The sequence below is a fragment of the Leucoraja erinacea genome, chromosome 24 (assembly GCF_028641065.1).
Source record: "Leucoraja erinacea ecotype New England chromosome 24, Leri_hhj_1, whole genome shotgun sequence".
Taxonomy (NCBI): domain Eukaryota; kingdom Metazoa; phylum Chordata; class Chondrichthyes; order Rajiformes; family Rajidae; genus Leucoraja; species Leucoraja erinaceus.
The window spans coordinates 7,120,652-7,264,830 of NC_073400.1; the positions used below are offsets into that span (position 1 = coordinate 7,120,652).

At 43.6% G+C, this 144,179-nt stretch overlaps 4 protein-coding genes and 1 pseudogene across 7 annotated transcripts; 2 read left to right on the forward strand and 3 right to left on the reverse strand.

Moving 5' to 3' along the window:
- Positions 1–25,741: 25,741 nt before the first annotated feature.
- Positions 25,742–54,678, forward strand: LOC129708605 (DELTA-thalatoxin-Avl1a-like). The gene is made up of 3 exons (XM_055654450.1): positions 25,742–25,794; positions 49,759–49,829; positions 53,317–54,678. The coding sequence occupies exons 2-3, from the start codon at positions 49,762–49,764 to the stop codon at positions 53,741–53,743; spliced, it is 495 nt and encodes a 164-aa protein (XP_055510425.1). The 5' UTR covers positions 25,742–25,794; positions 49,759–49,761; the 3' UTR covers positions 53,744–54,678.
- On the reverse strand, positions 26,746–44,647 carry ap4b1 (adaptor related protein complex 4 subunit beta 1). The gene is made up of 9 exons (XM_055654449.1): positions 43,637–44,647; positions 39,175–39,305; positions 38,119–38,266; positions 36,653–37,149; positions 32,732–32,815; positions 32,552–32,655; positions 31,436–31,643; positions 29,798–30,070; positions 26,746–28,552 (listed from the first exon to the last, which is right to left on the reverse strand). Exons 1-9 carry the CDS (start codon positions 43,972–43,974, stop codon positions 28,104–28,106), a joined length of 2,232 nt encoding a protein of 743 aa, XP_055510424.1. The 5' UTR covers positions 43,975–44,647; the 3' UTR covers positions 26,746–28,103.
- Positions 54,679–67,187: 12,509 nt separating the features above from the next.
- On the reverse strand, positions 67,188–69,370 carry LOC129708606 (hydra actinoporin-like toxin 7). Its single transcript, XM_055654451.1, has 3 exons — positions 69,225–69,370; positions 69,017–69,150; positions 67,188–67,893 (listed from the first exon to the last, which is right to left on the reverse strand). Exons 2-3 carry the CDS (start codon positions 69,118–69,120, stop codon positions 67,485–67,487), a joined length of 513 nt encoding a protein of 170 aa, XP_055510426.1. The 5' UTR covers positions 69,121–69,150; positions 69,225–69,370; the 3' UTR covers positions 67,188–67,484.
- A 19,349-nt stretch (positions 69,371–88,719) lies between these two features.
- On the forward strand, positions 88,720–104,989 carry dclre1b (DNA cross-link repair 1B). Of its 4 annotated transcripts, XM_055654453.1 has the most exons (6): positions 88,725–88,878; positions 92,422–92,477; positions 94,575–94,807; positions 95,485–95,650; positions 100,482–100,664; positions 103,292–104,989. In XM_055654453.1, exons 3-6 carry the CDS (start codon positions 94,619–94,621, stop codon positions 104,515–104,517), a joined length of 1,764 nt encoding a protein of 587 aa, XP_055510428.1. In that variant the 5' UTR covers positions 88,725–88,878; positions 92,422–92,477; positions 94,575–94,618; the 3' UTR covers positions 104,518–104,989. The 4 variants fall into 4 exon arrangements, with proteins under 4 accessions (XP_055510427.1, XP_055510428.1, XP_055510429.1 ...); XM_055654452.1 differs by lacking the exon at positions 92,422–92,477 and having other exon boundaries at positions 88,720–88,878; XM_055654456.1 differs by lacking the exons at positions 88,725–88,878; positions 92,422–92,477 and adding an exon at positions 94,955–95,189 and having other exon boundaries at positions 94,670–94,807.
- Positions 104,990–141,559: 36,570 nt separating this feature from the next.
- Positions 141,560–141,699, reverse strand: LOC129709040 (U6atac minor spliceosomal RNA; annotated as a pseudogene).
- Between the last annotated feature and the right edge of the window lie 2,480 nt (positions 141,700–144,179).

The following is a 144,179-nucleotide window of genomic DNA, read 5'->3' on the forward strand; positions in this document are numbered from 1 at the left end:
CCCCACCCCCCACCCCCACCCTGTAATGGTGCCTTTGGAGAGTGCAGAAGAGGCTTACCAGAATGGTGCCTGGATTAGAGGGTAATAATTATAAGGAGGTTGGACAGACTTGGATTGCTGTATCTGGCAAGTCAGAAGTTGAGGGGAGAGGTGATGGAAGTGTATAACATTGTGAGAGGCATAGATAGGGTGGACAGTCAGAAACTTCCTCCCAGAGTGGAAACATCAACGACTAGAGAGTTTTACACGCACAGTGGTGAGTGTCTGGAATGCACTGCCAGGGGTGGTGTTGGAGGCAGATATGATTGTGGAATTTAAGAGGCATTTAGATAGGCACATGGATACGCATGGAGTGGAGGAGGGGTATGGATAAAGTACTGGCACAGGAGATTCGTTTAACTTGACATTGTGTTCAGCATGGACATTGTGGACTGAAGGGTCTGTTCCTGCATTGTACTGTTCTGTGTTCTATACATGCACCGGTTTATATCTGACCACTGAGTTATGGCCTTAGTTTCTCAACAGAAAATTACTTGTACCTTGCTGATTCCAGCTCTGAGTGCCATGGAATCAGCTGCCAGAGCTAAGCAGAGGTGTCAGTGGAGGTACCACATATAGCACAGCTCTCTAGCTGCGGAGGGGTAATGATGACCATGGCATTTCTCCTGACCACCATCCTATGAACTCCCTGCTTTTTAACATGCATGAGAGAGTGTTGAACAAAATTAGGTTTGGGATCATTGATGATTCACCCTGCAGTCAAATAACTTTGTCCATTCCCTATCAAAGACCAAATGCAAAAACCCCTCATGATCACCACTTCCCCAGCCAACAATGATCCATTAGGTGCTCCACGGTAATCTGTTGCCGGCCCTGCTTTGTTCTGGCCTTGTCTTACCTCCGGTTTCCTCCCGTATATTTTCAGTCTGAAGAAACACTTTGCTCAGGAAGGCGACTCCAGACTGTCAAAGCTGCCACAGCCAGACATAAAAACAGCCTTTTCCCACGACCAGTAGCTCTACTCAATAACCAAAAATCTGTAACCTCCTTTTGCCCTGGTATTTTATTTAATTCACATGTTTAATCAATAATGTTTTATTATTAATGTGTAATGTTTTATGTGTCATTCCTAACTGTCACAGTATGTCATGTTGTCACTTGCGGGCGGAGCACCAAGGCAAATTCCTTGTATGTGAATACTTGGCCAATAAACTTATTCATTCATTCATTCAAGAAGGGTCCTGGCCTAAAATGTCACCCATCCATTTTCTCCAGAGATGCTGCCTGACCCACTGAGTTACTCCAGCACTTTAGGTCTATCTTCAGTATGTACCAGTATCTGCAGTTCCTTTCTACACAAAAGAGTACTATTTAGGTAATGAATCCAAGAATCACTACTATGCTTTAATTCTCTACCCGCAAAGGGGCAACAGGTTTGGACAACAGGGTTAAACAAAATATTGGTGCAAATAAAGAAATAAAAACAAAACATATTTGTGAAGCACAGAAATGTGTTTGTAATAGGCCTGCTCTTTATGGTGTGTTGTGCTTTCCTGTAAAGGAGTTGTTCCTTATTATCTCTGTTGTTCAGCCATATAATCAGCTTTATCTCTAATCCATGCGGGGAGGTGACCTTTCTTTCACACTGTAAAACAAACTGCCTGCATAACTCCACGATTAGTGATTAAACTGTCCTAGCTTAAGGACTCAACGGGTGGTCTTTAGTTTTGCCCAAATACTTCTGTTTAGGGTAACTCAGAGACAGGCAGCCTCCCTGGAGAGAGGGAATGGGTGAGGTTTCGGGTCGAGATCCTCCTTCGTCTCAACCCAATACGCCACCCATTCCTTCTCCAGAAAATAGACACAAATGCTGGAGTAACTCAGCGGGACAGGCAGCATCTCTGGAGAGAAGGAATCGGTGAGGTTTTGGGTCGAGATTATTCTTCAGACTGAGAGTCAGGGGAGATGGAGCCTAGAGATATGGAAGGCTAAGGTGTGAAAACGACAGATCAAATATACATTTCACCTTCCCTCCAGAGATGCAACTTGTCCCATTAATTTTCTCCAGCGTTTTGTGTCTATTGTTTGCATCTGCAGTGCCTTCCAACACATTTCTGTTTCGGGCTGTAGAAACAAGAAACTGAAGGTGCTGATTTACAGAAAAAGACACAAAGTGCTGGAGTAGCTCAGCAGGTCAGGCAGCATCTCTCGAGAACATCAACAAATAACGTTTGGGGTCGGGACCCTTCTTCAGACGGACACGCTGAGTTACTCCAGCACTTGATGTCTTTCACTGTTTAGGACTGGTTGTGCAGAACAAGGGAAAATTAAACATATGTTGTGTGTTTGATCTGGACAAGAAACACTGTACTAATCCAATGCTACGTGGTCTGTTTTGTCCACTGCAGGTGAAGTGACAATACTGGGACCACCACATTTAGCTGCTTATTCTCAGGCTGAATGAAAGTGGGGGAGAGAGAGGGGTTGAGGGGGACAATAGCCAATATTCACACATCAGGATCAAGACAGTTAAGTCAATTAAGACGAGTAGGAGAGTAGGACCATGTGGACATTCAAGTAAAAAATCATTCAGGATAAGGGCGGCACGATGGTGCAGCGGTAGAACTACTGTTTTACAGCGCCAGAGACCCGGGATCAAACCAAACGACGGGTGCTGTCTGCATGGAGTTTGCATGTTCTCCCTGTGACCGCGTGGGATTTTCTCCGAGATCTTTGGTTTCCTCCCACACTCCAAAGATATACAGGTTTGTATGTTAATTGGTTTGGTATAAATGTATAAATGTAAAGTTGCCCCAAGTGTGTGTAGAGTAGTGTTAGTGTGCGGGGATCGCTGGGCAGTGAGGACTTCCGCGCTGTATCGCTAAACAAAACTAAACTAAGAGCTGCCATCTTCAGTTAGACGTACTCCTGGAGGATACATCGCATGACCTCTCATCTCTAGCTCACATAAGCCTGAGCAAATAGTCTTTTGGGCAAATAGTCTTCTATGCCGAGTCATTGTATTTTACAACCCAAGTGTTCAAACAAGAAGGAAAATAAATGCACTTTCCCCTTCTAATGGCCTGTGCTGTTCAAATTCAATAGATGAAGATTGTAAAGTTGTTAAACTGGTCATTGCTGCAGCTAGTCACCTTCCATAATCATCCTATGCCGTGGGACCTCTTGCGCTGCCAAAAAACACAATCTAGTAACTGATTACTTACCAGAATATGGCAACATTTCCTTTCAATATTAACCAATCATTTATGAACTGCAATATAGATACAAAAAGCTAAGGGAATAGGTGACTTTTCGGGGCGAGACCCTTTCTACAGACGCCTATTCCTTTTCTCCAGAGATGCTGTCTGACCCGCTGAGTTACTCCAGCTTTTTGTGCCGATCTTCGGTTTAAGCCAGCATCTGCAGTTCCTTGTATACATTTCTGAAATGCAAGTACATTTAGTAAATGAAGGCTGCATGCCAATTACTGAGCTGCACAATGGACCATATAGATCAACTTTTCATGTAATTAATTGTACTAAATAATAAAGAAGCAACGCTTCCCCATATCAGCGATCCCATATTGTTTATATTTATTATTAAAGATACAGTATGGAAACAGGCCCTTTAGCCCATCGAATCCATGCTGAGTTTAAGGTGAAGGGAAAATCTTTAATAGGAACCCAAGGGGCACCTATATCACACAGAGAGTGGTGGGCATGTGGAGCAAACTGCCCGAGGTAGTTGAGGCAAGTACTATAACAACATTAAAAAGACATTTGGACAGGTATATGGGCAAAAAAGGTTCAGTGGGATATAGGACATAAGCAGGCTGTTGGGACTAGTGCCAGCATGTGAAAGTTGGGCCGAAGGGCCTGTTTCAAGAGTCAAGAGTCAAGAAGAGAGTCAATTTAATTGTCATTTGGACCCCTGGAGGTCCAAACGAAATGCCGTTTCTGCAGCCATACATTACACACAAATAGACCCCAGACACAACATAATTACATTTAACATAAACATCCATCACATAGCTGTGATGGAAGGCCAAATAAACTTATCTCTCCACTGCACTCTTCCCCCCCCCGATGTCAGAGTCAAAGTCAAAGCCCCCGGCTGGCGATGGCGATTGTCCCGCGGCCATTAAAGCCACGCCGGGTGATGCAAGGTCGCACACCGGGTCTTGATGTTGGAGCCCCCGGTGTGCGCTCGCAGAGTCCGCGGCCATTCCAGCCGCGCGGGGCAGTGATGTCAGGCCCCGCTCCAGGAGCTCTTCGACCCCGCAACTCGGGCGGGAGAAGTCGCCGTTGCAGGAGCCCTGAAAAGCGGTCTCTCTCCAGGGAGCCGCGGGCTCCCGGTGCCGCCGTCCACAGACCTGTCGTTGGAGCCTCCGACTCTCCGGTAGCAGCAGCAGCAGCGCTCCTTCACCGCTCCACCCGCTCCGGACCCGGCCAGCTCCGCGACGGCAACGGTGAGTAGCACCTGATTTCCTGCTCTATGACCATCGATCACACTAGTACATGTTATCGCACTTTTGCAACCGCTCCCTACATGCTTGGGGCAATTTGCAGAGGCCAACCTACAACACTGCGAAGGAAGGAATTGCAGATGCTGGTTTATACCAAAGATAGACACAAAATGCAAGAACAAATCACGTGGTAGCAAGTCCATGTTAAAACATGGTTGTGGAGCCTTAAAGCTGTAGGAATCACAGAGGGAGACTGAAGAAGCCTTCCGACCCGAAACGTCACCTATTCTTTTCCTCCATAAATGCTGGAGTCCGAAGATGTTTTCCAGCCCGAAACGTGGCCCATCCGCTTTCTCGAGGGATGTTGCCTGACCCGCTGAGTTACACCAGCACTTTGTGTCTATCTGTCTATCTAACCTACAAATCTGGACGTCTTTGGGTGAGGGAAGCCCATGTAGCCACAGGGAGAACGTGCAAACTCCACGCCGACAGCACCCGAGGTCTGTATCGCACCTGGGTCTCGACGAGCTGTGCCATTGTGCTGCACACATCTTCACCATCTTCCTCTATTTTCTTTTTGACCAACTTGTTATTTCCTGTTTGAAAACCAGACTGATTGCATTTTTCTGCTTCTGATCTGCAATTAATTTGTGGCAAGACCCAAAGAGGCGGCACAGCCCTGTCAGCCCTCACCAGTAGTCAGTGGCTGTGATCCACCAGTGACTGAGGCAGGCTTGAGCATTGTTTATTAGTTAGGATCTCTGCAGAAAAAAGGTTTTGAGGCCCAGCCATTAGTTATTTAATCAGCTTCTCACAAACATCAACAAAAGAGTACACCTCTCTTTGATCCACTATCTCCACATAATCAAAGGCTCTTGGCCTTATAATACAAGAAGGACTTATTTTGTGTACTTCCTCTTCACAGCTATGACATCCTTTCTAGACTAGAAGCAGCCTTATCTGGGCACAATTACTGGATGATTTTCTTCTGAATTGGTTTCTGTGCTACATTATGCTCTCGTGGGCGCTGTGGGTGAGTTTTATTAAAGTCGACCTTACTTCGATTTATTTGAAACACATCCAATTGCAGTTTCCAGTTTTAACTTCTTAGCAAAATGAGAGGCTGGGGAGACCACAGTTAACAAGCTGAGGTCACACACAAGGTCAGTAGGTGCAGGCTACCTCTGCCAGCTTGCAGCTGCTTGAGCTGGCTTTAGCTGCCTGATTTATCATTGCTCAGGTCAACTTAATCTCATCTTCATTCAGGCATAAGGCACGACTTGTTGCTGAAACATGTCACATACGTGCATTCTTTCAATCGACCCCACCCCCCTTCCCTGCTGATGGTATTGTTACAATTTTAAGTTGCCATGTAAAGGAAGGAACTGCAGATGCTGGTTTAAGCCGAAGATAGACACAAAAAGCTGGAGTAACTCAGCGGGTCAAACAGCATCTCTGGAGAAAAGGAACATTTTGGGTCAAGACCCTTCTTCACACCATTTTCCAGAGATGCTGCCTGTCCCTCTGAGCTACTCCAGCTTTTTGTGTGTAAAGGAGTCAGTCATCTCTGGGAGAATTCCAGGTTTGCCTCAGAGTGTACAATGATTTGTGGAAGTTATCGGGCCACCAACAATATTGGCACAAACTCTGGATCAGGGCAGTGAATGTTCAGTACGTGCTTTATTTTAACTAATGAATTTGGCCACAAGGGGTGACTTTCCAACCGTGTTCTTCTCTGGAATATCTTTAGCAGAGAGCAGTGCTGTGGGATCAATCACAGAGAGGAAATCCATCAAATTCAGCATCTGACTCATGACCCGCAGGATGAAATCCAGCGGCAACTCTCCTGCGAGCAATTCTTCGGGGCTGGTGTAGGATTGTGATGCGAGACCTCCAATGCTGCCTGCGCCCTCTGCAACGGTGCTCAAGGTAACCTTACCGATACCATCCTGCACCCACTTCCCATCACCTCACAGTACATTTGATGTTATTTCGAAAAACATTTTGCCCAAGTTCCTTTTTTAATATGAAAGGTGCCACAGAGCATTGGGAAAAAATATACAATTCTCCCACAATAAACTAACTCTTATTAAAACTAACTTTCAATTACAGAGATAACATTCTTTGGCCTAGAAAATGCTTTGGGCCAGGAAAAGCACCTTCATCCATGAACCCCAGTGGAGCAACACCTGTTGTGTGTGTGCCATCCACTGTAATATTCCTTCTCTCCAGAGATGCTGCCTGTCCCGCTGAGTTACTCCAGCATTTTGTGTTTACCTTCGGTGTAAACCAGCATCAGCAGTTCCTTCCTATACACTGTAATATTCTACTGCACCTGAGACTCTAGGTCAAGGGTTCCCAACCTGGGGTAAATTTACCCCCAGGGGGTATATTTCACCTACCCATGGGATAGATTTGTTGATTCTGGATTTGTACACATTTTCTTCTCATTGACAAACTGTGTTTGGTTCTGGTATACCGGTATCTGTTCATCATTAGTCATTCATAAATAAGTGAAATAACATTGTTATGGGCTATTAAAGTTACCAGGGGTAACGGGGATGAAAAAGGTTGGGAACCCCTGCTCTAGGCGTTTCCCATCCCAAGGTCCATTTAATCATACATGCATGAAGGATTTGGCCCTTGCTGGGAACTTATGTAAATATTGGGTCATGGGTTGTTGGTGAGACGAGACCCAGCAACAGAAGGGGGAGAGTCAGACTTTGCTCCAGTTGGGATGTCAGGGACAAAGGATTGCAATCAGGGTTCTCAGAGGTATGACTAGGTCAGGGTCAAGTGGTGTAGGGGGTCTAAAGTAGACACAGCCAGTGGCTAAGGGGCAACGCAAAGGAGGGCTAAGCTGGTCATTTGAAGGGATCTGCAGATATTTCCAAATGCATGAGGCCGGAACATGAATAAAGAATGAACTTGGGCCAAAATAACATCAAATGTACTGAGTGGCCGTGTATTCATGACGGGGAGTGTTCCCGGTGAGCAGCACGTCGGGAGTCATCGCGGTGAGTGGGGCCCTCCAGTATCCCCGGCTCGCCCACCATGACGTCAATGAGAGCAAGGAGGGACCCACGAGCAAGCACTAAGAACGTGGTGGGCTGTAGGAGAACGAGGTGGGCCGTCAGAGAGTGAGATGGGCCGTCTAAAGCTCCTGGCGAGCACTGCAGAGCTGTCCAAGAGGCGGCCCGACAGTGGGTGGCCAAGGATGGGCCACATGGGCGCTGGAGGTCGGATTAGGACACACTGCCAAATGGACAATGGGACCCAGCGTAGGCAGAGGGGGTCAAGTGAACAAAGAGGGAGCATTGTCAGCGCCCTATACGTGGTGACTATTTGCATACCTCGTGTACGGAATTCAAAACCACAAATGTCACTGTGACAATCAATTAATTTGAATGGAATTGAATTGAATTTCTTTATTTGTCATTTAAAAACAAGTTTGAACAAAATTTCAATACCATGCAGTCATAATAATAAAACAAGCAACAAAACACGCAATTACATAAATTTAACATAAACATCCATCACAGTGACTCTCCTCCATGCACCTCCTCAATGTGATGGAAGGTAAAAAAAGTCTCATCTCTTCCTTGCTTCTTCTCCCATGGTCAAGCAGTCAAACTGCTGCGTCGAGGCAATCGAGGCACCCGATATTGAAGCCCCCGCCGGGCGATGGAAGATGCCGTGGCTGAAATTAAGCCTCGTCGGAGGATGAAAAGTCCTGCGAACGGGCTGATTCAAGCCTTACGACTTGGGGCGGACAAAGCTGCTGTTGCTGGAGTTCCAGTAAAACGGTCGCCAACCAGGGACCTGCGAGCTCCCGATGTCACAGTCCACTGGGCCCGCGGCAGAAGCCTCCGAAGTTGAATCACAGCCGCAATCGCAGTGCCACCACAGCCTCCGAAGGTCAGCCAGCTCAGCGATGGTAAGTCCACAGGCTCTGCGACCGGAGCCCTCAAGGTCGATTCCAGTCGAAGGCCGACAGCTCCTCGATGTTAGGCCGCAGCACGAACGGAGATACGACACGGAAAAAAGTTGCATCTCTGTTGAAGAAAGAGATTTAGAAAAGTTCCCCCCCCCCCCCCCCCCCCCCCCCACATAATACACAACTAAAAATAAACTATAACATACATCTAACATTAACAATAAGACAAAGAAGGAAAAAAAAGACAGACGGACTGCAGGCGAGCTGCAGCTGCAACGCAAGGTTAAGGCGTGTTCTCTTTGATTTTAGTTGCAGCAGAGCTCACGTTTATCACTAGGCCTGTAACACTGGTAGCCACTCAGAGGAACGAATGGTGCCCAAATCTATATTAAGCACCGTCAAATGTCAGCACATTGCCTGTGGCATCTCCAACCGTTCTATAAAGTTGGAGGAGCCAGAGGATTTTGGTGACTTTCATGCTTTTGATTGTAGGTCCCTACGAAACTGTGATGGTCACATTGTGCCAGATAGAGTTTCCGGGCCCTACAGTTTAAAGCGATGTTTTATAATGATTTCTAAGGTTAATTAGAAGTAAGTGTAATTGTCATCACACAATCTACACCCCAAACAAAAAGCCCCAGAACTAATTTCTTATATATTTTGATTAGAAACCATATGGTCTTATAATGGACCTGTGATAATTCTTCCAAAAGAATCAGAGAGATTAGTGTTACATTTCTGGAGGCTGTGGGCAATCACACAGGCTGGGAATCCTTAAACCCCTAGACAGCCATACTGTCTGAGTGTGTGTACTGAAACAGTGAATATCCTACAGTCCTGGCCTGACCCAACCTTCTTGTTGTTATATGACAGAGGACACAACATGGATAAGGTGATCACGAGAAGAAATCCCCTGCCTATTGGCGCAGAGGCAAATTTTTGAATCTTTTAAAACTATTTTAGTATCTTCATAAATCATTTAAACAGAGTTTGGCTTAACGCTGTATAATTATTAAACCTGTTGCCAGTTTAACCTCTAGCTGAGTTAACTTGCGTAGTTTAGGTTTAGTTTACAGATACAACGTGGAAACAGGACCTTCGGCCCACCGAGTCCGTGCCGACCAGCGACCCCCGTATTAGAGTTTTTACTCGAGGTAAGAGTACATTAAAAACTAATTGTTCAGTTCGCTTCTCCAAACAGCTCTCTAATTAGGCTAATGGTAAGGGATTACAGTAATAACTTGAGCCTGCACTATGAGCTCTTCAGCACAGAGTGAGTGCATGGAAAATGATATCTAGTGTCTGACAGGCTGCAGCCAGACTAGAATGACCACCAGAGATAACAAGTCGAGTTCCACCCGACTTATGGGCCTCTGGGTTTGAAAAGTGGCAATGGCTTTATCGAACACAGGGACACTGGCTCGACACAGGGAGGAACGGGTCGTTGTTGGAACCACTCCCCCACCCCCATACCCCCCCCCCCCCCTCCCCCCCCACCACCACCATCCCACCCCCCCCCCCCCCCCCCCTCCCCCATCCCCAGCTAACAGCATAGCACAACCCCATAGCATTATTTCTGGGTGCAGAATGACAGCAAAGGGAACTCACAGTTACAGATGAACCGAATCAACACATGAAATGGTCAATGATCCAGAACGATGAATAATGGTGCCATCTAGCAGTAGGTGATCAATCTTAATTGATATTATTAATAATATTAGCACAGCAGTCTACCTTATCCTTGAGAGGTGGTAAGACTTCGTTTTGGTCTTTACCATCAATTGGTTATATCTTGACGTCAATTGACTGTATTCAAATATTAAAAAATTCACCAATATCTTTGCACAAATTCCGATTCAGATTCAGATTAGTTTATTGTCACATGCACCAGCGTGCAACTGCAGTAGATGTGACGCCAGCACTTAAACCTCCTCCCTCGCCTCCGTCCAGGGACCCCAGCAGATCTTTCAGATGTGACAGAGTTTTACTTGCAGCTCCTCTAACCTCATCTGCTGCATTCGGTGTTCCCCATGTGGCCTCCTTTACATCAGAGAAACCAAGAAGAGACTATGTGACCATTTCACCACACATTTCATAATCATAATCGTAATATATTAGCCAAGTATGTTTTGCAACATAAGAGGAATTTGGTTTGCTGTAGTCATACTAAAAAAGCAACAAGGCACACAACGGCGTAAAAATTTGACATAAACATCCATCACAGCGGCTCCTCCACATTCCCCACTGGGGTGGAAGTCTTATCTTCTTTCTTCCTTTCCTCCCACGGTCAGGGGAGTCGATCCATCTGCAGCCACCGATCGAGCTCCCACGTCAGGGCGGTCTAAGCTCCCGCATAGGGGCGGTCGAACTCCTGTGGCTTGGTGTCCCTGAAATCTGCCGCTAACCAGGGACCACGAGATCCACGATGTTAAAGTCCACAGCTCCCACAGGTTGGAGCAGCAAAGGCCGACCTCTGGCAAAGGGATCGCCCACTCCGAGATGTTAAAGTCTGCAGACTCCGCGTGGGAGCTCTAAAGAGGCCGCCAGCTCCACGATGTTAGGCCGCAGTGCAGACGGAGATACGGCACGGAAAAAGGTTGCAACTCCGTCGAGGAAAGAGATGAGAAAAGTTTCCCCCACCCCCCACAAATACGAAACTAAAGATAAACTAAAACATACATTTTACAACAAACTAAAAGCAGAAAGAATGAAAAAGAAGAAGACAGCCCGTTGGCGAGGCAGCCATCGTGCGGCGCTCCCTGGTTCAGTCCGCCAAAGCCTCTGCATCTCTCGTTTACAAATGATTTTAACACCCTCTCACATTTCCATACGGACGTTTCTGTCCTGGGCCTCTTCCGTTGCCAGAGCCAGATCAAACCCAAAGTGGAGGAGCAGCACCTCATATTCCACTTGGGTAGCTTACAACCTCATGGTATGAACATTGAATTCTCCAATATTAGGTAAGGCCCCACCCCCTTCATATCTCTTCTTTCCCCCACCCACCTCTTATCTTTCCTGATCCTGGTGTACACTCATTCTCCACAACCAACCCCCTTCCCTTCCTTCCCAACTGCTTCCACCTCAATCCCTGCCTCTGGCATTACATTTCAACCTCTCTCCTTGTCTGACACCCCTTTGGCTCCTTGTCCACTTTTTGTCTCCTCTAGTCTCTCTCATCACCCTTTTGTCTCCTTTCCATCTCTAGCTTTTGTGCTTCCATCTGCCAATCAACCCCCCCCCCTTGATTACCTGTATCCACCTATCGCTTGCAAGGCTGTGTCCCATGCTCAACTCGTTTTTGGTCTTCAGTTCCCAACTACAATCAGTCTGAAGAAACGTCCAGACATGAAATGTCACCTATCCATGTCCCCCAGAGAGGTTGCCTGACCCGCTGAGTTACCCCAGCATTTGTTGTTCTATTTAATGTGAAGAGTCAACTCTGACTGACTGACTGACTGAAGTCTGCTGGTCAGAAAGTCCAGAAGCCAGTTGCAGATGCTGGCCCCAAGGTCAAGGGTCCAGACTAGATCTAATATTTGGCACGTTCATCGACAAAATGAATAGACAATAGACAATAGGTGCAGGAGTAGGCTATTCGGCCCTTCGAGCCAGCACCGCCATTCAATGTGATCATGGCTGATCATCCCCAATCAATACCCCATTCCTGCCTTCTCCCCATATCCCCTGACTCCACTATCTTTAAGAGCCCTATCTAGCTCTCTCTTGAAAGTATCCAGAGAACCGGCCTCCACCGCCCACTGAGGCAGAGAATTCCACAGATTCACAACTCACTGTGAGTGTGCAGGGAGTGTGCTCTCTCCATCGCAGAACAAACAGGAATTATAACGTTGAGATGTGAAGGAGAAAGGTGAACCAGGAGAAAGAGGATTAAAATAGATAAATCCACAGGGATAGATAGGTGTTGTCAACTTAATTTCTCACTAGGAACAGTGCATGCATTGTTTCATCCGCACTCCACAAAAACCTGATCTGGACACTTGGACATTAGTTGAGCATCGATGACACGGTCTGGTAACTGAGTTTGAGCTCAGAAACAGACAATGCATCACAACGGATAGGGCGGTCATGGTGGCGCAGCGGTAGAGTTGCTTACAGAGAATGCAGCGCCGGAGACCTGGGTTCGATCCCGACTATGGGTGCTATCTGTACGGAGTTTGTACATTCTCCCCGTGACCTGCGTGGGTTTTCTCCGAGATCTTCGGTTTCCTCCCACACACCAAAGACGTACAGGTTTGTAGGTTCATTTACTTGGTATAAATGTAAAAATTGTCCCTAGTGGGTGTAGAATAGTGTTAATGTGTGGGGATCGCTGGTTGGCGCGGACCTGGTGGGACGAAGGACCTGTTTCCGCGCTGTATCTCTTCTTCTTCTTGCGTTTGAGGCAGCAGAAGTCTGCAGCAGGCGATGCCATCCAGTTCGACATCCGTAGGTGCCCGCCCTAAAAAGGCGTTGGCGCCAAGCTCCAGCGCTGTAGCTGTCTCTGTTTGTTGTTGTTCAGCTCACTGAGGTCAGTTGACAGAGCTCACCACAGGGATATCGACAACATGAGCCCGCTGTATCACCAAACTATTTTGTCAGCGGCAGGAACCACCACATTACCACCGAATAGCAATTATTATAATTCTCAATTAAAATTTTTTTCATAACCTTTCTCAGACTTTTCTTCAAAATGCTCTGGAGGCCTCAGGCACAGCACAAACTCTGTACCCTGCACCCCTCCACACAACCCAATACTCCACATCCTTCCTGTACAACTCCAACTGCTGTCAAAGATTGAGTACAGATGAATGAAGGGCCTCGACCCAAAACGTCCTTCTCTCCGGAGATGCTGTCTGTCCCGCTGAGTTACTCCAGCATTACTTGAATACCACCCATGTTCCCCATTCAGCATAAGTTTCTTGCTGATAACACCTGCAAAAACCCTGAATTCGGTGAAGTATCGTAAAATAATTGTGATTCCATGCTCGTATTGGAACAAATTAGGATGGAAAAGTGTAAAAACAAGGAAATGCAGCTGCTGGTTTACACAAATAAGACACAAATGGGGCAGGCTGCTTCTTTGGCGAACATGGATAGGTAAAGTTTTGGATCAAGACCTGTTTTTAACCCCTTTGAAACATCACCTACCCATGTTCTCCAGGGATGCTGCCTGACTCTCTGACCAGTGCTCCAGTACTATGTCTTTTTATGATGGGAAAATGTTTTGAACACAACGTTGGCTCTGACCTGTGATACTAAATCATAAAAATGAAAGATCTTAGGCTAGATTCTAGTTGACCTTATTCAGAGAGAAGGAAAAGAAACAATCGGATGGGATTCACACTCCTGGTTGTCACAGAACAGCTCCTGCTAGACAGTCTGCACTCTGCAGGTGTGGGGGGAGGTCAGGAGTGGTCTCAGCTGCCAAGGCCTCTATGGAGTGGGCATTTTACTGAGGTATGGTGGCACAGTGGCTCAGCGGTAGAGTTGCTGCCTTACAACACCAGAGACCCAGGTTCAATCCTGACTGCAGGTGGAGTCTATATGGAGTTCAGTACATTCTCCCTGTGACTGCGTGGGGTTTTCTCTGGGTGCTCTGGCTTCCTCCAATACAGCAAAGATGTACACGTTAATTGGCTTCAGTAAAAAATTGTAACTTGTCCCTGGTTTTCAGGATAGTGCTAATGCACAGGGTTGGCGTGGACTTGGTGGGCCGAATGGCCTGTTTCCATGCTGTATCTGTAAAGTAATGTGTGAAGACTGTGATCAACTGTGAGCTAATAAGGGTCACCACCTTTTGGATGGGGGAGGGGAACTGGCTTAGTTCTATTCACTGTCTAAAAATGTGCAAAACCCTCTTCTTCTCTACAGTATCCTGTGAATATTCTTTCTTCTGCAATATTTCCTCAAACTGGAAGGACCAGGACAACATCATCATCTCCAACTTCCCTCCACGTTTCACATCATTCTGAACTGAGCACATGCAATACTGGAGATAGACACAAAACACTGGAGTAACTCAGCCGGACAGGCAGCATCTCTGGAGAGAAAGAATGGGTGATGTTTTGCATTGAGACCCTTCTCATTGTGAAAGAGTGTCTTGACCCTAAACACCACCCATTCCTTCTCTCCAGAGATGCTACCTGTCCCGCTGAGTTACTCCAGCATTTTCTGTCGATCTGTGGTGTAAACCAGCTTCTGCAGTTCCTTCTTGCACATGCAATACTGGACTACGTACTAAACTGTGAGAATATCAGGACGCACACTGCAAAGTGTTTAAGAAGATGTTTCAGTGCAGCTTTCCATGGACGAGTAGGAATGGAGAAATAAATACTGGCCGTCCTCCTGTAACTGGCACCGATTGTTGGACTGTACTCTTCATTTGGGTGGATATAGATGCAAGGCCTATGCTCACTGGAGGATTGTGAGCATTTGCAGGTTTCAACAGTGTTTCAATATCTTTCTAAAATGCAGAGATGTTTTTATCCAACAAGCCCAAACACCAAAGTCACTAATCAGCAAAATGAATCATACACAGTTTTTGTAATGTAAATACACATTCTGCAGCGGTTCTCTGAACTCTAACAGGAAGCCCAGATATTTCAGTTGTTATTGTTTTAAAACTCACAAGCCACTGCAAAGTTGCAGATCAGCATTTGTGATCATTAGGACAATGGGGGTTAGCTTGGCTCTTTACAAAGCTGTTCGCATGTAAGCCTCAGTTTAATGACACCACACACTCAGGTCCCACACCTCTGCATTCCTCACTGAAAGAGAAAGATGGTGTTTACTCCCTTCCCTCAAAGTACCTGCAAACAGAGGCCCTTTGTGTTTATTTTTCTTATCCTTTCATGAAAGCATTTCACAGGATTTTGCACAAACTGGTTATGGAGCACGAGCACAAAGGTGGGCATGGACGAGGTGGGCCGAAGGGCCTGTTCCCATGCTGTATAACGTGTCCTTGGGATGTGGGAGGAAACCAGAGCACTCAGTGGAAACCCGTGTGGTCATAGCGAGAACAAGCAAACGACCCACAGACAGCATTGAAGATCAGAATCAAACTCAGGTCAATAGAGGCAGCAGCTCTAGTATCCAGGATAACAACCTGTGCTGTGCTGGCTGTGTGCTCTGTGATTGCAGATGCTGTATTACAAGAGAGAGCTAGATAGGGTTTTTAAAGATAGCGGAGTCAGAGGATATGGGGAGAAGGCAGGAGCGGGGTACTGATTGGGGATGATCAGCCATGATCACATTGAATGGGGGTGCAGGCTCAAAGGGCCGAATGGCCTACTTCTGCACCTATTGTCTATTGCAAATGAGGTATATGTAAATGATCCCAGCCACTCCCTGCTCCCAATATGACTTCTCCACCCACCTCTGTACGTGTTCAGGTTAGGACATCTAGAGTTGTACACCTTGGAGCATCTGCAATATTACTTGTCTTTTCATTCACGGGTGACAATTGATCTGCATGTGTATTTTGTAGCATTCTCTGCATTTATCTCATTTTGCTCTACACTCCATTCTTCATTTCAGACTGTGGTAGAGATTAGTGCTGTAATGTAGGTATGTTACAAAACCTACCTGAATCGTCATTAGGAATCTGCCCTCAGCCATGTCGGCGATTTTGGCGCTGTTTGGAGGGGGCGGGTTTAAAACGCGATTTTTACTAGGCTGTACTATTCGCACATGTTCAGCCTAGTAAATCATTAACGAAAAATCGCTGCAAGACCCGGTCGCAAAAAGTATTATTAGTTTTATAGGCCTCGATAATATAGTTATAATAGTTTTAAAATTACTTTCTCATTTCGCAACCTCTCGCAGCCCCAGGGTTTTATAGAGCAAACAATTAAAGGTATGTACCTTATTTTTACATTAAATGGGGCATATATATAACCCTATATATCAAGTTATCAATAGCGAGTAGCTCATTTTGGGCTTTTTATATCCCGCAGTATTTTTCTCGGCATTTGAGGGCACTAATCCAGCGCTATGTCAACGTTCTAAACCAGCGCGTTCCACATGAACCCACTAGAAAGCCGATTTAAATGGGCATTTATTTACAGCAATTGAACACTAAATTCCTTCCATTTGGCCTATAAATTAATGTAAATTAGATATAAAAATCATGTTATATTGTGAATTATTTGTGAATAATCTTTGGACACTTAGGCTATTTAAAAATGTTAATCTTTCCTTAAGAAATGGGCGTTTGACTATCCAAGATCACAGCTTTTTTGTAATGTCCATTGAAAATCAATAGGGAACAAGATGCTAATTTCCGAGTATGAAAATGGTCATAACTTTTTTAATACTTGAGATATGAAAGTGAATTTGGTGTCAAATTAAACTTATTGTTATGCTTTATCTGATGGGATAAATTGCAGACTTGATTTTTTAAATCTCAAAATTTTGTAACATTGCTATGTAATGGCTGTCCATTTATAGAATCAGAAAGTATTTGAAAAGCACAATCCGCTTGCATTGCTCTGAACAAAAATATTTCAATGATCGGTCTATGAAGAGTTTCTGGGCAGAAGGAGAGTGAACCAATTTCCTGCGATTCTGCAGATGGTGGATGTTACTCCACAATGTCTCCATGTATTTAGAGTGTCTGATCAAAGCACCTTCATTTAAATTGCAGGTACACCGACTGCCAGCCACAAGTGAGCTTTGTCCTTGTACAGTGCCCGCTCAGGTCTATCTCCAACCTGCCTGTTTTCCATTGCCCTACAATTTTTAAACAATCCAGATTTCAATCCAGGTTGGGCGGCACAGTGTCACAGCGGTATAGCTGCTGCCTTACAGTGCCAGAGAGCTGGGTTTAATCCTGACTACGGGTGCTGTTTATATGGAGTTTGTACGTTCTCCCCATGACCTGCGTCTGATATCTCCGGTTTGCTCCCACACTCCAAAGACGTACAGGTTTGTTGGTTAATTGGCTTGGTAAAAAATGCAAAATTGTCCCAAGTGTGTGTAAGATAGTGTTAATGTGTGGGGATCGCTGATCATTGGTTGGCCATCGGCCCCGTTTCAGCGCTATATCTATAAACTAAACTAAATTAAACCCCACCTTTGAATAACTGTTTTCAAAGTCAAAGCTGAAAGTGTTAAATTTCTAACTTTCATGAAAGGAGTACCAGTGTCAGATCGAGGCCCATATCATATACTCAACGGTTCCATTGGGTAGTTTTCACCTTTGCCATGATTAGAATTTAAATAACACTGAGAACCTAAGAGTTCACAGTGGTTGACAGCTCAGTTCCTCCAGTGCCCTATTCCACAGCTGAAGTTATACATTATCCCCAGATTTACAAGTGTTCTGACCAGATTAAATTTGAATTAACAATTTAATTCATCATTGGGTCCAGACTCCATCCAGATTAAATAGAAAGGAGCTTATTTTATACAGAGTCCATCTTCCAGGTCAGAATGTAACCAAAGAGCTGGCAGGTTTATGGTGATGACTAAAATACCCATCAACTGAAGATGCTTGAAATCCACAGCTAACAGGGAGAGCAGAGTAAATACACAACAGATCAGCAGGACAGAGAGTTAGGACCTAACAGTGTGGAAGAAGGCCACTTCACTGCCCAAAAGAGTGGAAGGAAGCCATTTTGGTGCATTGAGTCGATGCCAGCAATCCAACCCCCACTAATTTTCAGGGTAACCTGTTCCAAACAACTCGCCTAAGGGGCAACTTTTTCACACAGAGGGCGGTAATCATATGTAGAAAGCAGATACGGGTACAATTCAAACATGTACTCTATCAAAGCAGAGATTCGTAGGTTCTTGATTTTTAAAGGAGTCATAGGATATAGGGAGAGGGCAGTAGAATGGGGTTGAGGGAAGAATGGATCAGCCATGATCGAATGGCAGAACAGACTTGATGGGCCGAATGGCCTAATCCTGTTCCTATGTCTTATGCTACCCTGACAAACAAAACCCTGTGTCTTGTTTACATAGCCTGCTCTGTCTTTGAAGGAATAAATTAAACACTGGGTTGACTCCAATTTTTGTTTGAATTAGAGGTGAAATGCTCATTGTTCATTCTAACTTACAGCTCCATAAAAGAATCAAGCAGTTCCCAAGAAGAGATTATTACTGATGAGGGTGGTTAACAATTTGATAATACTGTGACGCATCAGGAGTGATACAGTACTTTGTTTAGATATTCATGGGTTTGGCAGTTTATATGGAAATCTTTTCAGTGGGAACTGAGAATTATTAAAAACCAGGAAATAATTGGACTGGCCACAAACCATGGGGAAGTGCAAGTTGTTTTTCGGTCAGTCGGTCGGTCGGTCGGTCAGATGAAGTGAAAGTCAAAGGGTGAAAGCAGTTGCATTCACAATGTCAGCTGTGGCATTGACAGGGTTGTTTGGAGCTGTGTAAGGAGAACTGAAAATATGGAGTGTGTAGGAGTGAACTGCAGATGCTGCTTTACACCAAAGATCGACACAAACAGCTGGAGAAACTCATCGGGACAGGCAGCAATTCTGGATAAAAGGAATGGGTGACGTTTTGGGTCCAGACCCATTCTTCAGACCCTTCAGTCTGGCCCCGAAATGTCACCCACTCCCATTCCTTCTATCCAGAGATGCTGCCTGTCCCGCTGAGTTATTCCAGCATTATGTGTCTATCTTCAGTGTTAACCAGCATCTGCAGCCCCTTCCGACATAATTCTTTCCTGATGCGAGAACGGAAAAAAAGGGTGCAGATAGAATATCCTTCCCTCACACACCACATCAGGCTTAAGCTAAGCAGATGAAACACAGCCTTAACATGTCCCATCCCACAGATACCGTGACATTAACTGCAGAAGATATGAAGCTGTGGGAGAGATAAACACTGAGGTGGAAAGTGATAACAGGCTGACGATGGATGGCAGCAATAAACAGGGAGTTGAGGAGGGTCACAGCAGAAAACAACGTCAGCAGTTTCCAAGGTGAAGTTACTGGTGACTGAGACTGAAGTGGGAGAAATAATTAAAAGGCCAGCTGACGTGGGAGGCTCAACTAACTGCTAGTTTTCACAGAGGTAGGTAGGTAGGTCATTAAAAATGTTTTCCAAATTTTCTGAACTAATCTTGTATTTAAATCAAACTTGGCTCGGATTAGGAGGCAACTTTTTAAAAATAAATGTTCACCTCTCGTCGCCTACTGTGACTTCTTCCATAAGGTGGCAGCAACAATTACAAATTGTCTTTTTGAGCTTTGTTCCATGTACAGCTGTTGTAGAAGGGGATCTGATCACAAAGATACCTCCAGCGAAGAGTAGGTATCGAACTGTCTCGTAGTTGGCCCATGGAAAGGCCACGCTGGTTTTGTAAGTTCTGATGACTGGGTTGGGGGAAGGGGGGGGGGTTGATATTTGGTCATGAAGTTGATGACATTACACAGGGATTTCCATTTGATATAGTGGGCTGTGGGGGAAAACTGTCATCTTCCGTGTTGATGGCTGCTCAAAGGGGCCTGAATTATACACAACTTGCCCATTACGTAAAATAAATCTCCCACCGCCAACACAGGAAATTTAACTCTGAAACTGAGGTATTCGGAGCATTCTGGGGCACTTTCATGTTTTTCAGCAGGTTTTGCAAGCTGCAATTATCAAAACAGGCAGAAGTATTTTCAAGTTACCAGGCACGTTATCTGATCAGATTCGGTGTAATAAGTCCTCATACTTAGTGGGTAACAATAGTCAGAACAGGCGTATGCACAAGGCAGAAGTGTGGTTTTAAAATGGTAAATATATTTAGCAGCTTTCACAACCTTAGGTGGTCACAAAACATCTAACAGCCTAGAATGTACTTTTGAAATGACTTGGAGGAATTGCAGCAGCCAGTTTTTTGCAAAGATTCCACAATATTATAAATACTTTAGTGATCTAGTCTCAAGAAAGGTCCTGACCCGAAACGTCACCTATCCATGACCACCAGAGATGCTGCCTGACCTGCTGAGTTACTCTAGCACTTTGTGTTCTTTTAGTAATGATATTTGAGCTCCTATTCTTTTTCAATAGCCCTTTATAACCACCAAAGAAGACAAACTGAGCTTCAAGTTAATGTCCCATTTAAAAGATGGCACCTGTAACAATGTTAATATTGTGAACTCAAGCGTGTGTATCAGATGAAAGCTGAACCCACAACTCCCCTAACTCCGAGGTGAAATTGCAGATAAGTGAACTTCAGGTCATATCCGACAACTATGATGTAAAAACCTGTAATCATTTCTTCAAAAAGAAGAGCATTGTGTGTGATGGGCTGGGGCTGGGGCTCCTCCACAGATTACAAAAGGAATTCTATCATCTTTGACCATTTTCCCTTACAAATTCTATAAAGCAAATGGCACTGAACTCAGGTTTAGGATTTGGATCCAAATGTCTTCTTCAGAGAAGGGTTTCGGCCCGAAACATTGCCTATTTCCTTCGCTCCATAGATGCTGCTGCACCCGCTGAGTTTCTCCAGCTTTTTTGTGTAACCTTCGATTCTCCAGCATCTGCAGTTCCCTCTTAAACACATTATTTATGTATTGGTAGGGAGGAACTGCAGATGCCGGTTCAGACTGAAGAGAGATACGTAAGGTTAGAGTAAAGGCTAATGGGCTTTCTGACATTCTCTAGTTTTACACAGTGAATTTACCCATCAGATCCATTGATTAATATGGGTGTCAGAGGTTATGGAGAGCAGGCAGGAGAATGGGGTTAGGAAGGAGTGATAGATCAGCCATGATTAAATGGCGGAGTTGACTTGATGGGCCAAATGGCCTAATTCTACTCCTATCACATGAATGATCTTATGATCCGATTATCAGCCCAGCATGGAATCAGAGACCCATTGATTTCAACAAAGATTCTCAATCTACAGATTAGGAAACAAAATACTTTTCTTGAATTTGATTTAAAATGTAATTAAATTATTTTGTTTAGTTTAGAGATACGGCGTGGAAACAGGCCGTTCTGCTCACCGATTCCACGCCGACTAGCGACCCCCCGCACACTAACACTATCCTACACACGCTAGGGACAATTTAGTTTTACCAAGCCAATTAGTCACTAAATCTGTACGTTTTTGGAGTGTGGGAGGAAACCAGAGCACCCAGAGAAAACCCACGCAGGCCGTGGGGAGAACGTACAAATTCCGTACAGATAGCACCTGTAGTCAGGATTGAACCCGGGTCTCTGGTGCTGTAAAGCAGTCTCTACTGCTGAGACACAGTGCCGACCCTTATTAAATTCAAATCAGAAGGTGTCTGTCCACAACTTTGCCTACACTAAAATGTGTCAACGGTGATAAATTAGTACCACACCTTTCAAGAGTTTGTCACATTGGTCTCATTGCCATGGCTATGGAACGCAGGACACCAAGACCGGCCTCCCACTCACAACCCAACCAGTCATAAGCCTCCACGGTGGGGGGAATAGCCCAATATTCACATAGGTATATTATTGTCACTGAGGTAGTGAAACACTTTATTATACAAGCACACCACACTCAAGCACAGTCACACATGCACAGGCACAATCACACCGTACACAAGTACAGTACAAACATAATGTGTACAAACACACTGGGTACAGTCATATGTACACGAATACAGTCATACCATACACAAGTACAGTCATACGTACATAACTGCAATCACACCATACACAAGTGCAACAAGGTGTGCAAATGGGGAAAGGAAACTGCAGATTACAGTGTTACAGCTACATAGAAAGTGCAGATTTGAAAACTGCAGAGGCACGACGAGATACAGTAGATTGCCAAAGTGGTATGCAGGTACATCCTTAACAGGATGTATGCCCACTTGGGCAATCTATCTCGTTGTGCCTGTAGTTTTCAAGTGCACTTTCTATGTGGCTGTAACACTGTATTATGTAATCCTTATAACAGGATGTACGAGAGAGAGAGGCCCATCCTCATGCAAGATGCATGGTCCATGTGAGGCATCCCCATTTTATCTTATTTTGCCTCTCTGCAGTACATCAGGCCGTTTTGCCTTGACTAGGAAAATACAAGGTTTTAATGTAAGGCCCAAATAATCAGAGGATGCTAGAGGATATTATTACCTGTGTTCAATGAGTGGGGCTGAGATAATGGATGATGTAAGAACTGGGTATAAAGAGAGGTTAGCTGCATTTGTAACTTTGCTGACAAGTTTTTAACTCAACTCAAGGATAAATAGTCACCAACATCAAGCACACCGAGGGGGTTCCCAGACTGCTGACAAATCATAGGGATTAAATTGCAGCTATTTTAGGGCTGTACCTAATACCTGTTGTCACACTAATTACCATGGTGACTCCTTGCAACTCCACGGAAACTGTGCAGAGTAGCAGATGCTGTTTGATTTATTGCAGGCGTTTAATTATTCTGTGCTGGGAATGCACAAGCAGAGGACCATTGTTAGCCTTGCATCAGCTCCAATAATACGATTCATCCTGGCCACACCGACATTCTGGCATTTGCAGATTTTCTTTGTTTGTATGCTTCTAAAATAGCTAAATTATTTCAGCTGCCCACAATAAACACTGGGCAAGCAACAACCTGAACCCAATCCCTAGACTGTAGTCAGCCATTGCACACAAACGCACACATTATGCTCACCTCCGCTTTCCCTGCTACCCCTGGTAATGTTTCACATCTTAGCTTGATGTAAAGAATCAACCTTCCATTCAGAGAATGCAGCATGAAAATGGGACCTTTACCTAACTCGTCCATGCCATCCAAGTTAGTCCTACTGGCCTCTCTCTGCCCCATACACCTTCAAAACCCTGTCCATGTATTGTCCAAGTCTTTTATATGTCGTAACTGTACCTGCCTCTACCACTGCCTCTGTCAGCTTGTTCCTCATACACACCACTGTCTGTGTGAGTTTTTTTCTCTGAGGCCTCTTTTAAATCTTTCCTCTCTTAGCTAAAACCTATGCCCTCCAGGTTAAACTCTTTATACTCTGGGGGTAAAAAGACTGACTATTGAACCTTATCTATGCTCTTAACGATTTTATAAACGTACTAGACCAAGAAGACCCAGCCAATCCTTACAACTTATATCTTCCAGACACGGTAATCTCCTCAAAGTTGTTTGCACCCTATCCAGTTTAATGACAACCTCCTATAGGGTGACCAGAACTGTACACAATACTCCAAATTAGTTTAGTTTAGGGATACAGCGCAGAAACAGGCCCTTTGGCCCACCGGGTCCGCGCCGACCAGCGTTCCCCGCACATTAACACTAGAGACAATTTTTACATTTTACCAAGCCACTTAACCTACGTCTTTGGAATGAGGGAAGAAACCAAAGATCTCGGAGAAAACCCACGCAGGTCATGAGGAGAACGTACAACTCCGTACAGACAGCACCCGTAATCGGGATCGAACTCGGGTCTCCGACGCTGCATTCTCTGTAAGGCAGCAACTCTACCGTTGCGCCAGTGAAATATGACCTTACCAATGACCTGAACAGCTGTAACATGACATACCAACAGCTGTCCTCAATACGCTGACCGATAAAGGCACGTGTGCCAAATGCCTGCTTTATCATCCTGTCAACCAAAAATAATCTCCACATCCACTGTCATTCCTGAAGGAGTTCCAAATACACGTAAGGCACCTTGCCTTATTTGTCTTGAATAAGTATCCCAGTGTTTTAAAAAGAGTAACCTTCAGTTTTATATTCTCGCATTAAAGGCAATAAACGCAGGAAATTCATACTGTCACAATTCCTCAGCATCCGACACATTTTGAATTAAATCACATCTCACTCTTCTAAACTTCCGTGAATACAAGCCTGGCCTGTCCAACCTTACTCCATAAGGCAACCTACCCATTCCAGGTAATGCTCTAATGATTTTTTTTCCTTTTAACTGCTTCCAACACATTCACAATCTCCCTTAGAGCAGACCAAAATTCCACACGGTACTCCATCTCCACACTTCTGGATTCAATTCCCCTTGCAGTAAACAATAACACTGGCAAGTTTCCAAATTACTTGTTGTACCAGCGTGCTAGTCTTTTGCAAATCACGCACTAGGAAACCAGATCCCTCAGAATCACAGATCGTTTCGATAAGATGTTCCCTTTTATTTTTTTGCTGCCAAAACAAAATATTACATTTTCTTACCTTAGATTCCTCTTCACAGATCTTTGACCACTCACCAAGCTATGTCCAGTGGAAGCTTCTGAATGATCTTGAATGGAATTTAGGTTGGCTGATTTTTCTAAGGCAGCATGAAGTACAGATAGAGTCAACGGTAGGAATGTGAAGGAAGGAACTGTAGATGCTGGCTTAAACCAAAGGTAGACATTAAAAAAAAAGCTGGAGTAGCTCAGCGGAACAGGCAGCATCTCTGGAGAGAAGGAAGGTTTCGGGTCGAGACCCTTCAGGAAAGGTCCCGATGTCACCTATCCATGTTCTCCAGAGATCCTGATCTGCTGAGTTACTCCAGCGCTTTGTGTCCTTTTGGTGGGTGAAGAAGGGCTCGATGTGCACATTGCGGGGTCAGAAGCCGGGGCTCTAAACATCTGGGGCGATGGTAGAAGCCGGGGATGAGTCAGCAGGTCGGTCCGCTATATCCGACATCTGTTATAAGGGAATCATTAAATTTAGGGTTTACTGTATGGCATTTGGAAAACAGTTAGGAGAGAAGATTGAGAGTATAGTTAATAATTTCACAACAGAGGGACATGGCTGGAGAGAGCGCTCACCACTCGCAGGGCCATCTGCAGCTGCTCAGGGAGTTTCAACTGAGCTCTCATAATCTTGTCCACATTATAGGGGTGGGCGGACCATCAGTTGCCAGAGCAAAAAAAGTGTTCAACCTGTATCTGGATATTGTGTTTAGCTACTTGCATGAAGAAATTGAATACTAGCTAAGTTCTTTGAAGCAAAGGCAAACACTTTGGGCTTGTGTGTGGTGGCAATAGGCAGCAATCCATAAAGAAATGCTGACTAGTCTGCAGAGTGCTTCAGGATATAGCAGATGCACATCCCTGAACAACGCCACATGAAAGTACAGGATAGGCAGGAGGGAACTGCAGATGCTGGTTTACACTGTAGACACAAAATGCTCAGCAGGACAGGAGAGAAGAAATGGGTGACGTTTCAGGTCAAGACCCTTCTTCAGACTGGGAGCATTCACGTCACCCATTCCTTCTTGCCAGAGATGCTGACTGTCCTGCTGAGTTATTCCAGCATTTTATTTTGTCTATCTAAAGTACAGTTATCATTACAACTGCACTCCCATCCTGTCGAGGTTATCACAGCATCTGGGGCGAGGAAGGGGTGTTCAAAATTGATTAATACATTATCTTTACATCTCTAGGTTGCCGCAGCTCGCACCGACTCATTCATTTGAATGGAGTCATCACCCGTGTTTATAGTGAAAAGGTAAGCCTTACTTATCAATTCAAATGGTTAATAATTACTGTGGCAATTGTAAAATTGTTTATTAATCTGCACGTTGGTTATCTTAATGTTTCTATTTTTTAATTTCAAGAACTGTTTGTAAAAGTCTCTGATTTGCATAATGCAGAGCTTTTGACAAGAACTGTTTGCGCTGCCTGCGGCCTTCCCACCACTCATGGCCTGCTCCACCTTGACGAGTGGCAAAGTCTCCTGATGATTTTGTATCTGTCACCAGTACAACATAATGGTGACTGCAGGGCACAGGCCAGTTATAAGATGATTGTGGATAGACACAAAATGCTGGAGTAACTCAGCGGGACAGACAGCACCTCTGGATAGAAGTAATGGGTGAAGTTTCGCGTCGAGCCCCTTCTGCAGACCGAGTCAGGAGATAGGAAAACAGGAGATATGGAAGGGTAAGGTATGAAAATGAGAGATCAAAGAGGACAAAGATCAAGGAAAATGTAGAATAGAGCATCGTTAGTTTGGGGAAGGTGACAACGAGGCATACAATGTAAAATTTAATTAGGACAGACAGACTGGTTGGAGAACTAGGATGGGGAAGGGTTGGAGAGGGGAAAAACAAGGGTTGCTGGAAGTCAATGTTCACACTGCTGGGTTGTGAGCTGCCCAAGTGAAATATGAGGTGTTGTTCCTCTAATTTGCATTGGGCCACACTCTGACAGTGGAGGAGGCCCTGACCAGAAGATGATCTATAAGATGATCAAGCCCATAAACTCAATTTGTGGTCAGTGGAGGAACAGTGATTAGCGCTAATCTTAAAGCAAGCCTCGCAAAAAGATACAATCTCTGTCACAAGAACATCCTGTTTTCCGCCACCTTCTGTTATCAGACACAAGTTCAATGTGATACCTGGGGCCGTGTGGTTATCATCAAGCTAGCTGTTACATTAAAAGAATTCTCACAGCACAGTAGGAAGCAAAAAGCAACTTTAATTATTTGTACAAGATTTACACAGAATGCAAACTGAGAAATAGCCAGCAATCTAGACACCATTAATGAGTGAAATGGAGATCACCGTTACCAGATTCAACTCTCATGTGAGGAGTTATTTATTTTAACATGCCCTCAAAATGATAAGTATATTCCATACTGCACGATTCTCCAAGAACAAAACCCTCCTATTATACCACGTTAACAGACTGGCTACACATTTTCAGCGGTAGTGTGATCTCAACAGATATTGCTAAATTTCAAGCTTGAAATGTGCCATCTTAATGCAGATTGCCATTAGTAACTGCAAACTTGGCCCGATTTGGAACTTGAATTGGGTCACTGTTTCATGTTTGTTCTCAATTAGCAACAGGTATGACATAAATAAGTTAGAAAATTAAATCAAGGGTACATGGTATTTATTTAAATAAGCTCTTCCTCTGACCTGCTCCTTCCTGCTGCTACAATTAAAAGAGCAGAGCACCCAAATTTCACAATAGACTTAATGAATGAGACATCGCAGGCAGTCGCTGTTAATAATCAAGTAACTCTTCACTCTCAACTGAAACGCACTTCTGTCAAACAAAAGTAATATTCTTCCGTGCAAGTGGAAGCATCTGAAAAACCGCAAATATTTTTAACAAAATCCATTTACAAACTTTGGGTGAAGGACTTCACTTTTTTTTTTTTGCTTCACAACTGCCCACATAACAGTGCCACAATGAGATAAATGAATCTCAGGAAGCTGTTTGAATAAGTTGGAAAGATTGCAAGAGAGATTCACCAGGATATTATTTGGGCTTGAGTTATAGGGAGAGGTTGGATCTTTTATCCTTTGGAGCACAGGAGACTGAGGGGTGACCTTACAGATCATGAGGGACATGGATAATGTGAACACGCAATCTTTGACCAAGGGTAGAGGATTCTAACACTAAAAAGCATAAGGTTAAGGTGAAAAGAGAGGGATTTGAGATGTCGGGTGCAGGAGCGAGGAAATGTAAATTGTACCAAATTCCATATTTTGAATAAAACATTAGACAGAACAGCCTACTAAAACGGGATGTGTAGGAAGGAACTGCAGATGCTGGTTTAAACCAAAGATAGACACAAAATGCTGGAGTAACTCAGCGGGACAGGCAGTATCTCTGGAGAGAAGGAATGGGTGATGTTTCGGGTCAAGACCCATCTTCAGACTGATTAATCCGAGATCAGTCTGAAGAAGGATCCAGACCCGAAACGTGTATAGCCAGTTATATCTGTTGATTAACACACCATCTATTTTCTTCCATTAATATGGCTCATGACAGTAATGGATTAACAAATAAAACTCTCGCATCTTAGTGAGGACAGTGTTGCTCTTGAGTGGCTAACAAAGCATTTTCAAGATCTTCGGTCTCACCCAAGGTTTGAATCACAGACCCAACAACTGTGGTGAAACTGTTGAGCAGCTCTTCGCTGGTATTCTTTTGTTTAACAGTAATCTGCAAACTCTTCCTGCCAGTGTCAATGAACAATTCTGTTAGAAACAGTGACCCAGTCTCATTTCTGGCAAACAGGTAGGCTTTCCAAGGATGCGCTCCTGCTCGGCTGATGGCAATAGACTGAATGTGAACTGTCTGAAAGGCAGCCTGGATGGCCTCAGGGCAGGGGTTCTTGTGCCAGTCCACAGTCACTACTTTGGCATCTTCCAGGCACGTCCAGTACTCCTCAAACTGCTCTGGTGAAAGCTGGGCACTGCTTTCCAAACGGACTAATCCAGAATCCTCCCCATGTTCTGGGGTTGAGTCTTTACAGAAAAACAAACAGAGTTACTAAGTTAACGTCATAGAATAACTCCAAATTATGTAGAGCATATTATTGGATAGGTAATGCACTTATTTTTGTTTCCTGAAGGGAACACTTGTCCCTGAAAGGAGGATTTGCCAAAATGTCAACAATTTGGAGGAGACCTTTGTACCTCAGAAAGATTCAACTTGTATGAATCTGCATCACAATTATTAGCTGAAGATACAACTATAGGGGCACTGAAGCCAAGTGTCATGCCATCCATACACGAGCCTTTCCAACAAGTGCCACTGGATAGTGATAAACAAATTCTGTTCCCTATTCAAGGACAATTTATAGAAGCTGGGGTGTTGTCCGAATTGAAATCAACACTCACAGTGCAGGCTATCAAACCAGTCCACTGGACCACCCTCCCCTTTAGACATTTGAGGCAAGAACATTTCAAGCAGTAACGCATGCCACCTTCTCTTACCATTTTAAATTCTATACAAAACTGTAGCAAAATACATTAAAGTTACATAGTTAACATCCACTTCAAGTTAATCTTCTCCAAATTAAATAATTTAGTCACAAATGCCAGATCAAGGTCACGTTAAACCCACACAGAAGCCAATTATAAAAATTAAAACGATTCCAGAATATCATATGTTACCATTGTCACAAATAAAGAAGCTTCAAAGGGCTTCTCCAGGAAGTACCTTGTGCACATCACTGAGCAATGTCATTGCAGATCTTGGTCTGAAGATTGCTCAAACTGACAATAATGGGGTCAGGGTAATCATACAAGCAGTAATTAGATACTTGTCTACAGAGAATCCACATACCGATTTATTTATTGCAACAGTTATAGCACTGCCAATGTCATTTTCCACATCGTGAATAAGAAGATTTTGAGTAAAATTCACATTGCTTCCTTTTGCTGATAGTAATGTAGGAAAGTTGATATTTACTGGTGGAAAATTTACTAAATGAAAAATATCTTAAAACTGGAGAGAGCTTGGAACAGACTGCACAGGATGACTTAAAGAAAAGCATTCCCTGAGAGACAAAGAAGAATCCAGGAAGAAAGCCAGGACAGGTGCAGGGAGCAGATTCACAATCGGCAAAAGTGCTGCCATCATTAGCATTGTCCGACACCAAAAAAAGATGGAAGAACAAACACACTAACATAAGGTTCATGTTATAGTAAGGATTGTCAAGCAGCAATATTTCTGGACCTGCAAACAAGATTGCATTTAGTTCTTACCCATCTCAGAGTTTATTGCTAGCAACTGATTTCCAAAGGAGCTTTCCTTCTGTGCCATCATGCGATTCCAATGTTCCTGACCATAGACTGGTATCAGTGTGTTGAAGTCTTTTGCCCAGGCATTCACCGCCTCATTGGCCTGGCCACTGATGACACCCAAGGATGGATCCGATCTTGGCCCACACACGATCTGCTTGACCTGTTCAACTCCTTGCTGAAGTAATCGATAGTATAACAATCCACGATCACGTACAACCATATCCAACTCTTCCTCTGCCAATAATTCAACAAGTATCTGCAGTTAGAATAGCAGTGATCTGATTAATCTTACTTCATGTATATTCATGCAACTTTTTGGATTAAAACCCCTTAGATCTCAGATTTGATCAGTAGCCTGGGTAAAACATGAGACGAGGAATGCAGACCCAACATGCACATGTATAAATCTGATATGTTTGGATCGACTATGATGGCTCAGAGTTTCCTCTGAGCGGAGATGCCACTCATCTACCAGCTAAATCCAATCTTACATTGAGCATGTCTCCCATTGTGAACCGATTCTGAAACACAAGGCTTTCTGAGCACAAACACCATCAAATGATGGAACTCAAACAATCTCCACTCTTGAAAACCCTGTATGCACACAAGATTGCACACAGAAACACAGCAGTGGTTGCCTCGTCAACAGTCTGTCTGTCCTTTCTTAATTTTGTTAATTTTAGTATGTGTTAAAAGTATGTTTTAGTGTCCCTTGATTTGTTTTATGTGTGGGGTGGAGGGGGGGTTGGGGTAAACTTTTTTTCAATCTCTTATCTTGACGGAGATGCAATTTTTTCCGTATCGTATCTCCATCTGCGGCCTAATATCGTGGAGTTGGCGGCCTTTCCTGGAGACCGACAGGCGCTCCAAGCCGCGGGAGTCTGCGGGACTTTAACATCGCGGAGCTTGTGATCCCTTTGCCGGGGATCGAAGCTCCAAAGACAGTGGACTTTAACATCGTGAAGCCCGCGGACTCTGGTAAGAAGAGGCCGACTCGGGAGCTCCATGCCATCGAGAGAGTTTCAACTACCCCGACATCGGAGTTACGATCACCCCGACGGGGGCTTCTATCGTCAGCTCCGGAATCTTTGATCGCCCCGACTGCGAATGATTTGAACAAAGAGGAAGAAGATTGAACTTTATTGCCTTCCATCACAGTGAGGAATGTGGAATCCACTGTGATGGATGCTTATGTTAACTTTTATGTGGTTGTGTCTTGGTGCTTTTCACTTAGTATGGCTGTATGGTAACTCATATTTCACTGTACCTTAATTGGTACATGTGACAATAAACTGACCTGGAAACCTTGTATTTCTCTCAGTCTTTTAATCTGGCTGTCCTCACCCCCACACAAGGCTAAGAACAATCACTAATAGCTTGTATCCCCAAGATCAGAGTGTGCAAGTGACAGAAAACTGTCACCCCGCCTGCTGCTCAAAGTCCAAAGCAAACCATGATTCAAATACACGGATAGGATAAGTTTGGAGGGATGCGGACCAAACGCAGGCAGGTAGGACTAGTGAACCCGGGGCAAGTTGGGCCAAAGGGCCCGTTTCCACACTCTACGACTCGAAATGATCTTTCACGCATGACCCATACCAATAGCATAATGGAGCAGTCTGCCCAAGGTGTCTTGACATTCAGCTGGACGTGTGACAAACAGCCGCACCATCGCAGTCAGCAGCTCCAGCTTCACTGTGGCAGACGTCTCCATTTTCACGTTGTCAACAAACTCCTCCAATACGTAGGGAGCATTGGGGACTTGCATGCCATGCACACCGAGGAGCCAGATTAAAGCCTGCTTCCCCTGGTAGTATTTATGGGGGGGTGGAGAAGGGAGGAAATAACAAAGAATGAAAGAAGGCAAGTTAATTAGTTTAGTGTCAAATTTAAAATCCAGCCCATCGTCACAAGCTGGGTGATGTCACAGTAACTTGAAACATACTATATGTTTTTGAAGTCTATGCAACGAGTTGTCCGACCATTTAACCAAGTGGATATTATAGATGAGTTCCATCTCAACGTTACCGATTCCAATAATGGACTGTGAACGTAAAGAGAACGACGGCTCAACAATTTCCCCAAAAACCGCCACTTTCATCCTCCATTTGCTGATCCAAGGACAACGTAGAATTATCTGGTTGTGAACCATTTTAACTTCCCTTCCCATACTGACCTTTCTGTTCTGGCTCTCCATTGCCAGAGTGAGGCCACCCACAAACTGGAGGAACAGCACCTCACATTCCGCTTGGACAGCTTACAACCCAATGGTATGAACATTGGATTCTCAACTCCCCTCTGCTCTTCTACCCATCTTTCCTCCCACCCCTGTCAGTCCGAGGGATTCCAAGCCAAACATCACCTACCCATGTTCACGAGGGATACTGCCTGACCCATCCAACATTTTGTGTCTTTCCCGAGTTTGAATCTGGTTGATTCAAACCAGTGGCGGAACACTCGCCTGGGTGGGAGAGGGGGGAGAACAAAGGGAGGCCTGGTGCCGATTCTGTGTATACTTTGTAACGGTGTCAGCGCCCTTTATGTAGCGACTATTTGCATACCTACAAGCAAAGAATTTCGCTGCGACTTGTCACATGTGACAATAAAGAATTAATTCATTCATTTCACGTCTGCATGACTTAATATCATAACGCAAGGTAAATTCCCATGCAAGACATCTGATTAAAAACACCTGCTGCACCCCCATGAACCTACCTCGTTGTCTTTGATGTATTCCTCGCAGCCTGGCAGTGCCTCACACACAGTCTCTGTGCACTGGGGAGACAGCCATACGAGGTCGCAAAATGTCTGAATCACAGCTGAAGACATAGAAGCGGTTTTAGTACAATGGTCGTGGGGGCTGAGCAAATGCTGAAAGCTGGAAGTGTGCCGTACCTGAGGTGACGTGCCCCTGCTTCAAGCCCAGCAGCCCCTTCAAAATAACCACACACTTTTCACTGTACATCCGTGCAATTCGTCCTAGGAATTACAACATAATTAAAGAGAAAGTAACATAACAGTTTATATCTCAACCCACACTTTCAATTAGAAGTACCTTAATCAAAAAAAACTGATAAGATGCCTCTATTTTCTTCAATCAGCAGATTAAAAGCAGAAATATATCTGCAGCCTGTCAATGCCTCAACTAGTTACATGAATGAACAGCTGAAATGTACCTACATAGAAGTTGTAAGCTTTCAACCGTAGACTCCGCAGTTACCCAATCTCAAATAGGAACATCATCAAGGTTACCAAACCCGGTCTACATCCATCTCAACCAGCATGGGGAGGGAGGGCTGCTTTACAACAAAAGGTTCAACAGGATGCTTTGTATCCACAGGAATGTAGAGTAGGAGGTGGTGACACAATTGAAACATATAAGATCTCAAGGGTTTCCTCACAGGGCGGTTGCAATTCTTGCTGGAATTTAAAACAATAGACTAATGTTTAAAAGTTAAAAAACAAACTGATGGTAAGTCAGACAGCACCTGTGGAAGAAAATGGACAGGTGGCATTTTGGGTGAGAACATCTCTCACTGCCTAAAATTAAGGAGCATCATCTATTTAAGGCAGATGGGACCCAAGCAGCAGTACTGGTAGGGTTGAGGAAAGGTGTAGGAAAGAACTGCAGATACTGCTGAGTTACTCCAGCTTTTTGTGCCTATCTTCAGGGTTGAGGAAAGACTAGAGAGGACTGGCTCACATGACCTAAAATGAGACTGGGGTGGCAAACTAATTATGTTTATAAGATAATTGAAAGCATATTAAAAAATAGAATGCCTATCCATGTTATCCAGAGATGCTGCATGATACGCTGAGTTACTCCAGCACTTTGCGTCCTTCAGGATAGAAAAACAATTGATTTTATTTCACTTTGGAATACGACAAAGATTAAACTGACAAGATACTTAGTGAATTATTGTCAAGAAACATTTTATAATGTTTCTTTAACAAATAGAATGAACTCCCAGTCTTTGGACAGAGGAGCAGAAGGCAAAACAAAAGCAGGTGCCTGAAATGAAGTAAAAGCAGAAAGTATCAAGAAGATTTTGATGAAATGTTAATAACTTGAAGCATCAAGTGCTTCTCTCTCTCCAGATGCTGCCTAATGCAGAATAGACTCATTTTATTTTACCACCCCTCCCGCACATCAAAATATATATATATATATATATATATATATATATATATATATATGTTATATATATATTCTATGGTATATGGACACACTGATCTGATCTGTATTTATGACTACAATATCCTGTTGTGCTGCAGCAATGCAAGAATTTCATTGTCCTATCTAGGACACATGACAATAAACTCTCTTGACGTGACTCAACAGCACCACCAGTAGGAATTCAGTAGTAAAAACAAAAACAATTGGCAGGAGACGTCACAAAAATTGACAGCAATCTTTGGTTAGTGAGTAAGACTTCTCCGGCAATTTAGACTTTAGAGATACAGTGTGGAAACAGGCCCTTCTAGCATTTATTTCAAGGGGGCTTGTATAAAAAAACAGGGATGTAATGTTCAGGCTCTATAAGGCGCTGCTGGTAAGGCTGCATTTGGAATATTGTGGGTAGACCAAAATGCTGGAGAAACTCAGCGGGTGAGGCAGCATCAATGGAGCGAAGGAATAGGTGACGTTTCGGGTCAAGACCCTTCTTCAAAATATTTTAGAATATTTGGAATATTGCGAGCACCATATTTTTGGACACCATATTTGAAGTAGGATGTGCTGGCTCTGGAGAGGGGCCAGAGGAGGTTTACAAGAATGATCCCAGGAATTAATAGGTTAACCTATGATAAGCGTTTGTCGGCACTGGGCCGGTACTCGCTGGAGTTCAGAAGAATGAGGGGGGTGGGGAGACCTCATAGAAACATACAGAATAGTGAAAGGCTTGGATAGAGTGGATGTGGAGAGGAAATTTCCACGAGTGGGAGAGTCTAGGGCTAGAGGTCATAGCCTCAGAATTAAAGGACGTTCTTTTTAGGAAGGAGATGAGGAGAAAGGGTGGTGAATCTGCAGAAGGCTGTGGAGGCCAAGTCAGTGGATATTTTTAAGGCAGAGATAGTTAGATTCTTGATTGGTACAGGTGATAAAGGTTATGGGTAGAAAGCAGGCGAATGGGGTTAGGAGGGAGAGATAGATCAGCCACAATTGAATGGCAGAGTAGACTTGATGGGCCGAATGATAGGATGACTCCTAGTCCTTATGACCTCATGCACATTGAGTCTGTGCCGACCAGCGATCACCCCATACACTAATACTATCCTACACATTAGGGACAATTTACAATTTAACTGAAGCCAATTAACCTACAAACCTGTACATCTTTGGAGTGAGGGAGGAAACCAGAGCATCCTGAGAAAATCCATGTGGTCATAGGGAGACCATATAAACACCTTACAGACAACACCTATAGTCAGCATTGAACCCAGGTCTCTGGCGTTGAATGGCAGCAATTCTAATATAACCTACTGTGCCACCCTGAGGAATTGAGGAAATCTCGGTGAAAACTAGAGCATAGATATAATGGGATGTACTATTTGGAAACTCACTGGGAGCAGTTACACACACTTGCAAGCTAATTACTGGGAGGCGCAACTCTTACTGCATCTAAGATAGATAGAAAATGTTGGAGTAACTCAGTGGGTCAGGCAGCATCTCTAGAGAAAGGGAATAAGTGACGTTTCGGGTCGAGACTTCTTCAGGCTGAGAGTCGGGAGAGGGAATCTAGAGTACAAAACAAATCAGACCTCGCAACAATGACTCAGGAAATGTGGAGCCCACAATGGTTCATTGTTGGCTGTGCAAGAGGTAACAATGAAGTGATATGAACAGTAGAACTAGTAAGAGGACTGGGGTGGGGGAGGGATGAAATGCAAAGATTACTTGAAATTTGAGAAATCAATATTTATACCACTGGCCAACCGAAATATGAGGTACTGTTCTTCCAATTTGCAGGCCTCACTCTGACAATGGAGGAAGCACAGGACAAAAGATCAGTAGGGAACGGGAGTTAAAATGTTTGGCAACTGGGAGTCCATGTAGGCCAAGGCGGACTGAGCATGGATGTTCAGCAAAACGATCGGCCAGTCTGTGCTTGGTCTCGCCAATATATAGGACTCCACACCTGGAACAGTGGATACAGTAGACGAGGTCAGAGGAGGTGCAAGTGAACCTTTGCGTCAACAGAAAGGACTGTCGGCATCCCTGGATGGAGTCGAGGGAGGAGGTACAAGCACAGGTGTTGCACCTCCTGCAATTGCAGGGGAAAGTACCAGGGGAGGGGGTAGTTGGGTGGGAAAGATGTGAACCAAGGCGTAGTGAAGGGAAACGTTTCTTCGGAAAGAAGAAAGGGGTAGAGATGGGAAGATGTGACTAGTGGTGGGATCCCGTTGGAGGTGGCAAAAATGTCGGAGGATTATGTGCTGTATGGGAAGGCTGACGGGTGGAAGGCGAGGACTAGGGGTGGACTCTGTCCCTGTTGCAACCGAGGGGACGGGGAGCAAAAACAGAGCTACAGGATACGGAGGAGACCCGTGCGATGGCCCCCATCTATGATAGAAGAGGGGAACCCCCATCCCCTAAAGAATGAAGACATCTCAGATGTCCTGGTATGGAACACTTCATATTGGGCGCAGATGCAGCAGAGATGGAGGAATTGGGAATACGAGAGAGGCCTTGCTGGAGGTCGGTGGGAAGGTGTAGTCTAAATAGCTGCAGGAGTCAGTAGGTTTCTAACTGGACCTGTAGTACAATTGCATTAAATTGAAAGGCGTCAACATGCAAAATAGATTCACTTCTTTCACCTATATTTAAGATGGCCATCTGAGCTAGTTCTACAGAAACATCGGTACAGTAGGTCTGGAGCTCTTCAAGTATTTGCTGAACATTTTCATCATTTACCAGATCCCGCAAAATCTCCATCTTCTGATACTTGATGTAATTTGGTTCAGAGTATGTGCAGTAGAACTTCTTGTAGTGACCGCAGAAGTGCCCGGGAAAGCTGCGGAGAATCTCCCGGGCGTGACACAGGCCCAGGAAACACAGTTCATAGCACTCCGAGGTGCAGATGGTCAACAAGGGCCCTTTGATCCTTTCCAAAATATCCGTCTGTACATTGGGGAAATTTTCAGCTAAGAGGAGGAAAAGTTTGGTGGTTGCCATGACAACGTTGGGCTGGCTGCTCTTGAGAAACCCATCGAGTACATTCAGAATAGCAAACATTTCATCTTCAGATCGAGGCTTGTAGCGAACTAGGAACGTCAGCACTTCACTCTGACCCCAGTGATCCAAGTCTTTCATTCTAAATAAAAATGGAGTAGAGTGCCTCAATAAAATTGCTTCATTCCATTTTATCATGTTCCCATTTCTACATATTTCTCAATTCTGAAACATTCCCATAACTGTCAGAGAGAATGATTTGATGCTGAAGTGCTGTCCCAATGAAACTAGACATTACCCATTGATTTCCCTTGATGTCCTCAGATAATGAGCACTGGCAGGCTATTTGGCTATAGTAACGTTAAAGGAAGTATCACATAATGGCAATCTGGATATAAAGGTATCTATATACCTTTTCCTAGGTTACAGTCAAACTGGCCGTTTGCACCCGATGACTACATTTAGAGTCATAGAGTGACATAGTGTAGAAACAGGCCCTTCGGCCCAACTTGCCCACAGCGGCCAACATGCCCCAGCTACACTAGTCTCACCTGCCTGCATTTGGCCCATATCCCTCCAAACCTGTCCTATCCATGTACCTGTCTAAGTGTTTCTTAAATGTTGGGATAGTCCCAGCTTCAACTATCTTCTCTGGCAGCTTAGTTTAATATGCTCTTAGGAAGTAGCCTTTAAAATGACACCTACCCGTGAAGTAATCCTGAAGCCCTTCCTGAAGCCCTTTATTGCCACCATTTTGATAGGCAAAAAACTGGTGCTGAATATCTGTAGAAATCCATACATCCACCACCCTTTGTGTGAAAATATATCTCCATCCCAATGTTTCAATATAATGGCTGAGACATTAAAAATATGGGTTTGAATTCAATTTTGATGTTAACAACATAAAATCTTGCCCTTCAAGACAGCAAGTAATATAACAAGAAATGGAATAAAAGTATAATATCATCTTAGGAAGTAGCCTTTAAAATGACAACTACCATGAAGTAATCCTGAAGCCCTTTATTGCCACCATTTTGATAGAGACAAAAACTGCTGCTAAATATCTGTAGAAAGGAAACATATTAAAAGAATGTCACTGCAGAGAACTAACCTGTTTAAAAGGTGATGTGCTATCGGCTTATTGATGACAACACCCCCTTCACGTTTCAAGATCTCTTCCAATGCTCTTAAGCAGTTCACCATAACAATTGGATCGGGGTCACGCAGCATTGCATATAGTTCATTTACCATTGCCCCATCTGATGGAAGGGCGTGGGGGGCACAAGAGATGTAGACACATTACAACACAACCCATGTCATTACCTCTGACCAGTAATTAATGCTAGCAAGAAGCTCTACTGTATTAGACACAAAATGCTGGAGTAACTCAGCGGGACTGGCAGCTTCACTGGAGAAAAGGAATGGGTGACGTTCCAGGTCGAGACCCTTCAGAAGAAGTAGCAATCCGAAAAATCACCCATTCCTTCTCCCCAGAGATGCTGCCTATAAAGCTGAGTTACTCCAGCATTTTTTGTCTATGTTTGTTTTAAACCAGCATCTGCAGTTCTTTCTTACGCTGTACTGGCTGTAAACAAACAGGACACAAATCAGGACCATATTTATAACCACTAATGCAAGATAATAAGAGTAGTTTATAAAAAATGTCATCATATGCACAATATCTCAGCAAACAAAAACTTGCTGCCAATGGCAATTCAAGCTAATTAGTAAGACAGCTCCATATGAAATATACTTTTGTCTATAATTGCCTTTACAATTGTCCAGCAATCCCTATGGTTTGGTATTTGATTCATCTGGGGCCTGGTCTCTGTCCTCCCTTGAACCCAGTGCACTATTCTAAACTCAGCAGATTCCCTGGAAAGTTTGTAATACCACCACGAAAAGGTAAATTGAAAGTGTTTGGGTGTACGAGTTGGAATAATATCGAATAGTGCAGCATACTCACCAACGGGGTCCTGAGCGTGCCAGATTAACAGTATTATTATACTTCTAACAGGTCAACGTCAGCGATCAGTTAGAAAAAAGAATTACACCACATGCAATCGCCTTTTACCAAACCAAAAATATTATATATGCTTGAGCTGGCATGAACCCAATGGCCTTCCTGTTTAGCAATAAGCAAGGAAAAGATATGTATTGTATTTACCAACTTCTGCGTCTCCCTGAAGGGTCTGCATTTTAGCACATCCCAGGACTGCTGCTCTCCTGACATAGGATGCTTTATCTCTTAATCCATTCAACACTGGCTGCTGAATATATTCGCTTATCCCAGGCATTCTAAACAAAACACAGTGTACTTAAGCATCATTGATTCAGTGAAGAGATGTGTTATTTATCCATATTTGCAGAAATGGCAAATAACTTTAATACCAGGTTGCAGAGATTCTCAGACAGTGAAACAAGGTCCATGAAGCTGACAGTTTACAGGGTGTTGCCAAAGGTTACCAGCTTAACAGCTGTATTTCCATTCCATCATGATGGAATGAAGCATAATGCCACCGTCATTCCCTACATTTTAAGAATAAGGGGTAGGCCATTTAGGACTGAGATGAGGTGACCAGAGAGTTTGTGAATCTGTGGAATCCTCTGCCACAGAAGGGAGGTCAATTCATAGGATATATTCAAGAGAGAGTTAGATATAGCTCTTAGGGCTAACGGAATCAAGGGATATGGGGAGAAAGCAGGAACATGGTACTGATTTTGGATGATCAGCCGTGATCATATTGAATGGCGCTACTGGTTCAAAGGGCTGAATGGCCTACCCCTGCACCTATTTTCTGTTTCCATGTTTACATCAAATGTCACAGTCAGATACTGCCATAATAACATTCAGTTCCCTACTTTGCACCCAGTTTTTCTGCTTCATGTGACTGACCAAATGGCAACACTCATTATGCTGACCCCGTATGAAAGCCCCCAAAGAAATACCTCTAACAATTCATTTCCAAGGACACCTGTCATCCAGCAGCTGTAGTGGCATCAGACTGACGGAACAACTAATCACATACAATGAATTCAGAAAGAAAACAAGCAATGTAAAAAGATAATCCAAGGAAATCTGTATTTTAGGAGGTAGTAAGCTTGCCATTCTGTAATTATGACACAAAAAACACAGATCTCAACTTGTGCCCCAAAAGTGGAACAACGTCAGGGTACAGAGCAGATGTTACCACCACACCTAACTTCTCTCAATTACACTAAGGGACGTCTGGAGGACCACATCTGGTGGGGGAGGACCACAGTCTAGGGTCCTCCCGCAGCTGGGGGGGGGGGGGGGGGGGGGGGGGGGGGATGGGCAGGATGTGGTGGAGGCGCCCCTCAAAAATAAGGGAAAATGTTCCATGCCAGTGGGCCACATGAGTGGTATGGGTGGGGGATAAATTTGTGTAAACAGTATTGAATGTATCTATAGCCTCCGAGAATGTTGGATGGAGTCTTGTAAGGATCATGTATTGGATATATTTATTTCTCGAATAAAGTCATATTTTGTAGTAAAAAACCCCCATTACTAACAACTGCAGCATTTCTACTTTTTAGTCACACCTCCACCCAGGGATTGTAGTAGCTGTCTCTTTCACAGTGATTTAATGGCTAAAGCTCATCTCTGGTGCAGTTCTGGCCACTTCAATACAGGCAGTGTTTGGAGGCTTTGGATAGGGCGAGGAATGGGTTCACTGGAATGTTGCCTGGATTAAAGACTATTAACTACAAAGAGAACTTGGACAAACTTGAATTATTTTCCCTGAAGCGTTGTAGACCGAGGGGAGACCTGACGAAAAGTTTATAAAATTATGAGAGGTATATGCCAGTACTTTTTTCTTCAGGATACAAGTGTCAAATACTAGAGGGTATAGCTTTAAGGTCAATGAGGGAAAGCTAAAAGATGGGTGGGGCATTTTTTTCCTCTCACACACACACGGGGTTGTGATGGTAACTGAAATGATTGTGGCCCTTAAAAGGGCTTTCAGATTGGCAGTTGCCAATGTAGGGAATGGAGGGGTCACATGCAGGCAGAAAAGATTAGTTTAATTTGGTATTATATTTGGCACAGACATTGTGAACCTAAGGGCCTGTTCCTGCGAGTACTATGTTCAATTATTACTACGCCTCTATAAAGCTAGAGTGCTTGCTCCTGCCAACACTGCTCTCAAGTGGTCATTCTTTATGTTACATGTATCATATAACAGGTGATTGGAAAAGTGTTCCTTAAAAAAAAACGTTGCTCAACCAGTTGCATTCAGTGTGCCTTACAATCTTACACAAATTGTACAATCAAATTACTGCTATTCTTTGGAAACGTAGACATTTTTTTGTTAACATAGAGTAAACGATTAGAAATAAACCTCACAGGTATGGAAAACCTGCCATGGGAAATAAATTGGGGGATTCAAATTCCCTTCCAAAATCCAAGTCAATCATGGATTGAACGAATGAAAGTAAATTAATGCATGGCTGAGGAGTTAATGGCAGGGAGCAGGAGGTCAGAATTTACAAGAGTGATTGAGGCGTGCATAATGACGAAGCATTGAATAGTGCTGCATTAAGGTGATTTGACAGAGCACGAGGTGATATTTTGGGCAGTGCAGGTGTAATTACTTCACTGCGCTGAGATTTGTATCTGACATTTCAGTCAAATGTTAGGCAAAAGCATAAACAGCTCTCGCATCTACTTTGATTATGGTTTCTTCTCATTGGACTTAATGGCTGAAAAAGATATGCATCCTTGACTGATGTTCAGAGGTTTAGAGGCATTGTCTTTGCCCAGCGATGCATTTGTGAAGGAAGGCAATTACATTAGTTTCAGATTAGCTCCATAGGCAATTAGGACGAGTTGTTATTTCTTGATTAGTATGTCAGAGGTTATGGGGAGAAAGCAGAAGAATGGGGTTAGGAGGGAGAGATAGATCAGTCATTATTGAATGGCGGAGTAGACTTGATGGGCCGAATGGCCTAATTCTACTACTATTATTTATGATCTTATGAGAATATAGCATGGTGGAGTGTACAGACCATAATGGCAATAGGTGGAGTGTACAGACCATAATGGCAATAGGTGCAGGAGTAGGCCATTCGGCCCTTCTAGCCAGCATCTCCATTCAATATGATCATGGCTGATCATCCCCAATCAGTACCCCGTTCCTGCCTTCTCCCCATATTCCCCGACCGTTATTTTTAAGAGCCCTATCTAGCTCTCTCTTGAAAGCATCCAGAGAACCTGCCTCCACCGCCCTCTGAGGCAGAAAATTCCACAGACTCATCACTCTCAGTGAGAAAAAGTGTTTCCTCGTCTCCGTTCTAAATGACTTACTCCTTATTCTTAAACTGTGGCCCCTGGTTCTGGACTCCCCCAACATCGGGAACATGTTTCCTGCCTCTAGCGTGTCCAAACCCTTAACAATCTTGTATGTTTCAATGAGATCCCCTCTCATCCTTCTAAACTCCAGAGTGTACAAGCCCAGCTGCTCCGTTCTCTCAGCATATGACAGTCCCGCCATCCCGGGAATTAACCTTGTAAACCTACGCTGCACTCCCTCAATAGCAAGAATGTCCTTCCTCAAATTAAGGGACCAAAACTGCACACAATACTCTAGGTGTGGTCTCACTATGGCTCTGCACAACTGCAGAAGGACCTTGTTGCTCCTATATTCGATTCCTCTTGTTATAAAGGCCAACATGCCATTCGCTTTCTTCACTGCCTGCTGTACCTGCATGCTTACTTTCATAGACTGATGTACAAGGACCCCAGATCCCACTGTACTTCCCCTTTTCCCAACTTGACACCATTTAGTAATCTGCCTTCCTGTTTTTGCTACCAAAGTGGATAACCTCACATTTATCTGCATTAAACTTCATCTGTCATGCATCTGCCCACTCCCCCAACCTGTCCAAGTCACCCTGCATTCTCATAGCATCCTCCTCACAGTTCACACTGCTTTGTGTCATCTGCAAATTTGCTAATGTTACTTTGAATCCCTTCATCCAAATCATTGATGTATATTGTAAATAGCTGTGGTCCCAGCACCGAGCCTTGCGGTACCCCACTAGTCACTGCCTGCCATTCTGAAAGGGACCCGTTAATCACTACTCTTTGCTTCCTGTCTGCCAACCATTTCTCTATCAATGTCAGCATTCTACCCCCAATACCATGTGCCCTAATTATGCCCGCAAATCTCTTAGTCCAGGTACAAAACATCCACTGGCTCTCCCTTGTCCATTTTCCTAGTTACAACTTCAAAATGTCCAACATAATGCCAAGGCCAGCTTCAAAATGTCGACATAGTGCCAAGGCCAACACATTATCCTTATCCCTCCATGTTTATGTGCCTATCCAAAAGTTTCTTAAATGCCACTATCATATCTACTGTCACCACCACCCCCAGCAGCTCATACCATACACTCAACACCCTATGTGTAAAAAAACTTACTCTGCACATTTCCTTTAATCTTAAGACTCCCTCAGTGTGCTTAGGGAATCATTGCCCCCATTTCATGAGCAATCCACCATGTCCACTTCCCCCAAAGCAGTAGACACCAAAATGCTGGAGTAACTCAATGGGACAGGAAGCATCTGTGGAGAGAAGGACTCAGCAGAACAGATATGAACAAACCTGAGACTGCACATGCTTCTCAGCGCCAGCCCCCTGACCATGGGGTTGGGATCAGTGTTGTCCTTGCGCAGGGTGTTGATGGCCAGGAGCGCCAGGTTGGGTTTCAGGGCAGCGTAGGTGCACATGTACAGGTAGACCAGCTTCTTCTGCACCACGTCCACGGTGGCGCTGGCCTTCACCATCTCCATGAAGAGAGCGGAGACATCCAGCCCCTGGCTCATGTAGCGGATCACCTTCAGCACCAGGTTCCTGTACCTCAGCTTGTCCGCCTGTAGCCCGGGGTTAGCCAGAGCCCGCCGCAGCTCCTTCACCGTGTCCTCGGAGCCGTAGTAGGGCATGGTCGCCGCTCGGCCCGGCCCGTCCTCGGCCTCTGGTGGCGGGGCACAGTGACCGTCGCTCGGCCCGGGAGCCCGCAGGCCCGCCTCTGCTCGCCGCCGGGCTGAGTGAGGGGCGCGGCCCTGTCCGCCGACACTGCCCCCCGCTGGACCCGCCCGGCCTTGCCCGGCCTCGGCCTCTGGTCTCCGGGCTGAGCGGCAGCCCACACCGCCCACTCTCCACCCAGCTGGATGTGGCCGCCGGTAGGCCTCTGGTCGCCGGGCTGAGGGGAACGGCCTTGCCCCAGCGACACTCCTCCTCGCTGGACCCGCCCGCCCGCCGAGCGGCCTTGCCCGGCCCTCACTCCAAGGGGACCCGGCCTCTGGTTGAGTAGCCGCCCAGCCCGTAGACGCTCCTCCCCGCAGCTCGCCTCACTCCACCGGGCCACGGCCTCCGCTCCAGCTCCACCTCACTACACACACACATCCACCCCGATTAGCATCTTGTGTCTATTATCTTCGATTTAAAGCAGCAGCATCTGCAGTTCTTCCCGACAAACTCCGATTAGCTGCCGGTTCAGTGAACAGACTGCGAGTCAAGCAGATTGCTGAGAGTGACCAATACTCACACCCAGCCTTTTGAAAGGAGATGGGACAAAATGTGTGGAAATCCACACTCAAAACTATAAAAGCCTAAGTAAGATTATATTAGTTAATACAATGTTTTTATCAGATTAGAATATCACGATCAATATCACTGTAGATTTTATAATTGTAGTTGAAGAATGTTTTATGTGTAAAACTTAATGTTTAGTCAAACACAATCGGTACTTTTAGGTGCCTTTAACTCAACAAACTCCAGCTTTCGTAACGGTGTAATGAATGGCATGTTAGAGATAAAATGATGACGACTGAAAGCTCAGTCACCATGAGTGGAGATGTCCTTCAAACCGGGTACCCAACGTGTGTTTGGAGGAGACCATATCATGAGCCATATGCTAAACTGGAAGAAGTGCAAGCAAATAGTTATTTCACAATGAGATTCTGTCCCCAGATGGTGGGAAGATAATAGGAAAAATGGTTGGTGTTTCTTTACCTATGGTTCCATGGAAAAACACTGTGATAAGGTGAATGGTGGAGATAGAAGAGGAAACAATAGTCGCTTCGGAATGCAGAGAGGTGAAGGATAAGTTATGTCTATTGACAGAATCCTGTTGAATGTGATGAAAACTATTACAGGTTATTGTTGACTGTGCAGGTTTGTGGGTCAAAAGTTGGGAACAAAAGGAAGCCTAACTTGGCTTTCACTGGGAGTCCGAGCTATTAGAAATGTAGATAATAGAGTGATGCAGTTGAGCTCTCTATCATCTATGGTTGAGGGGGACGCCATGGTAATGTATAAAGCACAACATCTGAGACGGCTTCAAAGGCACATATATGGAAAAGCTCATCAACAGAAAGGGATGGATAAGGGAGAGTGGAATGGAGCCCTTGCAGAAAGCAGGGTAGTAGCAGGGGGGTAGTGGTGATAATTGTGAGCTTCAAATGGCTTGCAGTGAACGTTGGTCACAAACCAATGCCTAAGTTTGAGGTAGAATTACCAAAATAGAGAATATGCCACATGATAATAAGAGCTGGGTGAAAACTGGCAGCAATGGTCATAAAAGTGTCTATTCTTTAATTTGCATTTATCAGAGAATAGTTTAATCTCTTCAGAATTGAACTGGATCAGCTAGAGAGTATTATAAAAACATTTTCATCAGAAGGACTTTATCAGTTCAAGAAGGTGACTCGCCACTACCTTCTCTAGGGCAATTTAAAACGGGCAATAAATGCAGACTTCAGCAAAGCCTAGATCCTAAAAAACTAATAAATAAAAAAGTGACATGCCTTTTATCAATAGAGCTATGGAAACATACAGCAAAGAAGCAGGCCCTTTGGCCAGCTCAACGTCATATGTCTATCTGCTAATCCCAACAGGGCTTTTTCTGGTTGATTGCCAGTGACTAGTGGTGTTCTGCAGGGGTTAGTGCTGGGGCCACTACTCTTCAGGTTGTTGATCAATGATTTAGATGAGGGAATTGAGGCTTTGTGGTCAAGTTTGTGGATGATACAAAAATAGGTGGAGGGCCAGGTAGTGTAGAGAAAGTAGGGACTCTGCAGAAGGACTTGGACAGGATGGGAGAATGAGCAAAGAAGTGGCAGATGGAACACAGTGTATCAAAATGTGGAGTCATACATTTTGGTAGTCGGATTAAAGATGTAGACTATTTTCTAAATGGGGAGAAGATTCAGAAATCGGAAGTGTAAAGAGACTTGGGAGTGCTGGTGCAAGATTCCCAAAAGGTTAATTTGCAAGTTGAATCTATAGTAAGGAAGGCAAATACAATATTCGCATATATTTTGAGAGGACTAGAAGAAAAAAAAACAGGGATGTAATGATGAGGCTTTATTAGGCACTGGTCAGACTGTATTTGGAGTATTCTGAGCATTTTGGGCCCCACATCGGAGGAAGAATATGCCGACATTGGGGAGGATTCAGAGGAGGTTTTTAAGAATGATCCCGGGGATGATTGAGCTTTTGATGGCACTGGGTCTGAACTCACTGGAGTTTAGAAAGATGAGGGGGGTACCTCACTGAAACTTATTGAAAAAAGAAAGGCCAGGATAGAGTGGATGTGGAGAGGATGTCACCCCTTTGCTCCACATGGAAAACAATTCCTAGCATCCATCCAGCCAACTGAGACAAAAGCACACTGGATAGCCACCAAGTGGTCACAGGAGTGGAAGGCAACCTCATCTCCATTACACAGCTACATCTCTTCCCCGGATAAAAGCTGTCCAAGGTCTGACCTCCCTAGAGGAGCATGGATGAAGCTCAACAGACTGGAGTTGGGCGTTTCAATGCCAGCATGTGGAGATGGGGTCTCCGCCAGAGCCCAGCCTGTGAATGCAGAGCAGAACAACAGTCGACCAACCATGTCATCTCTGCGTGCCCGCTCTACCACCCACCAAATGAAGCTCAGGGCCTGGCAGACATTGACGCAGAGACAGCAACCTGGCTGCTCAACACCCGGCTTGAGATCTAACTGTTCCTTTGGTTTATGTTTCATTTGCAAGAAGAAGATGCTGTAATTAAAACGGTGAAAGCACAATGTACAGGAAGGGTCACTTAGGTCCTTTAAAAGAGGGGGGAGACGGGGTGTGGGGAGAAGGAGTGGAGACAACTTTTAAGAAGCCAGAGATACACGGCTGTGACGCTTGGCGGACATTGACATTTCATCCTTGGTTCTGAAAACTACTGTTTATTTATTTTTTCCCAATGAACCAATGAAATTCACCAGTCAGCACCGGCGACAACCTACGACAACCTACGACCTCCTGGCGACCCACTACCACTGCACCAACGGCACGACAATTCTCGCTACTCTCCATGGCGGCTTCATTCTGGTCACCATTAATTTTCAACAATTGAAAAATTAGCGGCGACCAGAATTAAGTCGCGACTAGTTCCCAGAATGCGGGAACTACTCGCGACCATGAAGGCGACTCCCCGGCAACTGCCCGCGAACATGTGGCGACCATATAGTCTCCTGCAGTCACCTAAAAAGTCGCCTAAGTGGGACAGGACAATAAACGGAAATCTAGAACCGGGGACATGGGTTTAAGGTAAGAAGGGAAAGATTTAATAGGAACATGAGGGGCTACTTTCTCACAGAGTGGTGGGTATATGGAACACGCTGCCACAAGAGGTAGTTGGGGCAGGAACAATAACAACACATAAAAACATTTGGACAGCTAAATGGATAGGAAAGGTTTAAGAAGGCCATGACCAAATGCGGAGAGGTGGGACTAGTATAGATGGGGTGCGGTGGGCCGAAGGGTCTGCTTCCGTGCTGTATCACCCATTCTCAACTGCCTCTTAACCATGAAAATAAGTAGGTACACAAAAATGCTGGAGAAACTCAGCGGGTGCAGCAGCATCTATGGAGCGAAGGAAATGAATGGTTTCGGCCCGAAACGTTGCTTATTTCCTTCGCTCCATAGATGCTGCTGCACCCGCTGAGTTTCTCCAGCATTTTTGTGTACCTTCGGTTTTCCAGCATCTAGTTCCTTCTTAAACAACATGAAAATAAGTAAGTGGATTGTCTGGTTTCCCGTTTATAAATTGTTGCAAAACAAATCCTTCAGCAGAGGTTTAAATGGCTGCATTATTCTTGGTGCAGTGGGCTATGACTATTCCAGCTCAGATGCATGGTTGAAGCGCTGAAGATGTTCGTTCAGCAACAGACGCCTGCGGGACCTGCAAGCGGGGCGCGGCGGCTGCTGAACACAACGCTGAGGATGTGAAACTCTGCACCAAGGATCTTTGCTCTGCACCACCCCCCCACTCCACAGTGGGTTTCCGGCCAGCCGACGGCAAACCCTTCATCCGCACCATTCGCCTGCGCAGTTACAGCGCCTTTCTGCCCATCGCTGTCTGCGAAGGGTCGACCTGGCCGCGGTGAGGTGAGGGAGAGTGGGGGAGTGGACGTGTCAACGGGATAGCATAGAACTGGTGTGAATGGGTCGACGTGGACTCCTTTGACCGAAGGACGTTTCCATGCTGTATCTTTCAATCAATTCTATTTTTAAAAAGTCAGTTCAAATGAGGAATATTTATCAACCCATTTGCTTTCACTTTTAAGATTCAACTACATTGCTAGTGGCAGGTTAGTTAGGACTGCAGGAAATAGGCTGGGAACTATAAGCGAGTGAGCTTAACATCTGTAGTTGGAAAGTTCAGTTATGGATGAATAATAAATGTCAGATTCACCAGCATTGATCGAATTCCAGACAGCGCATCTTAAATTTTTTTTTCTTAAATGCCAACTCCCTACCCACTATTGGGGACGAAAATATGCACAACTTCCTCAAATTCCTTCATTAAACAATTGTTGAAGAAGCCCTCATGACATTCAAATCAAAGTAATTCCTCTTCCCACTTCAAACAGCCTGGTATTGAGGATGTGCAGGAAAGAACTGCAGATGCTGGTTGTGTTTATCTGGGACATAGCATCCTCATTTTTATAGGAAGGATATTGTCAAGGAGAGGTTGAGTAGGCTGGGCCTCTATTCCTTGGAGTGCAGGAGGATGAGGGGTGATCTTATAGAGGTGTACAAAATCATGAGAGGAATAGATCGGGTAGATGCACAGAGTCTCTTGCCCAGAGTACGTAGGTTCAACGTGAATGGGAAAATATTTAATAGGAATCTGAGGGGTAACTTTATCACACAAAGGTGGTGGGTGTATAGACCAAGCTGCCAGAGAAGGTAGTTGAGGCTGGGACTATCCCAATGTTTAAGAAACAGTCAGACAGGAACATGGATAGGACAGTTTTGGAGGGATATGGACCAAGTGCAGGTGTGGCCGGTGTGGGCAAATTGGGCGTGTTTCCACACTGTATCATTCTATGACTATTATCATAAGGTCATAAATGATAGGAGCAGAATTAGGCCATTTGGCCCGTCAAGTCTGCTCCGTCATTCAATCATGGCTGATCTATCTCTCTCCTAACCCCATTCTCCTGCCTTCTCCCTATAACCCCTGACACCCACATATAATATGCAACCAAAGGGATTTCAAACAGATCTGTGTGTATTCAATCTGCACCACAGCAAAAACTATATAATGCAACTTGCTTTATGCTTCAACAGGAACCCCCCAAAAAATGAAATAAGGTATTAATGTTTTACCAGTGTCAACAATCCAGTGTTTATATTGTTTAATTACATGCTTTGAGTTAATCACCTTGTCTTTGATTTTAGGGGATGGCTGACAGAAGCGTTGAGATTCAAATCATGAACAACAGTGAGAATCAATTCTTAACCACACCTGCGTAAGTACAGTACATGTTCCAGTAAAGGAGGGCTCAGGGATTTCTTACTCTTCCAAAGCTGTGGCTGCCAAATGACGCAACTGTGTGGCCATCCAGCATGGTTGGGGAACCAGCTCCATCCAAGACCACAAGGAATTGCAGAGAGTTTACTTTAGATTAGAGATACAGTACAGCACGGAAACAGGCCCTTCGGCCAACCGAGTCCATGCTGACCAACGATCCCCGCACATTAACGCTACCCTACACACACTTGGGGCAATTTACATTTATACCAAGCCAATTAACTTGCAAACCTGTACGTCCTTGGAGTGTGGGAGGAAACCGAAGCTCTTGGAGAAAACCCACGTGGTCACAGAGAGAACGTACAAACTCCATACAGACAGCACCTGTAGTCAGGATCGAACCCGGGTCTCCGGCGCTGCGAGCGCTGGAAGGCATCAACTCTACCGTTGTGCCGCCCACGTGACATAGCACGGTGGACATAGCCCAGATCGTCATGCAAACCAACCTTCCTTCCATTGACTCCATCAACACTTCACACTGCCACAAGGACCAGTTTTACCACGGTCACTCCCTCTTCTCCCCTCACCCATCAGGCAAGAGGTACAGAAGTTTGAAAACGCATATCTCTAGATTCAGGGACAATTTCTTTCTAGCTGTTATCAGGCAACTGAATGGTCCTCATCGGCTAGAGTGTGGTCCTGACCTCCCATCTACTTCTCAGAAGACCTTTGAAGTATCTTAAATGGATTTCATTGTGCACTAAATGTTATACCCTTATCTATTATCTGTCACAGTGGACAGCATGATTGCATTTATTATAGTATTTTCTTTGACTACAAAAGCTTTTCACTGTACCTCTGTGCAGGTTGCAATAATAAACTAAATTAACCTGAACAGTGCCAGATACTCAGGTTTTTGGCATCTCTTTCTGTGGAGTTTGCATGTTTACCCTGTGACAGTGGTTTCCCTCTGCATCACAAATATATACAAATTGGCAGGTTAATTGGCCACTGTAATTGTCCCTAGTGAAAGTCCTTAGTTAATGTAGGATTAGTGTAAATGTGTTGTTGATGGTTGGGGTAAACTCAATGGACCGAGGGCTTGTTTTTGTGATGTATCGATGATCTGTGAACAAGATAAGATGACCAGGAGGTATAAAGTGGTTCCTATGGTGGCTAAACACAAGCAGAAGACCGGTTGGTTTGATTGGCCTGTTTATAACTGTACGTTCCACACAATGTCATTCCAATTCTAGAGAATACATTTTTTTTTGCAAATATTTTAAGAAAGGCTTGTAACCAGTCTAAAATAAACCAGGCAGATACTTTGACAGAAGTGGAAACAAGGAACTGCAGGTGCTGGTTTACAAACGAAGGACACAAAGTTTTGGAGTAACTCAGCGGGGAGTGGCTATTACTAGGGAGAAGGTGCTTGGGAAGCTGAAAGGGCTGAAGGTGAATAAGTCACCTGGATCAGATGGACTGAAAGAGGTGGCTTTAGAGAGTGTGGAGGCATTGATCGTGATATTTTAAGAGTCACTAGTGGTTCCAGATGATTGGAAAATTGCCAATATTGCCCTGCTGCACAAGAAGGGAGCAAAGCAGAATAGTGGGAACTAGAGTTTAAGAGGGAACTGCAGATGCTGGAGAATCGAACTAGAGGCAGGTTAGTCTGACTTTGGTGGTTGGTCAGCTTTTAGAATCCAAAGGATAAGGTTATGGAGTATTTAGAAGTGCACGATAAAATGGGCCAAAGTCAGCATGGCTTTGTGAGGGGGAGGTCTTGCCTGACAAATGTGCAGGAATTCTTTGAAGAAGTAAATGGTAGTGTTTACCTAGATTTTCAGAAAGCCTTTGATAAGGTGCCACATGGGAGGCTGCATGGCAGAAGGCAAAGAGTAGCAAAAAAGGGGGCTTTTTCTGGTTGGCTGCCACTAACTAGCAGTGTCCGCAGGGCTCGGTGCTGGGACCACTACTCTTCACATTCTTGATCAATGATTTAGATGAGGAAATTGAAGGCTTTGTGGCCAAGTTTGTGGATGATACAAAAATAGGTGGAGGGGCAGGTAGTGTAGAGAAAGCAGGGACTCTGCAGATGGACTTGGATAGGTTAGGAGAGTGGGCAGAGAAATGGCAGATGGAATATAGTGTAACAATGTGTAGGAGTCATGCATTTTGGTAGTAGGAATAAAGGTGTAGACCATTTTCTAAATGGGGAGAGAATCCAGAAATCTGAGGTGCACATGGACTTGGGAGTGATGGTGCAGGATTACCAAAATGGTAATCATTAGTAAAGAAAGCAATTAATTTTGATAGGGCTTGTATACAAAAACAGGGATGCAATGCTGAGGCTATAAGGGGCTGGTCAGGCCGCATTTGGAATATTGTGAGCAATTTTGGGCACCATATCTGAGGAAGGATGTGCTGGCTCTGGAAATGGTCCAGAGGAGGTTTACAAGAATGATCCCAGGAATGATTAGGTCAAGATATGATGAGTATTTTACGGCATTGGGCCTGTACTCGCTGGATTTTAGACAAATGAGGGCGGACCCCATTGAAACGTACAGTGAAAGACTTGGATAGAGTGGATGTGCAGAGGATGTTTCCACTAGTGGTAGAGTCTAGAACTAGAGGTCATTGCCTCCGAATTAAAGAACATTATTTTAGGAAGGAGATGAGGAGGAATTTCTTTAGTCAGAGGGTGGTGAATCTGGAATTATTTGCCACAGAAGGCTGTGGAGGCAAAGTCGGTGGATATATTTGGCAGAGATAGATAGATTCTTGATTAGTACGGGTGTCAGAGGTTATGGGGAAAAGGCAGAATGGGATTAGGAGGGAGAGATAGATCAGCCATAATTGAATGGTGGAGTAGACTTGATGGACCAAATGGCCTAATTCTGCTCCTATCACTTATGATCTTATGAGATCTGTCGGAAAGAGGAAATCTTCTTTAACGTAGGCATACCTTGAGAGAATGCAGTAAAAGTGTAAAATGTAGAAACAAGGAAATGTAGATACTTTGACATGAACGTGTGAGGAGAAAAATCCAGGATGGTGCTGGATAATGGAGACCCTTTCTTTGGGCGCTGGTCCCAGAAGAGGATCTGCTATCATCCATTACAATTATTCCATTCTTTTAAATGTTTATTTCAACAGCAGATCCAACTTCAATGTTACGTATATATCTTCACAAATGTTGTACCCTTTATCCATTATCTGTGCATAGTGGACAGTTAGATAGTCTTTTCTTTGACTGGATAGCACGCAAACAAAACTTTTCACTGTTCTTTGGTGCACGATACAATAATAATAAAATAAAATAAACTAGGTCTTTAGTAGACTGTTATGAATGAATTTGTACAAGTCACCTTCTATTTACCCTGTTTGTAGGAACCAATCTTTCTTGGCTTGGAAATGCAAGAACATGATTTTGGATCCTGAGATGAGCTCATCCTGAATGCACTGCTTTTAATTTTGTTTTACAGGGTTTACATTTACAGTGGTTATATCGCCAGCTTACCGACTCCCGTGATTAACCCTGGGAAAAAAGGGAATGCTGTCTTTACCAAGACTGCCAGTACAGCTCGAGGCAGTGTCGGGGTACTTACCTACTCATTTGGTCGTACCCAGATCTCAATGCTTTTCTCCAATCCGTTTGATTACAACTTGTACTCAATGGTTTTTGCATTATACATCCCTCCTTTACCTGAACTAACCGATGAAAACTTATACTACAGGATGTATTCTGAGCTGTCACCATCTGAATCCTTTGCTAAAGCTGAACTGAGCTCTGGCACTCAAAAGCTTTCAGTTAACGGAGGTAATCTAGTAATTTCAGCTACTGTTAAAAAAATGGATAATTCCCTCATTCATGTAGTTATCACAGATGTTTATAAGGCTAGTAAACTCTGAGTTAGATTCTACAGTGATTGATATTGTCTTCTGAGAGATGTTTTAATTATGAATATGTTATAACCATATAACAATTACAGCACGGAAACAGGCCATCTCGACCCTTCTAGTCCGTGCCGAGCACATAATCTCCCCTAGTCCCATATACCTGCGCTCAGACCATAACCTTCCATTCCTTTCCCGTCCATATAACTATCCAATTTATTTTTAAATGATAAAAACGAACTTGCCTCCACCACCTTCACTGGAAGCTCATTCCACACAGCCACCACTCTCTGAGTAAAGAAGTTCCCCCTCATGTTACCCCTAAACTTCTGTCCCTTAATTCTCAAGTCATGTCCCCTTGTTTGAATCTTCCCTACTCTCAGTGGGAAAAGCTTATCCACATCAACTCTGTCTATCCCTCTCATCATTTTAAAGACCTCTATCAAGTCCCCCCTTAACCTTCTGCGCTCCAAAGGATAAAGCCCTAACTTGTTCAACCTTTCTCTGTAACTTAGTTGCTGAAACCCAGGCAACATTCTAGTAAATCTCTCTATTTTGTTGACGTCCTTCCTATAATTTGGCGACCAAAATTGTACACCATACTCCAGAATTGGCCTCACCAATGCCTTGTACAATTTTAACATTACATCCCAACTTCTATATGTTTTAGATAGTTTTGAGCTAAAGTTTCACTTTGGTTATTAGAAATTTTATTCATATTGAAATACTTAACTGGGTAGGTAACGTGTTTGGAGGTATCACTTTAAGAATTGTACCAAGTGATCGACTGCCCATCGTTGTAATAATGTTTATGATAGATATTTTCACAATTATTCAGCCTTCCTGAGGGAAAGGATTATCTGTCTTTTTGGGAGCATCCATACAATAGATAAATGATACAGTGCACTATATAAAATAATCTGTCAATAAAGTATCTTTGTTCAAATACCAAACTAACATCTAGTATCTTACTGAGTGAATGAGGAAAGATAATGAGAAAAATCTTCCTCAGATTTAGATGTAGTCCGTAAGACTAATTGACTGAGTACCGATCGCAAAGAGAAAGTTTGTGCGTCTTGCTGTGATATTATATTGACTCTGGTGTCAATGGAATGCTGACTGATTGAAGTACAATGTGTAGATGTTGTGCTTTGGTTCAATCACATCTGGAATATTACTGTCAGTTCTGGGCACTCTCCCTCAGCTGATGGATCAGCCTAGGCAGCAACTCAATTTTACTGAAGCATTCCTGGACTCCAAGCTATATTTCAGAATTTTAGCCCAAGGCCATTTAAACTTTGCAAGCGATTAAGGGAGCTGATAGTTGATAGGGAGAAACTATAGCCCTTGGTTAGAGATTGCAGGTGTGTGCTTGTGTCTACTATCTGGGTGTGAATGGTCAAAGAATCAAAGATGGACATTATTGGAGTAAAGATAGATACAAAATGGATGAAGTTTTGGGTTAAGAAGAAGGATCTTGACCCGAAACGTCACCCATTCCTTTTATCCAGAGATGCAGCCTGTCCCGCTGAGTTACTTTAGCATTTTGTATCTATCTTCAGTTTAAACCAGCCTCTGCAGTTCCTTCCTACACGTTATCAAAGTAAAGTTAGGATAAGTGTTAAGGTTGGCACGGCGGCACAGCGGTGCCTTACAGAGTTGCTGCCTTACAGCGCTTGCAGCGCCGGAGACCCAGGATCGATCTCATCTACGGGTGCTGTCTGTACGGAGTTTGTATGTTCTCCCTGTGATGGTGTGGGATTTTTCCTAGATCTTCGGTTTCCTCCCACGCTCCAAAGACGTACAGGTTTGTAGGTTAATTGGCTTGGTATAAGTGTAAATTGTCCCTAGTGTATGTAGGGTAGCGTTAATGTGTGGGGATCGCTAGTAGAGTGCGGACTCAGTGGGCCGAAGGGCCTGTTTCTGCACTGTATCTCTAAACTAAACTAAATTCTCTGCAATTTCTTGTGGTCTTGGATGGAGCTGTTCCCAAACCATGCTGTGCAGCTCAGGTAGCCACACAGTTGCATCATTTGGCACCCCCAGCTTTGGAAGAGTAAGAAATCGCTGACCCCTCCTTTACTGGAACATGTAATCCCACCTTTACCAAAGACGTACAGGTATGTAGGTAAATTGGCTTGGTAAATGTAAAAATTGTGTGGAGGATGGCGTTAATATGGAGGGATCGCTGGTCGGCGCGGATCCGGTGGGCTGAAGGGCCTGTTTCTGCGCAGTATCTCTAACACCAAACTAAAACAATATGCTTTCATGTGCAGATGGTAGTTTCAAAGTTTGTAGCTCAACTTTCAATTTTAAGGAACATATGTACACATTACCTGGAGCCAGATTAGAGATTAGCAAACGTATCATTGAATGTTGGAGTGAGGTCAGGGACTAAATGGCCTGTACCATTCCTGTATTATGAAATAATTTGTGTGATAGAATTCATCTCTAGTGTAGAGATATTGGCACTGGTTCACATGTGTTCCAGTGATCCTTCAATTTGTACAAGGAATTAAAAACACCTGGGTTTGGGTATCTTGGCTAGTCAGGCAGGCAGACAGGATCAGTATCACAAGCTATTTAGATCAATAGTAGAGTGACATGGGAAGAAGGTCAACAACAAAGATGGAGCATCAATCAAATGGACACAACGCCTCAAAACATGAGGCCCTTGCGGTAAAGGCAGGTTAAGGTCATCATTGTACCAATACTCAATAACTGAATCAATAGATTCCCACACCTAGAGTCATAGTCACACAGCGTGGAAACAGTCCATTCGGCCCAACTTGCCACACCGACCAACATGTCCCATCTACATTAGTCCCACCTGCATACATTTGGCCTTCGGTAGGTGGCGCGACTCTCGTCAGCAGTGGCCTCTGCAGCCCGTCTGCGTTTTTATTATTTTTTGTCTATGTTTTTATGTAGTTTTTGTTATTTTTTTTGGGGTGTGTGTGTGGGGGGGGGGGGTGGGGGTGGGAGGGAGGGGGGGTAACTTTAAAATCTCTCCCTGCACGGGAGACCCGACCTTTTCTTTGTCGGGTCTCCGTTGTCGTTGGGGCTGCAACGAGGAGCGGCCTCCAACAGGAGAAGACCGGGGACTCTGGTGCCAACGACTCACCTCACCGTCGCGGAACTGGCCGAGTCCGGAGCGGGTGGGGCGGTGGTGGAGCGCTGCTGCTGCTGCGGCCCGACCTCCGGAGATTCGGAGGCTTCAACTGCGGGTCTGGTGGACGGTGGCACCGGGAGCCCACAGGTCCCTGGAGGGAGACCATTTTTCAGGGCTCTCGCAACGGCGACTTCTCCCGCCCGAGTTGCGGGGTCGAAGAGCTCCTGAAGCGGGGCCTGACATCACCGCCCCGCGCGGCTTGGAATGGCCGCGGGACTCTGCGAGCGCACGCCGGGGGCTCCAACATCAAGACCCGGTGTGCGACATTGCATCACCCGGCGTGGCTTTAATGGCCGCGGGACAATCGCCATCGCCAGCCGGGGGCTTTGACTTTGACTTTGACATCGGGGGGGGGGGGGGGGGGGGGGAGAGAGTGCAGTGGAGAGATAATTTTTTTTGGCCTTCCATCACAGCAATGTGATGGATGTTTATATAAATTATGTTGTGTCTTGGGTCTATTTGTTTGTAATGTATGGCTTCAGAAACGGCATTTTGTTTGGACCTCAAGGGGTCCAAATGACAATTAAATTGAATCTTGAATCTTGAATCTATCTCTCTAAACCCATCCTATCCAAGTACCTGTCTACGTATTTCTTAAACATTGCAATAGTATCTGCCTCAACTACCTCCTTCGCCAGCTCGTTCCATATACCCACCACGTTTTTTGTAAAAAAAAAAGTTACTCTTCAGGTACCTACTAAATCTTTCACCCCCTCACCTTAAACTCATCCTCTAGTTCTCGATTCCCCTGCTCTGGGCACGAGACACAATCTATTCCTCTGATTTTGTACACCTTTACACACAGCATTGAAACAGTCCCTTCAGTCCATCCATGCTGACCAAGAAGCCCTGTCTAAGCTAGTCCATTTTGCCTATGCCTGGTCCATATCCCTCTAACCTTTCCTATCCATATAACTCGTGTTTTTAAATATTGTTATTGTACCTGCCTCAACCACTTACACAAGCAGCTCGTTCCATATACTCACCTCCTCTGAGTTAAATAATTGTCTCTTAGGTTCCTGTTAAATGATTCCTCTCTCACCTTAAACCAATGCCCTCGAGTTCTGATCTGCCTCCCCAGGGGAAAAGATTTGCCCTTTCTATTCCCCCTCAGTCTTGCACTGTTAAAGGCAGAAGTCCAAACCTGACATATGCCTTATGTAGGAAGGAACTGCAGATAGCCTGTAAAACGCCCTGATGGTATTACAGTTACTGTCACAGAGGCTGACATCAGAAAATCATTCAGGGGGGTGAACCCTCGGAAAGCGTCTGGACCTGATGGTATTCCCGGTTGAGTCCTCAAAACATGTGCAGACCAACAGGCTGGAGTTTTTGCGAACATCTTCAACCTCTCATTACTGATGTTTGAAGAGTAAGGTAACATGCCTCAATGCCGCTCATGGTGATGAGTGCTGTGAGAGGTTGCTTATGGTGCATATAAACCCCTACCTCAACAAGAACCTCGACTCATCGTACTGAACGCCGAGCTGTAGTCTATAAACAACAGCCTGATGTATGTGCTTTTATTGTCCACGTGGTCCAGTGCAGAGTGGAGAGCCAGTGAGATTGCATCCTCCATTGACCTGTTGTAACGGTAGGCAAATATTGACTGGTTGCATCATCACAGTCTGGTTCAGCAACCTGAATGTCCAGGTGTGAAGAAGACTGCAAAAAGTTGTGAACACTACCCAGTCCATCACGGGTTCTGATCCCCTCACTGTTTTACCAATAAAACATATAAAATTATAAAAGGACTGGACAAGCTAGATGCAGGAAAAATGTTCCCAATGTTGGGCGAGTCCAGAACCAGGGGCCACAGTCTTAGAATAAAGGGGAGGTAATTTAAGACTGAGATGAGAAAAAACTTCTCATCGTGAATTTATGGAATTCCCTACCACAGAGGGCAAATCACTGGATGGATTTAAGAGAGATTTAAGAGAGAGGTAGATAGAGCTCTTGGGGCTAGTGGAGTCAAGGGATATGGGGAGAAGGCAGGCATGGGTTATTGATAGGGTACGATCAGCCATGATCACAATGAATGGTGGTGCTGGCTCGAAGGGCCGAATGGCCTCCTCCTGCACCTATTTTCTATGTTTCTAATCCTATTTACTTTACTTTCAATAAACTCTTGGATCATCATGAATGTTGTTTTGTGTTAAAGTGTCATGCATTTCTTTATTCCAGATAAATATTTCCCCCAGTGCTCAGCATGGTGGCGCAGCGGTAGAGTTGCTGCCTTACAGCGCTTGCAGTGCCAGAGACCCGGGTTTGATCCCGTCTACGGGTGCTGTCTGTACGGAGTTTGTACATTCTCTCCATGATTGTGTGGGTTTCCTCCGAGACCTTTGGTTTCTTCCCACACTCCAAAGACGAAAGGTTTGTAAGTTAATTGGCTTGGTATAAATCTAAATATTGTCCCGAGAGTGTGTAGGATAGATTTAATGTGTGGGGATCGCTGGTTGGTGCAGACGCGGTGGGCCGAAGGGCCTGTTTCCGTGCTGTATCTCTAAACTAAACTCATATTTACTTTCAAAATAAAGAATTTTTTCTTTAAATATTTTCTTATGGTCATCTACCATGAGACCATTTAATCTAACTTTCCAATTCACCCGTGATTGGCTTTGTTTCTATCTAATTTAGTGTAGTTCAGAGATGTGGGCATCACAGTGGCATAGTAGTAAACCTACTGCCTTACAGAGCCAGAGAGCTGGGTTCAATCCTGACCACGTGTGCTTGTCTGTACGGAGTTTGTATGTTCTCCCCGTGACCTATGTGGGTTTTAGCCAGAATCTTTGGTTTCCTCCCACAACCCAAAAATGTACAGGTTTGCAGATTAAAATGCTGGAGAAACTCAGCAGGTGAGGCAGCATCTGTGGAGCGAAAGAATAGGTGACGTTTCGGGTTGAGATGCTTCTTCAGACTGATGTGGAGGTGGGGGGGGGGGGGGGGGGGGGGGGAAGAAACCTCCAGCAACCTCTTCCTTTCTTCTTCTCGCCCCTCACACCCCCATATCAGTCTGAAGAAGTTTCTCGACCCGAAACATCACCTATTCCTTCGCTCCATACATGCTGCCTCACCCGCTGAGTTTCTCCAGCATTTTTGTCTACCTTCGATATTTCGAGCATCTGCAGTTCCTTCTTAAACAGGTTTGTAGATTAATTGACTTGGTTTAAATGTAGAATGTAAAATTGTCCCCAGTGTGTGCAGGGTAGTGGTTATGTGTGAGGATCACTGGTCAGTGCGGACTCGGTGGGCCTAAGGGCCTGTATCCACGCTGCATGTCTAAACTACACTAAACACAGAATGGAAACTGAGTCCACGCCTGTTTCACTGGTTTTGTGGGAGGAAACCCCCGTGGTCAGAGCGAGAACGTTCAAACTCCACATAGATCACATCAGAGCTCAGGATTGAACCCTGGCCTCTGGCGTCGTGAGGTAGCAGCTCTACCAGCTGTGCACTGTGCTGCCCTTGCACGCATTCTGAGTTCCTTGAATGAAGTACTTGGCTTGGATTTTAACATCTGTCCTGTTCACCGACGAAAGAATTGGGGTAAGAGCAATGTAAGTTGCTTAGGATTTTGTAGCCCTTGGCTCAGATTGTGAACTGCAAAGAGGTATTTAGGTTGAAATTAAAGATAAAACCTCTTACAGAATCTCTCCCTTCAATAGAGAAGGGCTCCACCCATTCCATAACCACCACCACCACCATCAATCAAACATTCCAGGATGCAATGTGAATTGATCATATGGAACCCTGAGCATTTACAGATGGCCAGAAGGAAAGGTTCAGTGATCATTCTCAGAAGGAAGACAGATTAATTGGAAGGAAATCAAAGAGTGGAGATAGAGCCAGTACATCAATATTGTCTCACATAAAAAAAACTGTTCAGCATATCATCCCACGTTTTATTTTTCAATAAACATATACATTGAGAGCTGAAATTTTCACGTTGCAGCCAAAATGTGTTCAGAAATCTCCTGATTAGGTTGCAGTATTAAATCTCTGCTAAAAGTAAGTTTCGTGATTACAAGCATCATCATTTGAATGAAACAATGGAATCAAACCACACAATACAACGTGCAGGAAGGAACTGCAGATGTCGAGTTACACCAAAGATAGACACACAGTGCTGGAGTAACTCAGCGGGACAGGCAGCATCTCTGGAGAGAAGGAATGGGTGACAGTTTCTTCAGGTCTGAGGAATGGTCTCAACCCGAAACATCGCCCATTCCTTCTCTGCGGAGATGCTGCCTGTCCCGCTGAGTTACTCCAGCACTGTGTGTCTATCTTCGGCACAATACAATGCATTAGTTTCCTTCCTTTTCCTTCTATTAAAACTTATTGGCTGGTGTATTTAACAGTGGTTACCTGATGCACTAACGCATCCTTAAAAATACTTTTGGTTTATTAATTTGGTGTAGACACTGTAGACTAGTGTGACTAGTTTCTCTGTAAATTGATTGGAAAAAGCTTTTAGGATATTTTCTCCGGTGCCCGTGTAGCATTTGACGAGTCTTCCTGAAAGAACGGAATAGTTGGAATAGTAATTTTGACCACAGGGTGGGGACAGTTATGTAAAAAAGGTTGAACCAATTTAAGTTTAGCCGTAATATAAAACTGCATAAAACCCAAGCATTCCTTACATGTAACCGAGTAAATCGCTCCTATTTTTTTTCTTTTGCTGTTTTGGCACTTGCCACTATGATGATCCGCTATATCTCCAAAAAACAAGTTAACTCCCCTCAATTCCTGTCCTGCTGGTTCTGATAACGGCTGCCAGAGCTTCCCCTTGAGCGACTCTAAACCCAAATTGTATTGTTCTATTTCCACCTCTTATGATATTTGGAACTGTTATTGTTATTGTGATTATACCGGCACGTAAAATGGAGTTTGTACCAGAAAACGGTCACGGGTAGAAAGATTCTCTTTAACCCATCGTGTCCCTGCTAAACATCAAGTACCCACTTATACCCATCACAATTTACAGCCTGTAGTCTTGCTTCAGACCATGCTTCAGTCTTCTTCTTTTGTGTTGCGTGCACAGCCTAAAGTTGTTGAACAACTTGTTTTATTTGATCTTCCGTTTGTGCACGTCGAGTTGATTGCATTAGTCGAAACAGGGCGGACCACGTGAAGGTTGCAATCTTCCACCCCAATGCTTCAGCGATTCAGTGCTCATTTAAATACTTCTTCAACGTTGTGAGTATCTCTGTCTCCACCAACCTCTCTATATGCGTTGGATTCCCATCTGGGTGGAAATAATCCCTCCTCAGCTCCCTTCTAAACCTCCTACTCTTTAAGTTAAACGGTTGCCCTCTAATGTATTGTGTTAAGGTAATGTCTACAGTACATGACAGACACAAAAAGCTGGAGTAGCTCAGCGGGACAGGCAGCATCTCTGGAGAGAAGGAATGGGTGATGTTTCGGGTCGAGACATGTATACATGATGATGAATAAAGGTAACACGGGGCTTTTCTAATTAAGCTGCAGCAGCACAGGATTGAGGTAGTGGATGTTATAGTAGTTGGTTTCTGTTTCATGATTGACGTGCCCTGGTGTTGCAGCAAATAGCTTGTACTAGATTAAGTGGGACCCGTTGGGTCCCAGCATCAGACGGGAGGGCTGGTCACCAACGCAATATTCCACCTCTCCACCAATTCCAATATTGCTCGCCAGTGTGGGGGGGGGGGGGGGGGGGGCTGCCTGTTGCGCTAGTATGGGTGTTGCGGGCCGAAGGTACTGGTTTCCAGAAGGCTAGTATAGACATTGTGGGCCAAATGGATTCTTGGGCTGGCATCCAACCCTTGCAATGATTTTAAAAGCCAAGCCAAGGCAAACAATTGGGCTGTAGCCACCCGACAATCAAAATTCATTTTGTGAACACAAACTTTTTAAAAAGGCGATGCAAACAATTGGGCTGCAGCCACTTTACAGCCGCATCGAGGGGACTCACCGTGGAGTGGACGTGCGTTCAGTTTTATTTAGCAGCTCAGAGAGCCGTGACCCTCTCGCTTCCTGGGTCTGGCAGAGACTGAGTGAGGCACTACACTTCCTGGATTTATAGTCCCTTCCCCTGCCGCCAGCGGGGGCAGCAGAGAGAATGGGGAATTATGTTTAAACATTAATATCTCTCTGATTTTTCATCGATGGGAAATATCCTGTGGTCCCGGAAGGCGGAGGGGAGCTCTGAGCGAGGTGGCCAAAAATGACAGCCGTTGGTAGCGGCGTTCTCTCTGAAATCGCAGCACAATGGGTCAAAAGCGGTCAAGATCAGACTTTTAGTAATATAGATGGGCATGTCTCCTCGTGTGGTTGGAGAAGTCATGATAGCGATGGTACAAATTATGGTGTCCCCTAATGGTTCATCTTACAGTAACTATGTGCTAAAGCATTTTTGTGTGAGATGTAATAAGATAGTTTAGTTGAGAGAGTCTACCCTAATTTCTCATAATTTCAAATACTTCTGTCAAGGATCTAAGCAACCTTCAGTGTTCTAGAGAAAACTATCCTGGCCTATCCAATCTCACCCTGTAGATAATACCCACTAATCCAAGCATAATATAGGTATAAAAAGCTTTGGTATTTTCCTTAATCCAACTCGCCTGCTTTCTCCACAATATACAGTACCTTGCATTGAAATAAACACCCATCAACTTCACCATATTGTTTTCCTGTCCCTGCCTAACCTCTACCTTCCCATCACCCCTTCCAATTTCTGACTACTAGTTTGGTTCCCACCCCTGCCTAGTTTAAACATTCCCAAATAGCTGTAGTGAACCTCCTTGCAAGGATATTGGAACCCTTCCAGTTCAGATGCAATTCGCTCCTTTTGTTCAGATCGCATCTGCCTCAGAAGAGATCCCATTGTTTAAAAATCTGAATCACAGTGCCCCAGCTCCTGAGCCTGTCCTATTCCTACCATCACTAGCATGTGTCACCAGGAGTAATCCAAACAATACTGCCCTCATAGGCGGCTTATACATTTTCAGCCTTTACTCCCTATATTCACTTTACAGGATCTCATCCCATTTCCTGCCAATGTGCACAAAGACTTCCAGCTGCAACCTCTCAGAGATATCCTGGACCTTGGCACCAGGAAGGCAACATGTCATCCTGGAGTCTCATCTGGTGGCATTGAATCTCCTGCACTCTCTGCCCACTCCCTTTCCTGGTGGTCACTGATCTACTTCCTGCCTGTATCTTAGACCTGACCACCTCACTGAAACTCCTATCTGTTGCACTTCACACCCTCAGATAATCCTGAGATCATCCTGCTGCAGCTCCAGTTGCTTAACGCGATCCTTAAGGAGCTGCAGCTGAACTCACTTACTGCAGGTGTAGTCCTCAGGGGCACTGGATAACCCCTTGAATTCCAACATTCTGCAGGAGGGCCATTCCTGTATCTCACCTGCTAATCTCAGCAACACCAAAAATCTAGAGAGAATAACATAGAAACACAGACCACGCCTTGCCCATTACCCTTCGCTCATCCGTCTCGCCGAAGCTTCTTGAATCAAAGCCTCAGTACTGCACTTACTCTCACCCTATCTCCAAACATGGCCGCTCCCAATAGGCTGCACCACGCCCAGTAGGCCACATTGCCGGACTTTCCCTTATTTTCAATGGCTGCTATGTCTCTTCCTCAGCCAATCAAATTTTAAAGGTATCGCCTTTTCTTGAAAAAGGCTTTTTCTAAATCAAAACCTACTCTTTCATTCAATTTTTGCAGATTTTTCAAAAATGCTCTCTCCTCTCAATATGGCAGCTCACTGACTCTCTCCTTGAGTTTTGAAGATAAAAGAAAACAATCCAATGATAACACACAATCATTGTCACATATGCCATCTCCGTTCACTACCACATATAAAACAAGTATATGACATGCCTTGGTCGGCATGGGCAAGATGGGAAGAAGGGCCTGTTTCTGGGCTGTATAGTTCCATCTACAGTGACTCTATCACCAGACACACAGTCACTATTTTACAAGTCAATACAACCATCGTATTATATTGCATTTCCAGTCACCACAGTATTTATTATTTTCAATCAACATTACCTGTGCCAATATAATCATGGGAAACACCATCTTCAATCATCATTTTAAATTCCATCTCCAATCTCCATGAAACAATGCAGTCAGCTCACAAACATCCCGATATTAACACATGTCACCTGCATTCACAGGAATACTGGCTTTTAACCTCCACTATCTTCTATAAGTCTGATCTTGACCACTTCCTATTGTTCTGTATATTGATTTTAGAAAAATCGCTGCCACTTATGGGTGTGATTTTTGGCCATCTTACCCAGAGTCCCCCTCCGCTGCGCAGGATAAGAGGATTTTTCCCATCGATTAAAAATATAAGAGTTATTGGTGTTTAAAAAATGTTGAGATTCTCTCTCCTGAAGGCCACGCCCTTTCCGGAAGGACTATAAAACCCGGAAGTGTTGAGTGCCTCAGTCAGTCTCTGCAAGATGGGGGAGCGAGAGGGTCCCGTCTCTCAGTCTGAGCTGTGAATAACACTGAACACATGTCTACTAAACTGTGAGTGATTTTGCTGACCTGTCAGTGCCCTTAAATGTGGTTTAAAAATATAGTTTGGAAATACTAAAGCTGTGTTGCCTTTTGGTTTGGAAATGCTAAAGCTGTGTTGCCTTTGGTTTGGAAATGCTAAAGTTGCCTTGCCTAATTAAAGATGCCTTGCCTAATTAAAGTTGCCTTGCCTACTATATAATTAAAAGTCTAATCTTGACCACTTCCTGTTTGTGCTTTATATTGATTTTAGAAACAATGCTACCATGTAAGGCTGTGATTTTTGGCCATCTTACTCATAGTCCTTCTCCGCTCATCAGGTGCCGGGGATTTCTCCCATCAATGAAAAATAAAAGAGTCATTGGTGCTTTAAAAATGTTGAGATTCTCTCTCCTGTCAATCATGCCATGAAGGCCACGCCCCTTCTGGTGGGAGGGGGGGAGGGACTAGAAGTGTGGGCATGGCTCAGTCTCTGCAAGATCGAGGCGGGAGAGGTCACGGCTCACTGTCTTTAGTGGCCTTGCACCCTGCTTGAAATGGTATGAAACGGCACTTGAATTTGATGGCCTTGCACCCTGCTTGAAGTGGTAAGAAACTGCACTTGAATTTGGTGGCCTTGAAATGGAATTTCAAGGAATAGCCATGAGTCAACTGCCAGCCCACCAGCTGTGAGCTGCCAGCACAATATTGGAATTGGTGGAAAGGTGGAATATTGCGTTGGGGGACCAGCCCTCTGGTGTGATGCTGGGACCCACGGGTCCCACTTAGTCTTATTATATATAAAATGTCAAGGAAATAAGCCATTTCCATTCCCAATTGTTGAATCTGCAGTACATGGTATTTATGGCCAATACAATCCTTTTATGCAAGTTATTTCCATTTACATTTGTAGTTGTCACATCCAATCCACTAACACTTGTCACCCCCAGTTATTACTGTGTGTGCCAATAACCATCTCCAATCACTCCATCGATACCATGATGAATGCCACTGCAAATGGCACAGCAGTTGTTAAAAAGAAAAGACTCAAAACGGTGGGGTAACTCGATGGGTCAGGCAGCATCTTGAGAGAACATGGATAGGAGAGTTTCAGATTGGGACCCTTCTTCAGACTGATCAGTCTAAAGAACAGTCCAAACCCAACATCTGGCTTCTCCATCTCTTCCAAGAGATGCTGCCAGACCTGTTAAGTTACTCCAGCACTTTGTGTATTTTTTGTAAACCAGCATCTGCAGTTCCTTGTGTCTCCTCTGCATATCTCGAGTACCCATCACACACTGCATAACTTCATACAATAGCGGGACCAACCACTCATTGCCATGCCAATTAATTTTATAGTGGTCATCCAGAAAATATTCTCTAATTTTATTGAATGTAATATGCCTCACCATCCATCTTAAACCAGCACGGATCCAAAGCCAGCCCACATGTCTTGTGCAATTGTGTCCCACTTCTACCAGTAGTGGAACACATTTTATAGATATCTCCACTTAAGAATAAAGCACATTTTGCCATTCATTTTTGTTTGGTCAAGTGTGTTTGCATTATGGCGTAGTGCATTCCATTATAATACTGATAGTACGAAAAACAAACAAAAAAATGATTGGCTAGTCAATCATTTATTAGTACCACAGGGCACATTCTCGGTTGTTTAAGCTGAATGGTTTCATAATTGCAGTACGAAAACGTCTAACAATTAGTTATTTGTAATGCCTCTTTAAGGTCTTCCCAATGAGGAAAAAAAAGAGCAAAACTGATGATAGATTATAGTTTTATTAACTTTAGAAATGTGATTACAATTAGAAAAAATCTGCCAAATTACCAACAGTGAACTTTAAAATCTCCCACTGAACAGAAGAAGTTAAACTATTTATTTTTCAAGCAAAGAATCACCAGACAATAGAATGAATTACCAGCAGTGGTCATACAGAGGGATCAGAGTCCAACATTAGAGTAAGAAGATAACAAACAATGGTAAAAACTGTTAGTGATCATATTAAAACGTGGAGAGATTTGTATCCAATACCAACTGCCAGAGCTTTTGCAGAGAGTTAAGCATCTCTGAAATCTATTTTGAGAATAGCTTTCTTCTCATTAGACATGGTGGCTGAAACAAATATGCCCCCTTTCGTGATGGTCAGTGCTGCGTTTCCCTTGCCCAGCGCTGTCTTGGTGAAGGAAGGTGACTCCGGTAGCTCGGTGTACATCTGGTTGTATAAGTTTTCGTCAGTTGCAACGAAGCGGTCGGGGACATACAGAGCATACTCGATGCTGTACTTGGCGTAGTCATACGGGTTGGAAACAAGCAGCGAGATCTGAGTGTTGCCGAACTTGTAGGTCAGCACCCCGACAGTACCGCATGCTGTGTAGGGAGTCTTGATGAACACACACACTCCTTTCTCTCCCTGGCCAATGGTGGGGGGTGGTGGATTGCTCACTCGGCCACTGTAACTGTAGGTCCTGGAACAGACACATTAAATCTGTATTATGGTCTCGAAAGACAGACTATTTCCGACTGTTCTTTGGGTAAGGTGCTATTAGGTCAATCGCTCCTTTATATGTAACAAAAGCTCTAATCTTCCCAAGAGCACTGTCAGGCAAAAAGGGACAACAGCCAAAATGTGGAAGTGTCCTCAATAAAGTGAGCATGCAATGTTATCAAATGAAGTCAGATACCCTGCCACCCTGGGTGGTATAAGGACAGAAGACCAAAAGATCTGTCAAAGCAGCAAGTTTTAAGGATGAATTAGTGAAGATGAACGAGTTTGAAGCCTTTAAGTTTTGGGGATTTTTGGTCTCAACAGATGAAGTCTGGGCAGCAAGTTGTGGAGCAATTAAAGTCAGCACAGTGCAGAGGCCCTGCAGGACAAGTGGAAGGTACAAAAGTATAAGTGTACAGCTGAGAGCTATAGATCCGGGAGGAACTAGGTTTGTGGAAGGTACTAAAACCAAGGATCAGAAATTAAAAATCAAAGCATTGCTTAACTATCCCAGCAACAGAATTTCCTTGGGGGAGGGGAGGAAGACAGGAGATAAACGGGATGAAAAAGTCAGTTTGTGCTTTTAAAAAAAGAAATTGTAAAATGAGTCCCTGCAAGTCTGCTAGCTCATTGGATAATGGATGAAGCAGATCTTGGTATGAGATCATATATGGGCAGCAAAACTGAGCTAATCTTTAGACAGAATGGAACGTGAGATCCCAGCCAAACTGCAACCAGACTTTGTCAGAACTCAGCCCTATTCGCTGTCTAGACCTCCAAACGTTAATGCCACTCTTCACGTTAAAATGTCATCTCGTGCATTTCATAATCATAACAGAATTATTTAACCAGCATTGTTTTAATTGTACATTCACGTTATTTTGTTGCAACTGGGAGCAAATTAGATTGGGAAAGATAACATCAGCCGTCTTTTTTTGTTTTCCATAACATCAAAATAACTTTTTTTTAAATCTGATTTGGGAAAATGATTGTCAGCACTGGACTTATTCTCAATAATGCATCAAAAGTATTTAACTAAACGCTGCACAGTACTTTGAACTTGTGCCAAAGAAAGAATTGCATAGAACTGTTCTTTTACTTACACAGGTTCAGTTAAAATGTAGCGCATACTCTTGTTGTGGATTTCAACTCCTACACATCTGTTGGTGTCAATGTTTTGCAACACTTCATCAACGGATGTTGACATCTTGTAAAAATCTGGAAAAGCACAGGTAATCTACATGAAAAATGGGTAGTTTTGGAAACAAATGAACACATTATCTAGACCAATTATTAAATTAATTTACTCACGGTGCTTTCCAGCGAGACACAATTTTTCGTTTGGACCTGGTTCTGGTCAATGTTTGTTTCACAGAAACTGCTTGCTGTTTGATTCTTAGATGGGAAATGACTGAGGGCAGTGGGAATAAATTGGGAACAGGGAAACGCCCTTGTGTTGGCTCAAATTCAGTTTATCCAATCTTGTACGCCAAATTCCAGCTCAATATTTCCTAAACCACACCGGGGAACACGCCCAAAGCTAGCTGCAGAGGCATAGGAAGAAAAGAACAAGAGGGAAATCAAAATTAAAATGATTTAATAAATAAGGAAACCTTTTGGTATGACATTTTACACAGAAATAACAGCAGGTAGCATCAGAATTTTTGCTTATTGTGCATATGAAATCACATTTCAGCTTGGTTTGGTAACAGCTCCATCCTAGACCGCAAGAAATTACAGCGAATTGTGGACACAGCCCTGACCATCACACAAACCAATCTTCCTTCTATTGCTTCCATTTATACCTCACGCTGCTTCGGCAAGGCCAGCAGCATAATCAAGGACGAGTCGCACCCTGGCCACCCCATCTTCTCCCTTCTCCCATCAGGCAAAAGGTATAGAAGTGTGAAAACGCACACTTCCAGATTCAGGGACAGTTTCTTACCAGCTGTTATCAGGCAACTGAATCATCCTACCACAACCAGAGAGCAGTGCCGAACTACTTTCTACCTCTTTGGTGACCCTCGGACTATCCTTGATCGGACTTTGCTGGCTTTACCTTGCACTAAACGTTATTCCCTTATCATGTATCTATACACTGAAAATGGCTCGATTGTAATCTCTTGTATTGTCTTTCTGCTGACTGGATAGCATGCAACAAAAGTTTTTCATTGTACCTCAGTACATGTGACAATAAACTAAACTAAACTAAACTAAACTAAACGTTCTCGCCCTCCACCCTGAACCTGCATTTCTCTACCTTCTTATCCTTTAAGGGCCTGTCCCACTGTACGAGGTAATTCAAGAGTTCTCCCGAGTTTTCCCTGATTCGAACTCGGAGAATTACGGTAATTACCGCTCGTAGGTACTCGGGGCTCTCGTGGACATTTTTCAACATGTTGAAAAAACTTCACGAGCTTACTGCGTTTCCCGAGTACCTGCCATTAGCGTTACGAGCCGCTAAGAGACGTCCACGAGCTCCGACGTACCCGCTACGTACTTACCACAAGTTTGATTTTTTTAAAGCTCGGGAGAGCTCTTGGGTAAACTCGTATAGTGGGGCAGGCCCTTAAATCTTCAAAAGACTCCTCAAACTTACCTCTTTGAACATTCCTTTATTCACTTGACACCATTGATAAAGGCTTTAGGAACCTTTTCAAATGACTTCTTTAGTGGTTTCTGTACTCTTTGTTTGACTGTTGCATATATTATAGCAAGTCTGAATCAGTCTAAAGAAGGGTCCTGACCCGAAATGTCATCTGTCCATTTCCTCCACAGATGCTGCCTGATTGGTTGAGTTCCTCCAGCACTTTGTGTTTTGCTCAAGATTCCAGCATCTGCAATTGCTTGTGTCTCCATTATGACAAACAATCCCTAATGCAAAGGCTTGTCTGTTTGCCCGTTTCTAATCTAGTGATTTGTGATGCCGTGTTTTCCGACCATATGCCTGTATTATTTGAGGTTATTATTGCACCTACTGCAGTTCGACCTCGCGCTCCTGCTCGGCACTGTCGTGTTGTTAGCCCCTCCACTGCTGTTCAGTTCTCGGCTGCTTTTGCTCTGAACTCCATCGTTCCTGAGTCTGTGTGTGATACAGAGGAGCTTAGCTCATGGCTTCACTCCACCTGCCAGACTGTTTTGGACACTGTGGCTCCATTGAAGTTCAGGCAGCCTAAAACTAAATTTGAGCCCTGGATGAATGACACGACTCGTGCTGTCAGGCGCGAGTGTCGTAGAGCTGAGCGGAAGTGGAAGAAAGACAAACTGCAGGTGTCATTTCAAATGTTGAGGGAGAGTTGGTGTCATTATCAGAAAGTTGTGAAAGCTGCTAAGAGGAAACATTTCTCAGGTATTATCCTCTCTGACTGCCGCAGCCCTCGTGTTTTGTTTAACACCATTAACACAGTTCTTAATGCCCCGCAGGCAGTCTGTATGGAGGCGTCCACTGCTGTGTGTGAGAACTTCCTCCGCTTTTTTGTTGATAAGGTCGCTATGCTTAGAGCTCTAATCCCACCATCTGCTTATGACCCCTCGGTATCTGTTCCATGCACGGCTGTATTTGATCATTTTAAGCCGGTGTCTCTCTCCTTTTTGCATGAGATTGTTGGTCGTTCAAAGCCCTCAGGTTCTCCGAATGATGCTGTTCCTCCTCGGCTGTTTAAGGAGGTGTTGCCCACTGTAGGACCATCTGTTATCGCTGTCGTTAATAGCAGTTTGTCCTCGGGTGTTGTTCCTGCGCTTTTTAAACATGCAGTAGTACAACCCCTGATTAAGAAACCTGCTCTTGACCCTGCAGTTCTTGGGAATTTCAGGCCTATCTCCAAACTGCCTTTTTTATCAAAAGTCCTAGAGAGGATCGTGCACAGGCAATTGATGGCCTTTTTGGAGGAACATGACGTTTTGGAGGTTTTCCAGTCCGGTTTTAAGTCCCGGCACAGCACAGAATCGGCCCTTTTGAGGGTTTTTAATGATATTTTTTTGGCTACTGATCAAGGTGACTGTGTTGTCCTCGTGCTTTTAGATTTGTCAGCTGCCTTTGACACAGTGGATCATGAAATTTTGATCTCCCGTTTGGAGCAGTGGGTGGGTATCAGGGGCATAGCACTGGAGTGGTTCAGGTCGTACTTGGCTGATCGAACTTTTTGTGTCAGCCTTGGGGACTCTGTATCCTCCTCAGCTCCTCTCTCGTGTGGGGTCCCACAGGGCTCAGTTCTTGGCCCTCTCCTCTTTTCACTCTATTTGCTCCCACTCGGTTCCATCCTTAGGAAGCACGGGATTTCATTCCACTTTTATGCTGATGACAGTCAGCTTTATGTGCCTCTGGGAAAGGGGGGTGTACACTCTGTCGGCCTCTTGCTTGAGTGTCTCAGTGACATAAAGGCCTGGATGTCACTGAACTTTTTAAAATTTAATGATAACAAGACAGAGGTAATGATCTTTGGTGGCACCTCTGGGGCCCCCCCTGTTGATCTAGGCTCTTTGTCTGCATATCTCAAACCTAACATCACGAACCTGGGGATTAAAGTGGACCCTGAGCTTAGATTTGACTGTCAGGTGAGGGCTGTTGTTAAATCTGGTTTTTTCCATCTGAGGCAGCTGGCAAAAATAAAGCCGATTTTGTCAAGGCAGCACTTTGAGACGGTAATCCACGCCTTTGTTACCACCCGGCTGGATTACTGCAATGCACTGTATCTGGGGGTTAGTCGGTCCTCCATCGCCCGTCTCCAGATGGTACAGAATGCAGCTGTTCGTCTCTTGACTGGCACACGAAAGCATGATCATGTTTCTCACCTTTTGGCCTCTCTCCACTGGCTGCCTATTCAGTATAGGATTCGTTTTAAAATTCTTTTATTTACTTTTAAATCCCTAAGTGGTCTTGCCCCGTCCTACCTATCTGAGCTTCTTCACCCTTATTCGCCCTCCCGCTCTCTCAGGTCAGATGATCAGCTGCTCCTGATTGAGCCAAAGACTAAGCGGAAGCTCAGAGGGGACCGTGCCTTTGCTGTGTCGGCTCCGAGATTGTGGAATGAATTGCCTCTGCACGTTAAACAGGCCCCTTCTCTAGCTGTTTTTAAATCACTCCTGAAGACATATCTATTCTCCATGGCCTTTGTAGACCAGTGAGGTGTTGAATTGTTTATTAACTTTATTTGCTTGGTTTTGCTGCGTTGTTCGTACTCGTGTTTTATGTTTTTTTAATTTATTGTTTGGATTTTTGTATGTAATTTATGCGCCTCGTGTTAGTTGTATGTTCTGTTGTTCTGCCTGTTTTATGATGTCTTGCTTGTTTTCTTTTTTCTGTACAGCACTTTGGTCAGCTTTGGTTGTTTTTAAGGTGCTTAACAAATAAAGTTATTATTATTATTATTATATCACACGTTGGAAGTTGTTAATGGAATAATGTCATACGACATTCAGAAATATGCTGAAAGATATAGAAAGAAAGTTTGCGCTCATAGAGTTTCTACAAACAGAAATACATTTTTAAAAGGACTAAAAGTAAAAATAACTGAGACCTTGAAACGTTTGGGAGACCTCTTAGCAGAAATGTACATGGCTCAAGCTACACTCCTAGATTTGAGAAATCTAATGGAGAACCATTGGATTGCTGTAATTAACATTGGATGATCCTATTTGCCTGTGCTGAAAGATTGGCTGAACATTAAAAATCTGTCCACCATCAACACGAGTAAGGAGTTTGCTCTGAGTCTTGTCCAACATTCATCTCCTAAGAACTTCAAAAAACTAATGCCAATGCACAATTGATGGTGTAATCTTGTGAACTACATGAGGGCATTCCTAAGAAATGTCATACCATACTACATTAAAATTAAGTTAAAGTTGTTTAAATGAATGACAACTCAAAGCACTATAAAGTAGACTGCAGATGCTAGTATCTTGAGCCAAAAAACACAATGCTGGAGTACCTCAGCAGGTCAAGCAGCATCTCTGGAAATATGGATAGGTGACATTTCTAGTCAGGATCTTCTTCTGACTAATTGTAGTTGGGGTGAGAAAGCTGTCTCTGAGTTACTGCAGCAATTTTTGTTTTGCTCAATGCAGGTATAACATTGTCTACAATAACACACTGATTCAATCTTGCCGCATAATGTTAAGTGACATAAAAAGGGGGCCGGGGAACACGAACCAAGCAGAAAGTTAGATGATGTAAGCAATGGAATAGTCAAAGAGGCAGGTTGGAGGACTCTTTTCAAAATGGCAAAGGACTTTAGGATGGAAGTTCAAGATTACATCAGCATGGTTGGTAAATGTCGTGAAGCACTCTACCAATCCTCTTCAGTTGCCCCTTCATCATGGCCAACGATCTGCCCCCTAGAATGGCAATGCAACGTACATCCATCAAAACGTGCCCTGGACATAATCATCAACAGCTGAGAACTTCAAGACAATGTGGGGAGTAGTGTCAATCATGGTCTTTCTTTGGTCCTGCAAATCGCTGGGGTTCCATACATTGAGAGGGTTGCCTTTGCTGAGAAGCAGATCCCAAGATATGGATGGTGACCTGGGTCACATCATAGGTTTTGATTGTCAATGTTGAACATGGCATAATGGCTGGTCTTCCAGATGTTTATTGTGAGGCCCATTATCTTAGTGAACAAATTCAAATCTCAATAAATGTGAGGTTATCCACTTTGGTGGCAAGAACAGGAAGCCAGATTATTATCTGAATGGTGTAAAGTTAGGAAAAGGGGAAGTACCACGAGATCTGGGTGTCCTTGTTCATTACTTACTGTAAGTAAACATTCAGGCACAGCAGACAGTGAAAAAAAACTAATGGTATGTTGCACTTCATAACAAGAGTATAGGAGCAAAGAGGTCCTTCTGCAGTTGTACAGGGCCCTAGTGAGACCACACCTGGAGTATTGTGTGCAGTTTTGGTCCCCTAGATTGAGTAAGGACATTCTTGCTAATGAGGGAGTGCAGCGTAGGCTTACAAGGTTAATTCCCGGGATAGCGCAACTGTCATATGTTGATAGAGTGGAGCGACTGGGCTTGTATACTGTGGAGTTTAGAAGGATGAGAGGAAATCTTATTGAAACATATAAGATTATTAAAGGTTTGGACACGCTAGAGACAGGAAACATGTTCCCGATGTTGGGGGAGTCCAGAACCAGGGGCCACAATTTAAGAATAAGGGGTAGGCCATTTAGAATGGAGATGAGGAAAAACATTTTCATCCAGAGAGTTGTGAATCTGTGGAATTCTCTGCCTCAGAAGGCAGTGGAGGCCAATTATCTGGATGCTTTCAAGAGAGAGTTCGATGGAGCTCTTAAAGATAGTGGAGTCAAGGGATATGGGGAGAAGGCAGGAACGGGGTACTGATTGTGAATGATCAGCCATGATCACAGTGAATGGCGGAGCTGTACTCCTGCACCTATTGTCTATTGTCAACCTCGAAGCAATAGGAGGGTCCTATTTCCTTGTGCTAAAGGATTGGCTGAATGTTAAAACTCTGTCTACCTTCAACACGTAGGGAGTTCGCTCGGAGTCTTGTCTAACATTCATCTGAATATTAAACTGTGTAACATTGTTAAACTCTGATTGAGTTTGGAGTGATCTTGTCTCTGGAGTGGAAGCAATTAATGTTCAACAGTTCCCTGTTTGCAATATTAACTACACTCCAATAGGGTACATTAAATGAATGCAGATAATTTAAATGAAGAAGATAGGAAGGAAGGTTAAAGCATTGAAGCAGCCTTGCTTAATCCCAGTCAACATTGGCATTGGTTCTATGGTGAATCTCTAGTGAGGATCTCTCAGTGAGGATCATAGTGGTGTGCCACAGGGGTCAATGAATCTCGGTTTCAGCACAGCAAGTACATGAGAGGGAATAGCATTTGCATCCTTGGAGCTTTGGAAGAACTAACAAGCATAGATCGCAAATGACTTAAATCCTATCATTAATGAAGCCAAAACAATTGCAATAGAAAGACCTTCTTAAAAAATTATTTCAAAGTTATGATGCTACCCGGAGAAATCCTTTAAAAGCAAGTTGTTCATTCACCACTGCAGAATTTTTTTTTTTGTGAAACCAGTCAAGACAGAATAGACTTTATATAGATTTTAGGATTTTTTAAATCTGTGTAACAACAGCTCATATATTTTGCAACACATCAATAATCACCTGGCTTCAAGATAATTTAATTGTCTGGAAAGTACTGTATAACAGTGTGTTAAATAAATCCAGTCCGTCTTTCCGTTTGCTTCCCAACCCTATGGTTTTGCCTCCACCATTTCTATCGTAAACAATGCAACCTTTCTTAACGCAATGGATATTGGATCCAACTTGCGCTCAAGCAGTAGGCTTTGCTGTCTGCATTCCAAAAAGAAAGAAATTCTGGGCAATGTTCCCGTAAGCGACTTGATCTCTTTCATTCAAAGCAAACAGAAAATATCATTGAGCTGGGAAATAGCATTTGCAGTGTGAATGCGTGCATTCAGAGAACTTGCACAGATATGATGAAAATATATCAGTGGAAATACTTTGAGGCATGGTGACACTGCTTGAGATCTTACTGATATTGCCGTGTGATATGATGAATTTATAGATCATAGAATCACAATATAATGATTCATAGAACAGTGAAGTCAGCTTGATTGGGCTTGTGCTTGGTGGGGACAAGCTTTATTTGACTGGGCAACTCTTTGACAGCAAGCTTGCAGTTTAAAACAACCATCTGCTCATCCTTTGGTTTCTCCCTGCACCATTTGTTGGGGTTATAAGGTATAGGTCTATGTTTTCATCCAAAAATGGACGAAAATATTCTCCTATTTCTCTGCTAACATCTATGCATCCTGCCTATCCATTCTAAGTAGACACATCTCAACTCTTCATATTTCCATTCAATCGTGCATCCACCACCTTTGCTTCACAGAAAACAACTTTAGTCTCCCAAATCTCCCCTCATACTGGAAAATATCCAGCCCTGGTAACTCTGCTTAATACCCTTTACTGTGCAATTGTACCCTTCCTGCAGTGCAGTGAACAGAACCGTAATAGTATGCTGACTATGATCAAACTCATTTAGTTTAGATTAGAGACATAGCTTGGAAAACGTTCCTTCAACCGACCAAGTCCACGCTGAGCATTGATCACCCGTTCACATTAGTTCGAATGTTATCCCACTTTTTCATCCACTCCTTACATACCAAGGGCAATTCACAGAGGCTAATTAACCTACATGCCCACACATTTTTGGGATATGGGAGGAACCAGAGCACGCAGGGGAAGCACAGGCAGATATGGAGAAGATGTGCAAATTCTGAGCACCTGAGGTCAGGATTGAACTCAGGTCTCTGGTTCTGTAAGACAGTAGCTTTAACAGTTGTATCACTGTGCCGCCTTTATTGTTTTATACATTTCTCCTGGTCTTTTCTCGATGCCTCACCAAATAGAGAAAGGTATCCTGATTGATTTCTTAACCAGGGATTTTTGGACATTTACTGGCAGGTTCCAATGTTTATACATTTCCACATTCCAATGTATTGTGTATTTCTTTGCCTTGTTTGCCCAACTTCTCCCTGCCTGATTATATGCAATCTTGATATCATATTTAATCCGGAGCATTGTTTCTTGTTTCTCTATCACAAAGACCAGCTACCTCCACCTCTATTTCTGGCAGAGAATCATACCAATAAAAAGCAATGGAACACACAAAATACATTTTAACATAAACATCCACCACAGTGACTCCTCCATATTCCTCCTTGTGATGGAAGACGAAAAAAAGTTAAATCTCTTCTCTTCTTTGTCCTTCCTACCCTATCACTGATCCTGACTTGCCATCTACCTCATCGGAGACTCAGTCTATCTTTAATCGGACTTTATTTTATCTTGCACTGAACGTTATTCCCTTTATCCTGGGTCTGTACACGATGGACAGCTTGATTGTAAACATGTATAGTTTTTACACTGACTGGATGGCACGAACAAAAAAAAAAGCTTTTCACTGTACCTTGGTACACGTGACAATCATAAACTAAACTAAACTAAACTGACAAAGAACGAGTTGTTAGGCACAGTTTGCGGATCAATGACCAATGTACGTGACCTTCGAAGAAAAGGATGGGATCAAGGGGATGCCTTCTCATCAGGAAAATAACCAGGTCCCAGGATTAAATCTCTAGTTTGAGAAAATGGTTATTCATGAAACAAAACTTATAATTAGATGTTAGCGATCATATGTAATTATGCCAAGGAGTATAATAGCCATTGTCTCAGTTCAGTCTCTCTCCTTCTTTATACCTGTACCTACGTGACTTTCTTGCATTTGTTTGAAAAAACGATGAAAAAAAGGAGTCTGCCTTTCACTGATTATTGCAGGGTGCGGATATTGACTTAATCACCATCCCTGGTATTTGAATGTTGACACAGGGTTTTGCACGGTTCCCCAAACTATGAATCATCTTTAGTAAGCTTCAACTGGAATGTATTAGTCATTTGTGAGGCTAAAGTTGGGCAGAATATATAAAATTGACTTTGTCCCTGTAAAAAATGTACAGTTTTCTGAGACCTAAGCCACATCACTGTTTTCCAGAGCATGTTTGCTCCTCCCCTGGAGCTTCAAGTTTCCACTGGAGAATATTTTGTGGCTGCTATGGACAGAACACAAATCCCCCGATCAAAAAGCATAATTCTCAGTCTGTACGAATGAGCAGTGTGTGTCGGAAAACGATGTAATGATAGCTGTTTCCGTGAGCAGAGACGGCAGACGTGGGTGCAGTAGATATGTCATCCAGCTTGAGAAATAGAGCAAATTCAGACACTTTCCCTGTAGGGATAATGAGTGGAAATATTCCTGAGGGCCAAAGGTATTGCTGACGTTCCAAGGTTGAACAAAATGCTCCCATTTAGAAGAAGAGGTAGGCAACATGTTTTGCTGGTGAAGGGGGTAATGGGGGTGGGGGGTGGTGGTCAAAAGATGGTGTGTTTCTCAGTACCCCTGACTGCAGCCGCCCTTTTCCACATAAGAATAGAAGCAGGAGTAGGCCATTCAGCCCCTCACGCTTGCCCTGCCATAAGATGAGGACATGACTGAATTTATGCCTTGGTGCTTAATTCCTGCACTAACCCACTTGCCATTGTTTCCTTTAATAACAAACAGTCTTTTCCATCCTGATTGTACTCAGTGACCTTGAGCCACAGCTCACTTGGGTGGAGATTTTCCTTTAGCTGAAGGAATTTCCTCTCATCCCTGCCACAGTTGGCCCTATTCTCCAATGACGATAAACTATACACGAGTAGAAAAAGAGGCCGGGCCATCATTTTTAATACGATTCAGTTTAAGAAACTTCTCTTTGGCAGACATTTCAGTTTGGCCAGGAACTGCAAATGACTGGTTGCAACCTTTGAGCTGACGTTGGCCACATTAGCAAGGGCAGCTGCACAATTGCAATGTTGAGATTGCTGTCGCATTGTTGACTGCATTGTCGGGCTTTGTGCATGGATGTGGAGTGCTGCAGTGATGCCGCTGTCAGGGTTGTTCAAAGAGGAGACAATGACTAATTTGGAAGATGGCATTTCTCAATAGCAAGCTAATGAAAATTTCCTGTGACAACCAAAGAGATTGGCAAGCGACCTGTCATGGGCCTGTCCCACTTAGGGGACTAGTTTGTCGCCACATGTTCGCCGGTGGTAACCGGGAGTAGTCTCCTCAGTCGCGCAAAGAGTCGTAACGTCTTTCTGGTCGCCGCTAAATTTTCAACATGTTGAAACATTTTCAGCAACAGTGGGTTTGGCGCCAATGAGCGTAGTTTGACTTCTCCTGACGTAGGTGCTGTCGTAGGTTGTCGTCTGGATGACGTAGGTTGTCGCAGGTTTTTCGGCGACCTGCTACGACTATGACAGTCACCGGCAGTTGCCTAAAAAATCGGCAAGCGGGACAGGCCCATAAAGGTGTTTCTTTGAGGCTGGTGTGTAAATATACCTTGTTGGGTGGAGTGAATGGGAGGTGCGGGAGAGTGAAGAAATCAGGTTTCTTGAATTGGGACCAGAGAGCGGTGATTCCAAATGTGATACAAGTGCACATACTGCAGGTTGGCCATAGGTAGACAAAAGTGCTGGTGAAACTTAGCGGGTAAAGCAGCATCTATGGAGCGAAGGAAATAGGCAATGTTTCGGGCCAAAACCCTGAAGGGTTTCGGCCCGAAACATTGCCTATTTCCTTCGCTCCATAGATGCTGCTGCACCCGCTAAGTTTCTCCAGCACTTTTGTCTACCTTCGATTTTCCAGCATCTGCAGTTCCTTCTTAAACCTGAAGGTTGACCATGCCCTGTAGGGTGGAACTGTCCACATGAAAGTAATTTTCAGAGGCTTGGGACTAATCAAGGCATAAGTGAGGTGTTTCTGAATGTGTTAGAACTGCAAGTCACAAAGCTTCAGTAAGGAGGTGGCTGGCCCATCCATGCCAGAAGGTAGACATTGGCATCTTCTAATGGCCATGGACTACTTCATCCTGGTTCATTGCCAAATGAATTGGTGGGACATGTTTCCATTTGGTTTGTGCATCTCTACAGAATGATGCAGGGAAGTCAGCGGGAGTTGCAGGGATGCCTCGGATCAAGGTCAACCTTTGAGACCCATGACTCCCCCAAGAGACTGGGTTCCACCAGACTTCTACAGAAGAGGTCAACATAGTTTGTCCATAGTTTGTCTGGGTTCTCCATTAAAATAGAACCCTGACTAACTTAAAGTCCTCTTACCATTTGCATCTAACAAAGGCCAAAGAAAAGCAAGGCGGCATGTCAAAAAGACTACTATCCAGTGGCTCTGACCTCCAACATCATGTGGAACGTTGAGAGGCTGGTGATGGTGCACATTAACTCAATCCTCCCAGCCAACCCCGATCCACTGCAGTTCACCTAGTCGGAACAGATCCAAGGCAGATGCCATTTCCATGGCCTTACATTAATCGATGAAACATCCCAATAGTAACGATACCTATGTCAGACTTCTATATATTCTCCACATCGGCGAGACCAAGCGCAACTCAGCGATCGTTTCGCTGAACACCTCCGCTCAGTCTGTCTTAACCTATCTGATCTCCCGGTGGCTCAGTACTTTAACTCCCCCACCCATTCCCAATCTAATCTTTCTGTCCTGGGACTCCTCCATTGTCAAAGTGAGGCCCAGCGCAAATTGGAGGAACAGCACCTCAAATTTCGCTTGGGGAGCTTACACCCCAGCGGTATGAACATTGGCTTCTCTATCGAAGTATCCCTTGCTTTCGCTCTCTCTCCATCCCCTCCCCCTTGAATATTCTCCCACCAGTCTTACTGTCTCCGACTACATTTTATCTCTGTACCGCCCATTCCCTTGACAATAGTCTGAAGAAGGGTCTCGACCTGAAACGTCACCCATTCCTTCTGTCCAGAGATGCTGCAAAATTTTCCAGCATTTTGTATCTACCAATGCCACTCTTGTGGCCTCTTTGAATAATACAACTTTTAAATGTTTGCAGGGCTGTAACACAGAACTCAACTCCTCAGTATCCAGAGGCAGAAGGACCTGAGATTGTAGTCGTTACCCTCAAGCCTTTAGAGGAGACTAAAACAGGTTCAGAACATACTCCTGCAGCATGGAATGTGCCGGGCACCAACATTCACTTGGAGGCATCCTGTGGTACTGGACAACCAACACGTTTCGGGAAGACCGTGTGAACAATCTTCCATCATCATATAACCATATAACAATTACAGCACGGAAACAGGCCACCTCGGCCCTACAAGTCCGTGCCAGACAACTTTTTTTCCCTTAGTCCCACCTGCCTGCACTCATACCATAACCCTCCATTCCCTTCTCATCCATATGCCTATCCAATTTATTTTTAAATGATACCAATGAACCTGCCGACACTTCCACTGGAAGCTCATTCCACACCGCTACCACTCTCTGAGTAAAGAAGTTCCCCCTCATGTTACCCCTAAACTTCTGTCCCTTAATTCTGAAGTCATGTCCTCTTGTTTGAATCTTCCCTATTCTCAAAGGGAAAAGCTTGTCCACATCAACTCTGTCTATCCCTCTCTCATCATTTTAAAGACCTCTATCAAGTCCCCCCCTTAACCTTCTGCACTCCAGAGAATAAAGACCTAACTTATTCAACCTATCTCTGTAACTTAGTTGTTGAAACCCAGGCAAGATTCTAGTAAATCTCCTCTGTACTCTCTCTATTTTATTGACATCCTTCCTATAATTGGGCGACCAAAATTGTACACCATACTCCAGATTTGGTCTCACCAATGCCTTGTACAATTTTAACATTACATCCCAATGTTTGATGATCTTACTACACATCTCGGGGAACAGCTCGTAGATTAGAGAATCGTCTGTTGCATAACTGTTTGGGATGAACCTAGGCAAGCATGGGCGGAAATCCCGAGGGGGGGGGGACAGGGGACGGGAGACACACGTCCCTCCCATGTTTAGAGAGGTGGGGGAGAATCCCCCCTATGTTTTGCAATCCGGATTTTGAAATTCAGTGAAAAAAATATCTATTAAAATCTCCGCTTTCCGTGAGACAGTGGGGGTGTCACTGTTAAGCGCTTGTTAAATGTCCCTATTAACATCGTATGAACATGATGTGTCACCAATTGTGTTTTGACTTTCAAGTATTACTGAAGGTATTCACGGAGAACTTCTTAAAGCTGTCTGATGCGGTTACAATTACCATTTGAACTAATTGGATGTATTGGTGGATGGTAACGATTTAAACGGGTATCGGATGGGAAAGATATAAACGGGCCTGGTCATTAAGGGCTCCAGTCGAACGGGTTTCCTGGCTGGCTTGCAGGTAAGTCCCTTATTCACGGTCACTCACTTTAGTTAGTATGTTTTCCCCATCTCTATCTCCCTCTCCCTCCAAGGTTGGTTCTTCTGTTTGCCTTTATTTGCTTCAGTTTTATTAGCTTAAATGTTATTTATCACATTGTAGCATTTGAAAGATTCAAGCGGGTATTAGACGCTTTCTAAGAGCTGTATCGACCCGGCGCAGCTTAAAAACAAATTGCTGCATCGAGGCGATCGAGGGTCCCGATGTTGAAGCCCCCGCCGGTCGTTTTTAAGATGCGCTGGGTGATGAAAGACCCCGCGAATGGGCCAAGTCCCACGATTCAGGGCTGTTGCTGGAGTTCGGAGTCAGTCACCAACCTGGTCACCTCCTGATGTTACCGTCCACAGGGCCCACGGTCGAAGCCTTGCGTGTGTGTGTGTGTGTGTGTGTGTGTGCGCGCGTGGCCGCCTAGAAATCGGACTCCCCCAAATTGTGTCCCCCCCTTGTTTTGATAGCGATTTCCTCTCCTGTATCAATTTCCAAACCTTGTTTGCAAATCCACAATCTATAAAGATATAGACAATCATCTCGTACTCACTACTGCCATCTGGAGGGTGGCATTGGTAAGTAGACTCTGACCATGCAGGAAAGATTGGCACAGAGTTCATTCTCATTGCCAGTCATAGTGATAGAGGCAGAATTAGGCCCTTCGGCCCATCAAGTCTACTATGCCATTCAATCCCGATTTATCTATCTTTCCCTCTTAACCCCATTCTCCTGCCTTCTCCCCATAACCCCAGACACTCGTATTAATCAAGAATCTATCTATCTCTGCCTTTAAAATATCAATTGACTTGGCCTAAACAGCCTTCTATGGCAATTAATTCCACAAATTCACCACCCTCTGACAAAAGAAATTCCACTTCATCTCCTTCCTAAAGGAACATCCCTTAATTCCAAGGCTACGACCTACCACAAGTGGAAACACTCTCTCCACATCCACTCTATCCAAGCCTTTCACTATTCGGAACATTTCAATGAGAACCCCCCCCCGCATTCTTCTAAACTACAGTTAGTACAGGCCCAGTGCCATCAAACGCTCATCATAAGTTAACCCACTCATTCCTGGTATCATTCTTGTAAACCTCCTCCTAACCCTCTCCAGAGCCATCATATCCTTCCTCAGATATGGTGCCCAAAATTGCGCACAATACTCCAAATGCGGCCTGACCAGTGCGTCATAGAGCTTCAGCAATACATCCGTGTTTGTGTTCTAGCCCTCTTGAAATAAATGCTTTGCCTTCTTCACTAACGATTAGACTTGCAGATTAACTTTTTGGGAATCCTGCACCAGCACTCCCAAGTCCCTTTGCTCTTCCGTGCAATTTGTCACCGAGGCCATTCTCATTGGCAGCCTAGCGAGGTCTAGGTGCTTGCTCCCAATGAGGCACCTTGCCAAATGGCTTTGACAGAAAATGTTGCAGCCAATAAAAAAATCAATAAATGGGCTACTTTGGGCTACTGACCTTGCATACAATGATACAATTTATTTGTTGTCATTTGAACCTCATTGAGGTTCAAACGAAACTTGGTTTCTGCAGTTATACAAACAAGTAGAAGAACCAAGACACAACACATTTTACACAAACATCCATCAGCGAATCCCCTCCTCGCTGTGATGGAAGGCAAAGTCTTAACTCTCCCTTGCACTCCCCATTCTCCTCCCGATGTCAGAGTCAAAGCCCCCAGTGGGCGATGGTAAGTGTCCCGCGGCCATTAAAGCCGCGCCGGTCGATGCAAAGAAGGCCACGCTCCGGGTCTTGGTGTTGGAGTCCCCGGCGGGCGCTAGCAAGTCCCACGGCAATTTGAAGCCGCGCCTGGTGGTGTAAGGCCCGCTCCAGGTCATCCTCAACCCCGCAACTCGAGTGGGAGAAGTCCACGGTGATATTGTCCACCAGACCTGCGGCTGGACCCTCCGAATCTCCAGGGTCTCTGTGGTCGGGCCGCAGCAGCGCGTCACCACAGTTCCTCCCGCTCCAAACTCGGCCAGCTCCGCGATGGAAGTAAGTCCGCCGCTCCGTGACTGGAGCCCCCGGTCGTTCCGGTTGGAGGCCGCTCCACGGTGCAACGACAACGGAGACCCGACAGAGAAAAGGTCGGGTTCTCCATACCGGGAAAAGATTTAAAAGTTCCCCCCGCCCCCCACACACATACCCCATTAAAAAAAACACTATAAACTACATTCAAACGAGACAAAAAAAAAAAGACAGACGGACTGCAGAGGCCGCTGCGACGTGAGTCCAATTGCATCATAGGTTTTTAAAGTTATTTTTGAAACAATTTGTAGCAATCTTACAAAATTTTGAGATATAAAAAATCAAGTCTGCAATTTATCCCATCAGATAAAGCATAAAAATAAGTTTAATTTGACACCTAATTCACTTTCATATCTCAAGTAATAAAAAAAGTTATGGCCATTTTCATACTCGGAAATTAGCATCTTGTTCCCTATTGATTTTCTATGGACATAACAAAAAAGCTGTGATCATGGACAGTCAAAAGCCCATAACCTTCTTAAAAATTAAGAGAACTGAATGAAATTTTCAATTATCATAGATTGAACCATTCTGAAACAAATATAAAATAATCTTACTTGGATGACCTGAAATTAAAGCATATAATTAGTTAGTTACCAATTGTAGCTAATTTCAAACTTCAATTACTAGATCTAAACATCTATCCATTTCTTAATAAATGATTAACATTTTTAAATAGCCTAAGTGTCCAAATAATATTCACAAATAATTCACAATAAAACATGATTTTTAAATCTCATTTACATTAATTTATAGGCCAAATGGAAGGAATTTAGTGTTCAATTGCTGTAAATTAAAGTCCATTTTAAATCGGCTTTCTAGTGGGTTCCTGTGAACGCGCTGGTTTAGAACGTTCACATTGCGCTGAATTTGTGCCCTCAAATGCCCAGAAAAATACTGCGGGATATAAAGAGCCCAAAATGAGCTACTCGCTATAGAAAACTTTATATACAGGGGTCTTAAGAAGCCCCTTTTAATGTAAAAATAAGGTACATACCTTTAATTGTTTGCTTTATAAAACCCTGGGGCTGCGAGAGGTTGCGGGTTGAGAGAGTGATTTTTAAACTACTATAACTATTATACAAGGCCATAAAAACTAATAATACCTTTTGCGACGGGGTCTTTCAGCGATTTTTTTCGTTAATGATTTACTAGGCTGAACATTTTCGATTGCAACAGCCTAGTAAAAATCGCGTTTTAAACCCGCCCCCTCTAAACAGCGCCAAAATCACACACACGGCCTGGGGCAGATTCTCAACGACGATTCAGGTAGGTTTTGTAATATACCTACAATTTGATCAAACAGAGGCGTTACTAAATATGTTAATATGTCAAGTAGTTACTAGGAACGATGTATTGCATTTTGGGCAAAGGAAGATAGTCATTACATTGACTGCTGGTTTGTGCTTCTCTTTCTACAGGGATCTGTGCCTTTCTCTCTCTGGAAATTCAGAGCCAATATTTTCATAAACACTAGCAAAATTGTTCAATCTTAGTTCATAATCAATGACATTTCAGACATTTATTGTTGTGTGAAATGAAAAGAACAACTAGTTCTGTTCATTGTTCTGCTATTTTAATTATTCTCTTTAGTTACAAAGAGGGTTAGTTAAGGCTAGTAGTATACCACTTCTCACTGGTCTGTAAAAGCAAAATCAAAATCATAAACAAGTTTATTTCAGTGTTTAAGAAGGAACTGCAGATGCTGGAAAATTGAAGGTAGACAAAAATGCTGGAGAAACTCAGTGGGTGCAGCAGCATCTATGGAGGGAAGGAAATAGGCAACGTTTCGGGCCGAAACCGTTCTTCAGTGTTGGAACAACAGTGGGAGATTTCGGAAGACAGCCATTGCATTGGCTGTGGCAGTGTATCTCCCTTTTGGCGAGGTAGCGGGAGACTTTAAAAGCTGCTCGTTGGATTGGTTGTCAGTCTATTTTCACATCAGAGCAGCAGCGGGAAATTTCAAAAGGCAGCTGTTGGATTGAAGCCAACAAAAAGAAAGCTAGGTGTAGTAGAGCAGCCCATTGGGAGGTGCTGTGCGGAGGGTGGGGTACGGATCAGGCGGAGGGTAGGGGACATGCGGAGGGGCTGGGCGGAGGGGCGATGCGGAGGGCAGTGACAATGTGGAGGGGAGGGGCAGTGCGGAGGGAGATACGATACGTTGAGGTAAGAGACTCCGGGACTGCATGGAGTCGGTAGACTCGGCAATGTTCAAGGACGCATCAATGGACCTGAATAAATACGCCACAGTACAGGGACAATTACAGGTGCCTAGGTATTGGGGATCGTGGCACTGTGCCCATGGGTAAGAATTTGAGAGCAGGGGATAGTGCCCTTGCAAGATGTGGAGGAAAGAACTGCAGATGCTGGTTTAAATCAAAGATAGACACAAAATGCTGGTGTAACTCAGCGGGACTGGCAGCATCACTGGAGAGGAATGGGTGACGTTTCAGGTCGAGACCCTTCTTCAGACTGATGTCAGGGGAGTGGGCGGTACAGAGATAAAATGTAGTCGGAGACAGTAAGACTGGTTGGGGAAATGGGAAGGGGGAAGGGATGGAGAGAGTGGGAAATTCAAAGGCTAATTGAAGTTACAGAAGTTAATGCGAAATATGAAGTGCTGTTCCTCCAATTTGCGCTGGGCCTCACTCTGACAATGGAGATGGCCCAGGACAGAAAGGTCACCGTGGGAATGGGAGGGGGAGTTAAAATGTTGGGCAACCAGGTAGGTTTAGGAGGACTGAGTGGAGGTGTTAAACAAAATGATTGCCGAGCCTGCGCTTGGTCTCGCTGATATATTAAGAGTCCACACCTGGAACAGCAGATACAGCAGATAAGGTTTGGAGGAGGTACAAGAGAACCTCTGCCTCACCTGAAAAGATTGTTGGGGTCCTTGGACGGAGTCGACGGGGGAGGTATCGGGACATGTGTTGCAACTCCTGCGGTTGCAGGGGAAAGTACCTGGGGAGGGGATGGTTTGGGTGGGAAGGAACAAGTTGACCATGGAGTTGCGGAGGGCGGAAAGGGGTGGAGATGGAAAGATGTGGCTAGTAGTGGGATCCTGTTGGAGGTGGCGAAACGTCGGAGGATTATATGCTGTATGCGATGGCTAATGGGGTGGAAGGTGAGGACAAGGGGGACTGTCCATGTTATGAATGGGGGGAGGGGGAGCAAGAGCAGAGCTGTGGGATATTGAGGAGACCTTAATGAGAGCCTCATCTACAGAGGGGAAGAGGGGGAACCCCCGGTCCCTAAAGAATGAGGACATCTCCAATGACCTGGTATGGAACACCTCATCTTGGGCGCAGATGCGACGTAGATGGAGGAATTGGGAGTAGGGGATAAAGCCTTTACAGGCAGTCGGGTGGGAAGAAGTGTAGTCTAGTCCTTGCATGAGGACAGGAGGAAGTGTGATTCAGACAACTGTGGAAGTCACTGGGTTTGTAATATCCAGATAACTCCAGCCATTGTACTCATTCTAACCTGTTGATTAGCTCCAGTAATGTGCTGTTATTATTTTATATTTCCTGCACAGGCAGTATTTTGTTATTATTTCGTTTCAGCAGTAATAAACCAGTGCTTCTCCACTGCGGTTGCCTTCCTTCCCAGTCCAGGGTCTCGACCCAAAACATCACCCATTCCTTCTATCCAGAGATGCTATGCCTGTCCCGGTGAGTTACTCCAGCCTTTTGTGTCTATCTTCTGTGTAAACCTGAATCTGCAGTTCCTTCCTTCCTTCACGCCTCCCTGCAGTACCGGCCACGGCCATGTCCTCCCTGCTAGGGGGCGCGACCGGCAACGCCACCTCCAATCAGAAAGCGGACAGCAGGTGAGGTCCCGCCCTCCAGGACATACGATTGGTGCGTTCCGTCAGAGAGCGGGCGCCTAATGGCCAGGCCGTCTGTCAATCAAAGCGAAGCTGCAGCCCGCCCGCCTGGACCGAGCAGCTCTAGGATCTTTGTCCTGGGCGGCCGTTGGTGGAATCGGGTCAGCGCCGGTTGAAAAGAGGCGGGAAGCCGGAGGAAAGGTCCTATAGCGGATGTTTGGGCGGGAGGCCGTTTGTTTCTGTCTGTCTCCAGGTCAGTACCAGAGTACAACTGCATCATGGAGCGTCTGTCCGGAAACGGGTTAAAACAAAAATCAAGAATCGGCTCCATACTCCGCAGCCGTGTTGAAAGGGGGGGGGAGGGGAGAGGGGGGGGGAGGGAAGAGAGAGAGGGGAGAGAGGGGGTGGGGAGGGGGGAGGGAGGTTGGGAGAGAAGGGGGGGGGGGGGGGAGAGAGGGAGAGAGGGGAGGGGAGAGGAGAGAGGAGAGGGGAGGGGGGGGGTAGGGAGGGGGAGGGGAGGGAGGGGGGAGAGGGTCGGTGAGTCGCCGAAGCCGTGCCCATGTGTAGGGGTTTAGTTTAGAGATACAGCGCGGAAACGGGTCCTTCGGCCCACCAGGTCCGTGCCGGCCAGTGATCCCCGCACATTAACACAATGAATCCTACACCCACGACGGACAATTTTTACATGGATATCATGGATGCCATGATTAGGGGTTCACGATACCGTGCCCCTGGATATGGGTTCATAGGTATATGAAGGAGCGAGATGCTGATTTAAACCGAAGATAGACACAGAATACTGGAGTAACTCACTCAGCCGGGACAGGCATGGCACCTCTGGAGAGAAGGAATGGGTGACGAGTCGAGTCGAGACTCTTCTTCAGACTACCTGGATTTTCTGAAGGCCTTTGTTAAGGTGCAGCACTTGAGGCTGCAAAAGAGGACGAGGCCCCATAGTGTCAGAGGAAATATGGATAACAGGTTGGCTGCATGGAAGAAGGCGGAGACGAGAGTGACAATAGGGTGATTTCACGAAAGGTCACTGGAGCGTAGATCCGCACCCACGTGACCGAAAATTTAAACTGGAGTACACTTGGTACTTACGGTATAGGGTGATTTCACTAAAGGTCACTGGAGCGTAGATCTGCACCCACGTGACCAAAATTCTCAAGTGGAGGACACTCGAGGGTTCCGGTACATGTTAGTGGATGGGAAAAAACGCATTTTCCCACCCGTTAAAAACATAGAAAACGGCGAGGTTGTGAGCTGCAATTTACTGTGTTAATAATGCCTTACTTTTGATGAAATTCAGCGAGCAAACGCGATAATTACCGATATTTTGGACCTTTAAATATCCACGGTAAATGTCGGCTGTTCACTTCCACCGGTTTGGCACCTTCAGTTCCCTCTTGAATTTACCTTACTAGCTATCTTTTTTTTTTCCTGTAAATCTAGGTAGCTGTGCCTCACGGTCAACCCGATTGGCACAGTAAATTGCAGCTCACAACCTCGCCGTTTTCTATGTTTTTAACGGGTGGGAAAATGCGTTTTTTCCCATCCACTAACATGTACCGGAAACCTCGAGTGTCCTCCACTTGAGAATTTTGGTCACGTGGGTGTGGATCTACGCTCCAGTGACCTTTAGTGAAATCACCCTATACGTTAGTGAATGGGAAAACACGCACTTTCACACCCGTTAAAAACATCGAAAACGGACAGTTTTTGAGCTGCAATTTACTGTGCCAGTCGGGGTGACCGTGAGGCACAGCTACCTAAATTTACCGTCCAAAAAAATGATAGAAACTAAGGTAAATTCAAGAGGGAGCTGAAGGTGCAAAACCAGCGGCAGTGCTTTGCGGACATTTGTCGTGGAGATTTAAAGATCCAAAATATCGGGAATTATCGCGTTTGCTCGCTGCATTTCATCAAAAGTAAGGCATTATTGACTTTTTTTAATCTTTACTCATTTGTTATATGAAAAGTTTTAAAAGTGAAAAATCCGTCAGTAAAATTGCAAAATCGCTCATGGTTCTCAGGTGGGTTTTATCATGCAAAATGAAAACGCTTCTGAAGCTACATTTACCATTTAAATAATCGTAAACTATCAATGCGTTTTGAAATAAATTTTACTCAGATGCAAGCTAAGGAATGGGATAATTGTCAGCTGTTAGTTGGACAAAATTAGGACATTTTATTATTTGCCAAAATCAGGATTGTTAACATCATTCCATGCTGCAGGCTTGTCTGTTATTAGATGATAAATAAATAAATTAATAAATAAGTAGTTTCGGTGGATGTGCAGGCTTTAAACAACAAACATTGAGAAATATATTTTGGCAAATAATAAAATGTCCTAATTTTTCATTTTGCATGTTAAAACTCACCTGAGAACCATGGGCAATTTTGCAATTTTACTGACGGATTTTTCACTTTTAAAACTTTTCATATAACAAATGAATAAAGATAAAAAAGTCAATAATGCCTTACTTTTGAAGAAATGCAGCGAGCAAACGCGATAATTCCCAATATTTTGGATCTTTAAATCTCCACTTCCGCTGTTTTTACACCTTCAGCTCCCTCTTGAATTTACCTTAGTTTCTATCTTTCTTTTGGACTGTAAATTTAGGTAGCTGTGCCTCACAGTCACCCCGACTGGCACAGTAAATTGCAGCTCAAAAACTGTCCGTTTTCGATGTTTTTAACGGTGTGAAAGTGCGTGTTTTCCCATTCACTAACATGTACCGTAAGTATCGCATGTCCTCCAGTTGAATTTTGTGGTCACGTGGGTGCGGATCTACGCTCCAGTGACCTTTCGTGAAATCACCCTATACAGCATATTCCCTTATTTGTGGAGCCATGCATTTTGATAGTAGGAATAAAGGCATGGACTGTTTTTCTAAATGGGAGAGAATTTCGAAATCGGAGGTGCAAAGGGAAGGGAGTGCTGGGGCAGGATTCCAAAGAGTTAATTTGCAAGTTGAATCGGTAGTAAGGAAGGCAAATACAATGCTGGCATTTATTTCGAGAGGGCTAGAATGCAAAAACAGGGATGTAATGCTGAGGCTTTATAAGGCACTGGTCAGACTGCATTTGAAGGACTGAACAATTTTGGGCCCAATATAGGGGGGTTGCATGAAAGGTCACTGGGTCATAGGGCTTGACGCACGGAACCTCTCAATCCATCTGGAGGACATACGTAACATCTGGTGTATGTTATTAATGCAAGAAACACGTACTTTCCTACCTGTTAAAAACCACCAAAATGTTGAATTTTTGCGCTGAAAAAAATTGTGGAAGTCGGGATAAGTGTGAGAGACATGTACCCAACTTCAGAATTCCAAAAGTGAAGCGAAATTAAGGTAAAGAGAAGCGAGAGCTGAAGGGACAACAATAGCTAAAGTGCTTGGTATCGGAATTGAAAATATTGGGAATTATCGCATTTGCTCACTGCATTTCATTAAGTAAGGCATTATTTCTTGATTCCTTTGGTATCTAAAAAGTCTCAGAAGTGATAAATCTGGCTAAATTTTTCTTCAGATGCGTTTTCATTTTGTATGTAAAAACCCACGAGAACCATGGGCGATTTAAAATATTTACAGCCAGATTTATCACTTCTGAAACTTTTTAGATGCCAGAGGAATCAAGAAAAAACACAAATAATGCCTTAGTTGATGAAATGCAGTGAGCAAACGGCCAATGTTCGCTAAGCACTCTGTCTGTTGTTGTCCATTCAGCTCTCGCTTCTATCTACCATCATTTCTCACACGCTATTCCTGATTTCCATAATTATTTACAGTGCAAAAATGGACAATTTCGGCGGGTTTTAACTGGCCCGCTATGCTGGAAACAATGGTAAGTACCTACCTGCAGTTCATCGCGTGTAATCCACTTGGAGTAGTGTAGCAACAGTACGGATCATGGGTCGTGACCCGACTGCTGTGAAACCTCCCTATATGACGAAGGATGTGCTGGGAATGGTGAGGTCCAGAGGAGGTTTACGAGAATGATCCCAGGGATGATTGGACATTTGAAGGCACTGGGCCTCTACTCGCTGAAGTTTAGAAGGATAAGGGGGGACATCAATTAAACTTTAGTCAGAAGGTGGTGGATCTGTGATATTAATTGCCACAAACAGTTGTGGAGGTCGTCAATGGATATTTTTAAGGTGGACATTGACCACCTTAGGTGTCAGGGGTTATGGGGTGAAGGCAGGAGAATGGGGTTGAGAGGGAAAGATAGATCAGCCATGATTGAATGATGGAGTCGATGTATGGGCCGAATGGCCTGATTCTGCTCCTCGAACTTATGAACTTTTAAAGGTTGTTATCGTTTCTGCCTCAACTTGCAACTCATGCCACACCACCCCCTGTGTGAAAACGTTTCCCCTTGGATTCCTATTAAATTTTGCCCTTCACCATAAACTATGTCCTCTTGTTCTTGATTCTCCTACATCTGGGTAAAAGATTCTGGGCATATACCCTAGCTATACACCTCTATAAGATCACCCCTATCCTCTACACTCCAAGGAACAGAGTCGTAGCTTGCCCAACCTCCTGCTATAGGTCAGGCCCTCAAGTCTTGGCAACATCCTTGTAAATCTTCTCTGCACTCTTTCTAGCTTATCAAATCTTTCCCACAATAGGGTGACCAAGTCCGAACACATTATTCCGAACTGTGGCCTCACCGCACTTTGTAACATAACATCCCAACTTTTATACTCTAAACCCTGTCTGATGAAGGCCAATGCGCTGAAAGTCTTGACCACCTTATCTACCTGTGACGCCACTTTTAAGGAATTATACCTGCTCCCTTAGATCCCACTGCTTGACAACACTCCACAGAGCCCTGTCATTTACTGTAAAGGCCATGCCCTGCCTGGACTTCCCAAACTGCACTACGTCACATTTATCGGCATTAATCTCCATTAACCATTCATTTGCCCAACTGATCAAGATTCTGCTGTGAACTTTGATAACCATCTTCGCTACCTACAATATCACCCACTTTAATGTAATTTGCAAACTTATTAAAGCCTTGCACATTCTCATCCAAATTATTGATATAGATGACAAACAGCAATGGGACCAGCACTGAACTTCAAAATACACCACTTAGTTATAGGCCTCCAGTCCGAAAAACAAACTTTCCCCATCACCCTCTGCTTCCTTCCATCAAACCAATTTTTATCCAGCTGGCTAGTCTCCTTGGGTCCTATGCGATGTAACTTTCCAAAGCTGCCGATCATGCGGTGCTGAATAGTGGATGGTTCTGTGTGCACTGCACGTTGGTGGGGGTTTCTATTCGGTCCTGAGTATTTTAGTAATTTGCGATAGGGTAGGGTCTCATGGTGCTATGTGCTCAGTGGTGGGAGGGACATTGGGATTGTGTGCCCTCTGGGAGGTGTGTAGGTGCTGAATGTGCACTCATGCTTGGGCTCACAAATACTGTTTACTCAAAGGTGCAGTAGCTTGTTAGAACTGTGCCCACTCACTGGATGTTCTTGGGCCTCTATGCTAAAGGTGAGCGATTTCAGTGCAAATGTGCTCACTGGTAGGTGACATGGCCTCTGTGCCCATGGGTGAGATAGCTTATAGGTTACTTCATGCCTACTTGAGTGGTGGATTACAAGTATTATGTCCATAGGTTTGTAGCCGGGAGTGGTGAATCTACTAGTGCATGGCTCGTTCCCTTTTGTATGCCAATGGTGAGGTATCTTGTGGACATTGTGATCTCTAGTGAGGTGCCTCTGCTGTGTGTTCACTGATGGGATTGCCTCATATCTGATGTCCACTGGCATAAGCATGATCTCATGGGCATTGTATGAAAGAGTGAAAAGTAGTTAATATTGTGTGGAAAGGGTATTTCATTAAAGATTTTGTCTTATTTGTGCTTTACATAGAAATAATGGCTGTATGAGAAAGTAATTTGTTAATTTGATTGGTTTTACAGTGCATTAGGAGCTAAACCCTGCCGGTGGTTTAGCAGAGTGTGAAATGAATGGAACACTAATCCCAAACACACCTTTTGCTGTGGATTTCTGGCAGATTCGGAAATGCAGCCACGTCCGTTTGTTTTTCCTCTCCCACTTGCACAGTGATCATACATCTGGTCTTTCTTCTACCTGGAGCAGATCCATATACTGCTCTCCCATTACTGCTAAGTTGTTACGATGGAAGTTTCAGGTGAGGTTAAGAGCTGAAGATTTTATGCCCTGTCTAATTACTCTTATTTACAAGGTCTCTGATCTTTTACTCAAATACCACTGTGAGCCGTTGGCTAGCTATTCAACTGCAGAGGAGCCCATTGTTGAAATTATTTTTCTATTTCAGAAATTATGCAACATTCATTGTGGAGAGAAGCTGTCAATTCCTTGTTTTCAATATATTTTTTAAGAAGAATCTTCTGTTTAATTTGTGTGAAAAATGACAAAAAAAACATATTTGAGCAAACCCATTTCTTTATTTGAAAAGAAAGCGATTTCGAGATGTGGGTGACAAGTTGGCATTTATTGTTGCTCCCTGATGTCATTAAGAATTAACCGTGGAATTCAAATCTCCATCTTAGGTACAAACCTTTGCCCTTTTTATGAATGCATCATTGTTGCCTTTCTTTTCCCCCATGAAAATTGCACTTGATCCCAAACCTCTCTGCTCCTGGACACTAAGCTTCCTTAGTTCCAGCAATTAAATTAAAAATCTGGCATGAATAGGCAGATTATTTTCAAGCATCCTCATTCAATGCTTTAAATTTAGTTTAGTAATGCAACTGTGATTCTATAGTATGGAGAGAATCAAGTGTGATTATAATTTATTAATGTTTCCAATAATTATGTTATTTTAAAATAAAATGTTATCAACAGGTCGAGGAAACATTGATCCACCCACTTGATGTAGGAGAAAGTCACCTCTTGTATCTTGATGAAGTTGGAAAAGAGACCATGACCGTGACTTTGATTGACAGCAATCACTGTCCTGGCTCTGTCATGTTTTTGTTTGATGGATACTTTGGTTCCATTCTATACACAGGTATGCCAGATAACCATTTTTACCAATCTTCATGCAGGATCTCAATCTAAAATGCAAATCATCCCTTTGAATACACAGATGGTGCTTGACCTGCTGAGATTTTTCAGCAGTTTTTATGTTCTGGATTCCATGCAATCGCTTGCCACTCTTGACAGATAAGCTTAACTGTAAATTATAATGATTATTTGTTGTTTATATTATTTACTTACACATTGGTTGAAAGAAATCTTGACATAAATCCATTATATAGCAACCTTTTATTTCTTGCCGTTGTTCGTTTGCAAGTTGACTTTACCTATAGTAAAGTCTGATCACAGCCATTTTGTAGTGGCTTTGCATCGTTCTGGAAATTCGACTGGCCCTAAAAAGCACCTACTGCTCCATTCCTTGGTCACATTTTGGGAAATCTCATCAGCTACTTGTGTTTCTACTCCGTGCCTACAAGCAAAAACTGAAGCAGGGATATCCTGTACAGAAAGTTTTCAATGCTGGTTTGTGGACACAAATTACATTCTTCGCGACTGCTTTGAGTCAGTGGACTGGTCCATATTCAGGGATTTTGCTGCCAACGTGTATGCTGAAGAAGCCAATCCTAATGTTCCCCAACTGGAAACTATGGATGACTCCGAGGTAATTTACAAGGAGAAGGCCAGGACCTGTCAAACAATCTCGAGCAGTACACGAAAGCTCCCTATGATCTTCGCAGAGCCATCAAGAATGCCAAGGGACAATACCAGGACAAACTTGAAACCCAGTATATTTATTCAGATACCCGCAAACTGGCAAGGCCTGACTATTATAACTGGCTGCAAAGCTAATAGGCCTGTCCCACTTAGGCGATTTGTTTGGGCGACTACAGGCGACTACAACTTGTTGAAAAGTTTTCGGCGACAGTGGCGACAGTTTTTGCTGTCGTTGGTCGTTGTCAGGTGTCTTAGGTGAATTCCATTAAAATTAGTCCCTGGCAGTCGCCTAACGAGTCGCCTAAGAGGGACAGGCCCATAAGTCAGGCAACATTGCTGGCGATAGTGCAGCCCTACCTGATGAACTATTTGCATTCTATGTTCACTTTAATCAAAAGGCCAACAGTGTGATGAAATTTGTACCGTCAGATTCAGGTGTGCCTTTTCCCAGGGTCACTATTGCAGAAGTTGGATTGGCCTTACTGAAGGTGAGCCCACAGAAAGCAACTGGTCCGGACGCAGTTCCTGGCCACAATCAATGGACTAACTAGCGGGAGTGTTCATGGACATCTTTAATCTCTCCCTAATTTGTTCTGACGTACCCACCTGCTTCAAGAAGGCCACGAGTACTATCCAGTAGCCTTGACATCCACCATGATGTGCGTTGAGAGGCTGGTTATGGAATCCAGCCTATCAAACAACATTGATCCACTGCAGTTCACCTATCGCCACAACAGGTTCATGGCCGATGCCATCTCCCTGGCTCTACATTCATCCCTAGAACACTTGGAAAAGAGAGACACCTTCATCAGACTTCTATTCATAGACTACAGCTCTGCTTTTAACACCATTAACCCATCCAAGCTTATTTCCAAACACCTGCAACTTGCGAGTCAGCACTTACCTCTGCAACTGGATCCTTGACTTCCTGGCCAACAGATTACAATCAGTGAGGATTGATGACAAATCTCCTCAACAACAATGCTCAACACAGGTGCCCCGCAAGAATGCGTTCTCAGCTCCCTTTTTTTTACTAGTTATACATCCATGACTGTGCAGCCAAATACAATCCCATCTCAATTTACAAATTGTCAGACACCACCATAGTGGACCAGATATCAAATAATGAGGAGACTGAGTACAGGAAGGAGTTGGAAAACATCGTAACTAGGTGCTAAGACAACAACCTTTTCCTTAATATCAGTAAGATAATGGAGATTACGATTAACTTCAGTATGTGAAGCAGTTTCGGGTCGAGACCCTTCTTCAGACTCCGAAACATCACCCATTCCTTCTCTCCAGGGATGCTGCCTGACCCACTGAGTTACTCCAGCATTTTGTGTCTACCTTCAATTTAATCCAGCATCTACAGTTCTTTCATACACCATACTCTACGGTGCTGAAGTAGAGATGGTTCAAAGCTTCAAATGTGGACGTAGCCCAGACCATCAAGCAAACCAACCTCCCTTCCATTAACTCCATCTATACATTTCACTGCCTCGGCTAGGCCACCAACATAATCAAGGACGAGTCTCACCCTGTCACTCCCTCTTCTCTCTACTCCCATCAGGCAAAGAGTACAGAAATGTGAAAATGCATACCTCCAGATTTAGGGAAACATTTTTCCAAGCTCTAATCTGGCAACTGAACCATCCTATCACCAACTAGAGAGCAGTCCTGACCTACCACCTCATGGGAGACTCTCGAACTATCTTTGATCAGACTTTACTGCACTTTATCTTGCACTGAACGTTATTCCCTTTATTCTACATCTACACTGTGGATGGCTTGATTGTAACTATGTATGGTCCTTTCGCTGACTGGATAGCACGCACCAAAAAAGCTTTTCACTCTACCTAGGTACACGTGACATTAAACTAAACTGAAAGTGGACATGGATCATCCTTGATTCTCAAGTCCAGATTCTGCTGTAAGACATCTCCTAGAACCATGATCTTTTATTCTGACCATTCTGACTAATATTTCTTCCAGGGGCACACTTCACATTATCCTCACCATTTAGCTGGATCACTAGGTCTGGACTATTGACATAGGTGGCCTTCTCCTCGCCAATCTGATAATATCATTGTTCCCGTATTTTCCATATTGAAACCTCTCATTAACAAGGTTTGGGAGTGATAGAAATTTCCAGCGGTGAGTTTCGATATACTGGATTTAGTAAGCAGTTAAGGTAATATAGGATAGTTGCTGCTCCAACATTACCCAGGACATTTGTGATATTGACTGGTATATCTTGAGTTTCATGGCAACTGAATATAGATTTTCTGTTAGAAACTTTATAAACATGGTGGAAAATTCAGTATTTGCAGCACTTGGATCGGTGCACTTCTGGCACACTTTAATGCACTCTTATTTGTTATATAAAAACCACTCCAAGAGCTCATGATGAATGAGTGGAACTGCTGTAATGTTGCTTTGCCTTGTGTTTGATTTGAACAGCCTGCTTTTGGAATTTTTCAAACTAGTTTTTTGTCCTTCTGTTGAATAGGAAATAATTGACATTTCAAGCTCTATCCTTTCCTTCCCCTCCCTTCCTGCCAATTATTCCTGTTTATCATTTAGTGATTCCTACAGGGATCTATTGTCTTCCAAGGGTAAATAAGGGAGAATGAACTATTTTCATTAATGATCCCAGCAAATGTAGCTTTATGGATCGCCATTGTCCATAATCAATGGTCAATCAGTTCAGTGTAAACGATTGTAAAGACAATTTTCTAAATGCATTTTAGTAATGCCTTTAACAACATCCCCCATTGTAGGCTGATCTAGAAGAGTAAGATATACAGGATTTACAGTGAATTAGTTACATGGATTCATGGACTAATAGAAGACGGTTGTTGTTAAAGGGAGCGTTATTCAGGCCTGATGCCTGATTAACAGCATTAATGCACTTGGGGTCCAATTCATCGATTTCTGAAAGTGGCAACACGTGGAGTGGCAATAAAGGCGTATGTTGCTCACCTTCATTGGTCGGGACATTGAATACAAGAGTACGGAAGTGATGATGCAGCACTATAAGATTTTGGTTAGGCCGCAGTTGGAGTATTTCATGCATTTATGGTTGACCCATAACAGGAAGAATGAAGATTTTGAAAGGGTTTAGAAGAGGTTTATCAGAAACCTCCCTTCATTTGAGGGTTTTTAGCTACAAGGTTGGACATACAGTAAACCCTCATTACAACGTACACAGGCGGTGACGGGTGGTGAAAAGTGTCAGTTTTTGCTGATTGTCTGCTATAAACTAGTATGGTTTGATCATTCGATGTAGTAGAAACTAGGAACTGCAAAAGCTGATTAATACACAAAAGGACACAAAGTGCCTGGAGTAACTCAGCAGGTCAGGCAGCATCTTTGGAGAACATTGATAAGTGGGGCTTTGGGTCAGGACCCTTCTTCAGACTGATTCAGCCCCTGTGTTTGACCTTAACACTGGGTGCCGATAACACAGTCTGCACCAGTGAGCCCTTCCTCACCAGCTGCCACATGGTCCGGATGAAGCGGATGTTATTGTAGCCCCTAGTCGGCAGCACTTTCTTCAGGTGCCATCGCCAGGGTCACCATGAGGCTCCCTCACCTCTCACCAGCTGCCGCTTCTTCCTGTCAGCCGTTGCTTTGTCCTCTCTGCCCTCCATTGCTGCCTCCACCACCTCAGAGGTTGATGGGAGACCTGATAGAAGTATATATAAAGTTATTAAAAGATATAGATAAGGTAGACAGTCAAAATCTTATTCCCAGGGTACAAATGTCGAAGACTGGAGGGCATAGCTTTAAAGTGAAAGATTCAAAGTTTAATGGAGATGCGCAGGGCAAGTTTTATCTTACACAATGAATAATGGGTGCGTGGAATATGCTGCCAGAAGTGGTGAGGGAGGAAGAGACAACAGTGGCATTTAGAAGCTTTTAGATAGGCACATGGATATGCAAGCAATGGACGAATGGATCACGTGCGGCAGGAGAGATCAGTTTATTTTGGCATCATATTCAGCAAAGACATTATGGGCTGAAGGGCTTGTTCTTGTGCTGTAGTTTTCTATGTTCTACATTTTAAGATTTGGATAGAGTTTAAAAATAAAACAAGAGGCTGTGAAAATCAGCTTAAATAACAGTGTTGATGGTATTCTCTTTAGCGGATTTCCGTTACACACCCACCATGTTCTGCAGCTCGCCATTGAGCACAAGGAAAAAAATAGATGCTCTATACCTGGACAATACAAATTGTGATCCTGAGTCAGTGCTGCCTTCCCGTCAAGAAGCAACCGAACAGATCAAAGAAATAATCAACAGTCACCCAGGACATGATATTGTAATTGGTAAGGATCATATAACTCTTTAGTTTACTTGTCTTGATCCACAGAACTCAGGCTCCTTCCTTATGTCAGTGTTGCGTTCATATAATAGGAAATATGGTCACGGTGCCATAAGGTTAGACCCTAATTGATATGCATTTGTGTGCAAACCGATGCAGGATACGTATGTGGGACACACCAACACTGTTTCTCCTACATAAAACAAATTCTCAGTATCCAATGCCAATGTACGAGAATTCCTCATTTTTGAGTCTTTTTCTTCCTTATTGAGTGTCCCACAGTTAATTTGTGTTGCACTGCCAGGACAAACCTAATCTGTTGATTTTAACTTTGACCTGAGCTTTTTGGCACTTTCAACGGGCCTACGCTCAATTGAAAAAAGTTCCAGGCAACTCCAGTGCTTGGGCGGGTGGGACTCCTTGTACTTCTGGTGTGAATCATCCCCTTAGTAGTGGAAATCAAATGGGGGAACTTGCATTAAAAAGAAATCTGTAGATGCTTAATGGAAAATGAGTTCTGCAAAAATGCATTAGTTCCTCTGTTGGCTCAACACTAATATTATGAATTGAATGGAGGAAATTCTTCACCGCTTAAGATTTGAGTCACAAAAGTGACATTTGATCGGACCTGGATTGGGAAGTGAGAAATCATTTCAATTTCATTTCCAGAAAGAATGTGGTCTGTGACTAACTCTGCTCATCCTGTCTAATAAAAGAACCCTAGACTAAAAATCAAGTGTAATTAATAGAATTTCCAGAGCGGTTCATATGAAGTTGACAAATGGCAACTTTAAAAATGCATCATCAACAGTGCTATCCTCTAATCCAGGGGTCTCCAAACTATGGCCCGGGGGCCACATCCGGCACGCGACGAGATTTTATCCGGCCCGCCACAAGCTCTTAACACATAGTTGGGGAGGGGAGCACTCGGACCCAGCAAAGCCAGACCACTTGCTGTCGGTGGAGGTTTTGGGCCTGGTGGTGAGCCTGGAACTCTGGTGAGGTGATGGCTCTGGGTGTGAGTGTGTGTGTGACATTTCTTTATTTGTTCCTACGGCCCGCATAAATGTGCCAAATATATAATGTGGCCCTCATGCTGAAAAGTTTGGAGGCCCCTGCTCTAATCGTACAACGATTGCTATAGCATGCGAGGCTGAGGAAGATTCCTTCCTACCTTCTGTAATTGTTACAGGAAATTGACTGTGCAGACTGTTGGTGAGTAGTGCTTCTGTGGTGGAATAGCCAGTACTCAGTCATTGTTCACAATGTATATTGACTGTTTGGGTGAAAAATAGGACATAGTTTTTTTACTTTCATACTTTCACCTTCAGTTACTGTCCTCAGAAGGTGGAAGATTATTGAAGGAGTTTTGTTTTCTGAAAACGTATTATGATAGATTGTAATCACCTCTCTGTAAAAATTACATGGTTCCAAGAATAGGGGTATTGTTCCACTTGGTCATTAATTCACTCTATTGGAGAAAACTGACAATATCTCACCAGGGGAGGGATTATAAAACCCGTAAGTGTGGGTGTGGCTCAGTCTCTGCAAGATGGGGAGGGAGAGTTCACGACTGTCTGAGCTGTGAATCAACTGAATGTCTATGTCTACTGAACTGTGAGTGTGGTTTTTATGTGGTGTTTTGTGTGGTTTTATGGTGGTTCACCCTGCTTGAAATGGTATGAAACTGCATTTGAATGTGGTGGCCTTGCACTCTGCATGAAATGGTATGAAACTGCACTTGAATTTGGTGGCCATGCACCCTGCTTGACATGGTCAGAAACTGCATTTGAATTTGGTGGCCTTGCATCCCGAGTCAACTGCTAGCCCACCAGCCGTGAGTGAGCTGCCAGCACATCAGGCTTGAGTGACTGAGCTGCCAGCCCAAGAATCCATTTGGCTCACAATGTCCATACTAGTCCATACTAGCCCCCTGGAAACCAGTCCCTTCAGCCCACAATACCCATTTCCATGCTCTCGGAATGACTGCAAAAGTCACAAATTATATAGGAGTCTTTTTCCCCAGAAAAGACTTTGTGGAAATATTTTTTTTGTTGCACTTGTTGATGTCAATGGATTAGATGGCCATTTCAAGTCCATTAGAAAATCTGAACACACATTCGTGTCATGAAATGAAGGCCAAATGGAGACAATGATATTACATGAAGAGAAGCTGAGCATTTGGGGTGGAAGATTGCAACCTTCACGTGGTCCGCCCTGTTTCAACTAATGCAATCAACTCGACGTGCACAAACGGAAGATCAAATAGAACAAGTTGTCCTACAACTTTAGGCTGTGCACGCCACACGAAAGAAGAAGAGAAAGCTGAGCATTTAAACAGTAAACCTGGCTACCAAAAACACCATCTGATCATTGTCCCGATTGCTACTTGCAGTTATTATGTTTCCTTCTTTCCAACAATGATTATTCTTTAAAAAATGGTATTAATTGAACGGCACATTGAAATATCCAGAAAATACAAAATATGCTATTTAAATGCCTTGCTTCTTTGATTTAAATATTATTTCCTTTATCTTTTGCATTATCTCCCCTTTTTTGTTTCATTTATTTCTTTCATTTCAAATGTTTGATTACATTATGCCTGACACATGGTTCTTATTGTAATTTCAGGTCTCTATAACTTGGGGAAAGAATCCTTATTAGAAGAGTTGGCACTGACCTTTAAAACTTGGATAGTAGTGAGTCCTCGAAGACTTGAGATGTTTCAACTGCTGAAACTGAGCGATGTGTTCACTTCAGAGGTGGGGACAGGAAGAATCCAAGTGGTAGATCAGAACGAAATTAATCGATTTAATATGATTAAGTGGAATCAGCTCCATCCCACGATTGCTATTGTCCCTACAAGCCGCAGATTGAAAGTCTCGCACAAAGATATTCATGTGGTTCCTTATTCGGATCATTCCTCCTTTCAGGAGTTGCAAGAATTTGTGTCCAGACTGGAGCCTTGTTCTATTATGCCCATAGTAAAAAGAAAGCCGTGTCAAGTATACTTCTCCCAGTATCTTAGTTCAAATGATGAGTCGCAGGTAATCCAAATTCCAGAAACAGTAGAAAGATATATGAAGATGAATTTGAAACACAACGATATGCTGCCTCGTCAGTTCTTGAAACCCAGAGCTCTGGATATTCCTCGCGGTGTAGTGTTTGAGTCACCACAACTTGACTGCATTGGAGAAGAACTGAGTTGTAACAACAATGAGCAGGAAATTTATAAACAGTTGAATACTGGTAACATGCAGTTGTCAGAAATATATATTTGCCAAGACTGGAATGAAGGCAACAGTCCAAACAGAGAAGGACAGAGTTCTGAATTCAATAAAGATATAGTTTTTGAAAAACAGTCTAACAAAGAACACAGCTTATTAAAGCAAAACATCAAAGTTCCCTTGCCCACAGAACAGAAATCCAGTTTATGCTTATTGGATGTTCCAGAATACTTAAAGATAAGAAAGCCATTAATGCTGACAAAATGGCATCATGGGAAATCTCCATATTATCGTTTAGGAAAGCAATCAATAAGAAACTTTAACCTAGCCTTTGCAAAATCATCAAGACTGCCGCAATTGCCAGCAAGAAGCACAAGATCATCATTTGCAACAATCAAATCTTTTTTCGAGTCAAGAATTTGTAAGGACCAACAGAATGCAGGGCAAATCAAATCTGAAGAATTGGAGTGTGTTTCAATTGTGCCAAGTAGTAGCACCTCTAAACTCAAACCCAGTTTTACTGATGCAAGCCAGAGTCAACGTTATGCAAGCCTGAAATCTTTTGATGCTGTTGTTGAACAATATTTTAAGAGGAGGCATAAACTAACTGCGAGAAACACATTGAACTAGAACACGAGAACAACTGCATTATAATGGTTAATGTAGGTTTGAAATTATTTTTAACAACAAGCACTTTTTGAACGTACACTTATTCCTCATTCACAGTGTTGGGGAACTTCCCAATGGTTTGTGTGGCTAGTATGTTAAATGTGGCTTTTGAAATGTCTCAACAAGAGCAGTCCAGTATTTCAAAACTGACAGATTGTTCAAGAAAGTTTGAGCACCTTTTCATTCATTTAATCTTATAAGTGCTCTTGTAAATGTGACCACATTAGAGTATAACTCTGCTTTCCATTCCATCTTATCCACTTATCATTTCTCAAGGTGACGATGTAAACACATTTAGGTATATAAAGAGGGAAATAAAGCCTAATGTATTCCATTTGTATCATTATTTCCCTTGCATACTGTGCCAACATACTGATGTCATGTATAATGGTGAAATTATAATGAGTTTTAAACTTGAGTTTGTCATCAGAAATTGTGGGGCTGATTTTATTTAAAAGAAAATCATTTTTAGATGATGTTAAACAGTGCTTTATTTTTTTTTCCATCTTGTCAACTTTGAGGCCAATTTGATCTGTTTGGAATGAAACCTTTATATAACTGTTCAATTTTTGAATCTTTTTATTTATGGAATGATGAAATGAGCAGCATGGTGGCGCAGTGGTAGCGTTGTTTCCTTAGCGCCAGAGACCTGGGTTCGATCCTGACTACGGATGCTGTCTGTACAGAGTTTATGCATTCTCCCTCTTTGTAGCGTGCTTCCGAGGTGGATTCTTAGAGCAGCTTGTGGTGGAGCCTACCAGGGAAAAGGCAATTTTGAATTTAGTGTTATGTAATGAACCCGCTTTGATAAGGGAACTCAAGGTAAAGGAACCATTAGGAGGTAGCGACCACAACATGATACGTTTTAATCTGCAATTTGAGAGGGAGAAGGTGAAATCGGATATGTCCGTTTTGCTGCTGGGCAAAGGGGACTGGAAAGGGACAAGTGATTAGTGCAGGTGTCAGAGGTTATGGGGAGAAGACAGGGTAGGGTTAGGAGGGAGAGATAGATCAGCCATGATTTAATGGCGGAGTAGACTAGATAGGCAGAATGCCTAATTCTACTCTTATTCCTTATGACCTTATGTGACATGGTGTGTTTTCTCTGGGTGCTCTGGTTTCCTCCTACACTCCAAAAAAGTACAGTTTATAAGCTAATTGGCTTGGTAAAATTGTAAATTGTCTGTGTGTAGGATAATGTTAGTGTATGGGGATCGCTGGGCGGCGTAGACATGGTGGGCCGAAGGGCCTGTTTCTGCGCTGCATTTCTAAACTAAACTAAGATTAAGAGAGTATGGTACAGAAAATTCTGTTTGCAACCAAACGTTAAAACATTGTGTGTTTATCAATGCCAGAACAGGAAGAGTGTTGGATCTGGTAATTAATACAGATAAAAACAAACAATGTTTGACTTTTGAGGCAGGAACTGCGTCCATTACAATTTCCTTCTGCTGTGAGTCAGTTTTGTTTCTGCAAACTTAAGTTTAAACTTAAGCCAGCATCTGCAGTTCCTTCCTACACATTAAGTTTTTATCTGGTCACCTCTTTAAGGATTTTAGAGAGGGTTATGGAGTGGTGAAATGGACTGCTTTCTATTTGCATATTGAACTGGTGGTGTTGGTAGTAACTTAACAATTTCAACCAATGGAGTCGAAACGGACTCAAAATGCTGCAGTAACTCAACGTGTTAAGCAGCATCCCTGGCGAACATATATAGACGATGTTTCAGATTGGGATCCTTCTTCAGACGACATTTCCATTCTACACCTGTCCCATTTGCCTGTATCCTTTTGTCCCCTTCTGCCTAAATGCCTCTTAATTATTGCAATTGTATCCGATTCCACCAACTTCTCTGGCAATATGCTCAGTATAAACCATTCACTGTGTAAAATAAACTCCCAGATATGCTTTTCCCTCACATTAAACCTATTTACTCTTGTTTTTTATAGCCATTGTAAGAGGAAAATGCTTTGGTGACGACCAAATCTGTGGATCGTATAGAACTCGTATATAGTTCTATGCTAATTCACCACCACCCACTCATCAATAAAAATCGTGGAAGTAGTCTCTTGGCTTCCCCTGTCTGAAATCAACGATTGGTTCCTTGGTCTTGTTGGCATTGAGTGAGTTTATTTTTGCGGCACCACTTGACCAAGTTTTCCATCTTGTTGACCCATCACTGGAGATTCAGCCAACCATAGTGGTGATGGGGCAAATTTATAGATGGTATTAACGCTATGCCTTTTTGCACATTTGTGGGTGTAAAGAGAGTAGAGCAGGGAGCTAAGCACGCAGCCTTACGATGACCTTGTGTTGATGAGGAGGAAATGCTGTTACCAACCTGCACTGATTGAGGAAGTCAAGAATCTAGTTGCAAAGAGAGGTACAGAGGCCCATGTCGTGGAGCTTGGTGATCAGTTTGGAGGGGGTGATAGCATTGAATGCCGAGCTCTAGTCAATGAACAGCAGCCTGGCGTACATTTTCCTCTTATCCAGATGGTCCAGAGCAGAGTGACCTAGACATATGCTGTTGACATTTTGCGGTCAAAGACAAATTGAAGAGGATCTTGCTTGTTTCCCAGGCAGGAGTTGATGCTGTGGTGAAGTGGGCATGTTACATGTGTGAACAAGAATGTAGTTGATGGGATATCATGCTGATAAATGGGATTAGGAAATTAATGATGTAAAAGTATATAGTGGCGACTTTCAGCAAATATTTTGTATGAGGCTGCATTTATCACCAAGGAACCCCACCATCTGGGCTGTGCGCTCTCTCGCTGCTATCATCAGGAAGGAGTTGCAGATACCTGCAGTCCCATACCACCCCATTGAGGAACAGTTACAACCCCTACAATCCGAATCCTACTTGGCAAAGGAAATCTTTGGACCAGCTTTTGCACGACCATGAAGTTTAAAAATATATATATTTTGCACTAATGTCTTGTTTTTTGTCTTTTGTTTAACTGTCTTAGAACATAGAAAGGTGCAGGACAGAAACAGGCCCTGTGACTCAGTCTGTGCTGAACATAATATTAAAATAAACTAATCACAATCTTTCCACACACGTTCCATATAGCTCCATTCCCTGCACATCCATGTGCCTATCTAAAAGCCTCTTAAATACCACTATCATATCTACCGTATTGTGTGTAATTTATGTATATCTTGTTTTGTCTTTTTTGTATGTGCCTGTGATGGTGCTGCATTTCTTGTGTATATATAAATTTGACTCCACCCCTAAATGCAGCCACTGACCTTAATGGCAGGGTAAAAGCACTAGTAAAGTGGTGCAGCTTCGACACATATTTAGGTCATCTGTTATGAAATCTATTGTATGGACTGATTATTGAGTGAGCTCATGCAGAGCTATTTGAAAATGAAGGCAAATAGGATGGCTTGCACTAAGGAAACAGCATGTAGAAATGCATGGTTGAGGTCCATACAATGTGGGCTCTACCTTTCCTTGATCATCGTTGCTGGCTTTGATTTGTTCTATTCATACCTATTTGTTATTTGTACCTTTTCATACCTCTAGGTTCCCTCTTCCCTGACTCTCAATCTGAAGAAGGGTCTCGACCCGAAACGTCACATAGTATCAAACGTCTTTTTGATAATCACAGTTCTGTGAACCTGACATCAATGGAAGGGTAATTATTGGGGGAAATCCTGCTAAACAAAGTTAATCTACACATGTAGTGGTAGGGATTAATCAAAGATTATCTTGATTTTTTGTTTAGAAGAAGATTCTGTTTGATCAATTTGACTGAATTTTACAAAGTGTGTTGATGAAGGCATGTAGTTGACGTTGCATAGACTTCATTGAGGATTTTGACAAGGTTAGAGAACATGGGATTCAGAATAAATTTGGTAAGGGGGTCAGGCTTTATGCTTGGTACCCTCAAAGTACTTACAATTTTATTTGGATTTTTCTTTATTGTGGCCACGCCCACGGTTGCGCGAAACCCTATTGAGAACTGCTGTGAGGTTTTTATCCGAGTAGGAGTGGAAGGGCACTAGGACCGCAGAGAGGCTCTCCCAGCAAAGCGTGGTCGATCCCGGGCCTCCCTGTCCCAGCGAGCTCCGGCTCCCAGTCATCAGCTAGAGCAGGTAACGTGAGGGAGACAGCGGCGCCACGGGTCTCGGTGTGACCGCGAACGCGGAAGGTTGGTGCAGGGTCCTAAGGCAAGTCAACGCCAAGGTTGGGGTGAGGGGAAGGGAATGCCCACGGAGATGAGTGAGGGGACCGGTGCACGGGGAGGGGCTGTGTAGGAAGAAACTGCAGATGCTGGTTCACACCGAGAATAGACACAAAAATGCCGCAGTAACTCAGCGGGACAGGCAACATCTCTGGAGAGAAGGAATAGGGTGTAACTGAACCAAGTGGGGAGATTAGGAATGGGCAGGGTGGGGGCATGGGGATGAGTGGGGGTACCTGGAGAGAAGAGAAAGGATGGGAATGGGCAGAGGTGAGCATCAGGGCAGAGGGGTGGGAATGGTCAGTGGTGTGGGCGTTTTAGAAGAGGGGAAAGGGTATCAATAGACAGGGGAGTGCATTTGGTGAGAGGCTGGTAATAAGCAGGGGCGGAACATCTGACAATAGGCCCAGGATGGGAAACTAGGTTTCTTTCAGTTTGGTACTACAAAAATGTAAAAATCCAGGAAGGGGTCCCCATGATGATCTGTTTTTCGGAACAAATGGATAGGCCTGTGCAAATCAGAACTTTCCACACAAATGGGATGAGGTGTGTGGGTTTTAGCTCGGGAAACATTCTTTTCTTAAGGAATGGAACTACTGAGAATATTGGTTTAGCGACAAAGTATCCATTCACGTAGCAAGACTCGGGCTTCTTCAAAACAGCAGACAGTAGTCTTGACTTGTTTGAATGATATTGAGGGCTGATAATTGGTGAAGATTATGTTTATTGCATGTGAAAATATTGTGATTTTTTTTCTTCTTTTATATAATCCGTTAAATTCATATTCCTTTTGAACTTAAAAAGACACAAGTGTTGGAGTAACTCAGTGGATCAGGAAGCATCTCTGGAGAACAGGGATAGGTGACATTTCAGACTTAAGAAGGGTCCCGATCTTTCTCATAACCCATCCATTTGCTCCACAGATATTGCCTGACCTGCTGAGTTACCTCCAACAATTGTTGTTCATTTTCTGTAAACCAGCATCTGCAGTTCCTAGTGTTTCCTTTTGAATTAATTGTGCATAGTTGAATGCAATGTGGAATTATCTCCAGAATTGTTCTTTATGTTAAAACCCAGACAGTGAATATTATCAGGCTTTTCATCCATTTAGCGATTAATGCCTAAGAAAAATGATTTTTAGCAGAATATAGTGGAGTCGGAAAGCTGTAAGAACTTTAGTTTTCCTTCCACGGTTAAGTTATTGAGGTCCACAAATAACAAGTTTATATTAAACATTATTTTCTTCAATGATCTTTCAGTTACCTGCAAGTTTGGGTTTGTTGTCTTTTGGGGCTTTTCTTAATTTACAGTTCATAAGGGCAAGGATACAATCAATGCTGCTTCGATCAAATAGCAGTTCCACAAATCATTTGCACATTTGAATGGTGAATGGTAGGTACAGTTTGTGGATGGCCCATTAGTTGTAGTGGCAACTGGGCAGCTATTCAGGCCTTTTACGCCTACACCTCCAGACTGAGAAATAGCTTTCCCCCTAGAGCTACATCTGCACTGAACCAGTCTGCTAAGCATCCCCCATAATCTGTCTTTGCCCCCATAATCAACTGCAACAACTGACTTATCTCAACACAGTGACAGCTGCTGTACTTTTTAACCTTAGTGTACATGGACCTATTTGTACTTTTACCTTATTTATTTTATAGCATCGATGTGGAGGTTGCAATCTTAATCTCATTTTTGTATAATGACAATAAAGTTATTATTATTATTATTTGTGGGTAAGCCACTTGTTTTGCATGGCATGCTGCAAATCCTTACAAGACTTGGAGAGGCACAGCTGTGGCAACTGGTTGAGATCAACAACTTCAGCACAAGCATGACATCAGATGTGGGCCTCTTCTGGCAGCATATTTACCTATTGCACCAGTTGTGCAGGTGTGAGTGAGATGGACTGTGCCGACAACTGGCTGGTAGTTCTAGCGTAGCCTGGGCATCAGTATGTCCCCCATACTTGAGAGCCCAGCCCACTCATGGCAAAGTACAGGATATGCTGGAGGACAGAAAAGGGAAGTGTTTGTACGGTTTAAGAAAAAGTCAGACAGAGCCATTTGGGGAATTTAAAGCAAGAAGGAAATAACTAGAGTGAATGAGCAAAAGGGCCATGAATTATCTTTGGCTAGTTGGATTAAAAAAAATCCCAAGACTTTTTATACATTCATTAAAAACAAGAGGGTACCCCAAAAGAAGGAAGGGCCAAAGGAGGGAATTTGTCATAGGATGTAGGTGAGCTACTAAGCGAGTGTGATAACTGTATTCACCGCGGAGGACAGTGTGGACCATACTAATAAGTTTGGGATCAACAAGGAAGTGGTGTTGGGGCTCTTGAAGAACATTAAGGTGGATAAATCTCCAGGGCCTGATGGGATCTCTCCAACTAACACTGTCCAACACACCAGGGACAATTTACATTGTATTAGTGAAGCCAATTCGCCTGCAAACCTATACATCTTTGGAGTGTTAAGCACCTAGAGGGCAAAGCGCAGAAAGAACTGTGCATAATGCAGGACAACTGGTGGGCATGCAAAGCAGACAGGGTCCATCACTGTACAGAGATAAACAATTCTAAATTGTTCTTTAGTTCTCTAAAAGCAGTGTATGGACCCAGTGTATGGTAGGTGTTTGAGGGCGGTAGCCAAACTTAAAAATAGTTTAGCTGACCTTTTTAGTTATTTTTCACTCGGTTTTTAATTAATTGAGAGCAATGTGTTTTAAATTTACTGACCTTTAATCTATTTTATTTTATTTATATCAATTTCGAAGTTATTCCTCACCTGCTGATTGTATGTTATCTCCTGGGAGATGCAAAGATCACGAGGGGAAAGAAAATAATTTCTCTCAAGCTCTTGTTTTATTCTTTCTCACCCACCCTGTGTGAAATCCTCATTACATTTACTCATATTATTTCCAGCTCAGAATTTCCAGCTCAGAATTGCCTGCACTTGTTATCCTTGCCTTCTGCAGTTTTTATGAATTTTTAAACTTGATGTCTCTTAAGTTATTTTTGCCGTTATCAAATTTTGATGTTATCTTGGATTCTTGTGGGGAAATGAATGTGTAAAAAAAAAAAAAAAATGACCTTTTTTTTAGAGTTTGGAATTACATGATGCCTTTCAGAAACCTGACTCTCTCTTTGAGCAATCAATCGGAAGTGTTCGATCTGAAATATTGCAAGTAAGTACAGTAGTGCATGCGTTGAGGAAAGAGTTTTCAATTTTATTGCATCTTTCACTTTGGGACCACATTTTCCACTAGTGGGAGAGTCTAGGACCAGAGGTCATATCCTCAGAATTAAAGGAGGTTCATTTAGGAAGGAGATGAGGATGAATTTCTTTAGTCGGAGGGTGGTGAATCTGTGGCATTCATTGCCACAGAAGGATATTTTTAAGGGAGAGATGAGTCAGCCATGATTGAATGGCGATCAACTTGATGGGCCGAATGGCCTAATTCTGCTCCTAATACTGATGAATTTATGGCTTATCTGAGAGATTGAACCTGATAATTGTTCCAAATCACACAATTTGGATTTGATCCCATAGCTTCCTGGCTTGATCAACCAATCACTTAGTGCCAACAATTAATTGCTACTACTCGGATATTCAACTTTCCCGTACCAGATCCAAACACATCTTTACCAGACTATCACTACACAGCTAATTTTCCCTCATCATCAATCTGGCTAGTTCGAACAAATCAATGGTCTTAACTGAGATGAGGCATCTTGACCAGGTCTCTTCATGGATAGACTACTCGGAGACAAACTGGAAAAGTATATATATCTCCTTGGTCAAAGATTAGAAGTTACATTCTGACAAATTAATAGAAAATACATTTTCGGATTAGAAATGGTGCTAGCTCATGAAGTATTTTTATTCTCTTTTGCAGTTTGTATATGAAGGAAGGTGCACCGAAAAATCCACTAATAAAACCACAGGATTTACCTCGGGGAAAGAATGCAACATTGGAGTTCTGCAATTCCCCAAACTCTAACATTGGCATCACCGGGATCTTGACATACCACTATGGCGAAACGGACTCTGGCTTTGCCATTTCCTTCCTAGTTCCTGTCTATCAGCAGGACATTCCTGAAATCTGCGTGTTCTGTTTGCGGTACCTGCCAAATCTCAAGAAGCCGGATTTGGATCGGGATTTTTTCAAACACCCTGATGCTGACATGTATGTGGATATGATCAAGCATCCGATCAGTTCTGCCACTGGCAATGGTGTCTGTGTCACTGGTTCTTCGATGACACCCATTCCCAACAGCAGACTTACAATGACTATCACAGATGTCTAATTATCTAGCCCCCATCTCCCCAACTTTCCTCTCCCATCCCCGGCCCTGTTGCACTGTGGTCAGTTGTCAAATAGATGGCAAATGGTACCAATCCTCAGCTGTGCTGGACATATATAGATACAGCCAAGTCCAGTACAGTTGGGAGAAAGATACGGTGGAAGGCAAAACCTAAAATTTGGTAGTTACTTTGCTATCAATGTGATTCTTTGTAAACGTGTAATTCACAATTCAGATACAGATTAAATTAGTAATAGTGGCATTACTTTTCTTAAAAAAAAAATACAGCTATTTGATGTTCAGCTTATATTTAAACTGCAATCCTAAAATGCAGGCTGTGTGAGAAGTGCAAATTCCCAGGTTCGAGCTTGCAGTGGCTCGATCAGTGGTTGGCTTAGTGTGTTTGTGTGGCTTTCTTTGTACTGTGAGATTTCACCAGAAATTAATGTGGGAGGTGGTGCACATTTACTAGTAAACCCTTGGTCATTTGCTTTTCTTAATGTGCTCCAAATTCCCGTCAATGGTGCATTGATAATCGCAGTTAGCAATCCTAAAAGTGAGCAATATTAACAGATTTAGAGCAAAATGGTAAAAGGTTGTTTTACTACATTGCACTTGGGGAAATAAATCCTTTAAACATAAACTAGCAGCGGTGACTGAGGCATGGTTGCAACATGACCAGCAGTGGCTGCTCAGTATTCCAATAGTGATAGCTGTACTGTGTTCCTAAAGAGTGGACCAAAAAGGAAAGCAGGCTTGTTAATAAAGGAAGGCATCGTGGCCATGTTGAGTTGTGATATAGATGCAAGATAGACATAGATGTGGAATTAGTAAGGGTGGAAATAATGAATAGCAGGTCAAAGAAGTTGCAGGTTGGAATGATTTATTGATTATAATCTCTTCATTGAATGGACAACCAAATTGGCAAGTCATTGAAGAATAATTTGTGAAGTACTTCAGAGATTGCTTTGTGGAACAGTACATTATGGAACCAATTTGATGGAGCTCATTTGATGCAGTCATTCATGACGAGGAAGGATTAATTATAAGTTCTTGTGGTTTAAGATCACATAACAAGCAGTGACCACATTTTAGATCATTTGACGAGGAAGGATTAAGCAATGGTATAAAGGTTCTTGTAAGGTTTAAGCAGTCACATAACAGCACAGTGGAGAGTTGCTGACAGCACAGACATGGGTAGACTACAATGTTTTTAGATTTCTCCCTGTGACCATTTTCTCCAAGTCCTGCACATTCTAAAGACATGCAGTTTTGTAGGTTAATTGGCTTCTGTAAATTACCCTTTGTGTATAGAATGGGAAACTAGAAAACACGGAGCTAGTGTATGGGTAATTGTTGGTCGGTGTGGACACGATGCACCAAAGGGCATGTTTTCATGCTGTATCTCTAAACAAAACTAAGCACATTCATAGAGCTCAACAAAAAAATTAACCCAACTAAAAGAATAATTCCATGATAAAGATGTACCTTCTCTGGTTAATAAAGGACATCAAGAATAATATTAAATCAAAAAATGGAAAAAAGAAATTGGCAAGGGCCATTGGAGGAACAGACTGGGAATTGTTCAAGAACTATCAGCAAAAGACTGATTAGCTCATAAAGAGGAAAATGTCTCCAGACAAAACCTGCATGTAATATCAAAATGAAGAGTTGAAGTTTCAATGGATATATAAAAAGGAAGAGAGGAGGTTATATAAAAAAAAACAAAGGTCTTTAAGACCCTCCTGGTGGGGGATGGAGGTGTAGAGTGACTGGACACCCATGGTGAAGATGAGGGAATGGGGGCCTAGCAGTCTGAAGAAGGGTTTCAACCCGAAATATCACCCATTCCTTCGCTCCATAGATGCTGCCTCACCCGCTGAGTTTCTCCAGCATTTTTGTCTACCTATAAAAAGGAAGAGAGGTTAAGGTTCGTGTAACACCTTTACAAAATGAGACTGGGAAATTAATAACAGAAAACAAGGCACTGATTTGTTTTTTGCATTATTCACCATGAGGACACTGCAAATATTCCCATGATAACAGATGAGGTTGTTTTCAATAACTTGGAAAAACTAGTAAAAAATCCCAATCACAGTGAAGATTGCGGAAAAACCTAATGGGACTGAAGGACCAATTCACCAGGACATGATTGACTGCATCCAAGGGTTTCAGAGAAATTGGCTACAAAGACTGAACCATTTGTCAACATTTTTCCAAAACCCACTGAATTACAGGGATGTGCCAGTGGATTGGAAAACAGCAAATGTGACTCCCTTGTTTAACAAGCGAGGAAAACAACAGGATAGAAACTATAACTTAATTAGTTTAACATTTATCGTGATTTGATATAATCATTTTAGGCAGCTAACCTTAATCAAACCATGTTAACGTGATCCAATGAAAGGCAAAACTTGTTTGACAATTTTACTGAGTTGTTTGACATTGGAACAAATACCTTACCTATATACCAATACCAATACCTTACCAATACCTTACCTATTCATGTTCCTGTCTAAATGCCATTCAACTGTAATGATAGCATTTTATTCCTCCTCCTTTAGCAACAGGTCTTAGATATCAACCACTCTCAGTGTAAAATACTTTCACTAAGTCTGAAGAACGGTCTCGACCCGAAATGTCTCCCATTCCGTTTCTCCAGAGATGCTGTCTGACCCGCTGAGTTACTCCAGCTTTTTGTGTCTATCTTTGGTTTAATCCAGCATCTGCAGGTCCATTCTACGCAAGAATATAGTGCAGTTGGATGCAGTCCAAAAGTGATTCACTGGGGTAATTCCTGTAATGAAGCGATTGTTCTATGAAGAGAATGCTGTGCAGGTTGGGTCTATTTTTTAATGAGTTTAAAAGAAGGGTTGATTTTATTGAAACATATAATATCTTAACGGGGGATGACTGGGTAGATGTGGAATTTACTTCACGTGGGTGAATCTCAAACAAGGGGGCAGCTTCAAGATAACGGGAAACTCATTTAAAACTGATATTTGTAGAATGGGTGATACATTTCTGTATTCTACACCTCTTCATGAGAGGCATTTAAAGTGACGTTGAAAAGTTTTTGAAAGCTCGAGGTTGAAAGCACAGAGAAGGAGTGGAGGCCTTGGATGGACCAGCAATGGTCATATTGAATAGCAGGTGTGAGGGGTAAGGTGACATAGTCCAGCTCCCATTTTCTCGTGTGATAATGTTTTTGGAGTATATTAAGCCTGGTATTTTAGTGCTCACCCCTAAATTACACACTTTACATAGTATATTGCACTAAAATTGGTAAATATCCATGCTCTATTTACAATGATTCACATTTAAAATAACAAACAAGTAATACTTTAAAATTGATTTAACTGAAGTGAGTGTGGATAATTGCTAATGGAGAAGTGAAATTTGGCTTTCGAAAGTCTAATCCGAAAGTTATCAGAGATTTCAATCAAAAGGTCTTGTCTGACTTTGTTGAAGTTAACTAGCTAGATGTCTGATTTTACTGTCATGCTCCACAGGGCAGCGTGATGCTTCAGAGGCATGGCTATAGTTGGATCCAGACCCCAGGCTAAAGTGGGTTCTGAAAGCTTAGGTTGACCTTGCTGTAGGCACCTGGGTTAGGAGCTCTGCAGGCTCTGAAAATAGTCTGAAGAAGGGTTTTGGCCTGGAACATCACCAATCGATGTTCTCCAGGGATGCTGCCTGACCCGCTGGGTTACTCAAGCATTTGTTGTCTTTCTCTGAAAGTAGTCGTTTCCTTACTGAAGATGGCAATGATTCAACAAGGAATGACCAATATCTTGAGTGTGCTTTTGAAAATAATGATATTATCAAAGTTAGAGTATTAATAAATATTCCAGTGAGGTGAATATGTGAGGGATTGGCAAGATGACATGATAATTGAGTTTGGAGATTTGATTTGATTTGCTGTTGATAAAAGTTAATTGTCCACTTTTAATATTGTTTGATCTATATCTATTTTACTTAAATTATTTTTTGTTTGGTTTGGATGAGAAACATTTCTGGAAAACCTACATCAACACTGGGCAACTGAGGAATGAAGAGTAATTTATTCAATTTTAGACAAGGAAATTGATATTTAACAGAGGAAAGTTGTGATTAATGTGAACACCTATGTTGTGTTATTTTCCATTTCCACAATATTTCTGCTAAACTGTATTTTATATTGATAAGTTAAGATAGAATAAATCTAAAATTAAATCTGGGAGAGACCCATAAGCATTAATTTATTCCAATGATTCATGAATCATAAGATCCCACAGGACAAGCTCAGTGATGTTTGAAAATCCCAATCAATTAGGGTTAGAAGGTTTTTCATTGGCATGTAAAACTTTCACTGGCTTGAATTGTGAACTTAACTCCTATATTAGCATATTTGGGTTTCATCCTGCTCATTTTCTGCTGACTATGCAAGGTGTCTTTGAAGTTGGGCCACATTAGGTTGAATTATTACAGGCACCAACGACGTCACATTGTGCGATCATTGTAGGAGCAAATTAAAGTGAACTAGATGGTGCAGTGTTAATAGTTTGTGTTAGTGTGATATATTTTGTTTTAGTGTGATATCATTTCCCACCTGGCATCAAGATCTTAATTTGTATGAACATTTGTGAGAATTGGGACGAGCAAAGTCAGAATTTGTGCCTTAGAAAGAAAAGGCAGGTTGTTGGAAGTTAATAAAATGATAGGATCTTAGCACGGAATTTAAATCTAAGTACATTGCACATTGTAAAAATATTCACTTAAAATGAAGATGAACGCAATCAGGCATTGAGAAATAAGTTCCAGAATTTGTTTATCTGTGATTGGAGCTGATCTAGATTAGGCATGGTCTTGATGAATGGCAGATCAAGTTTGATGGGCCTTATGGTCGACATCTGCCCCTATTTTCTATTTCTTATCATTTGTAAATAAGTTGTGTGTGGTCTGAATAAAGAAAAGCTTTTTGATTTGATTTTTGTTTTGGTACTGCTACTTTAAAGTCAGTCACAAATCTTGCAGAAAATAAATCTTGATTTGGTATTCTGGGAAATACTGAATGGAGAAGTTAAAGTGAAAGAATTCTGATATGCCTTTCTGTACAATATTTGTTATGTCTCTTTGGAAGTACTCTACTTAACTCACTGTAACAGTATAGGGAAACCTCTGTTACTTGATTATGAGCCCATGCAAAAAGCATTCAAGAATTTTACACTTACAATTCCCAATCTGTTCACTTTCTAATCCAGCACATTTCAAATTTATTATTTGTGATGATCATTTGTTTTTAACTTTTAGAGATCTTTGTTCACTTTCTTGCCCATAACGTCCATCCATTTTGCCATGGATTTGCAGGGCAGATGGGTGGATTAGAGGTGAGAAAGTACAATGAGCTCAAAGCAACTGAAGGTCTGAAGAAGGGTCTCGACCAGAAACGTCACCCATTCCTTCCCCCCGGAGATGCTGTCTGTCCCGCTGAGTTACTCCAGCATTTTGTGTCTATTTTAAGTTTTTAATTAAATTCATTGTAAATTCAATCAAATACCAATAGTGAAAAACAAACATTGACATGTGCAAACATTTTTTTAAATCCAATGTCTTTCACAGAGGGATGATTTAAGAAAATGTGCATGAACAATAAAAATGTGAGGAGGGTGTTGTGCCAAATCCACGCTAATCACGCTAAATCACAGTACTGACAACGGTGAAAGAAAATCAGCGTTATTCAAACTAATTGTAAAGACAAAGTACAAGCGTTCACAACTTGCACAACTAACTACCTGTAAAGACACAAGATGGTCACTTCTTTGAATCACAGGATTAGGATCTCCTTATGAGGGTTGGTCTCAGCTCCTTGAATTATTCCAGGCTTTTTTAGTAAGAAGTTAAATCTTACTTCCGGGACCAAAACTTTCTCTCCGTCTCTTCCAATGAAATTGGACCACATTGATTGTCCAGTCTGGTTTGACCCATTTTGTGTTCAACTGTAGCAACTGGACATTAGGTTGCTGCAATATCCCCCTTCTTTTCCACGTTATCAATGATGTAGTGTCCTAGTTATTGATACTGAGCCAGTCAAGGACAGGAATGTAAAGTCAATTATTCCTGATGGTTTGCACAAGGTCTTCACATGAATTTGCTCGTGTTATCAGGTCTCCACAGTTGAATATTCTATCGTTCCAGCCCTCCCACACTCAGCCCTGTGCATGTGCTGAACTAACTACCCATCCACCATCTCCAAATCTCTACCAACCCTCTGAAAACCCCCCTCTTTATGTTACTAATTGTGTATGCATCAGTGACTTGTTTTTTGCACCATCCTTTCTCTTTTTGCTGTCATGGAATTTGATGTATAATTTATTTAGAATTTATGCTTTTGTGTGTTTGAGTCTGTGCCTGTGATGCTGCTGCAACTGGGATTGTCATTGCATTTCGCTGAACTTGTGCATATGATAATAAACTTGACTTGACTACGAAGCCTTTCCTTCCCTCGCACTATGCCCCACAGTAAACAAACATGCCCATTATGTGTGCAGACTAAGCAACACAGTTTATTTTCTTGTGTAGGAAGGAACTGCAGATGCTGGTTAAAACCGAAGATAGACACAAAAAGCTGGAGAGACACAGCGGGACATGCAGCATCTCTGGAGAGAAGGAATAATTGACGCTTTGGGTCTGAAACATCAAACATTCCTTCTCGCTAGAGATGCCGCCTGTCCCGCTGAGTTACTCCAGGTTTTTGTGCCTACCTACAGTTTTTTTCTTTGCAGTTGTTATATTGGATTTCCTGAATGGACGGCTTCAGTCATCCCATCCAATTTTATCTCCAGCGAAGTAGACAGAAGTTGGTGAACAACTTCAACGATGCCAAGGTTTCCCCTACTTCCACATCTGCTAAGATACCAAATCAGCTGTGTTTGAAGCGACTAACTGACCCACTGACCGGGAACCCACCTGAAGGCTCGACAGACGGTGTAGCCGGGAGAGAGAGCTGGAGGTCGGATGCGAGGAGCAAGGACTGGTAGGAGGATGAACCAAGCTAATGCCTCCAGCGCCTTAAAGGAAGCAAAGGTGACCGGACGAGGAGAGTGATGTCGGGTCGCGGGAACTGCTACTGTACATAGAGGGTGGGCCGAAGAGACTTTGAATAATGTCGCCGAAATGGCGGCGCCCGCATGTGTAATATATGTAAAATGAATTTCACTGAGAAATTGCATACTGTATGTGACAGATAAAGCACGATTGACTATTGTGTTCAAGCAGGAACTGCAGATGCTGGAAGATCGAAGGTACACAAAATTGCTGGAAAAACTCAGCGGGTGCAGCAGCATCTATGGAGCGAAGGAAATAAGCGACGTTTCAGGCCGAAACCCTTCTTCAGACTGGTGGGGGGGAGAAGGAAGGAAAAAGGGAGGGGGAAGAGCCCGAGGGCGGGGGGGATGGGAGGAGACAGCTCGAGGGTTAAGGAAGGGGAGGAGACAGCAAGGGCTAGCAAAATTGGGAGAATTCAACGTTCATGCCATAAGGACGCAAGCTACCCAGGCGGAATATGAGGTGCTGTTCCTCCAATTTCCGGTGTTGCTCACTCTGGCAATGGAGGAGACCCAGGACAGAGAGGTTGGATTGGGATTGGGAATGGGAGGGGGAGTTGAAGTGCTGAGCCACCGGGAGTTCAGGTAGGTTATTGCGGACTGAGCAGAGGTGTTCGGCGAAACGATCGCCCAACCTCCACTTAGTCTCCCCGATGTAAATCAGCTGACATCTAGAGCAGCGGATGCAATAGATGAGGGAGGAGATACAGGTGAACCACAATTGACTATTGATTGAATGAGTGAACCTCAGCTGATCTGCCTGCGCATGTTTTTCCTTTTGGAGAGGTGCTATAATTAGATGGTTCTATAATTACATACATGCTGAGGTCCCTTGGGGGATGTTTCTTTGGAGAGATTTAAGGAGCACAATAGAGAGTATGCTAACTGGAAGCATCACGATTGGTCCAGAAAGTGAAACACCCAGGAACTAAGGAGAACACAGAGAATGGCGACATTGCCCAGTCCATCACAGATACTAACTTCCCCACCATTGAAGGGTTCTGTCGGAAGAGCTGCCTCATAAAGGTTGTCAATGTCATTAAAGACGCACGTCGCCCTGGCAACAATTTCATTTCATGATTATGTTTGGGAACAAGGTACAGGATCTGAAAACCGTGACCAGCAGATCCCAGCAACCATCAGGCTCTCGAAACAACACTAACCTCAGCGACTATGAATTTTTGCAAAATTTATCTTTGATTGCCCTACACACACTGATTTTGCACTATTGCGGTTCATTTAGAGGATTATGGATTAGTATATATTTATCTGTGTGCTATTAAGCTGCACTAAGTAGAATTTCATTGTTCCTTTGCTGGTAGATATGACAACTATAGACTCTTAAGCTCCAGTTTGGAACTCATTTGAAAGGAATCTCTCTTTGCCTTGGTAAGTGACTTGGTTTTGAAAATCTAAAGGAAACAACCTGGCCACATATATGGAAAGAAAAACAGTGAATGTTTCAGCTTGAAGGCCCTTCATCAGGACTGAGAAAGAAAAACATTGCATTCACTATCCTACCCTCTGTTTCCGCACCCGTCCCCCACCCTAGTCGTCCTACCAGTTCCACTGTTCACACCCTTGTCTCTCATTAGCACACCTTCCCCATCTGACAATGGGCCATTATGGACACAACCCTTCCTGAGGTCCTCTGTGGCCTACCTTGATTTGTTTTCACCTTTTCTCGCCTCCAGTCCCCCCCCCCCCCCCCCCCCCCCCCCCCCCCCACTATCTTTCAGACTGAAGAAGGGTTCTGACCCAAAACGTCACCTATTCCTTTTCTCCACAGATGATGCCTGACCCTCTCAATTACTCCAGTATTTTCTCTGGATACTCTGTTCTGGATACGTTCTCAGGTTACTTTCAAGAGAGAGCTGGATAGGGCTCTTAAAGCTAGCCGAGTCAGGGGATATGGGGAGAATGCAGGAACGGGGTACTGATTGGGGATGACCAGCCATGATCACATTGAATTGCTGTGCTGGCTCGAAGGGCTGAATGGCCTACTCCTGCACCAATTGTCTATTGTCATTTACAATCTATGCTATAAACCAGCATTTGCAGTTCCTACACAAGAGAGAAACAAATTGGTTTTAAGCTACAGAGAAGGTATGGGACAGGATAGGACAAAGAGACGACCTCTGAGGAGATGAGGTCAGTGTTGCTGTGGTGAAAGCCTGTTAATAAAGCAACCTGGCTGGTGGGTTAATACGAGCAGTTGGAAAGAGCGAGAGTAAACAAATGGAAACATGTTAACATTTTATTACAGATGCTGCTTGACCTGCTGTATGTTTTCTGCAAGTTCCCTTTTTATTTCAGCTATGCTGTACCTGTGGGTGAATTGAGATTGGTGATAGAGAATTGTCACAGGATGTTGCTGGTTTACACATGGAGTCTACCAGAAGATGATGTGGCCAATAACCAAATGTAGATGATGTAAAGGTTGGGACGAGGATAGACTGTACAAGTAATGATCTAAGATAGCAAGCAAACCCATTTTTGTGGATGTTCTGAGTTTGATTGCATAGATAAGTGGAGCTAAACCTTTTACAGAACTTTGATGTGCTTTAGTGAGAGGGAAAATGAGGAAACCCAATTGAAATAGTTTCATTTGAAGGTAGACTCAAAATGCTGGAGTAACTCAGCGGGACAGGCAGCATCTCTAGAGAGAAGGAATTGGTGACGTTTCATGTCGAGACCCTTCTTCAGACTGATGTCAGGGGAGAGGGTGGGACAGAAATAGAATGTAGTCGAGGACGGAAAGACTGGTGAGGGAACTGGGAAGGGGGATGGGATGGAGACAGGGAAAGTAAGGGCTAATTGAAGTTAGAGAAGTCAATATTCATCCCGCTGGGGTGTAAGCTACCTAAGTGAAATACAAGGTGCTGTTCCTCCAATTTGCACTGGGCCTCACTCTGACAATGGAGGAGGCCCAGGGCAGAAAGGTCAGATTGGGAACGGGAGGGGGAGTTAAAGTGCTGAGCAACCGGGAGATTAAGGCGGTTAAGGCAGAGGTGTTCAGCGAAACGATCACCGAGCCTGCGCTTGGTCTTGCCTACACATGGAATAGTTTAATTATGGGCTGTCGGGAAAGATGTGCATGTGCATCAGATGGAGAACTGAGAAAGCTTGGTTCAGCCAGGTTGGGTGCAGGGTGAAGTTTTGAGGAAGGAATATTGGAATTGGTTCATAAAATAAATGAGGTTCATGCATGCAGAGAGGAAGCAGTGCATAACATCACTGGGAGTGGTTGGAGATCCTGGGACCTGATCAATGTGGCTGTGGCCATTGTTGTTAAAGCAATTCAACAGCTTTCAGTTGCTACCAAGCACGTTAGTCCTAGACTTCGTGGACACATTATAAATCCAAGAGGATCGAAATGACTTCTGACTTCAGAACAACTACTGAATGGAAGGTCTCTGTGATTCTCTGAAATATGTCTCATTTGGCACTGTTACCCATGCTGCAAATGTAACTTCAGAACACAGCTGAGACATTTAGGATGACCTCAAGTGTTCTCAGAATGTACTCCCAGATGATCAATCTTGATCCATTTAATTCTGTAAAAGGTTTTTTGTTCAGTAACTGAAAGCCCCATATAACCATATAATCATATAACAATTACAGCACGGAAACAGGACATCTCGGCCCTACAAGTCCATGCCGAACAAATTTTTTTTTCCCCTTAGTCCCACCTGCCTGCACTCATACCATAACCCTCCATTCCCTTCTCATCCATATGCCTATCCAATTTATTTTTAAATGATACCAATGAACCTGCCTCCACCACTTCCACTGGGAGCTCATTCCACACCGCCACCACTCTCTGCGTAAAGAAGTTCCCCCTCATATTACCCCTAAAGTTCTGTCCCTTAATTCTGAAGTCATGTCCTCTTGTTTGAATCTTCCCTATTCTCAAAGGGAAAAGCTTGTCCACATCAACTCTGTCTATCCCTCTCATCATTTTAAAGACCTCTATCGGGTCCCCCCTTAACCTTCTGCGCTCCAGAGAATAAAGACCTAACTTATTCAACCTATCTCTGTAACTTAGTTACAGTGCCCCAGCAGGTGGCGCTGTTGTCAATGACGTCTGCTCAGCACCTGTCCCATTGGGTGAGGTAGAGTTGCTGCCCTGCAGCGCCAGAGATCCAGGTTCGATCCTGACCATGGGTGCTGTCTGTACGGAGTTTGTACGTTATCCCCGTGACTGCATGGGTTTCTTCATGTGCTCTGGTTTCCTCCCACACTCCAGACGTACAGATTTGTAGGTTAATTGGCTTCAGTTTTTTTTAAAAATGTAAATTTTCCCTGATGTGTAGGATAGTGCTAGTCTACAGGGTGGTCGGTGCGGACTCAGTGGGCCGAAGGGCCTGTTTCCGCGCTGTATCTCTGAACTAGACTGAACGCTGCAAGTGAGTTCCTGAGGCAGTGCTGTAAACATCCCAGGGGTGGCGCTGTTGCTTTATGTTTTCCAGTGAGAGTAACCATCTCATTAACTGGGTTTCAAATTACCTATGGTGGGACTGGGCCCCATGGAGGGTGTGTGGTAGCAACACCATAGATATCTCCTTCAAATTTATAGAAGCATCAAATTTCTAGCCAATCTTATCGTGACTACATCGACTTAACCACATTTTTTGGTGAACAAGTAAAATGACGTTGCTGGTTTCATGAAAGTCTTTTGCATCTCACTATTTAGTAAATAAGTTGCATGTTGTTCAAGCAGAGCCCTCTTGTGCTACGTGTGCCTTCCCAATCACCAGCCGAATCCCCAGACAGGATTGCCTTAACCTTGGCAAACCTGTCGGCTCCCCCCCCCCCCCCCCCCCTGATAATCTACTCTACTGACCACCCACGCACGCTGTGAATATCCACCAACCCTCTGAAGACCACTCTCTTTATTGTGCGTACTGTGTTTTGCATTAATGTTACAGTGAATCATACAGTTAAACAGCACAGAAAGAGGCCCTTCAGCCCAACTTGTTCATGCCGACCATGATGCTCCATCTATGCTTGTCCCATTTGCCTGCATTAGGCCCATATCCCCCTGAACCTTTCCTTATCCATGTACCTGTCCAAATGTCTTTTAAATGTTGTTATTGTATCTGCGTCAACTACCTCCTTTGGCAGCTCATTCCATACACCCACTGGAAAAATTGCCCCTCAGGTTCATATTAAATCTTTCCCCTCTCACCTTAAACCAATGTAATATTTTTACACAAAGGGTAGTGGGTACATGGAACGAGCTGCTCGAGGATGTAGTTGAGGCAGGTACTATTGCAATGTTTAAGAAACATTTAGACAGGTACATGGATAGGACAGGTTTAGAGGGATATGGGCCAAATGTAGGCAGGTGGGACTATTGTAGATGGGACATGTTGGTTGGCGTGGGCAAGTTGGGCCGAAGGGCCTGTTTCCACGATGTATGACTCTATGACCAAGTCAACAGATTGGCACTGCAAAGCTGTGTCTGAAGTGACCACCTCATGGAGTGGACCTCAGCTGAGAGCTGATCTTTTGCTTGCCCATCTTTCCCATTGGAGAAGTGCTATGATGAGGTTGCGCTATAAATAGATACACACTAAGGTCCCTTGGAGGGAAGTACTTTGTTTGGGGAAAATTTAAGTTTGGGGTAGAGTGCACACTGACTGGTATTACGGCCTGATTTGGCAATTCAAATGCCCAAGATCGAAGGAGATCACAGTGATGGACATTGCCCAGTCCATCACAAATTCACAAACACCTTCTACTCAGCAATCATCGAGCTTTTGAACTCTACATAGCACTAACCACAGCAACTATGATCTTTAACGGACTGTGCTTTTGATTGCAATGCATTAATCGGTTTTACAATATTATGTTCACTTAATATCACGGTTATTGATATATATTGTATTACAGATTATTATATATTTATCTCTGTCTTACTCTGTTTACAGGCTTGTTTACCCAAAACATAGAAATGTAATAGTTTCCCCATAGAAATGTAATAGCCAGTACATTTGACAAGTAAGCTCCTGATTGGTGCCATTTTGAAAGGAATCCTTTCTTTGCTTCAGCGAGTGACTGGGTTATGGAAGTCTAATAGTAACAACATCTGTAGAAAGACAAACAATTGATGTTTCAGGTTGAAGACATCATCAGAACTGCGAAAGAGAGGAACTTGGAATATTGGCATTGGTTTTGAAAATAATGAGAGTCGTGCCTGCAGACAACATCACCGGGAGGGAGTGGAGGTCTTGGGACCAAATGGCCGGGACTGCGGCCATTGTTTCAAAGGGAATGGACAGCATTCAGCTGTTGCCAAGCAAGTTATTCCTGGACCTTGCGGAGGCATCATAAAGCCAAAATGACTGGTATGACTGAAAGTGGGGCTTCGATCCCTCTGCTGTGTCGCTGAACCCCAACAATGTACTCTTGGATGGTGTAGGAAGGAACTGCAGATGTGGGTAGGCACAAAAAGCTGGAGTAACTCAGTGGGACATGCAGCATCTCTGGAAATAAGGAATGGGTGACGTTTCAGATCGAGACCTTTCTTCAGACTGTAAGTCACGGGAAAGGGAATCGAGAGACATAGACAATGATATGGAGAGATGTCGAACAATGAATGAAAGATATGCAAAAAAGTAACGATGATAAAGGAGACAGGCCCTTGTTAGTTGTTCGTACTCTTGATATTCTGGCACTGGTATTGGTATACTTTGGTCGTGTACCAACGATACCCCTCATCCAGCATTGTTATCTGGTTGTGGGAGTCCGTTGGCTGGTACTTCAGGCTGTTATGTCGATGGTTGTTAAGTGTTTGTGTGGTACGAGGTGTGTTGCGTGTAAGCTTTCCTTCCATTGGTGCTCACAGAGTGTTAGCATAATGAAAGCTTTAATAGCCATGGTTATTACTGTGATGCAGCAGTTAATGTATCAGATTACTAAACAAGTAACAATCCCGAGATTAAGTTTAAATCTTGCCCTGGCAGATATAGAATGTTAATTCAGTTCATAATCTGGACTTCCAAAAAATGTGATGACCCCAAAACTACTGGATTGGTGTAAAATCCCATCTGGTTCACCTTGATTGAAGGCAGGAGATATTGTACCTCCACCTGGCGTGGTCTGTATGTGATGCCACAGCATTGTATTTGATATTTAAATGCCCCCTGACATGCCTGAGTATAAGTCACCCAATTATACCATAATTACTCTGTTAAAACATGAAAAGGATAGAAGCCGATGAGTCACTAGCATCAGTGTAAGCATAGAATTAATACAGAATAAAATAGCACCCAACCCAGATAACCTTCGTATCCTTCTCAACAATAAAGTGGACTGCTGATTCAGGTGGGAAACATGTCTCAACAGATTAGCCAAGAAGCAGCTTGCCACACTTATACCCACCAAGTGGAAGTTTATAGACAATCTGCCAGACTCCCACATCATAATCCCTACGTATCCCTTGTGTTACCAGAGAGAGCAGCAAAGCAGCAGACTGATGGGAGGGATTAGCCCTGCAAGTTCCAACCATTCATTCTAAACCCCGTGGTCTAACAGCAGAACAAAGGAGATGGAATTTCATCCTTATGTATCGGGTGATATATTTGGGGGAGGACTGATAAAGTTCACCCCTTCCCAGTTCTCCGACCAGTCTGACTGCCCCTCTCATTACACTGTATCTCTGTCCGCTTTGTTATCATCTTCTCCTCGCTTCTTCTTCTTCTTGCGTATGGCGTGCACAGACTAAAGTTATAGGACAACTTGTTCTGTTTGATATTACTTGATTGTGCATGCCAGGTTGATTGCATTCGTCGAAACAGGGCAGACCACGTGAAGGTTGCAATCTCCCACCCCTTCTCCTCGCTAACAATGATCTATTCCACATTTTCCTTGATCAGCGTCTCTTTTGATCTCCTACACTTCCTTATCTCTGTAATTCCTTCTCCCCTGACGCTCAGTCTGAAGAAGGGTCTCGACCCGAAACGTCACCCATTCCTTCTATTCAGAAATGCTGCCTGTCCTGCTGAGTTACTCCAACATTTTGTGTCTAAGGCTGGGACAAACATAATAAATGGAAGGGCTCTGGGGAGCATTGACGAGCAGAGGTTGTCACGTTGTATAAATTCAAAGATACCTAAAGGTGGCAGCACTGATAGATAAAGTTGAAGAAGGCAAATTCTTATATTCTATGCCCTGGCCAATTAATATAAGAATAGGGAGGTAATGTTAAAATGTAAAACTGGATTGGCCACAGATGGAGTATTGTGTGTAGTTTTGTGAGTGTGCCAGAGAAGAGTCACCAGTATGTTGCCTGGGGTGGAATATTTAAGTTATGAGAGGTGGGGTGGGGGGGGGGGGGGGGGGGGGGGGGGGGGGGGCTGGATTTGGTTTTCTTGCCATAGAGGAGACTGATGAAACCTGATTGAGGTATACAGCATTATGAGAGGGCATAAAAAGTATGGATAGTACACAACATTCTTTGCCCATGGCATACAGCAGGTATCTAAAATGAACGGGCGTTGATTTAAGTGTGGAGAAAGGAACCATGGATGCTAGTTTATGGGGGAGATAAACAAGGAGAACCTCGTCAAAGTCGGCATACCTTAAGGAGATTTCACAAGGAAGGAAACAAAGAGATGGAAGAACAGTTCCAATCCGAAACGTCACCCATCATATTTCTCCACAGATGCTGCCTGACCGTTGGGTTACTCCAGCGCCTTGTGTGTATCTTGGGCATAGATTTAAGATACACAGGTGGATGTTTAGAGGGGATCTGAGAAATATTTTTTTTTCACCCAGATTGTGGTTGCAATCTTAAACACACTACCTGAGGGGCGGTGAAAGATCTGGCAGCACTTGTTTCAATAGTGCCTCGTAGTACCCTGACAATACTGAAATCAATGAGCATCAAGAAAAGACTCCACAGTCATACCTCACACAAGGGAAGGTTGGTCTGTTTCTTGGAAGTCAACTTGAGAGTTTCCTGGAATCCCAGTCCAGGGAAGTGTCCTTGTCATTCCATCATACGCTCTGAAGTGGGAATGTTGGCTGATATTTGCCCAGTGTTACATTGCGTTTGCAAATAAAGCAGCCCCTTCATCCATGCAGCAACACCGAGACAACATGAATGTCATTCATGCTATAAAAGTGAAAGGCGAGGACTGTCTCTAACAAGGGAGTCGAACTACCTATCCTTCGTATTCAGTGGCGTTACCATAACTGAGTTCCACCACCACGACAAGTGATGGGTCCCACTGATTGTCGCCGGAAGCTTGCGTCCTTTTCAGGATGGACGATGACAGCGATATCAACATTTGAAACATGGAAGATGGACACGAGAGAAGAAGTTCCACCACCAAGCCATGCGTCAGCACATTTCCACTGTCGGCATGTCGGGGTCATCGTGGTCCAACAGTCATCTAAAAGAGCCACGTAAACACTACGGTCAAGAGGGTAAACCAGAGGCTAGGTATCTTGCACTCAGTGACTTGCATTAAAGTCACCTCAAAATTTCTGCTCCACTACAGGGAATGACTCGGGTGCAAAATGGAATACAGTTCTGTTATCAGGATGATTACTTTTGTAACAACACTCAAGAAACCGAACACCATCCAGGACCAGGCAATCCAATTCAGTGATGACCCATCTACCAGCCTGATCACTGTTTCCCTCCAGCACTGTCACACTGGGTGCAGAGTGATGCACAGCAGTTCCCCAAAGGGCTTCCAAACCTGCAACCTTTGCCATCTAGAACAAAGCACGAAGATGCTTGGGAACACCACCTTCTGCAAGTCCCCCCTACCGTGGGAATATATCAGTGCTCAGTCTGCATTGCTGGACCTCCCGTAACACTGTGGAAGTTCTTTCATCTGAAGAACAACGGTGGTGCATGAAGCTGGCTCTCACCGCATTTACAAGACAAGTCAAGTCAAGAGAGTTTATTGTCATGTGTCCCAGATAGGACAATGAAATTCTTGCATTGCTGCAGCACAACAGAATATAGTAAGCATAAATACAGATCAGTTCAGTGTGTCTATATAGCATAGACCATATATATATATATATATATATATATATATATATATATATATATATACACACATAATTAACAGATAAAGTGCAACAGGCTGTTATAGTTCAGAATTTGTTTGATGGTGAGTTTAATAGCCTAATGGCTGTGGGGAAGAAGCTGTTCCTGAACCTGGATGTACCAGATTTCAGGCTCCTGTACCTTCTACCTGATGGCAGCGGAGAGATGAGCGTGAGGGCAGGATAGTGTGGGTCCTTGATGATGCTGGCAGCCTTTTTGAGGCAGCGACTGCGACAGATCCCTTCGACGGTGGGGAGGTCAGAGCCGATGATGGACTAGGCAGTGGTCACAACTTTCTGCGTTATTTTCGCTCCTGGACGCTCAAGTTGCAGCAAATAACTGTGAAGTCTCTGGGAAGAACGTACTGTATCGGAGATGCTTATCTGATATGTATTTAAGTCCTTGTGTATCGTGTGTAGTGGCTTGATTTGTGTGTCGTTAATGATGGCATGTGTCTTTAAATTTTAGACTGCCCGTTATATTATGGGTGGGATTTATGATGCATTTTGGCCGTTTTTGGGGCTAAGTTTCTTGCGCAGAAGCTTAGTTTTTAGTTTAGTTTCGGACCAGCATGGAGATGGTTTACTCTTTGACCATGCGAATTGTAACGGAGACACAAGGAGTTTTCTGACATTTAAAGCAATAAGCTGGAGTCCGCTGAAGATTATAGTAACGAGTTGGAAAAAGTTTGGATGTGTCTTATTGTTTTACAACAACGATAAAGAATTTATTCATCAAAAGACTGCGTTTTGTAAGATTTATCTATGAAGAAGCTCTGAAGGTCTCTGGCAGTGAGCTCGCATGCGTATAAAGACATTCCCCTTAACCATGCAGTCCACTTAGCGGCTAGAGGGAGTAATCTCTTGAACGATATAAAAGTCTGCCGCTACAAAGTGATACTTGTACTGAACTGTATACAATAATGAATTTCACTGTACCTCGGTACATGTGACAAATAATGCACCATACCATACCGTAAAACTTCTCTGCTCTTCTCAAATAGCACCATGGGAGCTTTTACACTCACTTGAGAGGGCAGTCTTTGCTTAAGGTTCCTTCAGCATTAACGTGCTTCCCACAGTGGGATTCACTCGGCACTGTAGTAGGAGCTGAGCCCACAACTTTCTCTACAGCTCTCTTACTCAGACAAAAGAATATCTCGGTGCAGAGCTGAACAATAGACCTTGCCTTATGTGCATCGCTACCAATTTCTATCAAGGAAGGATAATGTGCTGGAAAGTAATGGTAACATCAGTACTGATCAGCACAACCAGGTTGATGTGAAGGGGATCTGAATACCAGGGATTCAGCGTGATAATCGAAAACTCCCGGTGAAAAGCTTCTGGGGCGGCATGGTGGCGTAGTGGTAGAGGGCTGCCTTACAACGCCAGAGACCCCGGTTCGATCCTGATTACGGGTGCTGTCTGTACAGAGTTTGACAAAAGCATTTAATTATTTATCTCTTCCACTCCGTCATCCTTTTTATCAAGACCCCTCCTCCTCCTCCTCCCCTCCTCCTCCTCTCCTCCTCCTCCTCCCCTCCCCCCCCCCCCCCCCCCCCCCCCCCCCCCCCCCCACTTGACCTCAACGGTCACTTAGATCCAGTGATGGTAATAGGAGCGGTTCGGTTTGGTTTTCGTTCCTCGGTCCTCATCATTTTTTTTTGACGTCTTCACCCTCGTCAATTCCGTAGTCAACTCCATGACCCTTCTTGCTTTTCTGCACTAAAATAGGATGTTGAAGGGTCTTGAATGACATCAAAGTAAGTTGATTAATTTTATAGTGACGTTTGCTGTTTAGATCTATTAATAGAACAGGTGCAGGTCTTTTAAAGCTGCGCCTTGGTTCTATATTTAGCTGTGACAGGTGAGTGGATGCACTCAGTTAGTCATGACTAGACCTGTCTTTGACCAAAACCGAAACATTATCTTTCTGAAGTTTCAAAGACGACAGATAGTGAGCTTCAGATCAAATCATTATTTCATTCGCAGTAGTTTATGGAAATAGAATTAACGTAGTAAAGTATAATTGCAGATTCTTTGCATTTCTAAAATGTAAAATTAAATATGAAGTTCAGTATTTATCTTTTTGATATTGTCATTCATTTATTAAAGTAACATCTCATAATAAAACTCACAGGATAATTCTGTTTCCCTTAGAAATCACTACATTTCTCTTCCTTTGTCATTACTTTCTCCCACTCAATAATTCCCTTTGGGGTGTCTATTTTTCCCTTTCTACCACCTGTCAAGATTTCTGCTCCAGAACTACCTGAACCACCACAGCCTTCTTGAATTCCAAAGATTCACCGCACTCTGGATGCTTCCTCTCTCATGGAGACACGAGAGATACTGGAGGCTTGAACAAAAATGCAAACTGCTGGAGGAACTCATCGGTCAGGCAGATTCTTGGAGGAAAGGAGTTCTTGGACGGAGTTCATTTCGAGTTGGGTCCCTTCTTCAAGACCGACGTAGAGAGGAGATAGCTGGAAGGAAGACACGAGGGACAGGGTGGGGTCAGAGTTGGCAATGGATAGGTGGATACAGGTAAGGAAGGGTTGGTTGGCAGATGGGATAGATGGGGGAAAGAAGGTGGCATTGGCAACCAGAGCTGGAGGTGATGTGGAGGACAAGGGGCTACAGATGGTGGATCTGATAACAAAGGAAGATAAGGAGTGAAATATAGAACCAGAGGGAGTGATAGTGTGTGGGGGTGGGGGGGGGGGGGGGGGGGGGGGGGGGGAGATGTAGGGAAAGAGAACCCAGGGGGGGGCAATATAGATGGGAATGGCTAGATGGTGGATGGGGAACCCAGGAGGAGGGGGGGGGGGGGATATTAGGGTAGGGTTATGGACAAAAGGACGAGCTAGAGGAAAACAAAGGGACTCGGTGACAGAAGTGTGGAAGTCAAATAGAAGGAAAGGTATGTGTAAAAGGACGGGGCAGATGAGAATGAAAGCGGGGTGGAGAGAGGCTGTTTACCTAAAACTGGAGAATTCAATGTTCATGTCATTAGTAGGCAGATGCCAATGTCTGTTTAATACCTCTGTTATTTTCAGGATGTCCCCTCACTTAGTTTGTAGACAGTCTATAAGGGATCCACATTGACTATTTCTTTCCCAGATTCAGATTCACTGGCAAAAGTTATATTCTTTGATCTAATATGATCTTTAGAATCTCTTTCTGGTTGACCTTGGACCTGATTTCATAGAAACATAGAAAATAGGTGCAGCAGGAGGCCATTTGGCCCCTTGAGCATGCACAATCAGTAATCCGTGCCTGCCTTCTCCCCATATCCCTTGATTCCACTAGCACTTAGAGCACTAACTCCTGTTGTCTTAAATACATGTATAGTTTGTGAACCATTATTAATTTGTTAAATGTTATTCACTGCTTATTATCTTTTTATATAGTTTCCTTTTCTACCTTAACCAATTTACCTCATATTTTCATTCTTTATATGTCTTCAATTGAACTCAATCAATTTTAATTAAAGTATAAAATGTTGCCACATTGGATCATTCTTTCCTAAACGTCCTTTGGCTACAATATAATTGATTCATTTTATCACTGTGCCAAGTACTGGGTCTAAAGTAATCTGTTCCCTCGATGGTTTCAGAACATTTAGAAAGTCCTATACACGGCCATTGAGAGCCACAAGCATGTTAAAGTGAGTCACTTGAGTTACTCTGTTACCGAGTTATGAGCAATTTTTATATGCACTTTAAATTTTTATGATTGTAAAGGAAAACAAACATCAGCATGACTAATGCACTGTCTGCGCTGATTTCTTGATAATTGTTGGACCAATTTGTTAGCTGGCACTCCTTTGTGTTTGGAAGGAGCAGCAGGTGCTGGTTTAAACCGAAAATGGATGCAAAATGCTGGAGTAACTCAGCGGGATAGGCAGCATCTCTGGAAAGAAAGAATGGGTGATGTTTCGGGTCAAGACGTCTGAGGAAGGGTCTCGACCTGAAACATCGCCCGTTCCTTCTATCCAGTGATGCTGCCTGTCCCGCTGAGTTACTCCAGCATTTTGTGTCTATCCTTGAGAGCTTTGCTGTTGATCTTTTTGTGTCAATGCTTCTGTGTTATTTTGGATCTAGGTGGATGTAGGAACAGGTCAGGCAATGGTCAGTCCATCTGTCAGTAGTGCCTGTCAACACAGGATAACTTGCAAATCTTTACAGTGTCTTACTCGGACAATGGTAGTGTAATCATTGCCAGTACTTGGACTGGGATCTGGCCTTGTGACAATCTTCTGACAAAACAAATAGTGAAAGACCTAGACAGAGTGGATGTGGAGAGGATGTTTCTACTAGTCAGAGAGTCTAGCACCAGAGGTCATAGCTTCTCAATAAAAGAACGTTCCTTTAGGAAGGAGATGAGAAATTTAGTTAGTCAGAGGGTGGTGAATCTGTGGAATTCATTGCCACAGAAGTCTGTGGAGGCCACGTCAATGGATATTTTTAAGGCAAAGATAGATAGATTCTTGATTAATATGGGTGTCAGAGGTTATGGGGAGAAGGCAGGAGAATGGGGTTAAGAGGGGAAGATAGATCAGCTATGATTGAATGGCGGAGTAGACTAGGTAAGCCAATTGGTGTAAATCTGCTTCTATCACTTAAGAACTTATGAAAACAGGGTGCTCATGATGATGAGGCCATGCCCCATGTTCAGAGAGAGAACCCAATGGAGGTGGTCTTCTGTACTCCTTCCTTGCGAATCATGCCTCGCCAGAGGATTGTGGCTCTTCCCAATTTGGTATTGAAGTCTAAAAGTAGAAACAAGGTACTGCAGATGCTTGCTTTTCACGGAAAGACACAAAATGCTGGGGTAACTCAGCGGATCGGGCAACATCCTGAAGATTCATCCAGTCCGAAGAAGGGTCCTGACCCGAAACGTCACCTATCCATGTTCGCCAAGGATGATAAATTACTCGAGCAATTTGTGTCTTTCCTTGGTATTGAAGTTGCTCAGGAAAATAAGTTTGCCTCCCATTCAGATGCAGACCAGGATAATTTGGGAGCAGAAGTCTTTATCCCAAGCTTTCAGTGTTGGGCACAGGCAGAGATGACTGTAATGGGTTGGTTCTATGTTAGAGTGTTCGAATAAGCTCTATTGTGAGATTACTAATTATTGTGGGGGGTGGGGTGTCACTGAGATACCAGGATAGTTCATTCATGAGGTAGGAGCTTACTCCATGAAAGCAGCCTTCTTCTTCCAGTTTGCTCCTCCAGAAGGTGATGTACCCAGTGCCATGCTCTGTAAAATGGTCAATTCATGTCCGTGATGTCAACATCAAACTGTCCGAGGTCCTGAGCAAGGACAGCAGAGTGCACTGAAGCCAATTGCTGTAGGAAAGAACTGCAGATGCTGGTTTAAACTGAAGATAGATACAAAATCCTGGAGTCACTCAGCAGCACAGACAGCATCTACCTGAAACTTCACCTATTACTTTTCCTCCAGAGATGTTGTCTGACCTGCTGTGTTACTCCAGTGTTTTGTGTCTATCTAAAGACTGTCGCTGTGGTGATTGTCCATGTTGCTCCTGACATTCTGGGTCCCGTACTCCACATCATTGAATGGAAGTTGGCTGTAGTGGGTCCTTTGTATTGACAGAGACACTCTATCTGTGTATTTCAATGACGGCGTAATTGGTAAAGTTGTGAAACATTGAAAAACTTCTGATTCACAGAGGAAGATTTCTCAAAATTGTTGGTCTAAAATTGAAAGCCGAGAGGCACAGTCCTGTCAGACAGCATTCCACAAACCGCCACCAGCCATCTGACATCGCAAACTTGTAAATACACAATGGAAATCTAAATTGTTGACACCTACAAACCTAGATTTTATGAGATTAATGTTGTGTAATGAATGTGTTAACAAAGGTGCTAAAAGAATATTGGCTTGAGCATCGAGGCTATGCTGGCCATGTATTTCAGCATTTTAGTTGTTACTGGACCAAGTGCAGACCCATTGGGTCTGCTCCCCCAATGCACCCGTTCCCTACCAGTGGCCCCCACGGGAGGCTTGGTCCTCAACGGAACTCAAGCCATTCCTGAACGTAAGATTCCAGCACTCCCCTGCCTCCTTCAGCAGTGGGCTTTAAAAAAAAATACAATTGCACTTGCCCTGCGTGTTGCAATAGCAATTTGCCCTCCCCTCCTGTGAGATGAAACGTTGTGTCGCAACATTGTATCGAAGTGTGTTGGAAGCTGGCAGGAACGATTTTAACAGTAAACATCTTTTGAAAGTTGGCATTTTTAAAGCTTTAATTGCAAATAACGTGAAATATAGGATGACATCTTCAGTGAAGCTGATCGCTGCTGGCTGAGCCATTGTGACTTCATCAGTTGAAGCTGGTCGCTTTAAATTCAAAGTCTTTTGATTTTTTAAAATGTTTAATCAGTAATAAGGCGAGAATAAGTCGATCTCTACCTAGAGGGGAAAATCAGAATATGTAAAACTGTAATCGTTACCACGTAGTGTTTTTGTGAAGATGTAAATACAACCACATATACACACATATATATGTGTACACACACACACATATATATGCACGCACACACACACACACACACACACACACACACACACACACACACACACACACACACACACACACACACACACACACACACACATATATATATGTACACACGTACAAGATCAGACTTTTAATAAGTATATTTGATATATGATGATTAGTTTTAGAGATACAGCATGGAAACAGACCCTTCCCCCACTGAGTCCACTCTGTCCATCGGTTGCCCGTTCACACCAGTTCTATGTTATTCCACTTTCGCATCCACTCCTTACACACTAAGGGAAATTTACAAAGGCCAATTACCTACAAATCCACATGTTTTTGTGATCGGGAGGAAACCGAGGCACCAGGGTGTAATCCACACAGGAAGAATGTGAAAACTGCTCACAGACAGCTCCCAAGGTCAAGATTGACCCCGGTCTCTGGCACTGTGAGGCAGCAGCTGGCAACAACAGTTGTGCCAATGTACCACGGGGGTATCAAAGACCCTTGTCTTGTTCTCTCCCTCTCTCTCTCTTAGAGCACGCCAGGGTTGATTTCCTTGTCTATTTCCACCATCTGCGAACCCAAGTCCTTCCAGATGAGTCAGCAATTCACTTGCACTTCTTGCAATTTAGTGTACTGCTTATAGTGGGCACAGCACAGTCTCTTTGCACAAGACCTTCAAATCAGTCACAAGGATAACTCTTAACTTCTAGTAACTGTCATAATAATTCTCCATCTTGTTATCCCTCTGATACTTCTGTCTCTGGCTTCTACATTATTGCTACAAAACCCACTGTAAACTTGATGAAAACACTTAATCTTCCATCCAGGTGTATTGCATCCCTTGGGCCACAATAGCGCATGCAACAATGTCAGGTAACTAGCTTTTCTGATGGGATGTCACCTACATGGGATAGTAACTCAGGTATACAGATGCTGCCTGGCCTGTTGAATATTTCCAGCATTCACTTTATTTCAGATTATTCGCATCAACTATGTTCTCACATTTTGTTTTCCTCTCTGCCCCTCTCACCTGCCTCTATTTTCACCACGGCAGACCGATCCACACCTCTCCTGGATAGTGCCAAAAGCCATGGTGCTTTTTCCACTCCTTCAGATATTGCCTCATTCCCTCAACCTCTCCATTTACTTGCAACTCTAAATACATTTATTTTCTCATTGTCTGGTCTGATGAAGGGTCATTGACATGAAGCATCGACGTTTCTGTTATTTTTAACTTTAGGGTCCAACTTTGTGTTTATCCAATGAATACATAACTCATAACAGAAGTCCTTAAATTACATGCCAACGTTTTTACAAGCCAACATTTGCAGGGACTGTTGGGTGCCAAGTTTAGTTTTTAGTTTAGTTTAGTTTAGAGATACAGCGTGGAAACAGGCCCTTCAGTCCACCGAGTCCGCACCGACCAGCGATCCCCGCACATTAACACTATCCTACGCACACTAGGGGACAAATTACATTTATATCAAGCCAATTAACCTACATACCCACATGTCTTTGGAGTGTGGGAGGAAATCGAAGATCTTGAAGAAAACCCACGTGGTCACGTACAAACTCCGTACAGAGAGCACCTGTAGTCGGGATCGAACCCAGGTCTCTGGCACCGCAACGGCTGCAAGGCAGCAACTCTGCCGCTGTGCCACCATGCCGCCCAAGGTGGCAGTGGTTTGGTCTGTCAATATGCTGACGATTGATGGAAAGTCTGAGAAGTTTAGCAACATTCTCATCAATGATTTACACAAGGTTAGAAGAGTATGTTTTGGTTTATAATCAATGCCCTAGAAGCAGATCGAGAATTTAATTAGGTTGTTGTTAACAAACTCAGACTTTGTTCAGATTCTTATGATGCTTGACATGCTTTATATAATAGTAAGTTTAAACAAGAACTTACCAGTTTGAAGTTTGATCTTTATTTTACGGTGAGCGATTACGTGAAGAAGCCCCGCCAGTCCGCATGCGTGTCAATCTTTAAAGCTGAGTTGAAATCACAGATAACAGCAGTCGAAGTAACATAGTAAGACTTAGAGAAGACTAGAACTACCGAATGATCTTTATGAGAGAGGGCAGGGAGCGGTGGGCACGTAATCGCTCACCGTAACACCTCATAAAATAAAGATCAAACTTCAAACTGGTAAGTTCTTGTTTAATCTTACTATTTTACTTCGGAGTCACGTGAGTGATTCCGTGAAGATTTCAAAGCTCTGTGATTTCATGCCGTGAGAAACGAGTCTACACAACCACAACTGCTTCATTGACAGATGAGGGAAACATTCATAATGAAAAAATAATAGTAACTCCTCTCATCCGGGAGTAAACTAACCACTGAACTTAAAATAGAGTTGGCAAATACCCCTGGTCTAGCAATAATTTATTATGAAATGTTCAGAAAGTTCGTTCATTCGACCATCCTGCAGTTGCCAGGATGTGGTCCAGCGGAACGTACATAACCTTTGCTGCTGATGTTGTAGCAGCCCTGGTGTAGTGAGACTCAAAAAATATCAGTATCTACTCCTGCATGAGCAAAACCCCATTTTAACCACCTGGAGATGGTGAAAACCAATACCTTTTTATAAAGTTTTTGTAATTAACAAACATTGCTAGTTCAGAGCCTCTAAGGCTCTTCGTGACCTTGACGTATTGTTGTATATGTGTGACCATACACGACCGAAGGCCCGTGGGGTATGCCAGGAAACTAGTTTGAGACCCACGTCTGCTCTGCTTAATGAAACATTAAAATATAATATTATTTGCAGATGTAACCATCCTGTCCAGTCACAATATGTATTGACTGAACCCGTAGCGCTGAGATCAGCGCCATGAGGATAACTACCTTATTTATGAGAGCTGAGCCAAAGCTAAGGATGTAGCTGGAGCCCCCTGGTGAGATAGTGTTAATACCACATCAATATCCCATACTGCCCTCTGCTTATCCTGGGAGAACTTGTGTGAAAGATATCCTTTATAACTCGGTATCAGGAGTTGAAACCCGACAGAGTGGGTCCCTTTTGCTGCAGCAAATATGACGGGAAGGCACGTTGGGCACAGTTAATGGTCCTATAACTTAATTTATTGTCAAAGACCTATTTGAAATGAACTCCAAGACGTCAGTTATCTGTACCGTATTAGATGTAACATAAGCATTTAAACAAACGTTTCCCATCTCCTGAAGAGGAAATGTAATGCTTTCCTTTCTTGGTGCTATCCCTGCACTTTGCAGCGAGCACATACATGGATCGGTCTGACAATCCGAGACGCAGGAGCGGTCTACTCAAAATCTATGTCTTTAAATTGATTTTTATCATGCAGAGGCTGGTTTCCCGAGCCACAGGCTGAACCAGCAAGTTTTATGTGTAGAATAACCGTAAAAGGTTGTATTATTATTCCCGACAAAGCGGAAAGCATGGCTGCATAGGCCAGTCAGACAGAACGACAACCTAAAGCGGGATCTTGCTGACTTTATTGCAAGACCCGACTAACATATTTGAGGCAAAATGAAGGGAGACAAACATACCTTCTTTCTCCTTGTAGCGAGAATGTATCTTTTGCCATTATTATGCCACATATTTTTGTAACCGGTAAATTAGCCTGGAAACAAACATATCAATTCGGTGTTCCATTGAGCCATAATTTCATTAAATGCTTTGTGATCCAACACCCATATTGTGTTGTCATTGATTGTACGTGATGATACTCCAACATAAAATCAGATTAGGTAAATTATTACAGGATATTCTGTCTTGATTGCACCCATGTGACTAGCATACGCCACTACCATAGTGTATCAACTTAACGTTGAGCATGCAGATTATGTATATTCACTCAATAACCCTTTAACCTACAGAATGCACCTAGTGTCTATAGATAGTTCATACCAATAACTGATAATTTGTTAACTGATGCAAATCTCCTCTGCCTCCGAACTAGATGGCATTCATCATTTTCCACCTTAGAGCCCCATCAGTTTATAATATAACTGAAATTTCACTGACCAGATTACTGGGGCAATGCTGAATACTGTTTGTCCACCATAATGACCTTGGTAGCTTCAGCTGGTAATAGCATAAGGTCTATCACAAGACCTACATGGCATTTGAGAGATTAATACTTCACACAATGTAAGTTCGCCCACTTGCACAGCTGAATTACAGCCACTATATTGCCAATTATACTTGATGAGTAGAAGGCTGTTTTATCACAACAAGATTGTTCGAGGCTCCTATTAATTCCCATCTCTTACCCCAGGGCGGAGTCACAGGCTAATTAATAGTTAAAGGTAAATCCCAATGATGAACAAGTCTAGTTGGTATCACCTTAATTTTCATAAACATAGTTTGAGGCTGAAACAGTTGATTTTAACAACACACAGCATTAGAATATCCTCCAGCCAAGACATAACAAATGTTTTTGAGCTCTGAGCAGTCCAAGCATCGGTTTTTAGTAATCTGGTAAATAACCTGGGAACTGAAGTTAATCCATTTTGCAATATTTTATCATTGCCTTTATCCAGATAAATTTCAAATGTCTCCCGTGATCTCTGTAAATGGGAGCATCCTAAGGAAATCAGATGCAAAGTTTCCTATTCGGAAAAATGTATACTGCACATGTGAGTTAAACGACATTCTGCATCTTTTTCACAATGAACATGCCACGCCTGCGAATTCCGTACCTGCTTGAGCAACAACTCCGGCCCGATTTCCGAGCCTGTCCCGAAAGCCAATCCTGGCCATAATACTGAGCCTGCCTCGAAAGACAACTCTGGACATAATTCTGAGCTTGCCTGTAAAGACAAATCTGGCCCAATTCTGTACTTGGAACCCTAGTATTGTGCAGTTTTACATGGTTAGATGCCAACCATTTGTGTGTTGTGAGGCCACTAGGATCCCTTCCACCCTTATCAAAGGGAATGCTACTTTCATAAAACACATAAACTAAACACTTTATCATTATCATTTGTACAAAAACAATGTAAATATTACCAACTTGTAGATGGTCCCATAATTTTCCTGAGCCCGACTTGAGGGTCTCGGGTTTGAAGACCTCTGTCCAGCTTTCATGCTGCCACCAACTTCAGTGAACTGCTTACTGCCAATGGAGGCGTGGGGTGTGTTGTTGCCGCAATGATGAAGCTTTGCTCGTCGTTGGTACCTCGATTGGTCCGACAGCTTTTGCTTCCTTATCCAGGTTTTACCTGTTGAATAGGTCTTACCTGAAGAGATGATTCTGCGGCTTGTCTTTAATGTCACCCCTGATAGCGTTGTTCATTCCCGGCACTGATAGCATGAGGGGAACTCTAGCCCCTTCCGAGTATTCTGCCACCTTTGTTTGCGAGGACTCCCTTGAATCCATACGCATGTATTCCAGTACGTACCACAGACATACTTTAGAATGTGAAGTCAGTTACACCGACCACTCGCACTCCCTTCCACAGAGAGGGAAATTCATAGACAGCCCTGAACAGGCGCTGCCCGCAGGCCTCTGCCTCATAGTATGCTCAACAGCTATACCTCCGATCTCAGAGTCAGAACAAAACTGACACCGTGTGCTCACCTCCTCCAAGAGGGAGACATCATGCAGCCCTTCTATAGGTGCTGCTGCCAGAGGCTCCCGAGGAGACCCCCGGATATAAAGCTCCTCGTGCTGGAGCATATCGTGATGGGGCACCCTCTCTATCAGGAGCTCTTTCCAGCCAGCCCTGATATTCTTTTTATTGGCTCACCAGTCCCAGTTGGTATGGCGCATTTCGATGCCATGCCGGGCACCCCTGGTTCTTGGCTTTCATGCCTTGGGGTATGCTGCTCTGCAATACCTCCAACCTCAGGGTCTGAACAAAACTGCCCTGGTAAGCTCGCCTCCTCCATGAGGGAGACATTATGCAGCCCTTCTACAGGTGCTGCTGCCATGGGCCCCCAAGAAGACCCATGGATATAAGGCTCCTCTTCGTGGAGCAGATCTTCCCTTGAACAGAAGCTGCTGCCACGGGCCCATGGAGTGACCCATGGATATAAAGCTCCTCCTGGAGCATGTCGTGACGGAGCATCCTCTCCATCAGGTGCTCCATCTTTGCCAGACGTCCGCAGACGTCGCTGCTAGTGGGAGGAGAATCCTCCTGGCTCGACTCATCAGAGTCCACGGGCTTACATTTAAATGGCTTTTCCTCCCCACAGGATTAGCCACGGTGCTCACAGTCGGCACCCTGGTACCGCCTTCCTCATAGACTTGCCCCTCCACGGGAACCACAGCGGTCTGGAAGCCGCTGACCGCCTTGTCAGCGGCTGGACTAGCGCACCCGACGTCCGCCGGCTACCCACGTTCTGGACCGGAGTCTCCTCACAGCCCAAAGCCGGTTTTCCCGCGGCTCGTCAGGACTGCGCTACAACATCCAGCAGGAAACCTCTGTAGGAAGAGGTTCCTACAAGAAAACATAACCTGGTAAGAAATAAAAACTTACCTGTAGGTTTAAACTTGCCGCTGGCAGGAGCGACTAGCCTGCCAGTCTGGTGCTTCGCCATGCGAATGACGTAATGACATGCATGCGGACTGGCGGGGCTTCTTCACGGGATCACTCACGTGACTCCAAAGTAAAATGCCTCACAAATTTAATGAAAGCCAAGGAGAGTAATAACATTCATGGTCTTGGGGGTGAAGTAGGTTTACTAGTTTGTTTTAAGTGCTTAACGACAGAAGTTGATTCAATAGTTTATTACTATTTTGAGGGCAGCACGGTGGTGCAACGGTAGAGTTGCTGCCTTACAGGTTAGGTTAATTGGCTTGGTATAAATATAAATTGTCGCTAGTGTGTGTAGGATAATGTTAATGTGTGGAGATCGCTGGTCGGCGCGGACTTGGTAGGCCGAAGGATCTGTTTCCGCACAGTATCTTTAAACCCTAAACTCTGAACTTCATAGATAAAACCAGGAGAATGTTGAATGTGAACTGAAAGTCCAGGAGAGTCTTGGAGCTTCACTTTCACACATAACAGAAGGCATCTCATGTGATTCTTGTTTAAAATAACATTCCAAAGGCGGAGATAGACACAAAATGCTGGAGCAACTCAGCGGGACAGGCAGCATGTCTGGATGGAAGGAATGGGTGATGTTTTGGGTCGAGAAACTTCTTCAGACTGAATATGGGAAGAAGGGTCTCAACCTGAAACATCGCCCATTCCTTCTATCCAGAGATGCTGCCTGTCCCACAGAGAAACTCCAGCATTTTGTGTCTTTTATCTTCAATATAAACCAGCATCTGCAGTTCCTTCCTACACATTCCAAGGGAGAAGGCTTATCTTCTCACACAATGCCCTGACTTTGCAATATATCCTCTGCTTTCCTCGTGAACGGGACAAAAGATCTGGAACCCTGTCTAAAATGAGTGTGTAAGTTCCATCGCAACACGAGCTGCACCAC

What these genes read in the sequence shown, in the direction of transcription:
- LOC129708605 (XM_055654450.1), top strand. Translation starts at nt 49,762, where the DNA reads ATGGCTGACAGAAGCGTTGAGATTCAAATCATGAACAACAGTGAGAAT. An exon ending in CAATTCTTAACCACACCTGC is followed by an intron (nt 49,830 to 53,316) that starts GTAAGTACAGTA and finishes TTTGTTTTACAG; the next exon opens with GGTTTACATTTACAGTGGTT.
- dclre1b (XM_055654452.1), top strand. Translation starts at nt 94,619, where the DNA reads ATGAATGGAACACTAATCCCAAACACACCTTTTGCTGTGGATTTCTGG. An exon ending in TGGTTCCATTCTATACACAG is followed by an intron (nt 95,651 to 100,481) that starts GTATGCCAGATA and finishes TATTCTCTTTAG; the next exon opens with CGGATTTCCGTTACACACCC. An exon ending in AGGACATGATATTGTAATTG is followed by an intron (nt 100,665 to 103,291) that starts GTAAGGATCATA and finishes TTGTAATTTCAG; the next exon opens with GTCTCTATAACTTGGGGAAA.
- ap4b1 (XM_055654449.1), bottom strand. Translation starts at nt 43,974, where the DNA reads ATGCCCTACTACGGCTCCGAGGACACGGTGAAGGAGCTGCGGCGGGCT. An exon ending in GCACATCACCTTTTAAACAG is followed by an intron (nt 37,150 to 38,118) that starts GTTAGTTCTCTG and finishes ATTTTTATTTAG; the next exon opens with AATGAAAGACTTGGATCACT. An exon ending in GATGGCCATCTTAAATATAG is followed by an intron (nt 32,816 to 36,652) that starts GTGAAAGAAGTG and finishes TGTAATTCCTAG; the next exon opens with GACGAATTGCACGGATGTAC.
- LOC129708606 (XM_055654451.1), bottom strand. Translation starts at nt 69,120, where the DNA reads ATGTCAACATCCGTTGATGAAGTGTTGCAAAACATTGACACCAACAGA. An exon ending in TACATTTTAACTGAACCTGT is followed by an intron (nt 67,894 to 69,016) that starts GTAAGTAAAAGA and finishes TGTCTGTTCCAG; the next exon opens with GACCTACAGTTACAGTGGCC.